The sequence below is a fragment of the Macrotis lagotis genome, chromosome X (genome assembly GCF_037893015.1).
Source record: "Macrotis lagotis isolate mMagLag1 chromosome X, bilby.v1.9.chrom.fasta, whole genome shotgun sequence".
NCBI lineage: Eukaryota > Metazoa > Chordata > Mammalia > Peramelemorphia > Peramelidae > Macrotis > Macrotis lagotis.
This window is the reverse complement of record NC_133666.1, coordinates 566578603-566722781: the sequence shown is the minus strand read 5'-3', so window position 1 is coordinate 566722781 and position 144179 is coordinate 566578603. Positions and strand designations below refer to the sequence as shown.

At 35.0% G+C, this 144179-nt stretch overlaps 1 protein-coding gene across 1 annotated transcript; it reads right to left on the bottom strand.

Annotated features, from left to right (window-relative positions):
• Positions 1–87285: 87285 nt before the first annotated feature.
• Positions 87286–124664, bottom strand: TRHR (thyrotropin releasing hormone receptor). Its single transcript, XM_074207723.1, has 2 exons — positions 123879–124664; positions 87286–87712 (listed from the first exon to the last, which is right to left on the bottom strand). Exons 1-2 carry the CDS (start codon positions 124662–124664, stop codon positions 87311–87313), a joined length of 1188 nt encoding a protein of 395 aa, XP_074063824.1. The 3' UTR covers positions 87286–87310.
• Between the last annotated feature and the right edge of the window lie 19515 nt (positions 124665–144179).

Sequence of the window (144179 nt, the reverse complement as noted above, 5' to 3'; positions counted from 1 at the left end):
ATCTCTTATCTTGTTTTTTTTCCTATACTCTCTCACCATCAAGTCCCATGGGTTTGCAATTTTCATGTGTTTATATACAGTCTTACTCTCCATCACCAACATTGGACATTTCTTATTGAAAGTCTCATAATATTTCGATCTGAGTGTATCAAAATAAGACTCATTCCTCCCTCCTAACCCCAACTCTTTTCCTCTCCTGAACTTCCCCATTAACATCAAAACACTAAAATACTTGAAGTTGCCTGTTTTCAATCTTGATGTCTTCGTTAACTCTTAACTGTCATTTCTCCCACATATACAATCAACTGCCAAACTTTGTCATTTCTATTGCTACAACATTCTCATAAAATCCCATTCTCTTTATTCTCACAGCTGCTACTCTAATTTAGGCTCTTATCACCTATCACCTGGACTATTGTCATAGCCTATTAATTGGTGTCTCTGCTTCAAGCCTCTCCCTACTTCAAACCATCCTACACACAGTTGCCAAAGTGATTTTTCCTAAAGCGCAGATCTATCTATGTCACCCTCCTACTTAATTCACTCTAGTGGCTCTTTATTACTTCTGAGATCCAGTATAAACTCTTGTTTAGCATTTAAAGTTCTTTACAAACCAAATCCTTCTCTATTCTTCTTATTTACATTTTAACTCTTCTATGCATTTTAAAGTCCAGTCATACAGACCTACTTGCGCTTCTTCATACATGATAATCTATCTTGCCCCACTCTGTTCTTTTGTAATGACTAGCCCTTGTAACTGAAATAGTCTCCTCTTGACTTCTACCTCTTAGTATCTCTTGACTCCTCCAAGACATAGCTCTAACAACTCCAGGGGACCTTTCTGTATCCTCTTTGGCTTTTATGGTTACCATCAAATTACTCTGTATATTTTATAAAAATCTATCTATGTGCAAGTACATCACTCCTCAATATTGACTGTTCCCTCTCCCCATCAACTGCCTTGTATGTCTTTGATGCCACCTGAGTTCTGCTCTCCTAGTGAGTCTGGCTAGGATCACCATTTCTTGAGACCCCAGTTATACTGCTCACTTCACTTCCAGATCAGTTCACTCTCTGTACTTACTCTGTCTTTCTAGTGCCTATCTTGCCACTGAGTATGTACACTCTCACCTTCCCTATTCCCTTTATGGGTTGTCTGTCCTGGGTTGTCTATTCAGATTTAAGTTACTTGAGAGTAGGAACCTACTTATTTTCTTATATTTGTATCCTCAGCACTTAGCACAATCTCTGTACATAAGTGCATAATGAATATTCTGTCTCTCTGTTTTTGTCTATCTGTCTGTTTCTCCTGATTTCCCTGTTTCTCTTTCTGTCTGTCTCCCTCTGTCTCTCTACTTCTTTGTTTCTCTCATCTCTGTCTCTCTGTCTCTTCTCTGTCTTCTCTCTGTGTCTCATTTCTCTGTCTGTTTTTTCTCTTCTCTCTCTCTCTCATCTCTGTCTCTCCAATTAGAAAAAAAAATTCCTTGAGGGCAGTCTGTATCCTTTCTTTTTATATTCTGGGATATAATAAGCACTTAATAAGAGCCTATTGATTGACTAATAAATTCAAAAGAAAAATATAACTTGAGTTTAAGAACTCTTTCAGTTTGACCTGTGCCTCTGAAATTTAAATCATAAAAAATACAAGGTAGTCATTGATCCCATGTAGTGAAAGAACTAAAATTTATCACAAATGGAAATAGAAAAAAACCAAATAAAAGTTCAATTCAGCTAAATCTTGAATGATGACATCAGAGAACAGCAGAGGTCCCATAGAGAGCAGCCAAGCTGTGGCAGAGTAACAGATGGCACTGATAGGGAGAGAAGAGCAGAGCTATGCAGAACAATCAGCTTGGCATTGAAACCCTCAGGCTGATGGCATCACCAGAAAATCAGATGACATCAGGGACCATGAAAAAAATGTTGGTGAAAGTCACAAAGATTGACTAATTTCAGCTGAGAAATAACTTTAGGTCCCCAGACAATAACACTGTGAACACTCTCCACCACTGACATCACAGGGAGAGCATCAACAAGAATTTATTAAACACAATATATTTCAGGTCCTGTTCTAATTCCTGAGAATAACAAAACCACTGTCAAACTGTCCCTTCCCTCAAGGAGCTTACATTCCAATGGGGAGGCAACATGAAATAAATACATTTTGGTTATAGGAGGGAGAGAAGGGTCTAGCAGTTGGGGAAAAGTATCAGAAATACCTCTTGCCCTTATTTTTCTCAACTATAAATGGGATTATGCATTACATCCCCCACAGTATTTCCAGGAGGAAGACATATTGAAAACTGGAGAATGAGATATGATTGGAAAGCTGTTATTGAAGAAAAAGAGCAGTGGAAGATAAATTTGAACATTTTATGTTTTAAGCTACTTATCTCTATGGTTCTTTTGCTTTCAATCATTGCTTTATATGAGTAGATAGAAAGTGGCTATGTTTACAGAAAGATAGCAGTGGGACATTTTAGGGAAAAAAATAGCATCAGGTAATGAAGAGGAAGAAAAAAGAAGGAAGGAAAGAACAGGGGCTTTGGATAGGAGAAAAGAATGATAAATCTAAGGGGCAGCTAGGTGGATAGAGTACTGGTCCTGGAGTCAGGAGGACCTGAGTTCAAATCCTACTTTATGTACTTAATAATTACCTGTGTGACCTTGGGCAAGTCACTTAATTTCATTGCCTTGCAAAAACCAAAAAAAAAAAAAAAGATAAATCTCAGCTAGAAGAAATAAGGGCACAAATTCATTGCTCCTTCAAAGGTTGGAAATATTATTGAGCTACTCTTTCTTCTTTCCCACACCTCCCCACCCCATCCCCAGCCTCTGCTATCATGTCTAATCTCCAAATATCAGTTCTCCAAAAATTTACATGTAGAATTGCAAATGGATCACAAACCTATCACAAATGGTTTGAATGCATTCAACAAAGTATTTACCTGAATGAGATAAGTAACTCAGAGCATTTTAATATTGATTTTCTATCTTTAATTTATATTCCCCTACTATTCCTCCTATGCTCTAAATATAGTCAGCTTATCTGTTCCATAGCTTCTTTGCTAGCAAATGTACATTTTTCTCTGTGAGGCAGTGGTAGCAGCTGGTTCCCTTGGACCCCTGTGGGGAAGTATATTCAGTTTATGCAGGGGTGGAGAATATCATGCAAATAACAAGTTGCTGAAGGATGGGGAGTCATGCAAATGTTAACATATTGCAAAAATTCTAAAGTTTTTTTATCGTTTCTCACTTTGGATGTTGGGTAGCCATTTTGATTGTTAAAATAATTCTGTTATAAAAGAATACATTACAAATGAAAATGTAGGTTGAATAACTCTATTTCCCACCCCCCCCCCCGTTAATTATCCAATGGGAGTTTGGCAGTGTTTTGTTTACAGTTTATTTTGTGAATAGATGTCATGTGAGGCCAAGAGAGAGAGAACTGACCTTTGAACCAAGAACTGACCTTTGAACCCCTCCCCCCACTCATATGGGCTGAGAGAAGTTGTCTCCAGCAACATTTTGAGGAGAACCAGATTAAAATATAAGCAGGACATATTTGACCAAAAAAATGAAAATAAAACAGGACATAGATAATGTTGCTATGTGTTTTTCTAATTTAGTAAAGTAAGCATCATTATGCATGGTTTAGTGACCCCTGTTTCTGACTGAATTTAATTCTCCTGTTTTAGGGCAACCTTCTGAGATTATAAATTGAAAATTCTGACATTCATTGAGAGAGGGAGTTTCCTTTTCTGGGGAGTCCCTATACTAATGAAAATAAAGTTTTGTCCCTATTCATTATAATGTAAAAAGTTCAAAAGATAGGGTTTTTCAGCATCATAGAGCTCTATTCATTGCTGATAAGTCAGTGAGGTGGCCCACCGAAGACAGTTTCTACCAACTATGTGTAAATAGAGACATTTACTAGCTATATGACCTTTCTATGCCTCTGTTTCTTCATCTGTAAAATAAGTAATATTCTCATAGAGTTGTCATGAGGAAATAATGAGATAATATCTGTAAGCTTTTTGCAAACTTTCAAGTGCTATATAAAATACTAGCTATTACTATTATTGTTAAGTCGATATAGTAAAAAACACATACATTTCTGTGTTGGTATTTTTAAGTCCTAAGGAGCTTCCTAAGCACTTGAAATTTCCATTTCCATGGCATGTCATATTTGAAATCAATTGCGCTTTCTAAAAAAAAAAAATAATTTGCTTTGGTGCCTCCAAGGGCAGGAAATGTTTTCTTGAAATTGGTTTTCTTTCAGCCATCACACTTTATGGTCTCCTGCCCACTGACAGTATTCCTCCTTCAAGTCAAGCTGTCTATTGCCACAACACCCAACACTTTCACATCACCACTCCCTCCCTTATGGTCCCCTCCTCCTTATCTTGTTTCTTGTCTTCCTTATTTTGACAAGTCCAGATGCCCATACTCTCCCTTGTCCATCCTTGGGTCCTCTCCAAATTTAGGAAGAGAGTATATGGCAATAGAGAGGGAGTGATGAGTCTAGCAGGGAGGAATAGTGAGAAATTCTCCATGTGAGAAATAATGTTTACTGTCACCTTTTCTTCTTGCTCAGTTACTGCCCTTTCCAAACTTCAGCCTTATATATTCCCATTATCAACTTCTCCACTCCTATATCCATATTGATAACTGGGTCCACTCTAAATTCAGGTAATGAATGACTAGACCAGCATTGCTGCATACTAATTGTTTTACTCTTTCATGATTAACTTTCTGTCAAACTCCCCATACTGGGTCTTTCAAGCCTTCTTATCTTTCCTGAAGCCTCCTACACTATCTCTCCATTTTGTTTTATACCTCACTGGAAAAAAAAAGTCTTTAACCCCCCCCCCCTTCTTTCACTTTCCCACCTTCCATTCTCTTCTCCTTTAAGTCAGTTTCAGAAAAATAGGTGACTCTTCTTCCAAATATCAACTCTCTTCTTTTACGCTTGATCTCACCAGGATCTTGTCCTTTTTATCCACTTCCTAATGTTCAATTTATCTTTATTTATTGGTTTATTCCCTATTACTTAAAACATGCCCTGATTGCCCCATCATTAAAAAAAAAAAAACAAAGCAAAACAAAACAAAACACTTTTACTAGATCTTCCAAGTAACTTAATATATCATGGCTTCTCTTTTTCTCAGCTCAATATATACTGTATACACTCATCACTTCTATTTTCTCACCTCCCACTCCTCAACTCATTCCAATCTGTCTTTAGAATATGTAGTTGGCACTTACTAAATATTGATTAACTGACATTAAATGAAATTGTTCTCTCCATGGATACCAATGATCTCTTAACCATCTGAACTTTCTCAATCCTTATCCATTTTGACCTCATCGCAACAATAGTTACAGTTCTCCACCAATGCATAATAGATATCTACCCCTACTGGATTTTTGGGATAGTGCTTTCTCTTGGTTATCCTAACTATTTTTCAATTCCTTATTCTCTATAATTTATTCCATAATTTCTATGTTGGTTGGTATTTGTCCTTCATTATCAAAGAAGATCAAAATGACATCACTATGGTTTGAGAAAATTACAGTGTGTCCAACTGTGGTTGATCAGACTAATATGAACTCAAAATGCTCTACCACAGAATGGACACAAATAGTCCACCACCTGGGGTGGGTACTCTAAACTTACATTTGTCACATTTCCTTTGAGCTTCTTCAGTTCTGCCCTTCTCATAGACTGCAGCACCCTCACTGATGAGGGCACACCATGCTAGGAGGTCCTGTGTCAGGGTCTCCCATTCTGTACAATCAATTCTAAAGTTCTTCAATGAGCCTTCAGGGTGTCTCTGTATCATTTCTTCTGACCTCCTTGTGAGTGTTTGTCATGTGTGAGTTGTCCTTAAAATATATTTTTTATTTTGGCAAATGTCTGTCTGGCATTCTAACAGCATGTCCAAGCCCATAGTAGTTGCACTCTCTGTAGTAATATTGGAATGCCAGCTAGTTTAGCTCAAGAAAAGACCTCATCATGTCTGATATCTTCTCCTGCCAGGTAATCTTCATAATCTTACTAAGACAATTTAAATGGAAGTGTTTGAGTTTCCTGACATGGCATTGGTAGACTGTCCAAGATTCACAGGATTATAGCAATATGGTCAGCATAATGGCTCTGTAGACTTTCAGTTTGATAGTCAGTCTAATACCTTTTCTCTCCCATACTTTGTTTTGGAGCCTCCCAAATACTGAACTAACTCTGGCAATGTATCAACATCACTGTCAATGTATACCTCTCTGGAAAGGACAATGCCAAGGTTGGTGAACTTGTCCACAAGTACTCAAAACTTCTCCATTTGGCTGTAATTGATGGTTCCACATATAGATATAACCATTAGTGCTGGCTGATGGAGCACCTGGGTTTTCTTGGTGTTAATCAGACCAAAATTAGCACAAGTAGCAGAGAATCGATCCATACTTTGTTGCACCTCAGCCTCAGAGACCGCATTGTGGGCACAATAATCTTCAAACAGAAGATCATACATGAACATTCCCTCCACTTTGGTTTTGGCTTATAGCCAAAACTGCCATCAGTGCAGTAGTGACTTGAGGCCATGTTCATCCTTGTTGAAGGTGTTTGATAACATGGCTGAAAACATCATGCTAAAAAGTATGGGAGCAAGGACACATTATTGTTTCACTTCACTGGTGACTGGGAAATTTCAAGAGCATCATTTACTATCTAGAACCCGGGCAAGCATGCCATCATGGAATTGATTACAGTACTGATGAACTTTTCCAGGCAACCAAATTTTGACATAATTTTCCTCAAGCCCTCACACTGACAGTATCACAAGCCTTGGTCAGATCTACAAATGTATACAGAACTCTGTTCTGTTCCTGGCATTTTTCCTGAAGTTGTTGAGCAGCAAACACCAAATCGATGGTTCCTCATTCCTTTCTGAAGCCACACTGACTCTCAGGGAGATAACCATCTTCCAGGTGAAGGATCAACTTATTGAGAAAGACTTTGGCAAGAATCTTACTAGAAATGCCTAGAAGAGAAATAACCCTATGATTGTCACAGGACAATCTTTTCCCTTTACTTTAATAGAGATGGACAATGGAGACATCCTTGAATTCTTGGAGGGACAACCTCTTCATGGTTATGTAACCTGGAAAATTTCTGTCAGTTCTTGGAGGAGCAATGGATCCCCTCCCCCACCTTCTAGATCTCAGCTGGAATAGAATCAGCATTAGGTGCTTTGCCATTTGAAGGGAGCTTAATGCTATTCAAAACCTCTTCTTCAAAACTTCTTCAGTTGGAACTTCAGCTAGGGACTGATTGACTTCAACCTGAGGCAAATGGTCAATGGCTTCTGCATTGATTGATGATAGTCTATTAAGAACATCATGGAAGAGTTCAGCCCATCTCTATGGGATCATGCCCCTATCGTTAATCAATATGGATCTATCAGCACTGAGTAGTTGAGATGTACCATATGTCTTTGGCCCAAAACTAGTTTTCAGGGTATCATAAAAGCATTTTGGTTTGTTACTGTCTCCATAAAATTGAATTTCACCCAAGAGGCCTGCATCACTCTAAGCTTCATTTGTACTTTACTTCTGATGAAATTAAATGCTGCCTTCTTAGAAATGGATGAACTATCCTACTGGTAAACCTTGTGGAGTTGTCCTTTTTCATTTAGTAGTTTCTGTATTTCCCCATCATTTTCATCAAACCAGCTCATGTGTATTCTGGCCCAGATGAGCAAATGCAGAGCTATTCACCAGATTTCTGAAAACTGCTCATTCCTTTTCTGCTCCACTGTTGCCAACTGCGTGATGGCTCAGTTTTTCTTCTAAGTTAGCAACAAACTATTCATGCTCAGAGAGATACTCTAATCTCTTGACATTAATTCTTCAAGAATCCACCACTGCATAAGAGACACCTACCCCTACTGGTTTTTGGGGACCCTGCTTTCTTTTGGTTCTCCTATATATCAATTCCTTATTCTCTTCTTTAATTTTTTTTTGGTGTGTGTGTCTATTTCATAATTTTTATGTACAGGTTTATTGTAAAACTTTTTTTCCAGAGCCCTCATCTCTTTCTTTATTCTTCCTCTGATCAGTTTTCATGGGTTCAGTTATAATCACTATGTTTTAGTCTCAGATCCATTCTCCCATTCTGTCTCTCTCTGTCTCTGCCTTTACATCTCTATCTCTGTTTTACTGTCTGTCTCTCCCTTCCTATCTCCCCTCTCTTCTCACCTCCAAGCCTTAGTTTTTTCCTTATTTATATTCTTAACTTATCAACTACCTACTGGACATTTTTTACTTTTAGATATTTTACACTCAATGTGTACAAAACAAAACTCATTATTTCCCTTCCCAAACCTTCCCATCTTCCTAATTTCATGATTATTTTTAATATTTTTTATGTTTTTTTCTTTTTCTTTTTTAGTTTTTTTTTTTTTGCAAGGCAAATGGGGTTAAGTGGCTTGCCCAAGGCCACACAGCTAGGTAATTATTAAGTGTCTGAGACCAGATTTGAACCCAGGTACTCCTGACTCCAGGGCTTGTGCCCCTTCATTATTATTTTTTAAGATTGTAAGGATTCTTCTAGTCACTTGAGTTTGCAATGTCATTTGAATTTTCTACTCCTCATTTTGCTTCACCCTACATATTCAAAAGATTTTCAAAGTTAGTTAATTTTACCTCTACAAAATTTGTTCACTTTCTTCATTTATGCCACAAGCACCTATTACAATAGGTGTTATTAGAATTTCTGAATCTAGCCTCTTTACTCGTCAGTGAACCATTCATCCATATACTTCCCAATATGATATTACTATAGTATAGGTCTGGCCATGTTGCTTCTCTTTTTTTAGGAAGTCCTCTTATATCTCTAGGATTAGATATAAACTCCTCTGATATTTAAGGTCCTTCACAAACTAGCTCCAACCTACTTTTTTCAGGCTCATTACAACCAAATATCCTTTATGATTATATATTCCAGCCAAACTAGCCCACTTCCTACTTCCTTTACACAGTATCATTTCTTCTCTCTTTGCCTTTTATCCCCTTTGTCCCCTCATATCTGGACTGCATTTCCTTCTCACCTTTGCCATATAAATTCTCTTGTTCCATTTAAGGCTCATCCCATATCCCACCCTCAACAAGAAGCCCATCTTAACAACTCCCTACCTCCAGTAGTTAATGTCTTTTATAATTATTTTGTATATGTTTTAGAGTCATTTTTTGTATCATTGGCTTATATTTCTACCCAATAGAGTATAAATTCCATGAGGGGGAGAGACTTTCATTTTTTTGTTCTTGTATCCTAAGCTCAGTGTTTTTCACTATATCAGAATCATCATGAACATTTGATAAACTTCTTGAATTAATTAATGAATGAATAATATGATTTGAATAGGAAAAAGATAAATGCTGCTTGCTGTTGTCAGTTGTATTAGTTGTGTTTGTGACCACAGATGGGGTTTCTTTTGGCAAAGATAATGGAGTGATTTGTCATTTCCTTCTGCAGATGAGAACACTGAGATATGTAGGTTAAGTACCATGCCTAGGATCACACAGCTAGATTTGAACTGAGGAAAATGAGTTTTTCTTATTCCAGTTCTAGCACTCTATCCACCTCACCACCTAGTTGTCTTTGTCAATGTATTTACTTTAACAATACATTTTGGTTCTGTTTTTTCATGTTATGGGACTATTTCCAGGCTCCCATTCCCTGATCAGTTTTTTCATATGTGATTTTTTGCTACATATGCTACAATTCTTGGTAATAATCCTGATTCCATAGGTCCAGTCTTTAGGAGATAATTGAAAATAAGATTTGGGAAGATGACTCAAAGGTGAATTTACTAGAGAAACTATATTTTGCCACTAAAGTAAAATCTATGTAAACAAAGCAACTCGGTCATTATTCCAATCTATTTCCTTTGGCCTAGTACCTCTTCTCTAGCCACCATTCCTCTATCAGTGTTGTTTATTCTGTCTTTGTTTTTGTATTCATATCTTCATCACTTAGCAGAGTAAGCCTTTAGTAAATGATTTTTATTCATTCTTTCACAAATCAGTGAAATTAAAATTACTCAGAAGTATAAAAGGTAAGACTAGTAAAATAGCTTGAAATAATTTTAGAAGACTAGCCACTAATGATGAGTTTTGTTGCCAAAGGTAAAGCTTTTTTAAAAATACAAATTGGTAGTGACAAAAATCAATCAATCAATAAGTTTTTAAAAAACTTTCATCTTAGCACATTTTTCCTCCCCATCCTTGCTGACTTTACCCAGGCTGTCTCCCTTGTCTAGAATGTTTTTTTCCCCTATTCATCTAAGCTTCTTAGAATCTTTAGTTTCCTTCAAGAAAGGTTCTACCTTCAAACTCCCTTTCTGATTCCTTAACTCTTCATGTTCTTTCTCTCTTTAAATTGTCTCATATTTACTTACATGTTATATGTTCTTCCCAGTGGAATGTAGGGTCCTTGAGGAATTCCACTAAAATTCCTTTTTGGTTTAATTTTTTAAATAATAGTAGCTTGCATGTATAGAGCTTTTTAAGGTTTGCAAAGTACTTTCCAAATATTTTTTACCCTCCCAACAACCCAAGGAAGGAGGTGCTATTCTTAATTTCCCTTTTACAGATAAAGTAACTGTGGCAGACAGAAATTTAGAGATTTTTTCCAAGATGGCACAGCAATTAACTACCTGATGCAGGATCTGAACTCAGGTCTTCCTGACTCCTAGTAACCCTTATGTATTGTATCACCTGACTGTCCTTTGTAATACCAGCATTTAGCAAACTACCTCACACACTACAGGTTCCTAATGAGTATTATTTGTTGAATTGAATTGAAAAATGCCATCACATCCTTGATCTTATCGTACCTTCACAACTTGCAGCAAGACAGACAGGAGCCCATGTTATTTTTTTTCATGTTCCTAAGAAAATTTAAATGACTTGGCCAGGTTTTCACATGTAGAGAAAGAGCAAGGATTAGATCTCAAGTCCTCAATCTCAGTATAGTAATCTTTCAATTAGCTGATGATATAAACAGAATTCTACTCTCCCTGTCCCTCAAAATGAATCAATCACAATAGGTGCCTGTTAACAAGGTTGACAACTGTGATATGGAGGATCAAGTTTGATTTTGGTGAATGAACAAAGAGCTTGAAGATTTAAATCCAATTTTGATTTCACTTCTTACAAAGGGAAAAATGGGTAATTACCTCCAAATTTTTGTCTGCTTTCCAGGGGGATTATGAGAATTAGAAAGACTCATTTTACTGAGTTTAAATCTGATCTTAGCCACTTATTAGCTTTGGGAGCCTGGGCAAGTCACTTAACCCTAATAACCTCAGATTCCTTATCTCTAAAATGGGGATATGGCAAACTGCTCCAGTATCTATGCCAAGAAAACCTTAAATGGAATCACAGAAATTCAGACTTGACTTAAATAACTCAATAGCAACAAAATACATTGACAAAGAGGAAGTTTTGAGGAGATGAATTATAAGAAGGAAAGGAAAAAGACAACACACACAGAGATAGAAAGCAGAGAGAGAGAGAGAGAAAGAAAAAGAGGGAGAAATTTGTCCATGAAGCGTAGCTGCTATGCTCCCAAATATTCATTTGTGAATCTCTTTAGGGTCACTATTATGATTTTTTATTGTGGAATCCTTAAGGATCTTTTCAGAGAGGCTTTGCTTTGGGAAGGACTCTTGGTTTCTAGTTGATATCTAAATTCTTCTGTCATCATAAGATAACTTTTGATTTGGGGATTACAAGTAGGAGTCGTTATTATACTCAACAATAAATAGCAATTTTTGCCCCTGAAACAATCACCAAAATACATGCCTTGGACAAATAGGAAGCTAACTTTAACTGTGAAATTATGAGAGAGGGAAGATAAGTTGCTATTTCCCCATGGTGGAGAATATGAAATACCAGAACACTAACAGGCAGCAGCTTGGGAGGGCTATGATTAAGGTCAGTCATTTTTTTCACATAGCACTACAGAACTTTGATAAGCAGGGGAATGAGAGGAGAAGAGGTCTGGATTGGGGTAGAAACTATTTCAGAAAACATAGATGGCTTGGGGACAGAGTTGAAAAAAAGCCAGTGCACTTTCCTCTCCTCTCCCCCCCCCTCCCCTATTCAACACATACATCAAAACCCACAAAATGTTTTATTACCACTAGAAGGATCTTGGGGATCAATTAATCAACTCCTTAATTTTATGGAGAAAAGTGAGGCCCCAGAAAGAGGAATTGACTGGTCCAATGTTAGAGAGAAGGTTGATCGAACACAATGAAACTGAGGCTGAACTGAGTCAAATGAAGTCCACTTAAAAAGGGCATTTTCTCCAAATCCTAACTTTCTATAGGCCCAGAACTAATTAATGCAGAGACTAGATTCCAAATGTTCTAATTAAATCAATCAGTAACTACAAAAATTTGGTCTCCCTCTGTAGCACAAGAGTCCAGGTATACAAGAACACTGTCCCTTCCGGAGAAGCAATTCAATTATGAAGATGTTCTAAGGGGCCTCAAGTTGATCATATACTTGCCTTCCTCTTGATAGCTTCGGAAGGTGAAGCTTTAAGGGAAAGAAAAGCCCAGGGATGGAGGAAGTGAAGTATGCTCAAGAAGTTATAGCCCTCCAATGATCATTGAAGGAATTATGCCCTTTCTTTCCTTGTCCCACCTGAAATAATCCCATTCTCAATTACTCTTCTTATGAAGCAAATCCATACTTGGAGAAACCTTTTAGTAGAAGCCAGTCCTCTACAGGACCCAGGAGTCCCTCTTAAAATATGGACCATCACTCTTTTAACCTATTCCTCCAACCCAAATCCTCAATCACAAATCTTGAAAAAGACTGGAAAATAGAGGAGAGCAAAGCTTAGTGGAAAAGAAGTGTGTGTGTGTGTGTGTGTGTGTGTGTGTGTGTGTGTGTGTGTGTGTGTATGTGTGTGTGTGTGTGTGTGTATACATGTTCAGCACACAGATACTCACAAAGTAAATCATTTTTTAGACAGTTTAACTTTCAGAATTCTGTTTTTTTCCCCCAGCTCACTAGACCTTTCAGACCTTCAGCACTTAAATGCTTGTAAATCAGGTCCTGAGTATCCAGGGATCCACAGGAATACATTCAATTCCAATCATCCTGCCAAGTGTAAAATCCAGTTTTCCTCCAAGCATCCACAGTCTATAACGTGGCTTAGCTACCCATGCATGAGTCTTAGAGCTTTGTTTATTTAACTGGTTATGGAAGGCTTCCTAGCTGGGGGAAAAAACCTTGAAAGTGGCAGAAGTAGTCAAGCTATGTATTTTACCCCAGGCAGAGAACAACTTGGACAAATTTTCACTCAGAGTCTGAACACCTAGAACAGCCCCGTGCAGAATGGGTGTCCACAATAATTACTCACCAATGTAGTAACCCAGAAAATAAATTTATCCAACCATAAAAATTGTAGAAACAAATCCTTAAGAGGTAGAATTTGAAGTAATTTTTTCAGAAGAATTTGATTAACAGAATAAGTACCCATAAAACTGACATGGCACAGGTGATCATTGAGGAGATAGTTTCTGATATAGTGACAACACTTGTCAGTGGCACAGTTGTAATCAAATATATTAAATGAAACAGACATGCTCCAACTTTTTGAAGATTGGTATGTTTTAGGTTATCATCAGTAATGCCTCATTGATCACCCAAAGGTCATTGGATAGGACAATAGGCAATTATAATACATAACATAAAAAGAATTGATTGCTTTTGTAGTATTAAGTGGTAAAAAAGAATAATACAAAGATAAGATTTGGTATAAAGGATACCATTAAGGAAATTGGATAACTTGGAAAAAAAAAGATGGATTAATTACCTAGTGAGAGAAAAGACTAATTAATACTCTGTTGGTAGTTGTACATGTTGAAGAAGGACCCCAGACATACTGGTTAAATTTATGGGAAGACACAAATGGGAACTTCAAAGAATAGGTTGATATTTGATGAGTTGCATGCTGCATCACCAGAGAAAATATTCACATTAATGATATTACAGATCATTTGACCCCTTGGAATATGACTGATGCTAATACAGAAGCAAAATATTACTATTTTAATAGCAAAATTAGCAGCAACAGTTCATTCTAATCATATTCTGAGACAAAGGGCAATGTTCATTATAACTGAATTGGGGCTAGAAAGAAGAAACAAGAAAAAGGAGAGATTGGAAAATATAGGAAGAAAACAAATATTTATTAAGTGCCTATCATGTGATAGACAAGCACTATTATACTTTATAAATATTTGAGCCTCACAATAACTCTGGGAGGTAGATACTATTATTATCTCCATTTTATAGTTAAAGAAGCTGAGACAGATAGATTATGTGACTTGCCTAGGGTCATATAGTGTATGTGTCTAAAGTCAATTTTAAAAAAAAATCTACTTATTTAAGGCATTGGGGTTAAGTGACTTGCCCAAGGTCACACAGCTAGGCATTAATTAAGTGTCTGAGGCCAAATTTGAACTCAGATATTCCTGACTCCAGGGTTGGTGCTCTATCCACTGATCCACCTAGCTGCCACACTAAAGCCAAATTCTAACTTGGAACTTCTTGACTCCAAGTCCAGTGTTCTATCTGTACCATCTAGCTGCCTCTACTGTGGACATGAGATGGAAAAAAAGGTTGAGGAATGTAAAGATGAGAAATTTAAGGCAACAAAGGAAAAATGGTGAGGGAATAAATTAAATAAATCTCCTAAAGAAGAAATTATCAGCAATTAAAGGAACAACTTTTGCTTTTTTAAAATGTATTATGTATTGTTTAAAATGGACCAGTAATATTTGGATAATCTCTCCAACAGTTTATTTTAGAGGTGTCAAAATCATGACCTGTCAGAATTATAGCCCAAACAAGATTAAAATATAATTGGAAATATTTAACAAAATAAATAAAAAATCAAAATAACATGGATAATGTTAATTTGTGGTTCTGAAGGGATCCATTTTTATTTGAGTTTGTTACCATTACTATAGATCATCCATTTATTACTGCCCATTCTGTAGGACTCGTGTGCATATCTCTCCATGTTTTCTTTCAGAGATTCATCCAAAATTCTAGAGGTTTTTCTTGCTTTCCACTGGCATGGAAAAGATGCCAGTAGAGAAACCAACCTGTATTTTCCATTTTGCCAATGTGACTAGTCCATCTTCTCTTATCATACATTTTTTGATGACAAATCCTATTCTTCAAAGTTCCTCATTGTTTGTGTGTTACTGCCTACTTATACATACCATGACATTAATTTTTAATTCTTCAGGGATAATTGCACTCATTGCCTCATTATCAAATGTCAATAGAATATTAATATTAAAAAGGTAGGACTTTGAGGCAAAGCAAAGATTGCAGAGTACATGGAGCAACCCAGCTAACTCTGCCAACATATTGCTTCAAACAACTTTAAAAATAACTCCTCACATCAAATTTTAGAGTGGCAGACTCAACAAAAGGTGAGATATTTTCAAGCCTAAGACAATTTAGAAGGTTTGCAGGAGAGGTCTGTGACATTTCGGAAGGATGTGGTATTGAGAAGCACCAGTGATGGATTTTGGAAGTGGCCATAATAGCAGGGGCAACAGTAGCAGCCACAACTTCTGGAGCTCTTAGATCAGAGATCTAGGTCAGACCACTGGTAAGGAAGAGATTACAAAGTACTTTTTTTGACATTGGATGAGTTGGCGTTGATTGGCAAGTTATTGCATGTGAGCAATTCTGGGTCTCAGTTCTAGGGTGGAGAAGGGTGCTTATGCTTAGTCACAAGGGAGCAGGGTTATGGTCACAGTTCTAAGGGGGTGGAGAGCACTAGTACTTGTGAATGCAAGAGGACAATCTGGGAAAACAGTGACCACACCTCTTAACAGTATAGCACCACCTTGGAAAAGAACCAGAAGCTTGCAGACTCCTAGAACTAACTCTATAAACAACAGCATGAAAAAATCTTGAAATGACACAGTGCCTTTCCACCACCAAGTGAGTAAAACTCAATTTTAGCATAAATACAAAGTTAAGAGATAGGCTAGAAAAGTGAGCAAATAGCAGAAAAAGAACTTGAACATAAAAAGCTAATGGTGTAAAGGAAGATTACAAACTCAGAAGAAGACAATGCAAAAACATCTACAAAGTCATAAAAACACAAATTGAACTCAAACCCAAAATTAATTCCTAGAAGAGTTCAAGAAAGAGATAAGAATGGTAGAGGGAAAACTGGGAAAAGAAATGAAAGTGATGTAAGAAAATTTTGAGAAGATTATGATAAAAAGGCACAAAAATTGAAGAAAATAATACCTTAAAAAGTAGAATTGACCTAACGGCAGAAGCAGCACAAAATTTATTGAATAAAAGATCTATTAAAAAGTAGGATTGAATGTATGGAAAAAGTATAAAATCTTTTTGAAGATAATTACTCTTTTGGGCAAGTAGAAACTAAGGACTCCATGGCATGTGAAGAAATCTTAAAACAAAGTCAAAAGAAGAAAAAGTAGAAAAAAAAAGAAATATCTCTTTGGAAAAACAATTAACCTAGAAGACAAATCAAAGAAAGATAATTTAAGAATTATTAGACTACCTGAAAGTCATAATAAAAAAGAGCATGGACATCATATGTCAAGAAATTATTAAGGAAAACTGCTCTGACATTTCAAATTCAGGGAATCAAATAGAAATGGAAATATTCCCCTTATCACCTCCTTAAACACATTCCAAAATGAATGTTTCCAGGAATATTATACACAAATTTCAGAGTTCTCAGGCTGAGAAGAAAATACTCCAAGTGACCAGAAAGAGACTATTCAAACATTATGGAGTCATAAGCAGAATCACAAAAGATTTAGTAGCTACCATGAAGTGGAGAGTTTGGAATATGATAGTCTAGAAGAAAAAAAGCTAGGATTACAAGAAAGAATCATCTGCCCAACAAAACTGAGTATATTTCTTTAGGGGGGAAATGGAAATTTAATGGAATAAAGTACTTTCAAGTATTCTTGTGGAAATACCAGAGTTGAATAGAAAATTTGACTTTCAAAAACAAGCTTCAAGAGCGACATGAAAAGGTAAATATGAGACAGACATAATAACTTGGTGGAGTGTGATCTAGCACTATCACTCTGGAAAATTATTTGGAACTATGGCCAAGGGGCTATAAAACTGTGCCTACCCTTTTGTCCCAGCAAGACCACTGTAAGATCTATACAATAAAGGGGTTTAAGTAAAAGGATACACACACACACACACACACACACACACACACACACACACAATTATTTATAATAGCTCTTTTTTGTGGAGGCAAGGAATCAGAAACTAAACTGAGGGGATGCTCATCAGTTGGGGAATGGTTGAATAAGTTGTAGCATATGATTGTGTTGGAGCATTATTATGCTATAAGAAATGATGAGAGGGGTAGTTTAGAAAAAGGTTGGCAAGAAGGAAAGTGAGAAGAATTGGGAGATCATTGTGCACAGTAACAGCAACATTGTACTGATGATCTACTGTGAAAGATGTGACTACTTTGATACAATGATCCAAGGCAATTCCAGAGGACTCATGATAAAAAAAATCTAACTCCTGAGAGAGAATTGATGAATTCTGGTGCAAACTGAAATATAATTTTCTCACTTTATTTTTCACAATATGTTTAATATGGAAATATGTTTTGCAGGATTTTGAATGTATAATTAACATATTATTATACTTGCTTTCTCAGTGGATGGGAGGGAGGGAGCAAATATGGAACTCAAAATTTAAAAAGAAAACAATATAATGAATGCACAAAAAACAAAATATCCTAAAAGATGGAATTTTTTTTCCATGGGAAGCTTGACATCATTAAAGAAGCTTTCCAATTTTCTGAAGGAAATTCTACCTGCTTTCTGTTTCCTGTTTAATAATTTATACTTATGAGATGTCTGAGATCACTGAAGATATATTTTCCACTTGCCTTCTTTCCTTGTCCCCTGGCACCCAATTGAAAGACAAGAAGACCCACAGCCACTGGGGATGTTTCTACCCTTTAAGTTTCCTCCATTGCCACCTCCCTTGGAAAGGACCACCTGTCTAAGAAGTGGGAAGACCCATCAACACTAAGGCACATTGCTTGCTTGTCTTCCCCTTTGATTTCCTTTCTGTTCCTAGAAACATTATGGGAGATAGGTGGGAGTTACCAACTATAATTCTCTATTCCTTCCAGTGAAACAGAAGGCCACCAGGTCTTACCATCTGTCTTGTAGCTATACCTCACAAACCCTATCTGATCTCACATCACAGTCTAAGAACTATGGGCCTTGCTATCTCCTCAACCCCTTTCTCTGCATTAAGGACTTCTGGTCCTTTCTTTTTGTGTGTGTGTGTCTGAACAGGTTTTTTTTATGTGTTATCTCCCTTAGATAAAGTGTGAACTTCTTCAAATCAAGGACTTTCTCATTTTTACTATGTGTATCCCCATTATATAGTGTAGTGCTTGGCACATTGTAAATACTTTGTTCATTCTTTTTTTTTTTTAGGTTTTTGCAAGGCAAACGGGGTTAAGTGGCTTGTCCAAGGCCACACAGCTAGGTAATTACTAAGTGTCTGAGACCGGATTTGAACCCAGGTACTCCTGACTCCAGGGCTGGTGCTTTATCCACTACGCCACCTAACTGCCCCCATTCTGTTTTAGTTTTAGAAAGATTTTATTTATTTTGAATTTTACAATTTTTCCCCGTTCTTACTCCCCCCCCACAGAAGGCAATTTGCCAGTCTTTACATTGTTTCCATGATATACATTGATCTCAGTTGAATATGATAAGAAAGAAATCATATTCTTAAGGAAGAAAAATAAAGTATAAGAGATAGCAAAATTACATAATAAGATAACTTCCCTCCCCCCTAAATTAAAGGTAATAGTCTTTGGTCTTTGTTGAAACTCCACAATTCTTTTTCTGGATACAGATGTTATTCTCCATTGCAGATAGCCCAAAAATTGTCCCTGGTTGTTTCACTGATAGAATGAGCAAGTCCATCAAGGTTGATCATCACCCCCATGTTGCTGTTAGGGTGTACAATGTTTTTCTGGTTCTGCTCATCTCATTCAGCAGCAGTTCACACAAATCCTTCTGGGCTTCCCTGAATTCCCATCCCTCCTGGTTTCTAATAGAACAATAGTGTTCCATAACATACATATACCACAGTTTGTTAAACTATTCCCCAATTGAAGGACATTCACTTAATTTCCAATTCTTTGCCACCACAAACTGGGCTGCTATGAATATTTTTGTACAAGTGATGTTTTTACCCTTTTTCATAATCTCTTCAGGGTATAGACCCAGTAGTGGGGTTGCTGGATCAAAAGGTATGCACATTTTTGTTGCCCTTTGGACACAATTCCAAATTGCTCTCCAGAAAAGTTGGATGAGTTCATAGCTCCATCAACAATGAATTAGTGTCCCAGATTTCCCACATCCCTTCCAACACTAATCATTGTCCTTTCTGATCATATTGGCCAGTCTGAGAGGTGTGAGGTAGTATCTCAGAGATGCTTTAATTTGCATTTCTCTAATAAATAATGATTTAGAGCAATTTTTCATATGACTATGGATCGCTTTGATTTACTCAACTGTAAATTGCCTTTACATATCATTTGACCATTTGTCATTGGGGAATGGCTTATTTTTTGAACATTTGACTCAGTTCTCTTTATATTTTAGAAATAAGTCCTTTGTCAGAGATACTAGTTGTAAAAATTGTTTCCCAATTTACTACATATCTTTTGATCTTGTTTACAGTGGTTTTGTCTGTGCAAAAGCTTTTTAATTTAATGTAATCAAAATTATCTAGTTTGTTTTGAATGATATCCTCCATCTCTTCCTTGGTCATAAACTGCTTCTCTTTCCATAAATCTGATAGGTAAACTACTCCTTGATCTTCTAGTTTGCTTATAATATTGTTTTTTATGTCTAAATTCTGTATCCATTTGGATCTTAACTTGGTAAAGGGTGTGAGGTGTTGGTCCAATCTAAGTTTCTTCCATGCTTACTTCCAATTTTCCCAACAGTTTTTATTGAAGAGAGAGTTTTTATCCCAATAGCTGTATTCTTTAGGTTTATCAAACAGTAGATTACTATAATTATTTCCTGCTATGGCACCTAGTCTATTCCACTAATCCACCACTCTATTTCCTAGCCAATACCAGACAGTTTTGATGACTGATGCTTTATAATATAATTTTAGATCTAGTAAGGCTAAGCCACCTTCTTTTGTACATTTTTCATTGAATCCCTGGAAATTCTTGACTTTTTATTTCTCCATATAAATTTTATTTATAACTTTTTCTACCTCATTAAAATAATTTTTGGAATTTTGATTGGTAGGGCACTAAACAAGTAGTTTAGTTTTGGTAGAATTGTCATTTTTATTATATTAGTTCGACCTATGCATGAACAGTTGATGTTTGCCCAGTTATTTAAATCTGATTTTCTTTGTGTGAGAAGTGTTTTGTAATTGTTTTCAAAAAATTTTTGAGTCTGCCTTGGCAGGTATTTTTATATTGTCTGAGGTTACTTTGAATGGGGTTTCTCTTTCTAGTTCTCTCTGCTGTATCTTGCTACTCACATATAGAAATGTTGAGGATTTATGAGAGTTTATTTTATATCCTGCTACTTTGCTAAAGTTGCTAATTATTTCTAGTAGTCTTTTAGATTTTTTTTTCCATGTCATCTGCAAAGAGTGAGAGTTTTGTCTCTTCCCAAATTCTAATTCCTTTAATTTCTTTTTCTTCTCTTATGGCTAAAGCTAACATTTCTAGTACAATACTGGATAATAGTGGTGATTTTGGGCATCCTTGTTTCATCCCTGATCTTATTGGGAATGGTTCTAGCCTATCCCCATTGCATATAATGCTTGTTGATGGTTTCAGATAGATACTATTTATTATTCTGAGGAACAATCCATTTATTTCTACACTCTCTAGTGTATTTATTAGGAATGGGTGCTGTATTTTGTCAAAAGCTTTTTCAACATCTATTGATATGATCATATGATTTCTGATAAGCATGTTATTGATACAATTAATTACACTGACAGTTTTCCTAATATTGAACCAACCCTGCATTCCTGGGGATAAATCCTACTTGATCATAATGTATTATCCTAGTGATAACTTGCAATCATTTTGCTAAGATTTTATTTAAGATTTTTGCATCTATATTCATCAGGGAGATAGGTCTATAATTTTCTTTCTCTGTTTTAACTCTTTCTGGTTTAGGTATTAGCACTATTTTGGTGTCATAGAAAGAGTTAGGCAGAGTTCCATCTTCACCTATTTTTCCAAAGAGTTTATATAGAATTTGAACCAATTGTTCCTTAAATGTTTGATAGAATTCACTTGTGAATCCATCTGGCCCTGGAGATCTTTTCTTAGAGAGTTCAATAATGGCTTGTTGAATTTCTTTTTCTGAGATAGGGTTATTTAGGTTTTTAATTTCCTCTTTATTTAATCTGATAAACTTATACTTTTGTAACTATTCATCTATTTCACTTAGATTGTCAAATTTTTTGGCATATAGTTGGGCAAAATAATTTTGAAATATTACTTTAATTTCCTCCTCATTGGTAGTGAGTTCACCTTTTTCATTTGTGATACTAGCAATTTGGTTTTCTTCTTTCTTTTTTTTAAATCAAATTGACCAGAGGTTTATCAATTTTATTGTTTTTTTCATACAACCAGCTCTTGGTTTTATTTATTAGTTCAATAGTTTTCTTAATTTCTCCTTTAATTTTTAGAATTTCTAATTTGGTATTTAATTTCTTAATTTCTCCTTTAATTTTTAGAATTTCTAATTTGGTATTTAATTGGGGTTTTTAATTTGTTTTAATTTGTTCTTTCTCTATTTTTTAGTTGCATATTTAGTTCATTGAGTTCTTCTTTCTCTTATTTATTCATAGAAGCATTTAAAAGATAATATATCCCCTGACAGCCACCTTGAGTGTATCCCATAATATGTTGTTTCATTATTGTCATTATCTAGGATGAAATAATTAATTCTTTCTATAATTTGTTGCTTGATCCATTTATTATTTAAATTATTATTTAAAATTATTTAAAATGAGGTTATTTAGTTTCTAATTAGTTCTGGGTCTATATCTCCCTGGCCCAATATTGCATATGATTTTTATTGCGTTATGATTTGAGAAAAATGTATTCACTATTTCTGCCTTCCTGCAATTTATCATTAAGTTTTTATGCTCTAGTACATGGTAAATTTTTGTATAATGCCATGTACTACAGGAAAAAAAAGTATATTCCTTTCTATCCCCATTCAGTTTCCTCCATAGGTCTATCATATCTAGGTTTTCTAATAATCTATCTACCTCCTTAACTTCCTTCTTGTTTATTTTATGATTAGATTTATCTAAATCTGAGAGCAGGAGGTTGAGGTCTCCCACTAGTAGAGTTTTGCTGTCTATGTCTTCCTGTAGCTTTTTCAACTTCTTCTCTAAGAATTTGGATGCTATACCATTAGGTGCACACATATTTAGTATTGAAATTACTTTATTGTCTATGCTATCTTTTAGGAGGATATAATTTCCTTCTTTATCTCTTTTAATATTATCTATTTTTGCAGCTGCTTTGTCTGAGATAAGGAGTGCTATCCCTACTTTTTTCACTTCAGCTGAAGCAAAATATATTTTGCTCTAACCTTTTACCTTTACTCTATATGTGTCTCTCTGTTTCAAATGAGTTTCTTCTAAGTAGCATATTGTAGGATTCTGGTTTTTAATCCACTCTGCTATTCTCTTACATTTTAAGGAGAATTCATCCCATTCACATTTAGAGTTATAATTACTAATTCTTTATTGCCCTCCATGCTATCTCCTTCTGTTTGTATTTTTCCCCTTTTCCCCCTTTATCCATATTCCCCAGTGTTTTGTTTCTGAATACCAGCCCCTTCAGTGTGTTTGCCCTCCTATATCAATCCCCTCTCCTTTCTTTCTATTTTCCCTTTTCCCCTTCTTCCTTTCCTTCTGTTAGTTCCCCTTTTTCTCTCCCTCCCTGTCCCCCCTCTCCTTTTCACCTTTTAATGCTTGAAAGGTAAGATATATTTCTTAACTGAGTGTATGTAAGTTAAAATTAAGCCAAGTCTGATGAGATGAAGATTCAGGTGGTTCTCATTTCCTCCCTTCTTCCCCTCTATTACAATAGGTATTTTGTACCTCTTGATGTAATGAGATTTATCCCATTCAGTCTCCTCCATCCTCTGATCTCCTTACTGTCCCCATTTTTAAGGAGGTATTAGTTTTAAATCATTCTATCTGAGTCACAGAAAAGTTATGAGTGTCCATCACTTCTGGCTAAGTATATTTTCTCTAATAGAGTTACAGTTCTCAAGAGTTATGAGACTTTTTCTCCCAAGTGGGTATATAACCAGTTTCATCTTATTGGATAGAAGCTTTTTTTCTTTACCCTTTTCTGGGTACCTTTTTTTCCTTTACCTTTTGCAACTCCTTTTACAAGTTGATAAATTCTATTTTTGAAGGAGTTTTCCATTTGTCCAAATGTAGTTTTGAGAGAATCATTTTCTTTTTGGATTTGCCCAGTTGAAGATCTGAGAGAATTATTCTTATTTTGTACTTGTCCAATTGTATTTTGCAAGGATTTGTTTTCTTGTTGCAAAGTCTTAATTTTCTCTTGAGTTTCTTTTCCTAATTTTTCAATTGGTTTTTAAACTCCTTCCTGATTTCTTCAAGGGAGTCTTTCTGGGCTGGAGAACAATTCATATTCTCCTCAGAAGTGCTAGATCTCTCTGGGTTAGAATCTATTTCTTCTAAGTATTTCTCCATGCCCCCCCCCTTTTCACTGGCCTTTCTTCATATTTCTAGGATCTTGTGTTGGGGGGGGGTGAGGGTTGGTTCTCAGAGCTTTGCTTTTGAAGATCCTAGAGGCTTTGTTCACTTGGCTTTGTAATTCCAAGGGCCAGCCAGTAGGGGACACTGATTGCTTTCTCTGGAGTATTTGGGGCCCTCAGCAAAAGGGTCTAAATTGGCCTTGAATAATGTGCTGAGCAGGGAGAGGGAGTTAATCTCTTTCAGTTGAGTGAACTCTGTTGCCCACACCTTAGCCTGAGGGAATGGGGCATTATTGTTTTTTTCTGGGCAAAGGGCTCTGCTGAATGTATGGAGCTCAGGTCACCAGCCCAACTGGTTGTTCTCCAGGTGTGCTCTGAAACTCTGTGCTGGAATTCACCCTTCAGTAGCCTCTCCCCTCTGCCAAAGACTCTGCAGCTAAAGTTGGATCTCACACCCACCACTCACCAAAGTTTCTACAGCCTAGGCTTTCCCTCTGGCTTCCCCAAGCTGTTGTCCCCTTGCTGACCCTCTGCCCTTATCTCCCGGTTCACCCACAGTACCTGAGATAGACCTTCTTCATAGATGTTCTTCTCCTAGCTTCTCTTTCTGGGTTTTGTCTATTGAATTTCTGTTAAGAAGATTCTTTCATGTTGTTTTTGAGGGGAAAGAGGAGCACTTAAAATAGTGCCTCTCTTCTCTCCACCATCTTGGCTAGAAGTCTGTTCATTTCTTTATTCACCTGTGCTATCCATCACAAATAAACTTAGTAAGGGGAAGTTCCATAGATTTTCTATTCCAAATGCATGGCATAATGTAGGCAATAGACATCATTCATCCACTTGGATTTTACTTTGTGAAAGACCATTCTAAACTCCTTTGAATCATTTCATCTTTTTCAGGAGCCTCTGAAATATTCTGGGTTGAACAAAATCAGAACAATTTTATTTGTAAACAGGAGCATCTAACTTTTGGAAAAGATAAATCCCCCTGTTTTGTGTCTCATCTTATATTTATGATCAAGAGGTCATTAAAAATGGTGATTTCTGTTTTATTTTTCAAAGAACCTTCAGTACACAGATTGGTAACATCTTGCTTTTAAGAGCTAGAAATGTCAATTTTTGATTTATCCCTTGTTTTTGTAATTAACTGAGTGGGGTCTTATGCTTTCTAAATATTCCAGAAAAATCTGAATGATTCATTGGGAGTGTTTGCAAAAGTTTGTTTATTATTTACTAAAGTCTTCATCATGGATGTCCTAAGTTCATATAGATAACTCAAAGATTTTGTATCTAAGGGAGGAAAAGCATGTAAGTTGGTAGTTATAAATGCAATCTATGTTGCCCTCTTTCAATGAATAAGATTTTTTTCTCCCATGTTTTATTCTCTCTCCCTCCTTCAGATATCTTGTATCTTCTACATTAGGTAAATTATCTTTTTATGCCCTCAGAATAATGTTGATTCAAATATGGATTCCTTTCACATATATTTGTTCCAGTACAGCTACTTTTTTATATTCACATCCAGAATTGTGATAGTAGGGTCCAGGTATGATAGCTCCACTGTCAATTATGGAGCTTGTCATAATAATTTTTATAAATATATCTGTTTCCAATTTAAAGGAAAATAGGATGACTTTATTTAGTTGAATCCCATGCCAGGCTTTCTTTAATATACTTTAGCCTTCATAGCATCTCTCTATATTTTATGAGATGATAATGATGATAACTTTTCATCTTTCTTCCTAATATTTTACAATATCTTTTATATTCCTAGTGGTATTATATTCGCCTGCTATCACTTTTTGTTTGGCAATTTAAATATTTATTGACTTTCTGGGTGCCTATCTACCCTTTCTTGTGCTTACCATGTGAGCAGTCTATCTTTTCTTCTTATCATACATTTTTCCTGATGATAATGTTTATTTCAGCTCTATGATATTGTTCAATAGGTGTATGTTGTTAAGTCGACTTGTACAAATTATAGGCTTCTTCATTGCCCTCTGTGTACTATTTATTTTCATTTCTTCAGAGAAAAGTATCTCCCATGTCTTGTTGTTCATGTAGAATTTTCTTATAAGAATTATGATATCAATGACCAAGGTATATTTTTTTCTTAAAACAAGGTTGAGGCAGGTATGTACCTTAAAATGTTATTATCATGAACTTTCTTTTTAAGTCTTAAAACACTTTGTAAATGTGAATTATTCTATTTTTATCTCCTTAATTCAGGGAGTAAAATATGGGCCCTGTTAGGGAAAATGAAGAGAATTGAGGCTGTTTAACCTATTTTCCATTATTTGCCAGAAGACAGACCAATTATTCTCTATTTGCAAAGAGGTTTAATGAAGAGAAATGAATTTAGATTGTTGCTAGAGAGCTTGGTCAGACTTGTTAAAAACCGTGTTGACTACATAGGTGAATAAACAAAGAAAACAGAACTGTAGAATTTGTACCCCACCCCCCACCCCAGTGCTATCACAGTGGATCACAAATCTATTGACCTTGAGTTGTTAAAGTACTTTCCTACCCAGAGGCAGGGGATTGGTTGAGATGAATTCTGGAGGTTCCTTAAAACCTGATGATTCTGTGAGAAATGAAAAGCTTCCTCCTGATGTCTCTCCCCTCATACTCAATATACTTATTCAATACCAACTGAATATTGTTATGTGTGAAATTATGGTATGGGGGGAAAGAGTCAAATTCAGTGTTGATTCATTATGATGGTGATTTAATATTTGGGTGATATTTGTATACAGTTAATGTCAATCAAGTATTCTAGAATGACACAAAGAGAAATATTTATGTGTTCTTAATGCAGACTTTGTCCAAATAATTAGATTTTTTAATTCTCTCTGGAAGACTGTATAATCCATTTTTTTACCTTTCCAAGGTTGTAATTTACTACTAGGCAGCTTTCCATTCTCTTACTTTTACTTTTTAAACTCATTTTTAAATTTTTTCTCACTTATCACCTTTCCTTTTCCCTTGGATTACTCTCACTCTGGGAAAAGAAAAGGGATTAAAGAAGAAAACTCTTTGTTTTTACAGCAAAGCAGAAAATCTTTTGCCTCCAAGTCAGTAGTGAGTGTTCAACTTGTTTGTATTTTGTCCATAATGGTTGACCTCCAGACTTAACCAGAAAAGCTTGATCATTTGTAAACATAGCCTTGGACTGTATTGACACAATGCCCAAAGATTTAAAGTAAAGGATTCCATCAATCATCTGGATGTTTAATCTAGATAAAACCATTCAATCAATTAGACTAATGAATATCTATCAGTGCCTACTATCTGTCAGACATTGAGGATACAATGAAAAAATTGAAGCAAGTCTTATGTCAATGAGGTTATACTGTTTTGGGGAAGACAAATATGTTATGTATATTTATTATATTTATATATATTTATATACACAGATTATATATATCTGTATACATAAATATATATATGTCTGTCTAATACTCTTTAATTCTATATTTCTGATCAAAAATTATTATCTTAGCCTCTAACCTTTATTATAAATCTGAATGTTGTCTCAGTGTGTAAAAATGTCAATCTGCTATGTGTAAAAAGCCTATCTCCTACATCTAAAATGATTTGGTCTGTGTCAATACTACCTTGAAAGTTCAATGATAGCACCAATAAATTGCTTTATCTGGATCAACAAACCTCAAGATAAGAGAATCTTGGATGAGGAGAGAGAGTAATTCTATTGTTATTTGTAGATATTTCCTCTCCAACCTAATTGGAACTCTTATCAATAGGAATTTGAAACAAATATAAGATGAGAGAATCATATTGTAAAACTATGTCATCTGTGTGAAATCTCATTGGTCACCTGACTTAGTTTTATAATTCTTTGACCTTTCTGTATAAAATTTTCCCCATAATTTGTATCAGGGTTGACATTTGTAGGGATGTCATCCATCCATAGGTTTTTGGTAATATCCTACAGAATAAAACTTCATTTACAAAGCTAACTTCATGATTTCATTTTTAGCCTAAGAAAATTATGGTCAAATATCTATCTCTATCTCTATCCCTATCCCTATCCCTATCCCTATCTCTATCTCTATCTCTATCTCTATCTCTATCTCTATCTCTATCTCTATCTCTATCTCTATCATCTCTCTCTCTCTATCCTATATTCTCTAGAGGGAAAGAGAGAATAGACTAGTTGTAAGAGAACAGAGGAAAGAAGATATAGCAAGGAAGGGAAAAGGGGCATGTGATTTTACACCCTCCTTTTTTTACTTCATTGTTAGTAGCATGTTGTATATCATATATTATGTTTCTATTATTTTATTGTTTGTTAGAACAAGATGAATTTGTCAATACCAAATTCAATCAATGCCTGAAATAAAAGATAGTATTTATATACAACTGGTAAGATAGGGTATCTAATGAGAATGAATGGACAATAATGCACAATATAAATTGAATTGTTGGTTGCTGTGTGAGGCAGGAATGTGTTGACAGTTGTTTATGATGAGATTAGAGACAAAGAACTGAAGTACTGAGTACTTTCTTCTTAGAAAATAGAACTCCTGGGGGTGGCTAGGTGGTGCAGTGGATAAAGCACCAGCCCTGGGGTCAGGAGCACCTGGGTTCAAATCCAGTCTCAGACACTTAATAATGACCTAGATAATAATTACCCCATTTGCCTTGCAAAAAAAAAAAACCAACTAAAAAAAAGAAAATAGAACTTCTGGGAGCAGCTAGATAGTTCAGTGGATAGAGCACTGACCCTGGAGTCAGGAGGATCTGAGTTTAAATCCAACCTCAGACACATGATAATTGCCTAACTGGATGAGCTTGGGCAAGTCACTTAATCCTATCGTCTTAAATACATTTTTTAAAAAAAGGAAATAGCACTCCAAAGATCATTTGTATTAGCATATGAAGTTAAGATAGACTGAACTGAAGAAAATCTGAGATCCATTATGAAATAAAGGAGACTTTAAAAGAACAAAAAAACTATTGGAATAATTATAAATATGCAAATGTATGGAATAAGAAACTGCTCCATCATGTGTCATGTGAATGTATACGTAGAGAGTTAAGAATCATGATCCTGAAGAGGTGTTTCCTGGTTCTTTAAAAAAAATGGAAAAGGCCATTGAAAGACAAATTTAAAAATTTTGAAACAATCTATTTAAATTATTTTAGAAGATGAAGACAGGGGAAAATGCATTGTTTACAATCCATAATTTTTAACTATTCAGTCTTGGATAAAATATAAAAGTGTATTAAACTTGAAATGTATCACATGCAAAAATACCTTGCTTGATAAGAGAATCTGAGGTACTGCACACACTTGTAGGTTTTTCATGGGCAAATCAGCAGGTGATTGTAATTGTGAAGCCACCAGACTGCTAGATTCTTTCTCCTTCACCATCTTTTGGACCAAAAGCCAATATTACTTTTAAAATAATTGCGGACTCCCATATGTTCTCTTAACACTTTTTCATTTCCCTTGAGTTCCAGCTGTTAACCACTTTGATTTTGTCCTTCCCAGTCCAAAAACACTTTCTTCAGTAGAGAAAATAGAAGTAAAAAAGTTCAGTGGAGTTGACTATTCTGATCCCTCTCTGTAGTCCATTATCATTATCATCACTATTATCTCCCCATCCACCTTGGGCAGCAGAATTATCATTTCTTTAATTATCTCTTTACTATCCAGAGATAACTAGAAGGTACAATGGGATAGAGTGTTGGACTTGGAATCAGAAAAACCCGAGTTAAATCCTAACTCAGATACTTACTAACCCTGTGATCCTGTGTAAATCACTTAACCTCTATCAAATTTGGTTTCTTCATTGGTTCTATAATTTAGGGATAATAATATTACCAACTTTATAGAATTACTGTGAGAATCAAAAGGCATAATATGTATATTACTTTGCAAACTTTTAAGTTCATATAAATGCTAGCTATTATATAATTTTTAAAACAAGTTCTTTTTGTTGTCAGTTTAAGCTCATTTTGAACTTTAGCACTCTTGATGTTATTTTTAATTATGTCACTCTTTTGCATTCTTCTAGACTTACTGACTTTGCATGTATCTCTGAAATATCAATTGCTTATTAGGTCTATACTTCAAAGATATCAAAGAAAGAAGAAAAAGACTCTAAGGGTTCAATCTGACTGGATTCTGCTACCTTGTTCACTATATTCTTAACCTATTGAGCTATTAGATTCCTGATCTTGAAATGAGGAGGTATAAACATAGAGGTTCTGATGTAAAGAAATATGAATGTAGCTTTAATGCTGTTAAAATCTTGTTAATTGTGGAAGGCTGTTTGCTCCTGAGATGTAAACTGACCCCTGTTGCTTGCATCCTGTCTTCTTTTGACCCTGTTATTTGTATCCTGCCCCCCGCCCCTTTTTCCCATTCAACTAAGCTTGGCCATAGATGCTGATGAGACAGAAAATGACACATTGACTTAGGGGTTGATCACCTTGGGACAGGAAGGACCAGTTTGTAGTTTGCCATTGGAAGAAACCTGGCCCAGGTGTAAGACTATTTTGCAAGCATCACCTCTTGCCCAACCTACCACAGAAGGGTGTTTAACAGGAAGCACCAGCTCTTCTGGACTCTCTGTCTCTGTCTCTGTCTGCCAGTCTCTATCTGTCTCTCTTTGTCTCTCTCTGTCTCTGTCTCTCTGTCTTTCTTTTTGTCTGTCTGTCTGTCTCTGTCTCTGTCTCTGTCTCTGTCTCTGTCTCTCTCTCTCTCTCTTTCTCTCTCTCTCTCTCTCCTTCTTGATTCTATCATCTGATCCTGCAGGTTGTCTTCTCCTCTCTTTCCTTCCTAGGACATGTGCTCAATCAATCAATAAGTGAAAGCAAAACTTAGTAACAAATATGCATAGTCAAGCAAAACTAATTTCTCTGTTGATCATATCCAAAATGTTTTGAAACTTTCTTAAGGGATGAGAGTACTACAGATTCTTCTTTTACCACCCAGGCAAGTACCCTCCCTGACCCAGCAGAGAAGAAGGATCAGACTGATTGTGAAATAATTTAAGAATACGACTAGTTTGAAATCCTATTTGAGATTAATTTGAAAATGAGGTTATTCTCAGAGAGTTAGATACTGAAGAAAACAAAAAAAGAATTATAGAAATCAACTTCCCAAGAATCTACTTCACAAAACTCAAAGAAAAACAAAAACAGAAATAAATCTGACAATAAATGGCATCTTATAGTTGTGTGTTTAAGTTCTTTTCCAGGGCCATAGATATGATTGGAAAATGTCTTTAAATTTTTATTGGTGAGAATAATAAGTAGAAAATATATGAGTATATGACTATGAAAGGGAGCAAATCAAAAACATAAGATTAAACTATCCAAATTACTCTGGTCCCCAGTCACTCTTAGGAGCATGGATGGTAATGAATTTGTACATTCTTACTTCACAGCCTCAAAATACATACAAAAGGTAAGATAAATAGCAGTTCCCAAGACAACCCTTTGATTCTGTACAAGCAAATCATCTGAAGGATTTTCATAAAATACAAATGATGACTGTAGAAATGGGAAGTTATTTAGAATCCATCCAGGGAACTAAATGAAATAAAATAAACAGCTTCTGAAGTTAAATAAAGTGATGGCAGAGAAAGTAGCATATGAAGAGGAAGGCAGGGAATGGAAGCTAGGCAACATGTTCTTTTGGTAATGAGCTAAGAAACTGGCTTTTGCCTCTTATTTTTAATAAGTCTGTGACATTAGGCAAGATATTTTCTTAAGTGTAAAATTTTAGGGCTTAGACTAAATGGGCTTAGCCTGCATTAATGAAGACCTGTTTTCTTGTTAGTTATTGAATCCTGGACAAGTCACTTAACTGATTAGCCTCAGTTTCCTCTATTATAAAGAGTCAATAAAAGCCATGCTTCATAGGGTTATTGTAAGGATTAAATTAGTTATTATTTATAAAGTCAGCTCAGTGCTTAATAGAAAGTACCTAATAAATGCATTTTTCTTTCCTCCCTCCCTTCTTCCTTCCTTCCCTTCCTCTCTACCTCCTGCCCTCTCCTCCTTCCTTCCTTCCTTCCTTCCTTCCTTCCTTCCTTCCTTCCTTCCTTCCTTCCTTCCTTCCTTCCTTCCTTCCCTCCTTCTCCTGCTCTCTCTTGCTTTCTTTCTCACTCTCTTGCTCTCTCTGTCTTTGTCTCTTTGTGTGTGTCTCTCTTGCACTCTCTCTCTCTCTCTCTCTCTCTCTCTCTCTCTCTCTCTCTCTCTGTCTCTCTCACACTCTTTCTCTCTAACTCACTTGCTCTCTCTGTCTTTAATATTATGGAGAGAAAAGGGGCTAATAAAGTTACTAAGATTCAACTCCCTGGAGGGGAAGACTAAGTTTCTGTGAGAAAGCACAGATGAGTAGAAGAAAGCAAGCAGACAGTAATTAGGAGTTCTGACACCAAACCAGGAGTTATAGGAACATGAGCCAGAAGGAGGATTTCTGGATAACATCAAGTTGTGGGACAAACATAGAAAGAAAAGGAAGGTTTCCTGGACAGATCAGAAGAAAGAGGCAAGGACCTTTCCTTACATTACTACTGTGAGTTTTACAGGTTATCAGATTTGAGGACTTTCTAGAAATTCCATCTTCTTTCACCTACAGGGTGCCTGGGTTCTTCTGTGAAATTGTTCTCCTAGGTCAGGGGATCTTAACCTTATTTGTGTAGGATGGATACATACTGCAAGATTGAATCAGACTCAATAGTCTCACCTTTATCAATACCCTCTGCCTCTCTGATTGGATCCTTTGACTGGAGGAAAAAGTCCAGGAGTTCCATTTAAGGAGGGTCAGAAGAGTCTTCCTCTCATTTCCCACCAGATACACTCCTTTAAGGCTTCTTTGAACTTTTCTATCACACCACAGTGATTGACCTTATCACTTGCAGTACTATATTAGAGGCTTTAAAAATGCTTGTTGGTTAATCACCTGGTGCCTAATACATGTCTATTGAATGGAATTGAATCATGATATTTTCTGACTTTAAAACAATTTCTCAATCTTCCCTCCTTCATGAAAAAATGTATAATTAGAATAGAATTGATCATCAACCATACTTTTAGTGTGCAATACTTAAATAGAAATTATGCAGCTCAACATAATTCACTATCATTTTCCTTTCCTTAACTTAATCTCTAATTATTTAACTTATAGACATTCTTATTTAATGCTTTTTATTGACTTAAATTACCTGTAAATGTTTGTGAAAGATAATAAAGAGCCAGAATGGAATATTGAGTGTGTTTGGTAGAAAGCCTCCAATATTGTTACTATATCCAGATTGACAAGATAAGTACTTTTGATGATGACAGTAAGACAAAAGAACTGTAGATGTGATTGTCTCATACAGTCAATAAGCTATGAACTTACAGCATGATTTTTATAATTTGAATTTTCTACTTTTAATTTTTCTTTGTTTGAGGAATTACTGACATTTTTAAGAGTAGAACCAAAAAAGTGTGAATATATTACACTGGCACATTACAAAGAACTTTTCAAACATTAATTACTTAGTATTCAACAATAATTCTGAACAAGTACAAATCACTTAATGTGCTTGACACCTTGCTTAATGATTTGCCTATTTAATAATAATAATATTTCATATTCTTATTACTTTAAAGATTTCTCACAAATATAAGTAGTGCAAGTATTATTATAGATGAAGAAAATGAGTGTCAAGAAGTGATTTGATCAAGGTAATTCTCAACATATATGATTCTCCAAAGTCAAACAATCAGAGAATTATGAGAGTTGAAATGAACTCTGTGATTATCTGGTCCAGTCAGTTACTGGAGGAAAAACATTCCTATACAACTGACTAGCTAAATAATCGTCTCACCATTTCTTAAGACTTCAAGGAAACTAAGAATCATAACTTCTTTAGATAGTCCATTCTATTTAAGGGGGATGGTTCTTATATATATCAAGTTGAAATTGGAATTTTTGTGACTTTTCTACTACAATTATTTCTTACCCTGAGTCCTAGAAGAACAGGTCTTATTCCTCTTTCAAACTTAAACATACCTCTGAATTCTCCAAGCTAAATAACCCCAATGCCTTCAATATATCCTGATAAGACATAATTCATAGAACTTTTTTTAATCATTCTGGTTGACCTTCTCTGTATGTTTATTAGTTCATTCATATTTTTCTCAAAATATGGTGCACAGAACTGAACTTAGTACTCAAGATATTACCTAAACAGAAAAGATTCTATCTCCTCCTTATTTCTAGGTTCTGTCTCAATGTCAGATCTAAACTTCAAACTCATGCCTCCTGTTTCCTAGTACAAAGCTCTTCTAAATATTTGAATGATATAAGGGGTTAGAGGCTACCTGAAATCTGAGTCAGAAGCAACATAAATGTACAGTACCTCTCTTTGACCAGCAGAATTTATATGAAAACAATAATACAAATGCTTTGACAATAAACTATTTTTAATGCTAGAAAAATATTTCATGGATAATATTTGGGAAGCTGTGCAGCACTAGCAATGATTTCAAATTGCTTCTTCATATACATCATCCTTTTTGACATTAATAAAAATCTAATGATGATATTTGATAGGGATCATAGGTCATCACAGTCCTTGAAGAATAAAAACTTTGGATGAGCTATAGAACAGTGGACAAACTAGGTTGGAATAAGTAGACTGGAGTATATTATCAAGGACTTGAATGCAAGAGTAGTAAAAAGAACATCATTAAGGAAATATATATTCAGAAGAAAAGACATCAACACTGCTATAAAATGACTTCAGTGACTCCCTATTATCTATGGAATTAAAATCAAACTCTTGAATCTGGTATTAAGTACCCTCTAATTTCTGGCTCCTACATTCTTTTAATATACCATTTCATACTATTACCATTTATTAACTCTACATTTCTGACAGACTGCATTAAATGTTCTTCTGAACTCAGTATTCCTAGCTGTACATAATAAACCAGTCCCCAAAACTGGAATGTCCTCCCTCCTCTACAATGTCTCAGAACCCTTAACCCAAATGAGTATCTCCTTTGTGAAATATTCTTTCTTTCAGGTGTAAGAATTCTGGTCTTATTCCTTATTAATTTGTGTACATATATATCCTCCAACTTGAATGAGATGAACTTGGAAAACATGAATTGTTTCATTTTTTATCATTATAATGCTAGCAGCCAGTAAATAGGGGGTGATTACTAAGTGATTGTTGAATTGAAAAGAATGTAGAAAATAAGAGCTTGAGTATTATACTGGCATACAATAACTGCTGACTCAGAAAAAGGTTGGAATTATTTTTGAGATAAGAAATATTTTATCAGTAGATTCAGGGATATGTTGGTTAAACATTGGTAAACAATCAGTTCCTCCCTGCCACCTTCTAACATTTTAAGTTAATTTGCAAGATTAAAATTTTCTCTATCACTTTCTTATAATCAACAAAATAACAAATCAGATCCTGATTTATTGTGTTTGTTGATTTTTTAAAAATTCAACAATCAGTTCATAAGTCAGTTAAAGGAAAGGAATAAGCATTTATAGAGTTGCTACTACATGCAACTGTACTATTGTTGCTCAGTTGTGTCCCATTCTGTTCATGGGGTTTTCCTGGCAAACAGAGTGAGTGATTTTCCATTTCCTTCTGAAGTGAACTGAGGCAAACAGAGGTTAAGTGACTTATCCAGAGTCACACAACTAGTAAGTGTCTTAGGTCAGATTTAAACTCAGATATTCCTGATTCTAGATCAGTGCTCTATCCATCTAGCTGCTAACCCTTGTGCTAAATGCTTTACAAATATTATTTAATTTGATTGTCACAACAATCTTGTTAGGGAAGTTCTGCGATTATCCCCATTTTACAGTTTAGGAAACTGTGGTGCAGGTTAAGTGACTTGCCTGAAGTCATACAGCTTGTAAGTAACTAAAACTGGATATGAAGACAGGCTTTGCTTTCTATAGGCTCAATGCTCTATCCATTTCACCCAAAGCTGGCTTCCACAAACCCCTAACTAGATCCTTTTCTTTGCTGAAAATATATGGTCATTAGCTCCTGTGTTTGTGAGCTTTAAATAAATTAATGATTTGAGGCTATTTCTGGATGGGTATATGAGGAGCAGGATGGAAGCAAAATTGGATAGATAAAATTTATGTTCCTTCCTAAATCCATTTCTTCAAGTCTCTCTAAAACTCTGTACTCCACTTTTGGAAATTCAGTCATTCATTCCCCTTGTGGGTCTGATCTTATCCAAAATACCCCAAACTCTCAAAATTACTTGTCAACCCCTACAAAACCAAAACTGCTCTTCAGTTTGTTGATCTTAGTTTGGCTTTAGGAAGACATTTTAAAAAAAGTGAAATAATAAAAAAAATTCAAAAAAAATACTGATTATGTTGATGACAGAAATGATTGACCTCAGGGGAATTTACATTTTAGGAGAATGTTGATGAGTGTAAATGAACTACATACAATGAGTGGGATATCAGGTGGTGTCATTGAGACATTTGGGGATTTGGGGATTCCTGGGGCTGTTTGCATATTTGAGAGCTCCAGGTATACAAAAAAGGGGTGGATGGAATTTCCCTGCCAGAATAAGAAATGGAAAGGCTAACTGTGTACCCCAGCCTTAGGCCCAGGCTGAGAAATGCACACACACACACACACACACACACACACACACACACACATATAGATACAGGCCAAGATGGTGGAGTGGAAGCAGGAATTCCTACAAACTCTGCCCCAGACCATTCCAAATACCTTTAAATAACCAAATTTGAGAGTGACAGAACCCACAAAAAGACAAAGTGAAATAATTTTCCAATCCGAGGCAACTTGGAAGATTCATGGGAAGGGTCTGTTGCACCAGGGTTAGAAAGGGTTACAGTGCAGCCCAGACTGCACTGGAGTGAACAGAGTCCAGCCAACCAGGAACAGCTGGCAGGCACCTGGGCCCAAGGCAGCAGACTTCTAAGCCCAGGGATTGCCAAGGACAGTTGGGAAGCTCAGTAGGAAAACTGATGCATCAGAGAGAGAGTGGAATCCAGTGCAGCACAGGCATGAATACAGCCTCAGCCCCAGGAACCAGGAGTAGGCCTGGGGAGTCATCCAGCAGGGAGCCACCCAGCTGAATTCAGAGCATGGTGAGGGGGTAGGAGGAGACTACTGAGGTCTCTCTGCTGTTTCTGAGGCAGGACTCTCTTACTTTTCTCATACTCAGATCCTAGTCTCAGAAAGGGAAGTTTTATTGCCATAGGAGAACAGGAACTGTCCTTACAGCTCCAGGGTACAATGGAGTAGTTGCAGTCATATACAGATCACAGCATAGTCCAGGAGAGCAATCAGAGACTTTCATAAGACCTTGGAGAATTGAGGTCTCTGGGGGGGGGGAGGGTCCCTGAAAACAGCTGCAAAAACTCTCAAAAACTTGGAACAGTGCATACTCTACCATAGAAGCAGAGTCACACCTTAACAAAGAGTTAAAATCAAGTCATAGGCTGGGGAAATGAGCAAACAATAGAAGAAACAAAATCTGATTATTGACAATTTCTTTGGTCCTATGGAGAATCAAAATACATGCTCAGAATATAACAAAGTCAAAGCTTCTCTATCCAAAGCTTCCAAGAAAAATATAGATTAGTCTCAGACTCTGGAAGAGCTAAAAAAAGATTTTGAAAAATCAAGTAAGGGAGGTAGAGACAAATTGGGAAGAGAAATGGGAGTGATGTGGGAAAATCATGCAAACCAAGTCAGGAGCTTGGTAAAGGAATTACAAAAAGAATACTGAAGAAAATAGCATCTTAAAAACCAGTTTGAGTCAAATAGAAAAAGAAGTCCAAAAGGCCACTGAGGAGAAAAATGCCTTAAAAAAGCATAATTGGCCAGATGGAAAAGGAGATACTAAAGATCTCTGAAGAAAATAATTCCTTAAAATGTAGAATTGAGCTAAGGGAAGCAGATGAAACAATAAACAAGAAACAATAAAACAAAACCAAAAGAATGAAAAACTAGAATAAAATGTGAAATATCTAATTGGAAAAATAATTAACCTGGAAAACAGACCCAGAAGAGATAATTTAAAAATTATTGGATTTTCTGAAAGTCATGACCAAAAAAAGATCCTAGATTTAATTTCTCAAGAAATTCTCCAGGAAAATTGACCTGTTCTCCTGGAAGCGGGGGGGGGGGGGTAAAATAGAAATTATAAGAGTCTACTAATCACCTCCTGAAAAAGATCCCAAAATGAAAACAGCCAGGAATATAGTAGTCAGATTTCAGAACTTTCAAGTTAAGGAGAAAATATTAAAATCAGTCAGAAAAACAAAATTTAAATATCATGGAGTTATAGTCAGGATAATACAAGGTTTATCAACTTTTGTATTAAAGTCTCATAGAGCTTGGATTACAACAAAAACCACCTCCCCAGTAAAACCAAACATACTCATTCAGGGGAAAAGATGTACATTCAATGAAAAAGGGGACTTTCAAACTTTCCTGACAAAATGACCAGAACTAAACAGAAAATCTGATCATCAAGAACAGAATTCAGGTAAAGTATTGAGAAGATGGATGGGAAGGGCAAACAATGAGGGATTTAATGATGTTGAACTGCCTGTATTCCTGAATGGGAAGATGGTACTGATAACTCATGAACTTTCTCATTTATTAGAGCAGTTAGAAAGAACATATATAGACAAGGTACAGGAGGGAGTTGAATATGAAGGTATAATATGTAGTAAAGATGGAGTTAATGGGTGAAAAAGGAATGCACTGGGAGAAAGGGAAAGGAGAGGTGGAATGGGCTAAGATAGTTCACATAAAAGAGTCAAGAAAAGACTTTTGCAATGGAGTAGGAGAGGAGAAGGTGAGGGGGAGTGAGTGAGCCTTTACTCTCATTGGAAGTGATTCAGAGAGGAAATAACATATACACTCAAAATAGAAATCTATTTTACCCTGGAGAAAAATAGGAGAGGAAAGGGATGGGAGACTATAGAGGCTGCTCAAGTGAGTTTGGGGTCAAGAGGCCAATTCTGGCCAAAATAACCTGAGTTCTGCTGACCCTTGAGCTGAACGCTTCCATGGAACTTTGATTTGATAACACAACTGCATCATCCTTGGCCTCACTATTCAATAAACCCTGTTTCCAATAAGCCCTGTTTCCCAACATCTTAACCTAGGTCACATCCTGCTGGGTTAATTTCTGCCCATAACAAAGTTATATTACTGTTTTCATTCTGTATGCTAATTTTGTGGTTTCCTTCTATAAGAACTGTTTAATGTTTTCAATAAATGGTTGTATCAGATGACCTGATGACACCCCCACCTGAGTGTAATTTCTTTTCTTTTCTCTTCTGAGCCAAATCCATCCACTGCTGGACAGGAGATTGCTACATTTGGTGTCCTTAACGTGGGACAAGTCCGGAAGCTGACATAGTCCTTCAAGAGAAGAAAACTCCCTGGCTAAGCTGTGAGGAGTCCCAGGATCAGGTGAAGGGAAGGCTTTGGGTGGAGTTGGAGCAGTGCTGCTCTTTACTATTTTTTTTCCCAAGCAGGTATACTAGGTGTAATGGGGAAGGAAATCTCCAAAAAACTAAAAAAGCCAGGTCAGGATGTAAAAATCTTAAAGAAACTGGCTAAAGAGAAGAGCTTAGAAATCATAAAAAAACAAATAAGGTAAGTCTTTACAGACTGTTTATGATGTTCTCCATGATTTCCAATGATAAGAGAATTGACCTTAGAAGGTACTTTGAATGGAACAAATAAATAAATATTAATATGATAAAATGTTTTTGAAATTTTCCTCTTCCCTGCTTCTTCACTGTAATTCTTCCAGAATGCCCCCCCTTCTCCCTCTCTGCAGTTTCTCCATTTTTTGCAATCTGGCTCTTATCTTTTGACCTTGGAGTTACTACAGAATTACTTCATGAAGATTTGGATAAACAAGTGTTAAAAAGGGAAAATTTATTTGGAGTTAAAAGAATCAGGAAAGACAATGCATATGACCAAATACGTTATAAATATATAGAAATCATAAAAAGAAATACTATTTTTAATTTGATAAAGTTTGGGGGGGAAATAAATATTCCAAAAAGATAAGAGAGGTTAATTCTAGAGTATATAATTTGGGTACTAAGTAATGACAAAAATAAATTAATAAAAGAAACAAGGGGAAACTAAATAGTTAATCTTTTACCAAGATTATATCTTCACATTATAGCTTCAGGAGTTTATCAATATAGATTCTGATGTTAGTTATTACAGAAAATTATGGGTCAAATGAAGATTTAAGAACAGAAAATTCCACCCCCCCCCCACCGAAAAGACTTAAGACTTGTCCCCTTAGAAAGAAGTTAATTGGTTTACTCTAAAATAAGAAGGTGGGGGAAAGGGGATATTCCAATTAGACTGAGAAATTTTTAAATGACTATTTTGCCCTCTCAAAAGTTATACTAGTTATAATCCAGAAGTAGTAAAAATATTAATACCCTTTTATAAAAAATTCAGAGATATATTAAATGTTCTATGTATTTTGTCTACTGTGAGAACTAGGTGAGATTTTCCCTGGAGTGTGGGGGCATCTCTGGTTCAATGTGCTCTGATTCTGTTTATGTGTTTTCTATGTGTTTGTTTTAAAATCCAGGCAGAAGAAAGCTCTTAGCTCTCTCTGCATGGTAAGACTTGTCTTATCTTTGTATTCTGATTGGCCAATTCTTTCTCTCTTTTTTAAAATTGGATCTTTTTCTTTTTTCAAAAACTCATGATCGGTGCCACAGGAGATTTTCTTGAGAATCGTGTTTTTTTTTGGGAAAGAAGGGGTTCTATTAATTTGTCCTATTTTATATTGTTTGTTTTCTCGTCTGATTGTCTAACAGAGTTTTACTTACTGAATTGGCAAATTATGCTTATAAGAGACCTAGTAAAAATTGAAATTATCCCTGAAATTATTTTGCTTGGCTGGTTTTCTTTGAAGAGTTTATGGCAAAGGATAATGGAGCAATATATTAAGGGAATAAATAAGTAGTTCAGTCTGAGTAATGGGTTCTGAAAAGATTTGGATAGAGAAAATAGGGTTGCAAGGAAGGAAATTGTGTTACAATAACAAAATATGGATGAATTAAAGTGTCATCCATCACATTTGTTAAAGATTTGAAATAAGAAAATTAGGGACCATCTTGCCAACAGATTACATCTCTCAAGGTCTTTTTGGTCCAGAGAGTTTGTGAAAAGTTTTTCCATCTCATGTTTATGAAATTATATCTATTACAATCATATATGTATCTTGTAATACTGGCTTTGGTAAAAAATTTATATTGGTTTTTTAAAATTAATCAAATATTTCCAACAATATTGAATATATATATGAGGGACTTTGAAAGATGACTGGGAAATTAAAATTTATGTAACTCATAATTAGGTAACTTGCTGATGAGCAAGATGTTATATGATCTAGTTTTGCCTGTGTAAGCTATTTTACTGTAATAATAATATCTGAGCCTAGAATTAACAATTGAATACTTTGTAGAGATCATAAGAGAAAATATCAGAAGTTATGACCCTCTGAAATTTTTAAACAATATGATGGACCTTATTCTAAACCTGTAGGTCTAAGCATATATTCAATAATAGAAAAGAAATTATATACTACTTTTACATCAGTACAAAAGAATGAATTGTATACTGTATTATTGGTATTGAGAAAAGCTACAACTCTTTAATATTTTTACAGATAGTAAGTATCATTATCATGTCATCAGATGCATAATAACAGCCTTTATTAATTATAGCACTGATGTAGTATTATCTCAACTCTTTAAAGAATTACTAGAAGTTATTAGAGATGGATATAATTCCTTTTTTATTGAACATATAAAATCCCATCCTGGATTACCTGGACTTATATATATGAAGGTAATAATAGGACCAATCAATTAACCTTTCAACTCCTTATAACCTTAGTAGAAGAGTAAGCTAAACTGTTTTACAAAAAATTTCATCAGAATGCCTCTTTACCAACCAAAGAATTCAATATCACCAGAGAGCAAGTTAGGAATATAGTAAAATCCTTGTCCACAAAGGGATATTTACCTAACCCTTTGAATTATTTTAAGAATCCTAGAAGCCAACTCCTAACGAGTTATGGCAGATGGATGTGATTCACTATGCACTGTTTGGAAAAATGAAATTCATTCATGTTACTGTAGATACATTTAGTTCATATACAATGGCAACTGCACAAAGTTCAGAGGCTACTCTAGGTGTGATTGATCATTTATTCTATTTTCAGTGATACTAAAATTTATAAAAACAGAAAATGGCCCTGGATATACTTCTATGGCATTTAAACAATTCTATCTGTACTATATAAAACATATTACAAACATTCCTTATAATCCCATGGGCCAAGTCTATAGTTCATTAAAATGTTCCCACATAAACAGAAAAGAGGGAATGTGGGGAAGCAGATAAATAAAGCTTTGCATTCATTAATTATTTGACTTTGGATGATAAGAATAAAACCTTGGCTGAAAAACACTTTATTTACAAAATTACTGTAGATAACATAATAAACATCACTAAGAGTACTCATAGAATAATGTGGAAGGACACAAAAGATGGACATTGGGAAGACTGGATCAATTATTAACCTGGGATTGAGGCTAATGCGTTTGTTTTGTCAACAGATGGAGAAACTATCTGGATGTCAGAAAGAAACATCAGGCCATGCAGACCAGATGAATCAAGTAATACAGAAAATGAACAACTTACATTTAAGAAATCAAAAAAAGAAAGCATAAGAGGAGGAAGAACAGACCATGCAAAAGGGAAGCCAATTTGAGAACTGCAAAAGGGACTGAATATTGGACTTAAGTGCAAAACCCTCCATAGGAAACAATTATACTATGGAGAGAAAAATATGACTAAAGTTATTTTGATAGGGGAAGTTGAAAATTTATTTGGGATATAAAAAAGTTACTATTGAAATATCAAAGAAGAGATACTAAGATTAGGTATAATTTTTCTGACTTAAATAATATCATACTGCATATAGAGGAATTTATGATCATTACTGAGAAAAAGAAGGAAATAATATTAACTGTTACAATTGCATTATTTGAGCATGTGTTTGTAAAGAAACCATGAATAAGGAAAAGATATAAGCAAAATTTGCTCAAGATTTGTCAGAAAATGTTACTAGAACATTAGAGGCTCAGAAGAAGACTTTATGAAAATTTTAATCATTTGATTAATGCATTACAAACTTCTGTAATAAACAATTTGTGTTAGGGAAGAATATATAGATTTGAGCAACAAATTGTATGATTGGTTGTATTCTCCACCTGTAATTGGTACATGGTTACATGGTATTATCTCTATTTCAGCTTTATTGTAATTATGATATTGATCATTTATTGTTTGTTTCTCATTTTAAAAACTATCTTTTGGTATTGAAGATTTGTATAAATTGGCTAAAGACAACCAAATAAACTCTCAATGAGATTGGATTCCTGAAAAGACAGCTGATAAGATAATTGAGTGGTTTCATCATCCCACCCTCTTTGGGCATTGGGCCCAGAGTATTATACAATCATGTCTTATATTGATTCTATTTATGTTTCTCTTTCGTTGTTAACCAAGTTTTTCCAAAGTCTTTTTTTCTGTAGCCAAAGCCACTATATATGCTATTAATAGAGTTCAGGATTCTGTTACCCAGGTTGAACATCAGATTGGGCAATTGTGAGCTTGTCGTGTAAATAGAAAAGAAGGAAGTGTAGAGGCCACTCAAGCAAGTTTGGGGTCAAAATAACCTGATCTCTGTTGACCCTTGAGCTGAAAGCTTCCGTGGAACTCTGATTTGATAACACAACTGCATCATTCTTGGCCTCACTATTCGATAAGCCCTGTTTCTAAACTTCTTGACCTGTGTCACATCCTGCTGGATTAATTTCTGCCCATAACGAAGTTACATCACTGTTTTCATTCTGTATGCTAATTTTGTGATTTCCTTCTATAAGAACTGTTTAACATTTTCAACAAATGGCTATGTCAGATGTCCTGATGACACCTCCACCTGAGTGTAATTTATTTTCTTCTCTCCTGAGCCGAATCCATCCCCTGCTGGACAGGGGATCCCTACAGGAGAATGGGAACAGGAGTTGGGAAGATGGGGTATAGGTGATAGAAGAGAGGGAAGATCATGGGAGAGGGTAGTCAGATACCACACTTTTGAGGAGGCACAGGATGAAAAGATATATATATATATATATATATATATATATATATATATATATATATATAGAGAGAGAGAGAGAGAGAGAGAGAGAGAGAGAGAATAGAGTAAATGAGAATGAAGGGAAATACAACCAGCAATAGCAATTGTGAGAAAAAATATTGAAGCGATTTCTTGATGGACTTATGATAAAGAATACTATCCATCCCAAATAAAGAGCTGTTGGTATCTGAATACAGACAGAAGCACACTTTTCCTCTTTATTTTTCTTGAGGTTCTTGTTCTTTGTGTGTGTGCGGGGGGCAGGGAGGAGATTATGCTTACTTTAACAACATGATTATTGTAGTAATATGTTTCAAGGCTACACATTTTTAACCTACACAAAGTAACCTGCTTCCTCACTGGGGGGGAGTGGGGTGGGAGAAAGGGAGAGAACTCAAGGTTTTGGAAGTAAATGTTGAAACTTGCTTTTGCATGTAGCTGGGGTAAAAATTTTAAAAATAAAATAAAATAAAATATAAAAAGAAAAATGCACACAAAAATCCATTCTCTCCTAGCACATTCCATTTGGGTGAGGGCCCTTCAAGGGGTAGGGTCAGGGAAAGGGGAGCCAGCTAGACAGAGAGTCAGCAGCTCCGGCCGTGCCACCAGGACAAAGGCCACAGAGAGAGATGAAACTGAGTGGCTGCAGACACAAGGGCCTGGGGTAGTAGGTTGAGATCAGCAGTCCCAAACCTGGGCCTAGCCAGGTGATGATGGTAGCACTGCAACTCGAGTTGGCCCAGAAGGAGTTGGAGTTAGAGTTTGACAGTTCTGTTGAGGGAAAAATCCCCGAGAGTTAAGATTTGTTTGCCTTCACAAGGGGGAAGGAGTTAGTAGACTTTTACTCTATTGCCTGTAAGTTATTTGCATAACCCTACTTTGAGTTGTAACTTTAAGAGGTGATTTGGTAATGTGGACTTTCCTGACCCACCAGTGTTTTGAGAAAACCTGGGACAATATACAGGTGGGATGGACTGCCCCTGAACTGTGTAAATCCATTATAAAAATGATTGACTCAGGGCATTGGTCTAAGGGGTTAAGGGGTTGTATTTTGGTTGATTGATCTGCACTTTTATTTATGCTGATTGTTGAATATATATCTGATAATTATATTGCTGTTTGTGAACGTTGTGTTGGAAAAGGTCCTATGGGAACCTGTGATATAAGGTAATTCAGAGGGTGTAATGTAAAGTAAATTATATTTGGGTCCTGGTGTGAATTTTCCTTAGTCATAGTTACAATTTGTTTTTACTAATGAATCTTATATAAGCCTCAAAACTGGTTGGATCTGTATGTTGTTCTATGTCCCTCCACCTCTTCCTCAGGTGATGATAAATGTGCAGTACAGATTGGTTTCCAGACTTGAGGACTTGAGACTGCATGGATTTCTGGACTTGCTGATTGAGAAGTAGCCAGTTTTGTGTGTGGACTTGTCATGCCTCATGACCCCTGTAGCTTCCCACCTCTAATATTACACAATAAATAGGTAGGAATCTCTTCCCCCCCCCGACTTGCCAGCATTCCTTTTGATTTTTCTTAATCCAGAAACCTGTAGTTAGGAGAAAAGCTCCTGAGTTACAGTTGCTATTGGGAATTAAATTATTAAATGATTTACTTTGCTGAACAGGTCCAATAAATCTAAGTCATCACTTGCAATGTATAGAAGTTATTGATTCATATGAATCAGCTAGGAGCATAGGTTGCATCTCCAGGATGGAGGCGAGATAGTGGTGCAAAGCTAGGAAGCCCTTGGAACAATTCCCTAAACAACTTTGAATGAAGCTTCTAAAATAATCCTAAAACCACATCCCTCCCCCAACCAAAAAAAAAAACCCTAATGAAACAACTTTTCCATGAGATATCTTAGAAGAACTTTAGGTAAGGGTCTGTCCCATGTGGGTAAAAGGCTTGTGTAGCACAGTGTAGCCCAGTGAAGTGGGAGAACTGGGAAGAAAGTGAGAGGCTCTTTGTCACAGCAGAGCTCAGGTCCTGGAAGGTCCCAGCCCAGCTCAGCTACTGGTCTGGCTCAACTTCCAGCAGGGCTCAGGCCCCAGATTGTCTCAGGTCTTGGTTTGGTTTAGGTTTTAGCCCAGCAGGCTAGCTGTGATAATCTAAACCACAGCTTGGAAAGCAAGGATTGAGCTCCAGGATACTACTGATGTGATGTTAACACAGGGAGTAAACTGTAACTTCCCCCCCACCAGTCCCCAGTACAAAAAAGTTTGGGTCTATACACCCTATAAAGTGCTGAACTCAGTTATCAAAATGAGCAAAAAAATAAAAAACAAACTGCTAACAACTGATAGCTACTATTCTGATAAGGATGATAAAAATGACATCTCAGAAGAGGAAAACAGTGACAAAATACCACGTGTGAAAATGCAAAGGGATTTATGAATTAGTCTCAAATACAAAAAGACCTCTTGAAACAACTAAAAAAGAATTTTAAAAATCAAAGAAGAGAGGAAGAAAAAAGTGAATAGAAATGAGTCATGCCCAATAATTATGAAAAATTGAAGAAATCAATAATTTTAAAAGTAAAATTGACTAACTGGAAAATAAAATTGACCAATTTGAAAAGGAAAACAACTCATCTAAAATTAAAATTAACCAAATGGAAAAGGAAACACAAAAGTTAACTGAAGGGAAAAAAAAAGCTCTGAAAACTAGAATTGGACAAATTAAAATGAATGATTATATGAGACACTAAGATTCCATCAAATAAAATCAAAAGACTGAAAAAAAATAGAGTAAAATGTAAAATACCTCTCAAGAAAAGTGATTTACCTAGAACATAGAGTCAGGAAGAGTAATATATGAATTATTGGTCTACCTGAAAGCCATGATCAGAAAAAGAACCTGGATAATATTTTATAGTAACTTACCATGGAAAACTGCTCTAATATACTAGAATAAGAAGATAAATAGTCCTTGAAAGAATCCCACAATCATTTTCAGAAAGAGATCCTGAAATAAAAAATCCAAGAAAATACTGCAAGCAGTCAAAAAAAGAAGCAATTTAAATACCTAGAAACCACAATCAGGATTATTTAGGTCTTATTAGCATCAGCATAAAAGGATCAGAGGGTCTGAAATATGATATTATGGAGGGTAAAGGATCTTGGAGTATAACAAAAAATCAACTACCCTGAAAAATTCAGCATATTTTTTTCCAAGGGAAAAAATGGATTTTCAAGAAAATAAAGAACTTTCAAACTTATCTATTATAAAAACAAGAACTGAATAGTAAATTTGTTCTTCAAACACTACTCAAGAGATGAGTAAAAAGGTCAATGGGAAGGGAGAAAATGTTAGTCAATAAGACGAAATTGTCTGCATCCTTACAAGGGAAGACAATACTAGTAATTACATTTCTCCTAAGACAGCCTAAAGGTATGTACCTAGGCAGAGGGTGTGGTAGAAATCAACTGTGATGTGATCAAACTTTTAACTCTTGAAGGTTGTATTTCTATTGGGATTGTTGAAGGGATTATATTTGAAAATAAATTTATTATGCTGTTAGGATGCTTATGGCTCTTGAGAATCATACTTATATCAGGACAGTTGAAAGGAGTGTACTTTGATAAAGGGAATGAATACAAGACAAGACAACCATGAAAGAATTAGGACCTGGATAAAAGGAATGATGCTATGATAAGAAAGTGAAGCATAAGAAAATAAATGACACTACATGAAGAGACTAAAAGGACTTAACATAGAAGAGGAAAGGGAGGGAGTATGTGAGCACTTAGTAAATGTTGCTCTCAACAGATTTAGTACAAAGGGGTAATAACATACATTCCCAACTGGGTTTAGAAATTTATCCTACTCTACAGGCAAGTAGTGGGGGGGGAGGAGGAAAGGGGCAAGAAAAGGAGAGATGGGAATGATAAAAAGGAGGGGGAAAGTAAAAATAAAATTTAAAAAGGCAATAAAAGTGGAAAGGGAGAAGAGAAGGCAAGTAGATTGATAAAAGGGAGTGCAGAATGAAGGAAGCAGCAGTCAAAAGCACAAAATTGGTGAGGAGGAATAAGGGGAAAGGAGAGAGAAGAGTACAAATGGGGGAAGAGAAGATGGAAGGAAATGTAGTTAGTAATTATAACTGTGAATGTGAATAGATGAACTTCCTCATAAAATGGAAGCAAGTAGCAAAGTGGATTAAAAACCAGAATCCTACAATATGCTGTTTACAAGAAATACATTTGGAGCAGAAAGTCATACACAGAGTAAAGATACTGGAGTTGAAAATATTATGCTTCAGCTGAAGTCAGCAAAGCAGGGGCAGCAATCTGTTTCTCAGACAGCAAAAGCAAAAATAGATCAAATTAAAAAGGATAAGTAAGGAAATGATATCTTTCTAAAAGGTACCATAGGCAATGAAGTAATATCAAAATTAAACATATATGCATCAAGTGGTATAGCATTCAGATTTTTAAAGGATATGCTAAATGAGTTAGAGGAAGACATAGACAGCAAAATTATAATAGTGGGAGACCTCAGTCTTTCTTTCTCAGAATTAGCTATGTCTAACCTCAAATAAATAGGAAGGAAATTAAGACCATGAGTAAATAGAATTTTAGAAAAGTTAAATATAATAGACTCTGGAAAAAATTAAATGGAAATAGAAAAAAATATATCTTCTCAATATATGACATCTAAATTGACCATTTATTAGAGAATAAAAACCTCACCAGAAAGGTAAAAATATTAAATGCTTCCTCTTCAGATCATGATGCAATAAGAATCATATGCAATAAAGGACTATGGAAAGATAAGATAAAATTAATTGGAAAACAAATAACCTAATATTAAAAAAACAGTAGATCAAGAAACAAATAATAGAAGTAATCAGCAGTTTCATCCTAGAAAATGACAATGATGAGACATAATACCAAAACTTGTGGAATGCAGTCAAAGCAATTATTAGGGGAAAATTTTATATCTCTAAATGCTTACATGAATAAATTAGAGAAAAAGAAAATCAATGAATTAGAGATGCAACTAAAAAGCTAGGAAAAAAGAACAAATTAAAAATCTCCAATTAAATATTTAAATTGAACTTCTGAAAATCAAAGGAGAAATTAAGAAAATTGAAATTAAGAAAACTATTGAACTAATTAAACTAAAAGTTGTTCTTATAAAACATCCAAAAAATCAACTTGTTGTTAGCCTGATTTAAAAAAAGAAAAAAAGAAAACCAAATTACTAGTATCAAAAATGAAAAGGGTTAACTCATCAACCAATGAAGAGTAAATCTAAGTAATAATAATTTGGAGCTATTTTACCCAACTATATGCCAATAAATCTGACAATCTAAGTGAAATAGATGAATATTTACAGAAACATAAATTTCCCAGATTTATAGGTAGAATATTAGAATTTGAACATTGTCCAGAAGAGGAAATGAAATACCTAAATAGTCCTATGTCAAGAAAAAAGAAATTGAATGAACCATCAATGAACTCCCTAAGAAAAAAATCTCCAGGATCAGATGAATATACATGTGAATTCTACCAAATATTTAAAGAGTAATTAATTCCAGTTCCATATAAACTATTTGAAAAAATAAGTGATGGAGTCCTGTCAAATTTCTTTTATGACACCAATGTGCTTCTGATACCTAAATCAGGAAGAGCCAAAAGAGACAAAGAAAATTATAGACTAATCTCTCTAATGAACACCGATGCAAAATATTTATTTTCCTTCAAATGATATTTTATTTCCCCAATTATATGTTATGAAAGTTTTTCAATGTTCATCCACCTACAATGCATTTTTTAAGTTACATGATTTTCTTCTATCCTCCCTTCCCATTCCTTCCCTTCAGTGGCGAGTAGTTAGGTAAATATTGTACATACACACTTATGGTTAATATGTTTACAGATTAATAATTTTTGTATGAGGAATAAGGATTAAGGGAAAAGAAAGAAGTCCATGAAAGAAATATATATAAAGAAATATGTAAGAAAAAAATTTTAAAAAGTGAGTGTAATGTTCATTCAGATTCTGTAGGGTTTTGTTTTGGTTTTTTCTTTTCTTCTGTGGATGGGGATAGCATTGTCCATAACTGATTTCCTAGAAACTGCTGAGGGGAGCTGCATTCATCAAGGTTGATCAACTCATGGTGTTGTTGGCAATGTGCAAAATGTTCTCTTTTTTCTGCTTCCTTTACTCAGCATCAGTTCTTGCAATTCATTCAATACTTCTCTAGAGTCTGACCCATTCATGGTTTCTTATAGAACAATAGTATTCCATGACATTCATATACCATAACTTGTTCAGCCATTCCCCAATTGATGGGCATCCCCTTTAATTTCCAATTCTTTGCCACTTCAATACAAAAATAACGGCTATGAATATTTTGTAATATATGGGACCTTTCCCATTTTTTTATGATTTCTTCTAGATATAGGCCTAGTATTGGAACTGTTGAGTCAAAGAGTATAAGTTTTTTTTAAATTTTATATTAATACAATAATCTTGTTATGAGAGTAATCATAAACTCCCCTCTACCACAAAAAGGATGAGAAACCTCAAGAATAGTGAGAGAGAAAAAAATATATATACTTCAGTGTGTGTTCAGATTCCAATGGTTCTCTCTGATATGAATTGCCTTCTTTATCATAAGTCCACCAAATAAGTTGCTTCAATATTTTTCCCACAGTTGCTATTACTAGCTGTATTTCCCTCCACCCTATTCCTTCCTACTCTTAATTTTTTCTATTCTTTCTTCTCTTTCAACTTGTCTCTGTTCAGAAGTGTGCTGTATCTGAGTACCTTCTCCCACAGTGTTCCCTCTCTTCTACCACCTATTTCCCCCTTCCATCCCCTATTCTATTCTTTTCTTCTCATTTTTCTCTAGGGTAAGATAGATTTCTATACCCTATTAAGTGTGTATGTTATTTCCTCTATGAACTATTTCTTATGAGAATACAGGCTCACTCATTCCCCCTTGCCTTCCCCTCTTCCACTCCACTGTAAAAACTACCTCTTGACTCCTATGTGAAATATCTAGCCCTTTCTTCCTCTTCTTCCCTTCCTCCCAGTACTTTCCTTTTTCATCCATTGACTTCATCTTTTTGCTATATTATACCATTATATTCAGCCCTTCCTGTGCCTGGTCTATATATATGCTCCTTCTCACTGCTCTTATGAATGAGAAAGTTTACATGCATCATCAGTATCTTCTTCCCATGCAGGAATACAAACAGTTCAACATTATTAAGTTCCTCTTAGTCCTTCTTGTCCAACCCTTCTATGGTTCACCTGAGTCCTGTGCTTGGAAATCAAACTTTCTGTTCAGCTCTGGTTGTTTCAATAAGAAAGTTTGAAAGTTCCTTGTTTCATTGAAACTCCATCTTTTCCCCTGAAAGAGGATGTTCTGTTTTGCTGGGTAGTTGATTCTTGGTTGTAAACCAAGATCTTTTGCCTTCTGGAATATCATATTCCAAACCCTACAAGCCCTCAATGTACAGATCCTGTGTAATCCTGACTATAGAGCCACAGTTGTAGTTGTTTCTAGCAGCTTTTTAATATTTTCTCTTTGATTTGGGAGTTTTGGAATTCGGTTATACTATTCCTGAAAGTTTGTCTTGTGGGATCTCTTTCAGGAGGTGATTGATAAATTCCCTCAATTTCTATTTTACCCTCTACTTCTAGGATCTCAGGGCAAATTTACTGTATTATTTCTTGAAAAATGAAATCTAGACTCTTTTCCTGGTTGTGACTTGCAGCTTGTCCAATAATTTTTAAATTATCTCTTCAAGATCTGTTTTCAAGGTCAGTTATTTTTTCAAGGAGATATTTCACATTTTCTTCTATTTTTTTTTTTGGTACAGTTTTATTTCTTTCTGGGTTCTCGCAAAGTCATCCACTTCCTTTAGTTCCATTCTGCATTTGAAGGAGCTATTTTCTTCAGAAAGCTTTTTTTAATCTCCTTTTCCAGCTAGCCAATTCTTTTAAAGGCATTCTTCTCTTCATTTGCCTATTGTGTTGCTCTTTCCATTTGGTCTAAACTGGTTTTTAACATATTATTTTCTTCAGTATTCTCTTGTATTTCTTTCACTAAGTTGCTGACTTGGTTTTCATGGTTATCTTCACTGCTCTCATTTTTCCTCCCAATTTTTCCTCTACCTCTCTTAATTGTTTTTCAAAGTATTTTTTGAGCTAATCCATATCCTGAGCCCATTTTCTATTTCTTTTGGAGGTTTTGGATATAGAAGCATTGATTTTGTCATTATCTGAGTATGTATTTTGGTCCTCTATGGGACCAAAGTAATTTTCTATGGTCTGATTCTTCTTTTTCTGTTGTTTCTTCATTTCTTTAGCCTATGTCTAATTTACCATACTCCCAAGGCTTTGTGTTTTTTGGGAGACAATCCACAGGGCCTTTAATTCCTCCAAGGTTTTATGAGAGTCTTCAGACCTCCCCTCTGCCCTGGAGCTATGAGGATAGTCTCTGTTCAGCTATGGTGGTGTTGTGGGGACCCAAACTGCAACCTGGATCTGAGTATGGGCAAACAACTGAGTCCTGCCCCAGGGAGAGCAGAGAGATTTCTTCAGTCTCCCCTGACCCCTTTACTGTCAGTGGGCTGAGAGTTCTGCATGTGCTGGGTGGCTCTGCTGACTTCTGCTGCAGGTTCTCACCACAAGACTACTCTGAGACTGGAACTCCCTCTGCACTCAGTTTGGTGCCACAGAATTCTCTCACCATCCCTTCTGGCTGTTCCCAATGATTAAACTACCCCCTCTGCTATGGACCCGGGTGTCCAGCCTGGCCATGCTGTGCTGTGGCTTTTTCCAGTCCCTGGTCCCAGTAAAATAGACCAGTCCTGGAGATCTTCTAAGTTGTCTTATACTGGGAAATTCTATCACTCAGTCTTTTTGTGGGTTCTGCCCCTCTAGAAGAGAAAATAAAATACCTAAGTAGCTCCATTTCAGGAAAGAGCTGTCAATGAACTCCCTAGGAAAAAATCTCCAGGTTCAGATGGATATACAAGTGAATTCTATCAAACATTTAAAGAGCAATTAACTCCAGTTTCAAATAACTATTTGAAAAAATAGGTGATGGAGTCCTGCCAAATTTCTTTTGTCTACAAGTATATTTTAGAGTGACAGTCATCAAAACTGACTGGTACTAAGAAATAAAAAGTGGAATAGCTTAGGTACAAAACAAACAGTAGTAAATGACTATGATGATATACTGCTTGATAAATTCAAGGGCCAAAGAAGAGATAGAGAATAAAACAAATTGCAAAATGGAAAATTTTGACTTGATTAAATTAAAAAAGTTTTTACAGAAATAAAACTAAAGCAATCAAGATTAGAAGGAATACAGAAAGATGGGAACAAATTTTCACAGCTAATATTTCTGCCAAAGGACTCATTTCTAAAATATACCTAGAACTGAGTCAAATTTATAAGAATACAAGTCATTCTCCAACTGATAGATGGAAAAAGGATATGAACAGGCAATTTTAGAATGAAGAAATTAAAACTATCTATAGTCATATGAAAAAAATGCTCCAAATCATTATTTTTTGTTTGTTTTTTTTTAGGTTTTTGCAAGGCAAATGGGGTTAAGTGGCTTGCCCAAGGCCACACAGCTAGGTAATTATTAAGTGTCTGAGGCCGGATTTGAACCCAAGTACTTCTGACTCCAGGGCCGGTGCTTTATGGATGTCATGTTTCTTTTGAACTGCTTCAATTCTGCCTTCCTCATAGAGTAATAGCCCCCTCACTGATGAGGGCATGCCATGCTGGGTGGTCCTGTGTTAGTGTCTCCTATGCTGCACAATCAATTCTAAAGTTCTTCAATGAGACCTTCAGGGGTCTCAGCATAGCTTCTTCTCACCCTCTTCTGAGCAGTTGCCCTGTGTAAGTTCTCCATAAAATAGAATTTTGGGCAAATGTATGTCTAACATTCTAGCAATGTCCATTGTAGTTGCACTGTCTGTAGTAATGTTGGCATACTAGGCAGTTTAGATTGAGAAAGGACCTCAGTGTCTGGTATCTTCTCCTGCCAGGTAATCTTCAGAATCTTCTTAAGACAATTTAAATGGAAGCAATTCACTTTCCTGACACGGCACTGGTAGACTGTCCAGGTTTCACAGGCATATAGTAATGAGGTCAGTACAATGGTTCTGCAGACCTTCAGTATGGTAGTCAAAGACCTCTCTCACTTTCTTTTGGAGCCTCCTAAATACTGATCTAACTCTGACAATGCATGTGTCAACCTCATTGTCAATGTGTACATCCCTGGAAAGGACAATACCATGGTAAGTGAACAACATGTAAGAGAACCACAGTACTCAAAACTTCTCCATTTGCTGTAATCACTGGTTCCACATGAATGATGTGGTGCTGGCTGACAGAACACCTGGTTTTTCTTGGTGTTAATTGTTAGGCCAAAATTAGCACAAGCAGCAGAGAACTGATCCATACTGCTACTATTCTACTCTACTCTAGGTCCTATTGGTAGACTTCCTAGAAGCAACCTTAGGATGTCCAGGGGTCTCTTTTCCTCAGAACGGATGCTTCAGAGATTCTTTATTTCTCCCTATTCCCATCCTCAGAGTGTCCTGATGTTTTTCCTTTGAAGAGAGCCAGTGTTATGAGGTCTGAGATCCTCTCATCCCCTGTGTTTGCCCTGGATGCATTTTGTGGACTGCAAATTCTGAGTACCAGAATTGTTGGTAATTAATTTTAGTAAGCAGTTTCATTATATGCTATATTATATACATGTTTACATATTTGTATATAAAAACTGCAAATTAATGGCATAACTATCAATCTAAATAACAACCTATCATTAGTTAGAAATGTATGACTGGATAAGGATCAGATTTGTGAGTTCATTGATTCAAGAAGCTCTTGGTGAAGAAAGTTTCTCTACCAATGCAGGTCAGTACCTGCTCTATAATTTATAGCTTTGGAGATTTGCTTTTACTAAAAATTTGTGATCTCACCAAGGCCAAGTAGGCAGTTTATGTCAGAGATGGGACTTTAACATACTTCTTCCTGACAATGAAACAAACTCTCTATTCAGGCAACTATCCCTTATTGCTCTCCTATGAGTTAATCCTAATCCAATGTCAACAATACATTTTACCATATATTAGTTACTTCTCTCATTCACCAAGGATAATGATAACAAAATGATAACTAAAAGAGAAAAGCAAATTGAGAAGGTAGCATGTTTTTCAGGTTATGTGGGATAGCCAATTTCACTCCAGTCATCCATCTCTATAGAACTGGAAGTAAATAAAGAACAAAATTTCTATTTTTTTTTAATCCAAAAGATTGGAATTTCTCCCTTCTAGCTTTATTCTTTTATTCCCCTCTCTTTATTCACCGCTGTTTCTGCCTCTTTCTGTTTCTATGTCTCTTTCTTCTGAGTTTCTTCATATATCTTCCTTTTCCTCTTTCTCTCTTCTTATTTTCTCTTTCTTCTATGTTACCCTCCTAGTGAGGAGAGGGTCTCCTACATCTTTTCCACATTCTCATCACCTTTCTTCCCCACTTACTAGCTCTAAAGACTATATGTACTAAATTAAAAGGGCCCTGTTCTTAGAGCCAGTTGATCCATGTCTGAATCCTATAGCAAGACTGTATTCCTTCATGACTTTGGTCTATGACCTTTCTTGACCATTATTGGTAGAAAAATTGAACAACAACTCACATTTGTACAGTACTTTTAGATTTTCAGCTGTGTGTTCTGTATACATAAAGAATGATCAATTATGCTCATTCCCAGGAAAAGAGAAAATGGTAGATAATACACATATATAAGTATACACATGTAAAAGCAATTTGGCATAGTGAATAGGATGTAATTAGATGGTGCAGTAGATAGAGCCTGGAGTCAGGAAGACCTGAGTTCAAATGTGACTTCAGACATTTTCTAGCTAAGTGACCTGGGCAAGTCAATTAACCCTCTTTTTCTCAGTTTTTTTCCCCATCCATAATAAGTGCTGAAGAAGAAAATGGCAAATCACTACAGGCTTCACCAAGAAAATCTCAAATGGGATCATGAACAGTTGAAATGACTGAACAACAACAGCAACATGGTGCATAGAGGTTTGTTCTTGTAACTAAGAAGACCAGGGTTCAAAATCATGCCTTGGATACTGGTTGATGCTAGATCAAAAGCTGATTCTAGTATGAACCTGTTCAGACACCTTCCTAAGATGTATCAACAATTAAATCATAGAATTATTGCTATCTTGGCAGAGCTCCTATTTTTAGTTGGGAAATTGCTTAATCTTAGAGTCTTTGTATACACACACATACACATACATGCACACACTCACTTTCACACATCTGGATACTGATGAGTATTTTATATTTTTAATATTCATATTATATCCATTTATTAAAAGTTGCTTTGAAGAGAAGGAAATAAACATTTATAAATATCTACTATGAAACATGCCTTTACAAATGCTACTACCTCTGATGCTTTCCATAGCTAATAAGCATCTGTAGCCAGATTTGAAATCAGGTTTTTCCTGACTCCAGGTCCAACATTCTATTCACCATCAGTATCACTGAGTTGTCTCAAGATATGCAAAATAAGAGATAAGTATACCTATTTAACAGTTGAAAAAGCTGAGGCACATAGAGCTTAAGTGACTAGACCAGGGTCACACAACTAAGTGTTTGGAGTAAAACATGCTATTTCACCAGTTTGATAAATTCCCAATGTGGGAATTTCCTTCAGTGATGCCTTTCTACTATATTTCTTTCCTTCCCCCTTCCCCTTTGGCCCTGATTGAAGCTCAAACACTATTATGAAACTTTATCCTTCAAGGTAATTCAACATTCCAAGACAGAAGAATAAGAGATGAAGAGCTTTGGCATGCAGGTTATTGGGGCACTATATGTCATGGGTCTAAATATAAGATAGTCATGAAATTAGACTTGTGAGACTATATCCCAGTATCTTACTTTGAACTTACTGAGGGAGAAAAAGAAAAATACTTGAAATTTCTGCTATCAAAAGTATTGTGACACAAGAATGTCAGTTTTTTTTTCATCTTTTTAAAATGTTGTTGTCATCTAAAGTCCTGGGATATAGTCTCACAAGTCTCAGTGAGGTTGCTTTCTACAGTATTGGAAGTAAATGAAAAACAAAAATATTTTCTTTTTTTATCCAAGAGATAGGAAATTTCTATTTGCTTGCTTTATTCATTTCCCTTATTTGCTACACCCCTCTCCCTGTGTTTTTGACTCTCTCTGTTTCTCTATTTCTCTCTTATTGTCTCTCTGTCTTTTTATATCATCTATTTCCTCTTTCTCTCTCCTTAATACCTTTTCTCTCTTTTCTCTGTCATCCTTTCTGCCCTCCTACATATCTTTGCTTCCTTCTCTCCCTCTTTCCTTTTTTCTCCATCAAACTTCTTCCCAGTTTACCATCTATAAAGGTTAGATGTGTTTTGCTTCAGTCCTTTCAGTAATATCTGGCTCTTTGTGATCCCATTTGGAGTTTACTTGACAAAAATACTACAGGAGTTTGCATTTCCTTCCCTAACACATTTGACAGATGAGGAACTAACTTGCTCAGGTGCTAGTGAGTGTCTGAGCCTGAAATTGAACTCAGGAAGATGAATCTTCCTGATTCCAGACTCAGTCACTATCTAGCTGCCTAAAGTGAGATATATTAAATTTAAAAGGGTTCTGTACCTAGAGCCAGAAGATCTATGTTTGAGTCCTGACTCTAACATATACTACATGTCTGACTTTGGTCAAGTCACTGGACCTCACTAGGCCCTAGGTTTCTTAGCTTGATGGGGGAATTAGAATGGATGATCTCTAAGATCACTTGCATTTCTTTATCCTATAAAAGTCCTTTGAAAGGTATATTAGTTGTAGAAATAGTTTGTCACAAAGAAATGGAGAATTTCCTCTGCAGGGCCTTAGGGAATGGAGAAAATTACCAAGTCTCAGGAGTAAAGAGTAAACTCCCCCAGAGGGAGTCAACATATATTAAAGACTTTGGGCAAACTTCCAACTATGAGAAAAATATATTTTCTGGGGAAGAGGTACCCTCTAAACAGAAATACAAGTGAGAGCATAAGTCAGAGGTTAGTCTCCATCAAGAGCCAGTTATCAAGAGGCAGATGAGAGAAACTGGAACCAGTCTAAGAATTCTGAGCCAAATATTCCATTCTTCATGAAAATTGGGAAACATTCTACCTAGCATGTCCTGAAATGACTGGTGGTCTAATTTGCATTCTAGAGGCTTTATATTTTGATGACAGTAGCGTGAGTTCACTTCCTCTACCTTGATGAGATGTATCTGGGTCCATCAGTTTGAGCCAAGGGATGAACTGCACTTTTATTCTGATTGAGGCTGTGGATTTGGCTATGAAATTCTAATAAATCCAAAGAAATAGACTAAATGTAATCTTGAAGTGCTCATTAGCCTTTTGATTTGATAATTTTAAGACACTAGGGAAAAGGAAAGAGGAGCAGTATTCCCTTGCATTTGATAGATAGTTTGGAAGAATTTAATAAGGTAGACATTATACTTACTATACTCACATTTTCTAGTGAATCCATCCATGATTTCATCACTGTGGAGAGTCCCTCCTGTGATTCAATTTGCAACCTATCCATGCCTGTCATTTTGTGTTTTTCTTATTCATATTCTCTCTTAAATTCTCTATGGAGGTAAGGAAATTTAACTCTCTAGGATTCTTTCTGATTTTCTATTAATAGACTGAAATGATCAAAAGAGAGCATTGACTGTCCATTGATTGTCATTCCATTAAAATAGTGTATCTTTTTCACTAATATATTTTTGCTTGAAAAAGCATATTGAAAGGCAGCTAAATGGCATGGTGTTGACCCTGGTGTCAGGAGGACCTGAGTTCAAATCCGATCTTAAACCCTTGCTAGCTGTGTGACCCTGACCAAGTCACTTAGCCCTGCTTGCTTCTGAAAGAAAGGATGAATGAAAGAAAAAAATGAAAGAAAATCATCTTGGTACAATGGATAGATAACTGGCTTTGGAGATAGGAAGAGGTCAATCTCTACCTCTGTCACAATCTGTGGGACTTTGGGGCAGTTACTTAACTTTTTAATGTTCAAGACAACTCTTTAGGTTTGTAAGTTGCAGGGAAGGAACTGATCTGCCTCATCTAGCAGTTTCCTTTGCCAGTGAAATCACAGGATTAGTCCCTATACCTAATTCTTTAATGACACTTCTAGGTCCCCTAGTAGTCTGTAACACCCACGATGTGCATTTCCTGATCCAGATAAATCAAAAAGTCATGCATTATTCATTACAGTTTCCTGAAATCAAGTCCTCAAACTTTTATATATTTAAGAAAATAGATTTTTTTAACTTAAAAAATATCATACTCATTTGCTCTAAAATCTTTATGCAGTTACTTATCTGTAGTTTCCTGTGTAGCTTCATGGACTGGAATAGACTAATATTTATTTTGCTGAGTGTGAGTAGTGGTTCCTAGGAGTTCATCAGTGGAAGCCAAGGCACTCCACAGCTCACTTCAATCTGTTTGCCTATATAGAAGAGCAGAGGCAGTGATAAGGAGAGCCAAGCTGTGTCTATCTATCTATCATCTTGTCACTGCAATGAGACCGTCAGACAATGCTTATCTATCCATTGAGTTCCCTCATGAATCAATAAACTTCCACAGGAAAGAAGAGTCTAACTAATTTGTCTTATAAGCAAGTTGTCAGGTCATTTTTTCTAAGCCTTAGATAGGTGTTGGAAATCAGGGGCTTGTCAAATTTTCCAGAAGGTGCCACTTCCATAGAGTTGAATGAAATCAAACTAAATCAAGCTAACTACCCCATATGTAATTGAGTTATGCCATGCCAAGGAGACAGTGAAATGCTGCCAAAGCTCAATTATTCAGACCTTGTTGAAGCAAGGGTTCATAAGATCATAGATTTAGAGCTAGAAAGGACCTTAGGGGACCAGCATTAATATCTACAGGGGCAGCAACTGCCAGTGTAGAATGATTTGAGGGAAACCAGAAGAGCTGTTTGCTCAAATATATATCTTTAACCAACCTTACATGGTGTCTAAATAATGTTGGATAGCTGGGCAAAGACCCTTTCCTATCAAGGAAGAAAAGAGGTCATATAAATAGAAGTACCTAAAATAACTAATGAATCAACTGTACAGGTCCTGATCCAAAGGTTTTTTGGTTTTGTTTTGTTTTATTTTGTTTTGTTTTGTTTGTTTTTAAATAACCTCTGACCTTATACTTTCTGTCCTATTCATATTGCATTCTAAGGAACCCATTGCTTGTTTATGGCTGTTGATGCATTTAAAAAAGGCTCTAGTTCCCTTTGTTGACTTCAATATAAAACCACAGAGACTTTATCCAAATCAGACTACTCAGAATTAGTCCTCATTTATGGGCAGAACTGGTTGCCAAAACTACCATATGAGGCTTCATCTCTCCAAACTATGATCTATATTGAGACCTTGTTGGCAGTGAGGTGGTGAAAGAATATGAACCCCTAGTATTCTGAAACCACCTCTAATTTACCCGGCATATATCATATACAGACATAGTTCTTTACATGCTGTCTTCCCCAGTAGATTGGGGGCTCCTTGAGAAATGGAACTTTTCCCATTTCCTTTGTATCTCCTGCTTATCACAATGCCTGACAATCAATTAATAAATAAAGTTCACTTTGTCTACTAGATCCATTTGTAGGTTGTTAATAAACTTCATAGCTATGTCCATGGAGTAGAGAGTTTTTTCCTTTGTGGATTGAAATCCTGGACTGAACTGGCTGAAAGAAATTACCAATAGAGTATCTCCTTTCACTTAAGGCATTGTCTGCAGAGAGGCAGCCTTAAATTAAAAATCTTTGTTACTGTATACATTAGTCTAGATTGATTTATCACATAAAATAGCCAGCTTATTTAGAGACAGAGTAGGTTCATGAGGGTCTAGAAAATGAGTAGTATATTGTCAAGCGAAAGTAGACCTTAGGGAAAGTGGTAGTGGATGACCTTGGACAATAAAGGAGAAACCTGATATCCCCTGAACAAGAAAGTGAGAGATCCTCAAAGGGGAGGAAAATTGTTCCAGATAAAGGGCATTGAAAAAGAATATGATCAAAGCAAACTTCACCCATTCCTTAATTTATCAAATGAGATGACATATATAAAACAATGTGCAAATCTGCTTATGTGGTTGTTGTTGCATTGTCATCATTGCTCCTGTTGTTGTCTAAGGGCTGATTTGAGAATAGTCAAATCTTGTTTTTGTGCCTGCAGTTGCTGTCCTTTTGGCTCTTTTATGGCCTATTTATGCTTCCTTCATAGGTTATTTGAAAAGATGAAAAGCAAGTCAATACACCTGGCAACCCCTCAGTCTCAGGGACAAAGGGTTTGTCAGAGGAAATGATCCAAAATTCTTGGTTCAAACAAGGTCTTTGGATTATCTACGGATTTCAATTATCCATGCTTTCCTTGTCCCCAATTGACAGAAGGTTCTCAGGTTCAATGAATATATTTTAAGCTAACATACCTAGAAATGGACATTAGACAATGAACATTTGCAAGGATTTCCAAACTGATTTTAATTTACTTTTACTGTACAGAGGTTGGAAAATTGGCATTTTGAATTTGTTCAACTAAACTTTGATGAAATAAGGTCAGATCTTATTGTTGAGAAAGATTTGGGCCTACAGAAACATTTTCACTAACCTTTGCTAAAATGGGTTATTTTTTGATGGATCTGAACTAGTATCTATACTTACTCCCACTAGTAACTATTATACCTTTAAGTACAACAGTCTTAATGGAAGATAACATTTTAAAACTCTGTATGGCTTTTTGATATGGATTCATAACCCCCAAGCAGTCATTGGATAGATTTGAGGGGGGGGTGTCTATAGATATAGATGGTGTTTGAGGAGCTCTACTGCCCATACTCTCTTAGTTTAGGTTTGATGGTAGAATGAAATGTCATTGAATAGTTTATAAAAGGAAGTTTTCTTTGCTCTAACACAGCAAGTAAATGGAACAAGGATACAATGGCACTGGATTCTCTGAGCAGGTCCTCTTCTTCTCTATGTGGTAATGAATGTGATTATATGGGTGAAGGGCATTTCAACTGCTTACGTCTTCAGAAATCCACAAAGTCAGAGAATTTCTGACTGTCTAGATATTTAAGGAAATCCAAAGCTAATCCCTGTCAAATGTGGGTAAGAGGAAGGGCCCACCCTACTTCATGTGGATAGGAGAAAAAGAAACTGAGTTAATGGGAATCCTATTATGAATGAGGGAAGAAATTTAGCTTTGTTTCAATATAATTGGTTTTCTTTGTAATTTGTTTCTTAAAATTTTATCCATTTAAAATATTATTCTGAGAAAGGTCCATAAGCATCATTATATTGACAGAGTAGTACATGATACAAAGGAATATAGAGAAAAAACCCTTTTATTAAAGCTTACTTACATAATTACAATTCCCTCTAATACCTGGAAGCAGACTCCTTATTACTTTCTCTTTCAAAAGCTATGAACTTCCAAATAATTTTTTAACTGAGGCTATTGAGAATAAGTTTCTATCAAGATTTGCAAGTATAGTAAGCATTCTGATTTTGTTCTTAATGTGGAATAGCAAAATATCAATGAATTCAGAGAATCATCATTAAAAGAACAAATTTATAGTTAAAAGAGACCTGAAGGATCAATTAGAATGTCTCCTCTCATTTTATGGAAAAGGAAAATAAAAGTGAGAGAGAAATGACGTGGGTAAATACATTCCAGTTAATAAGTAGCAGAGCCAGAATTCAAATCCAGGTCCTTACATTAGTGACCAGAAAAAAATGGAAAAATCCAAGGATGGAGAGTGGACCATAAGAGAATAGATTAGCATGCTCCCAGTCGTATCCAATAGAAATAGTGACAGAGTTGATTTGATTATGGTTCATAGTTTTGGAATTGAAGGTAGAAGGAAGGAAAGAATAGTGTTCCAGGTTTTCTATTTAGGAGAAAGAGAAACGAGGCAAGGTTAAAGCTTTCTAGTAATCCAAGAGAGGTCATTATCAATCAGCTGACTAGGACACTGAGAAGTTTCCTCCAGGATATCATCTTTAGTATAGAAAATGAGCAGTTGGCAAAGTGACTGTGGTTGAGGTGGTTGGTGAGGAGAGAGTGAAGTAAAGGATATCTAAGGATTTCTGGAAATAGTTGTCAAGAAGAGAAGTAACTATTCAGGAGAGTGGGGTCCTAGGCAAAAATGCAATGTCCTGTGTCCAAAAATTGACCACAAGTGATATTGTGCTGGATTGCCCTTGGAAAGTTGAATAATTCTTTTAATGACCTCAAACTTCTCCCCATTATAAGGTACTATCTTTTTAATCCCAATAATCTTCTCATGGAGTGCTAGAAGTCATCTGGTGGTGCTGGAGTCAAAAAGTCCTGGAATCAAAAAGATCTGAATTCAAATCCAGTCTCAGACATTTCCAAACTGTGTAGTTCTGGGCAAGCCATTGAACTTGTTTGCCTCATTTTCCTCAACTGTTAAATGAAGATGGTAAAGCATATATAATGTTGTCATGAGGTTCAAATAAGATATTGTGAAAGACTTAGTATAGTGGCTGTTATACAGTAGGGGTATAATCAATACTTGTGCTCTTCTCCTCTTTCATCACCCTCCCTCCTTGTCCCCATTAGACTTGGTCAACTATGGTCATGGAAGAAACTAAAGTGAAGATGCTCAAAGAGCAGTCAAGAGGCTTATGACAACACAATCAGACTGAAACATGAAATTTTACAGGACATTTGGAATAAAAGATGTCATTAAAGAAATATAAGAGCAGGGTGGCTAGGTGGCACAGTGGATAGAGCACCGGCCCTGGAGTCAGGAGTACCTGAGTTCAAATCCTGCCTCAGACACTTAATAATTACCTAGTTGTGTGGCCTTGGGCAAGCCACTTAACCCCATTTGCTTTGCAAAAAAAAAAAATAAAAAGCCTAAAAAATGAAATATAAGAGCAAAAAAGTTCAGCTGTTCATATGGTAAAATGGGCACTAACTGATGGATAGGCTGTGTCTATAGTGGCGTCCTTGTGATGTCCAGAGAAAGCATCAAAGTCCATTTGGTGGATTCTCTCTGGTGAACTTGTGGAAAGAAATGGACATGTTTGTGATCTTTATCATTAGAAGGAATGTCCACATTGATGAAAGGTAGGAAATAGAATAATTATTGGATCTGGGGTGAGAGGTCCCAGATTTGGTCCTGCTACTTTATTGCTTGTATGATCTTTGATGAATTTCTTCCCCTTTCTGGGACTCAATTTTCTTATCTAAAAGACTGATTAGACAATTTGTATGGATTAAATGACCCTAAAGATCTCTCCCAGTTCTAAAAATATTCTCATGATTTTTAAAAAATTCTAAGCATTGATGTATAATGATCTATTTTTTTTCCTGAAGGAAAGGAATGCCTTGATCTGTTCTTATATGGATCAGTCTATCAATAGTATTCACAAAATATTCACTACAAGCAGAACATGATGTTTCACAATGTCTTGGGTCATGCTCAGCCTTAAGGTTCTATGTTTTATTAATTTGCTCTTGAGTTAGGCTAGCATTATGACACCTGTAGCTATTATTTCTATCTAGCTATGGATCTGACTTTCCCTCAGTAGCTCTTTGCTGAACTCAGTCCCATTGCCTGTGTTTAGATGAAAGGCATTTACTGAAGCTACAATCCTTACCAGTAACCTCTGAGATCTCTCATAGGATCTGGGGGCCTTTTTTTGCATCCAGTTGTCTTGGTAATGAAAAGGTCGCATTGCTCAGTCATCTATTGAATCATTCATATTCATAGAAAGACAATTTTCTTAATTACAGTACTTTGTGCTGCTGAGCTTTTTCTATTCTGTGCCTGATGTCTCAATTGGTCAACCCACAGGCTGAATGAATTCAGTACCTCAAAATTGTTAGGAACCAGGAGTTTCTTAAGGACAAAAATGGAAAGTAGTTTTAGGGAGTCTTACTAGGGATTGGTTTTAGGTTTCTAGCTTTGGCAATCTCTTTGAGATTGATTACTATAAGTTATATCATGTCTGAATTTTCTCTTTCATTTTTTAATGAAAATTTTGTAATTATTTTAAGTCTGGATAAGGATTCTGACATAAACCTTTATGAAGAGTTCACCATGAACAAAAGCAATGGATTATTTGAAATTCATGGATATCTGAAGCAGACTACTTTCAACACTGACTTGAATGATTGAATCCATTGCATGTGGAAGCATGATATAGTGGAAAGAGACAGAAGACCTGGGTTAAAATCCCTGCTGTGCCACTTGAGAACTATAAGACCAAATTTTCTGAGGCTCATCTTTCAAATATCTGCGTCACAAAACTGATATAAGGATCACATAAGATAATGCATGTAGCACTCTGTAATTGCACAGTGCTTTATAAATGTAAGTTTTTATTATTATGACAATGTTAATGAATACTCAGAATAGCAGGTCAAAGATCCTCTGAAAGTGTGCCAACTAAAACTCAAGTGGAGGATTTTTTAATTATACTAAGACCAACTATGAGATTAGAAATGGAGGTTATAGTTTCAATTTATCTTTTGGTGTTCCAATGCAATGCATTCTACTATTTGATTTTGTATTTCACTAACAGTTCAGTGGTCCATTAAAACAGATAGATCAGATTACCTATCACATTTGCTCTAGTTCATATCCTTATAAATATTAATTAAATTTTGTTCATTTAAAATCAACAAAAATTCATTAAGTTCCTGCTATATGCAAAGTACGCTATCTTATCCTGGGGATGCAAAAGATGAAATAACATAATCTCTTCTCTTAAGGTACTTATGGTTTATTAGAATACCATATGGAAACACAAAAGTATAACAAAAGATAAAAAATGATGTGGACAAAGGAGAGATCCAAAGTTGGGTGTCTTCAATTATGTGGCAAGTGGCACAATGGAGAAAGGACTGGATTTATATTCAGGAAAGTTTTCATTTTTAATCTTGCCTTAGATGCTTGATAGCTATGAGATGTTGAGCAAATCACAGGTTTGTTATGAGGACCAAAGAAGATGAGACAAATAAAATCTTATATTACAAAACAAATCTTAGCTATTATTGTTCTCATTAGTAGGCTATCAGGGAATGAGCCATGGACGAAATGGTTTCTCATCAGGGATTTGAAGGAGGAGGATTTCAATAGTTGAAGATAAGAGGGAAGCATTCCAAGTTGATAAAACAGTCTATCTGAGGGTTTCCACATCAGAGAAAGCAGGACAAGTTCAGTGTTCTTGTTTGGTTAGAACACAGAGTGTGTGAAATAAAATTGAAAAGCTATGTTGGACTAAGGATACAGAGGATTTTAAATGGAAATTCTACACTGAAGAGTTTGTGTTTTATTTTGTAAGCATTAGAGAGTCACTCAAGATCTTTTCGGAGAGAAAAGGAAAATTATGAGTGCATTAGCAATCTTGCATTAGCAAGATTATTTTTGTCAGTAATGTAATCCAATAATCACAGACAGAAATCAAGATGAATATCCAAGAAACCTGGATTATAATTGAAAAGGAAAATTCAGAGACATGATATAACATTCATCACATTTCTTCTTTCCAAAGATGACTTTCCTCCCCTCTTTCTTCTATTTTTGCTTTCATATACTATCTACAGCAAAATCTCCAGAGGAAGATTTCTAAACAGTGATGGAGTGCACAGATGATTTATGGGATCAGAAAGTATGGACCATGACTTTTACCAGGTTTCCAATCAAAAACACTAACTAGGAGAATCTTTCCAATCCATCAACAAGCATTTATTTAGTGCCTATTAAAACCCTTTAAATGCTAGTTCCTTTCCTCTGAGGTAATTTGGCATATGCCAACTCTGTTACATAAGCTTACACAAAAGATAATAAAGAGAATACGTTCAATAAATTTAATTTAATTAAATACAAAGTACCTATGGGAAGGACATCATTTTTGGGACAGGGTTGGGAAGGGAAGGATCAAGAAAGTTTTTATGTAGAATGTGATGTTTGAACTCTGCCTTAAAGGAAGAAAGGAATTTTATAAGGTGGAGGTGAAGAGGGAGTATATTTCAAGAAATGGGGGCAGGCAATACTTGGAGATGGAATATGGAATACGAAGTGAGAGAAATGGAGAGAAGGACATTTTAGTTTCACCACAGATTATAGGAATGGAAGTAATATATAAGCATCAAAAGATAAAGAATGGGTCATTATATTAGAAAAGATTTTAAAAGTCAAACAAAAGACTTTCTTTCAGAAGTAACTAGGAACCACTAGAGTTTATGGAGTATTATGATATGCCCAGACCTGAGTTTTAGAAAAATCATTGGTTAGTTCTGTGGAGAATGGATTAGAATATGAAAAGATTTGAGGTAAATTCAAAGAGGAGGCTGCTGCAACTGTCTAAGAAAGAGGTGATAAGGGTCAAAATTTAAGAGATGATTGTGTGAGTATAAAGAATGGACCATACACCAGAGAAGTTGTGGAGGTAGGGATGACAAGATTTGTCAGGGAATGTATGTATGCTATAAGGGAGACTTTGGAGAAGAAAAATGAGACTGAGAATAGGAATCTGGAACATAGGAAGAATAATACTATTTTTAGACAGAAATAAGATAATTTGGAAAAGAGGTCAGCTTTAGAGAGGAAAGATAAGTTCATTTTGGACATGGAAGAAGCATTCAGAGAAGTGTAAGGAGAATCAGGAGAGAAATGTTAAAAACCTTGGGAAGAGACATAATTCAGATGGAGAAGTTAATGAATAATTATAAATACAGCAGAGAAATCAAGAAGGATGAGAACTGAGGATAAAAACCATCCCACTTAGCAATTAAGAGATCACTGGTATCTTGTAGAAAACAGCATCAATTGAGCAACTAGTTGGGAAGTCAGATTACAAAGGACTGAGAAGTGAGTGAAAGGTAAGTCTGGGGAATGAGTATTAGACAATAGCTTTTTTTTTTTTTTTTTAGTTTGACTGCAAAAGGAAATAGATAAGGTATAAAAGGTATGGTAGCTTGAGGGGATGGTAAGATTTAGTCAAGACTTTTTAAGAATAGGGAAAAACTTGGACATGTTTGAAGGCCACAGGGATGAAACCAATAGGAAGGGAGAAATCTTAGGTTTAAGATTAGAGTGAAGGGATGATTGCAAGGACATTCTTTTGAGAAGGTGAGAGGTGATAGGATCAAGGACATATGTAAAGGGAATGCATCTGACAAGGAAAATGGTCTCTAGTTCTTGGGAGTGAGAGATGATTATAAAAGATTTTAAATTGAAGAGAAGGGGACAAGGGAGATCTCACATCGACTGGTCTCACTTTTCTCAGTAAAGTAATGAGGTGTTTAACCTGATCCCATTCCCAAGATAATGATAACAAATACTTAATGCATAGTAACTCATTTGGTGTTCACAAGATCATATTAGTGCTCCTAGAGTTCTCCCTACTCTGGATTCCATGGGCTCTAAACCAGTGTTGGAATACTGATTGACATCTTAATTAAGATACTACCTCTAGTACTATTTGTATGACTTTGGACAAGCAACATGCCTGCCATGGGCCTATTTTCTCATTTGTAAAATGAAGAAACTAGATTGCAAGGTCTCTGAGGTTACTTCCAAGTCTAGACCTATTATCCTGTAATACTATGGTCAGAAAAAACCCCATCAAATCTCATAACTAGAAGATACTCCCCCCAAATTCACTTAAAAAAGGGGCCCAGTAAAGTTGTGACATACCCAGATTCTCATAGCGCAGTCCAGTACTAAACCTTCAACTTAGACCTCCTAACTTTAAATACAGGATTCATTCAATTAAGTTCAGCTGTCTATCCTGATACCAGACTCCCCCTCCTTCAAGGCAGCAAATATGTACATTGTTGTTATATACTCCAGTGTGTCAGGACCCTTTTAGAGTTATGAGCAGTGTGGATGTGCAGGGCTATGCAGATTTTAGAAATTGGTTGGATTAGATAACCTTTGGGGTCCCTTCCAACCATCTGGCTCTTTGATCTGTGATCATTTCTTTCCTTAAGTCTGTTTGTTTCAGTGGTCACCAAAGAATTGTGTGGAACCCCAGAGAATAATTCACTTGCAAATAAGCAACAATGAGTGGACTCTGCTTTAAGGCAGTAGGAATTTAATCCCAAATCATTAACAGAGCAGATTGTTATTTCCTTTGCATTTGCATCATCTCTGCAATTTGCATATTGATTACTTTCTCTCAAACCTGCCTCAATGGATTAGCAAAACTTTTCCCCTTGCACTAGAAATAGAGAGATGACAGAAGTTTATGTCCTCTAGGTGTGATAAAAACAAAGCATTTTTGTTAAACTGATAGCTTTGTGTGGACATGTGGCTGCAATAAATGAACTGGTTGGTTTCTATTCCTCTCTTTTTGGATGATGGTAGAGGAAAATTATGAAAATTTGGGAGGGGACTCCTGGAAAAATTGCCTTGCGAAATGAGCAGTGGGAGGATAAACAGCAGGGACAATGATAACAGGATAATTTTGAATTTAATAACCTAGCAAAGAATGCTTTTAATAGAAACGTTACAAGAATATTTTTAAACTCATAAGAAATTAAGAAAGTGGAGAAATAGATTTCCATAATCAGATGTCAAATTATAGCCTCTGCCCAGGGTCTCTTGGTGAATTTGTCTTCTCTGTCCTAATCATACAATGGTATAGCCACAATTGAAGACTGGCCTCAGACTGAGCTGTTCTGTTGCTTTGGTGTGTTATGATAGTAAGTGCTGTTAAAATGTTTTGGAGGCACATTGTTTCCCAAAGTTAAGGCCCAGAAAGCAGACTGTGACCTTAGCTTGGCATTACAACAATCCTTTGCACTCTGGAAAATCTCACCTTCTGGCAAAATGTCTTGTTTTGACTAACACCAGGTGTTCATTCAAGAATTTATGATTTAAGCTTCCCACTGAGAGTCAACTTCCACCACATCTCTTGACATGCTCACAATACTATTCTCCTGCTCCCATCACAGAACTCTGGTTCTGTACCCTGTAGATTAATCACAATCCTCCCTGTCCTACCCCAGACTCAAGGTAATCAATTTAAGAATTATTCCCACAGGACCCAAGAATACTCATTGAGCCTGCTGTGGAAACAACAGCTCAACACCTAAAAAATCATGGTTCAGTACATTTGTGATTTATGGGCATAAACTCTGACTTTCCCCAGCAATATAAACACTCTCCTTAGGAGGAATTCCTCTTGTAAGCATCATTTTATTTACTATAAATTTAATTAAATTTCTTTTTGGTTCCTGACTTTCTTGTTTCTAGCCTACTCTTTTCAATTTCAGCTTTTCACAGATTGGAGGTTAGTTTGAGTAGATCACAATAAATACTATTAGTGTGATTATTAATATTCTTTAGCTTTCTTCTATCATTAAGAAAGTCATGGTTTGTTTTCATTTACTATTTTACTTCGGCAACTAGATGGTATAGTGAATAGAGCTGGCCTGGAGTCAGGAAGACAAGTTCAAAATTGGCCTCGGACATTTACTAGCAGTATGATCCTCAGCAAATCTTTTAAACCTATTTGTCTCTACTCCTCCTCTGCAAAATGAGGTGGAGAAGGAAGTGGCAAACTACTTCAGTATCTTTGCCAAGAGAACTCAAATGAAATGATGAAGAATCAGAAATGATTGAATAACAAACTATCTGACTCTCTATACTTTTCAGTTACCTCAATGCTATCATTACTTCTTAGAGAGTAAAATCTCAATCAGTAATATTACTACCCCCTCTGGGCGGTTAGGTGGCGCAGTGGATAGAGTACCAGCCCTGGAGTCAGGAGTACCTGAGTTCAAATCCGGCCTCAGACACTTAATAATTAACTAGCTGTGTGGCCTTGGGCAAGCCACTTAACCCCATTTGCCTTGCAACCCCCCCCCCCCCCAAATATTACTACCCCCTCACCCCCTTTCTTCCCCCAGGTGAGGACTCAATCAATCAGTCAACAAATACTGTGTTCATTATGTGCTAGGCTAACTGATGAAGATTACAACAAAAAAGAGCAAAACTAGTGCTTCTAAGAATCTTGCATTCTAATAGAGATTTTCGTGACTTGACCAAACACATTAATTTCTTCCCAGTTGTCTACTTAACCACATAAATCATTCTGTGAATTACCCTTGAAGGGAGTGATTAACCTACCTGGTCCTTGCTTTGAAACTAGAAAAAATATTTCTAAACAGTCTTCATTAATGGATAATCTCCTTTGCCTAAAGGGCTACAGTTTGATGTTAAAACCTCTTTTATTGAGGCTTCAACTCACCATCTGGCAATGAAAATCAGCTTTTTAAAATTCTTAATTTATTGGAAATTTTTTTAGGCTTTTCCTAGGCAATGGGGTTAAGTGGCTTGCCCAAGGCCACACAGCTAGATAATTATTAAGTGTCTGAGACCGGATTTGAACCCAGGTACTCCTGACTCCAGGGCTAGTGCTTTACACTGCGCCACCTAGCCGCCCCTATTGAGAATTTTTTAAAAAATGGTTGCAATGTTCCTATCAAGGACATTAGACTTTTTGGCTGACTCAGTTTCATTTGGTAGTCAGTTTAATGTCATTCAGAGAAAATAAATTCATTTAAAATGATATTTTAGATAAGTCAAAAACAAAGTTACTTTCCTATCATCAATTCCAAAAGTTGTTAGCAGTCTTTTTATTGGTCCTTGGATTTCTCTTCTCTTCTTCCTCCATCCAAAATCAATTGAAAATCAGAACACAAATAAATACGAAATTTGAATTAAAAACTGAAATTCAAAGTCCCTAGGCTTTTTTAAAATACTATTTTACTATTTTTCCCAATCACAGACAAAAATAATTTTTAACATTCATAATTTAAAATTTTGACTTCCAAATTCTCTCCTTTCCCCTTATTCCTTTATTGAAATAAGGAATTTTATATAGATTATACATGCACAATCATATAATACATATTTACATGTCATATTGTAAAAGAAAACACAGACCAAAACAAAAGCTGTGAAAGAAAACATAAAGAAAATTAAAAATGCAGAACAATATTTTGCTCTGCATTCAGACTTCATTAATTCTTTCTCTGGAGGTGGAAATCTTTTAGAACCAATTTAGATCACTGTTATGCTGAGAATATCTAAGTCATTCACAGTTGATCATAATACAATATTTCTACTACTGTATTTAATGTTCTCCTGGTTCTGTTCACTTCAATTCTGCATCAGTTTATGTCTTTCCAGGTTTTTCTGAACTCATTCTGCTTGCTATTTTTTTAATATCACAATACTTTTTCAATATAATGATATATCACAACTGGTCCCCAATTGATAGACAGACATACCATCAATTTTAAATTCTTGGCCATTACAAAAGAGCTGCTAAAATATTTTTGTAGACTCCTCTCTCACTTTGGGATGCATATCTGATAGTGGTATTGCTGGATCAATGACTATGCACAATTTTATAATCCTTTGGACACAGTTCCAAATTGTTCTCCAGAATTGTTGGATCAATTAACAGTTCTACTAGCAATGCATTAATATACCAATACTCTTCAAAATTTATCATTTTCATTTTCTGTCCTATTAATCATTCTGATAGGTGTAAGGGAGTACCTAATTTATATTTCCCTAATCAATAGTGATTAAGAGAACTTTTTATATTATAGATACTTTTTATGTATTTTTATTATATAGATATTTTATGTTTTCTAATTATATACAATAGTAGTTACTACCTATTATTTAATTTTACACATTTCCCCCCACTCTCCCATCTCTCCCTTTTTTCCTCCCCAAAAGACATTCTGATAATCTTTACATGGTTTCCATGCTATACAATGATCAGAATTGAATGTGTTGAGAGAAAAATCATATCCTTGAGGCAAAAATAAAATATTAGAGATAGCAAAATTATGTAGTACATAAGACAACTTTTTTTTTTAAATTGAAGGTGGTAGTTTTGGTCTCCACAGTTCTTTCTCTGGATACATATGGTATCTATCACAGATACCCTAAAATTGTCTCTCATTATTGCACTGATGGAATGAACAAGTCCATTAAGACTAATCATCCCCCCCCATGTTGCTGTTAGGGTGTACAATGTTCTTCTGGTTCTGCTCATCTTGCTCAGCATCAGTTCACGCAAGTCTTTCCAGGCTTCTCTGAAATTCTGTCCTTCCTGGTATCTAATAGAACAATAGTGTTCCATGACATACATATACCACAGTTTGTTAAGCCATTCCCCAATTGATGGACATTCACTTGATTTCTAATTCTTTGCTACCATAAATAGAGCTACTATGAATATTTTTGTACAAGTGATGTTTTTACCCTTTATCATGATGTCTTCAGGGTATAGACCCAGGAGAGATATTGTTGAATCGAAGGGTATGCTCATTTTTTATTGCCCTTTGGGCGTAATTCCAAATTGCTCTTCAGAAAGGTTGGATTAGTGCACAAGTCCACCAACAAGTATTAGTGTCCCAGATTTCCCACATCCCTTCCAACATTGTTCATTGTCCTTCCTGATCTCATTGGCCAATCTGAGAGGTGTGAAGTGGTACCTCAGAGATGCTTTAATTTGCATTTCTCTAATCTGTAATGATTTAGCACAATTTTTCATATAACTATGGATAGCTTTGATTTCCTCATCTGTATATTGCCTTTGCATATACTGTGACCATTTGTATTGGGGAATGGGTTGGTTTTTTTTTTCATTAATTTGACTCAGTTCTCTATATATTTTAGAAATGAGTCCTTTGTCAGAAATACTAGTTGTAAAAATTGTTTCCCAATTTACTGTATTTCTTTTGATCTCAGTTACTGTGGTTTTGTTTGTGCAAAACCTTTTTAATTTAATGTAATCAAAATTATCCAGTTTATTTTTAGTGATGCTCTCCATCTCTTCCTTGGACATAAACTGCTTCCATTTCCATAGATATGACAGGTAAACTACTCCTTGATCTCCTAGTTTGCTTATAATATTGTCTTTTAGGTCTAAATCCTACACCCACTTTTATCTTATCTTGGTATAAGGTATGAGATTTTAGTCTAATCCAAACTTCTGCCATACTAACTTCCAATTTTCCCAATAATTTTTTATTGAAGAGAAAGGTCTTATCCCAGAAGTTGGGCTCTTGCTCTTTGCATTTAGCAAACAGCAGATTACTATAATTTAGTTACATTCTTTTTTTTAAAGTTTTTGCAAGGCAGTGGGGTTAAGTGGTTTGCCCAAGGCCACAAAGCCAGGTAATTATTACGTGTCTGAGTCCGGATTTGAACTCAGGTACTCCTGACTCCAGGGCTGGTGCTCTATCCACTGTGCCACCTAGCTGCCCCAATTTGATTACATTGTTAAATAAAAGCTGATTGTTCATATCCTTTGACCATTTATCAGTTGGGGAATGACATAAATTTGACTCAGTTCTGTATACATTTGTCCAATGAGGCATTTATGAGAGTCACTTATTATAAAATATTTTTCCTTAATTGAATTCATTTTTTAACTGCATTATGATCAGGAAAAGGTACATTTAATATTTCTGCTTTTCAGATTTGATTATCAGGTTTTTTAATACTAATACAAGTTAATTTTGTGTAGGTATCATATCACTGAGAAAAAATGCATATTCCTTTCTATTCCCATTAAATTTTCTTTATAGGTCTAGTGTATTTAAGTTTTCTAAAGTTCTTTAGAATTTGGGGGCCTTACTTCTTGGCTATGCTAGGCATTAGGGGCTTCAGGGCCTTATTGCTAAGCTGCACTGATGGGAAGAGACACTGCTGGTCTGCCCTGGGTACTCTGGGGGCCTTGCTGCTTGGCTGTTCTGGAGCCCAGGCTCTAGCTGCTGGCTTGCCTGATTGCTTCCTGTACTGGACCGTATTTTCCTTTAACCCCAGTAAGATAAACCTTTCCTGTCAATCTTCTAAGTCATCTTGGGCAAGAAAATTATTTTACTCTTTTCTTTTGTTGGTTCTACCTTTCCAGAATAAGTTTTAAGGTGTTATTTTATAGGTATAATCATTCTGCCATCTTGACTTTACAATCCTTCTCACCAGGCTTTTAAAACAATATTAACTCTTTTTATATCTGCAGGTAGGTATGTGGAAAAATCAAGTGTTTTACTCAAATTTTAGTGGGCCAGTACCAAATCTAAAACTAGACTTTTCTCCTTTCTTTAGCCAATCTGCATAATTCATTCAATAAATCATAGCATGATGCTCAAATAGATATGGTTTGTCTTAAAGCTCCCTTACCCACCACTGAACTGCATAGGTTAAAAGTTTGGTGGGACTTGCATAAAGTAGTTAAAGAGAAGAAAGAGAAGTAAGAATTCACAAGTTGCAGGGAAGAGAACAATAAGAATATTAAACTTTTTTCTTAGCTAATAATAGTGATCACTTTCATAATACTTTGTTTTGCAAATCACTTTAAATGTTATCTCATTTGATCTTCATGAAGATCCTCTAAACTGAGTAGTGTTATCATTCTGCTTTCATAGATGAGGAAACTGGGTCTGAGAAAAGTGAAATGATTTGCTCAGTCATTCAGCTAGTAAGGATCTAAGGCAGGATTTGAATTGAGGACTCCCTCATTCCAAGAGCAGCACTCTACTTACCATACCACCTAACTGGCACAAACTGATACAGTTTGTTACTTACAAATCTAGAAACTCATAAAGATAAATAACTAAAACTTCTTGAACAATGGAAGTGTAAAAGTACCATGACTTGTATCATTTAATTGAATATTGTATATATATATGTAATATACTCGTATATTAATTATATGTGGCTACTTTTCAATTTGAAAACAGGATTAATTTCCTCCATTTACTCAGTTTCCCAAATTTTGTAACCTTGAACAGTATGTTTCATGAACATTGCTTTTAATTTTGTTTTTCTACTGGGTGAGGGGAAGGTTAAAACTGATTTAGGCAGTAATGTGGACTAAACACTTACTAGCAAGCTCACCATGCAACAAGTTACTTTCATAGGGATGAGATTAAGTCCAGGATAGCTCAACTAGTTTTACTGTGCTCTGTAAATAACATTCTATTCCCTCTGTGTTCCACCTTGACCACATCTCATTTCATGGTTGTAGACCATCCTTATATGTATGTCTCAGAATCCTTGGTTTCTTGGTGGACAAATGTATAGCAAAAACCTATCTGTATGGACCCAGTATTGACTAGGCTGTGTGCCTCTCAACTAAGATCCAGGTTAATAAAATTTGAAAAAGTTTGGCACTTAAATAGCATATCAATAGGGATTGTACATGTTATTTTGTTGTTATAAAGAACTTCTGTATGAAGAAAATCTCTCTACCAATTTGCTCTATTTAAAGGATTGCTTCTAGCCTCTAGAAATTAAAATGATTTGTCTAGTACATCACAAATCAGAATCTCATATTAAGGAATTTGACCACAGCTTTCTCTGATTTCAAATTTATCTTGCAATCTGTTGCTGAACTCTGACTCAGACTTTTTCAAAGACTGAAGAATATTTCCAGCTTCAGAGACTCATGAAGACTGACAAATAAGTATTTGAGGAGATGAAGGCTATTCAATTCATTTCATATCAAGAACATCAACCATTCCATGAGTTCATTTTTGCAATGTGCCTTTCAAACTATTGAAATAATGAGGAATCTTGAAGTACAAAGACCCACAATATAATAAAAGCAATTTTCAAAGTCTGAAGTCCGAGAACCCTGGGAGTCCCTGAATTTCCTTCAAAGATGGGGTCTGTTAAGTAAAAAAAATATTTTCATAGTAATACTAAGATATCTGCCTATTAAAAGGCTCTTCCCTAGATCACAGGCCAACTCTACTTGGTCAGTTTTGGGGCCCTGACTAGCTCACAGTGAATGTACAAAGTAATTGTTTCTGTTTTGGCCAGAAACTCTGAAGATCTTTCACTACTAGATTTTTTTTTTTAAATAGGTAAAAGGGTCCATCCCTCATTTCTTTCTTAGCTAGCCTAATCACTGAATGTGCTTGCCTTGGTCAAATTGAGACCTGTTAAAGATCTCAACTTAAGATGGTCAAGGTTTCCCATTGAATACAGGGCCATGTCCAGTTGTACTGATTCATATTTGGTTATTGGAATCAGATGGCTCTGGAGAAAGTGAGGTTGATGACTTTGCACATCCCTCCCTCACTTAAATCCAATTTGCTTGTCTATCATGGCATCACCTTCCTGATGTCATGATTCTCTTCAAGAATCAAAGACAAGTAACAGCAACAAAAACAACTGATCTTTGTGAGGTTTGATTTTTTTATATACTTAACTCAAAACAACATATCCCAACAGATGTAATTTAGAAGCAAATTTTGAATCCAACTTTTATTAAATCAGGCTTTAAAGAGATTTGCAAAAATATTTAAAAACTGCCACTTTTCTCACTGTTTTTTAGAAATAATTATTTATGTAAATTATTAATTATTTTAACAAATGATGGATTTATAATTATTTAAAATATATTAGATGAATAATTTAAAATTTATCAGTTTTAATTTTTCATTTGGCAAATATGGCTAGCTATTAGTTAAACAAAAGTTTTTTGGGGTTCTCAATAATTTTTAAACATATAAAAGAGTCTTGAGGCTTAAATATTTGAGAACTGCTAGAGAATCCCATGCACATTTGTTGTTGGTTATTCTTTTTTTGGTAATATCCAGCTTTGGGGTTTTTCTTGACAAAGATACTGTAATGGGACATTATTTCCTTCTCCAACTCATTATACAGATGAAGAAACTGAGGCAAACAGGTTTAGGTAACTTGCTCAGGGTCATCAACTAGCAAGTGTCAGATACTAGATTTAATTCAAGTTGCTACTATTTTGAGCTGGTAATATATTGAGGAATAGACAGCATCATGTCTAGTACACAATTCTGTTCATTCGTTGGCAACCTAGCTTCCTCAGAAAATTAATCATAACATAGGATACATAGTAAAATCAGTAGGATATCTCTTTGAAAGACTGTTTCTGAATTTGGAAGAAAAGTGTTTATCCAGTCACATTTCAGCTGCTTTCTCATTTTGCCTGGTCCCAACCTAACTGTTCGCCTTTCCTTCTGCCATCCCCCTTCTCCCCATGGAAATACAAGTTCAAGAACTAAAAGTCACCTTAGACATATCTTGGTATGGTGGTGTAGAATTAGAAAGAGTGTGTAGATGGGAAGCACTGAAAGATTTCTTATCGTGAAGAAACTGAAGGTCAATGAATTTATGTGATTCACTCCCAACGTTACCATATTGTAAATTTTCTTGAGTCATTCAGTCATGTCTGACTCTGATTCCATTTGGGGCTTTCTTGGCAGAAATAAGGAATGGTTTGCTATTTCTTTCTCTAGCTTGTTTTACAGATCAGGTGAACAGGATTAAGAAACTTGCCTAGGATTTCACAGTTAGTATCTGAAATCAGATTTGAATTCAGATGCAGTTTTCTGACTTCAGGTCTAGCACTCTATCCACTGTGCCACCTAACAGCCCTTAGGGATTAAATAGCAGAGCTCTGAATTGAATTCACTTCTAAACCCAGGTGCTTGAAATCCACATGCCACATTTTATTGTGATCCACACAGTCAAAGGATTTAATGTAGTAAATGAAGCAGAAGTAGGGAAAGGGATCATTTATTGCCTATTTTGCTTTCACATAAAAATTAGGGATGGGAGTACCAAAACTCTGAGCTCCTAGAGAAATCCTTCAGTATGGTCCACTGGACTTCTCTAAATCTTAACTTTTTTTGTGTGTGATGAATCCCTTTAACAGTCTGATTAACAATTAAAATAAATAATATAGAAATGGGGATCATATCTGTGAATTTATTGTTATGGGAAATTTCCAAATGAGGAAACTCTTTTGATCAATACAGGTTGGCATGATCCATGAAACTTATAGTTTTAGGTCAGACATCTGGTATGTGTCAGAAGTGGGACTTATCTCCTTAGTTTTGGGGACAGTTGTTTATCCTTTGCCCCATACTTACCTAAGGGTCTCATAGCATTCTCCTACTTAAACCCATAGGAGAGAGGTCTGCTGAATCTATGGTTTGAAGCCACTGATCATTTTGCCTATCACAAATATCAAATATGCAGGGGGTTTTGAGTTCACCATAGAGGGTCCATGGTACTTGGGGACCTAGTAATGAGGCAGAGTGGGGTTAGTGATATCGATTAAGCAGGGCTATCTGATTATTTCTCTGCCTTTATCAAGCAGACAATATATTCCTAGCTATACTAGCTTCATGTTCTCTTATTGTTTTTCTAGTTCCCAGTAGATAAACTAAACTCTGCTGTAAGGCTGCCTATGATTGTCTATTGGGCTCAATGTACACATTGCTGGATTAAAGGAAACAGGTTAGCAGCAACACCTAATTGGGAGAAATCAGATCTGAATGTGTACAGTAAAGTCCTCCAAAATCTTATATACCTTTACAGATATTCCATACCAAGTCTTGATTTAGGGTCCAGAAAGCATATTCTGTCACAGTCTTTTTCTTTTGCTGGAGCTAGCAAACTGGATGACTAAATAGGCTGCATCAGGTTAAGCTAGCCCAACCCAATGGAGCCAACAGCTTCAGGCACAATCGTGTTCTCTAATACTCAATGTAGGCACATGAAATTTGTTAAGGAATCATTAGCAATTATACTAAGAGAACTTTCACTTGAATGGAGATCTCAAACCCCCTAACTCCTGGAGAAAACCTTCAGTGTGGTCCATTAGACTTTCAGGAGTTCTTAGCTTTTTAGGTGTAATGAATTCCTATGAGTGAAGTCTTAGAATGATGTCTTTAAATATGCAAAATAAAATGTATAAAACAATAATAATAGTTAATAATAAATAATATTTATTTATGGTTATAAAGCTATTTTAAGGTTGATACCATCTCATTTTATCTTCACAACAACCCTTGGAAGTAGGCACTATTATGATCCCTAATTTAAAGATGAGAAAACTAAGAAGGTAGAAGTTATGATTTGCCCAGAGTAAAACAACTAATAAATATTTAAGGCTGGATTTGAATTCAGATCTTCCTGACTCTACATCCAATGCTCTAGCCACTGTGCCACCTATCTAGGAAATCAGTTAGATTGAATTTAATTATCAAAATATTTTTTTAAATCAAGAATCCAGGTTAAGGCAGTTAGTTAGCTCAGGGTTATTTTAAGGATAAAATGGATTGACATGTGTAAAATGTCTTCAAACCTTAAGGTGACAAAGATATATGCATAGATTAATAGATTATTATCATTAATATTAAATACCCATAATCTGTACATTCAGAACAAAAATGGAGTTTTTAAATTTCTCTAGTGTTCTAGGTTTGATGTCATATTTAGTAATGCTGTAAAATAACATTGGTATAATTTTGATATCACATTTACCATTCCCCTACCCGCTTCCAAATAAATTTCTATTATCTTGCTTATCATGGGCAAGTTTTATTGGGAAAGTTATGTTGTAGAAAAAGAATGCAAGTTGCATAGCTTTGACTTTCATTTTGATACTTTATTACTTATCATACAAGCATTAAATCAGAGACATCACAGAGAGTATATAACATTCTGATTTCTGAAAGACTATTGCCATATGGAGACTTGGATTATTTTTTCTTTAGCACATATCTTCTAAAGCAGGAAAAAGGTAATCAGAGGATTATCTCGAGTCCCCAAGCTAGATCATAAGTAACATGCAAAGAAAAAAAGAGACTATAACTAATGTGGTGCAATCCATGCAAATCTTCTAGACATTTAGGAATTTTCAAGGCTCAACTTTAAAGTTCATATAATGGGGATTCCAGAGTCATGAGCCTCTCTGAATCTATTCTGTCTTATTATGTATTTGAATAGATTCAGTTAATTAAGGACATTGCAAAAATACACATACAAACATTTATATGTAAATTTATAATATATATCATGCATATATAGACAATATTATGTAGTGATGATATATTTTCCCCTTTGAAAAATAAAACCTAAAATTACTTTCAGTATCATGCCTTATCTAGAATAAACAGCATAACATTTAATATTAAGAATAAATAGAATTCACAACATTTGGAAAGTAATCACAGTTGATTTAGGATTATATAGACAAATACATGTGTTTCATATTTTTCTGTATGTGTGAAGATTTTCTCAAGTAAGCATATATTTATCTACACTCCTAAGTTTTCTTTTCTTCCAATTATGAAATTGTTATTCTCACAAAGGATGAAGCTCATCAATTCTCAACCTTTCATGTCATTATAATTCAATTCAATTAAAGAAGCACTTCATGAATACTTACTATGTGTAAAGATCTAGGTGAGTCTTTTTTTGCCATGTACTGTGTATTCATTCTAAAAATCTTTTCCTATCTTCATGCTTTTATTTTTGTTTTCTTCATTGACTAGAATGTTTTTCCCTTTGCCTTTTGCAAATCTAAATCCTTCCAATCTTTCAATGAATCACGAAGCACTTATTAAGCACCTACTATATGTCAGGCACTAGAGATACAATGACAAAAATATGACAGTGCCTATATTTAAGGAATGGATATTTCAGTTCAAGTACAAAGTGATACCTCATCTGTTAAGTGCCTCTTGTGCCCTGACTATTCCATTCCACCAAGTGATCTCAGAGTTTAACTCATGTTTATAGGCAAATTGAGCCCAAACAAAAATATTCACAAGTTCCATTTATTGTGAAGTATTTTAATGTTGCCTGAGCAAAGACAAGTGCTTCTTAGTACAACATGACCTTGATGGCCTACAGAGAATCTACGTAAGTCAATTTTTTAAATCTAATCTCACCAGACAACACCAGAACAATGTTTTTATTTGAAGTCCCAGGATAACAATTGAAAACATTAATTAATCTCACAGTAGAGCTTCCCCTTGAAAACATGAAGGATTCAGATCCTGGTTCCAATGGGGTGCATTTCTAACAGTGTGAAATTTCCAGATCTCTGCATTTTCTTTTGCCAGATATGAATATAAAAATCTGAATCGAGTCAAATATATGAGTATTTTCTCCAAGAAACAAATAGACAATGCAATGTTATATACAATTCTTAATAAATACATAATTCTTTCACATATCATGGAAATAGCTAAATAGGCTATATTCCACATCAGGTTAGGCTAGCCCAACCCAAGAGCCAACAGCTTCAGGAACAATGATGTTCTCTAATACTCCATGTAGGCACATGAAATTTCCTAAGGAATTATTAGCGATTATACTGGGAGCAAATTATAAATAATACAATGGGGCCAAGGCCCTTTCCATCTTATCTTGTATAAGGTAAAACAATCAGTGAATAATATCTACTCATATGTCAATGGAATAATTGACACATAAATTGCTACAATATATTAAGAGAAGCCTAGCAATGTTGCCAAAGAGGTTATATAGTTATTATTCATAATTGTTAACATACAACACAATTCTTAAGTCATAGCCAGACTAAGAAGTACCAAATGTTACATTTTCAGGGATATATAAGTAACTTAACTCAATTTATGAAAACTAGAGAGTGGAAGAAAAAAATTTTTAAAAACAAAAATTAAAAGGTCACAGGGTCAACCTCAGAAAAAACTAACAAACTCTAATGATAAATGTTCTCTCAAAGAGAGGTTATAGGCCTCAGGGAGAAAATCAAGAATATCTAAAACCTATTAGAGGTATACAAGGTATGTATTTGAAGGCTTAGACTTTTTCTAAACCTGAGTCTGCTACTCAGTATCTGCTTGATCTTGCTGAAATGATAAACTTAAGTGGGTCTTAGTTTTTCAGTCAGTAAAATAAGGTAGTTCTCCTACATGATCTCTAAGGTTCCCAGGTGGCACAGTAGCTAGAGAGATAGATGTGGGGTTAGGCAGACCTTAGTTCAAATCTTGTTTTCAATATTTACTTGCTTTTTTGACACTGAAAAGTCATTTAAACTCTCACTCTCAGGTATGGATTCTCTAGTTCCTTCCAGGTCTAAATTTATTTTTTGTGATCTTCTTTGCATCCCTTACAGCATTAATCTCAGAGTTTAACTCATGTATTCAGGAAAATTGGGCCCAAATAAAAGGTATTCACAATAGTTCCATTAATCAAGAAGCATTTTAATGATACCTGAGACCCTTCAACTTTAATTCTTTGAACTCAGGAACAAGTATTATCTGCTTTAGTATACTTATAAGAGATAACTTTAATACAACCAGAAGTGAGTTCATAATTTTTGATTAGTTTATAGTAATCAAATAATTTCTATGCTTTTTATCTCAGTATGAAAATTAATATAATTGAAAAAAGATTGCTTGAAAGCTATAATTGTTTATTTACATATAATAAATATATTTATTATGCAGGCAAAGATAAAATGGAGTATTTACAGGTACTAAAATGACATTTTAATATATAATTAAGGACTTTTATATTGGGAATCATTCAAATGTTTCCTTCTCCACTTCGGAGAGTGAAATGAAATAACTGGAAGAATCTTTCTCAGGTGATGAGATACTTAATATTTTTTTGGTGAGATGTTTTGTATCTACCAAAGAAACAGGAAAGCACTAATGAAAATTTGCTTCAGGGTCTAGGTCTATATTTTTTATATACATAGGAATGTACTTTTACAAAGTGTTCTAGATTTTACAAAATGTTATAAATGTTTAAAAAACTAAGATAATAGGTAGTGCTAACTGTTAACATTTATGGATGAGTCAACAAAACTGCAAAGGCATAAAATGATTTGTCCATGATCATAAAATTGGAAAGGACCATATCTTCTTTACTCATACCTTCTGATCTAATTAAGTACATGATAAAGCTAAAATTTGTATTAAACTGTCCTCTTCTAAGGATTGACTGAAGTCTGGTTCTGTATTACATAAGATGTAAAAAAGATCCAAAAAAAAACAGCACTGGATTTTATTACATTTTTGACTTTGAGCAAATCATTTTTCCTTCTCAGAACCTCTATTTTCTTATCAAGTGAGAGGATTAAACTATACACTTTGTGGCTCAAGAGTTATGATTCTGTGCTAAGTTCCTGATTTGAGGCTTTGATATGGGAAAGAATAAATTTTTTAGACTAATGAATCAATTTTAAAGGTACCAATTTCAAAAATAGCAATGTCTATAAAATGCTAATACAATCTGATTAAAAGGAAAAAATTTTCAAGCAATATTTTTGAGGGTGACTACGAGGAGTCATTCAAAATGATTTTGACTGATACATATACATATACATATATATGCATATATATCTACACATATATACATATATATATGTGTGTGTGTGTGTGTGTGTGTGTGTGTGTGTGTGTGTGTGTATAAATCCAAACACACACATATTTCTCTCCTGGATTATTTGATATCTTATTGAAATGACCATTATTTTGTACTCTAGTTAAATTAAAATTTGACTATTTTGCATTCATTCTAAGGATTGAAAAGTTTTTTCTTTCTTTTGATGGGGAGTGGGAAAAATGTGAGATAATATGTTTCAGAAATGTGTACAAGGTAGTATGTCAAACAGCTTTCTTTATGTTTTGCCTAAATTATCTCCTAATTCAAGTTCAAACATAAGATAGCACATACCCAGTGACACCTGAAAACAAAAAGGAACAAAAAGTACAAGGCATTTGAGTAAGGGAGGGCTTTAAAAATAGTGTTATAACATTAGCAATCAATGGCATTGGCCCTCTGACCATAGATTCGGCTTCTATTTTTTTTACAGACATCTTTAAGAATTTGGCGTGGTGAAATGACAAATATTTAAAATATATCGTGACTCTTGGCTAAGTACCATGTCTGTAGGGCATTGTTTGGGAACATTTAATTTTGTAATGACATTTGCTTTAGAGTTGAAATGCTCTGAGCCCTGTTCTTCTGAATTATCCTTTTTAGTCCAGAGCTGAGAGGTTATTAACTAACAACCTTTGGGAAAAGTTAAAAATGACTAGAACTGAACTCATAAATTAGATTGAAGAGAATGAAATAAGAAATATTTTCTAAATGTACAGTGAAAATATATATATCCGTTCATTTGTTACTTTTGAGAATCATTTTGCTAAGAAAAGAATATTTTTTAAGCTGATTTTGTTGTAAGGTATTAGAAGTTTGCACTAAAAGTCCTGAACACCAATTTAATAAAAGGGTGATATTTCCATAGTTCTTTAACCTTAAGTTATTGGCCACTCATTATTTCATTTGAAACTGATAATATTCCTATGAGATTAGGGATAGCAGCTATTACTTCCATTTTACAATGAAGTAACTGAGACTTATAGAGATTAGCTAAACCCTCCACAACCACAAAACTGACAAAAGTACTGGGGATAAAATTTAAAAGCAGGTATCTACTGTTCTTGAGTATAGTAATTTTTCCACTGTACTGTTTTCATTTGATTTCATTCCTACAATTTTACTTTTTCTGTGAAAACAGAATAGCCTATTTTAAAATCAATCAAAGAGCTAAGTGGTTAGAAAGAGCCTTAGAGACCATCAAGTCAAAATGTCTTATTTTAAAGGTAAGGAAATTGAGGTCTAGAGGGGTGAGATGATTTATCCAAGATTAAAAAATCCAAGAATTTGAACATAGTTTCTATTATTCCAAAGGCAATAATGATTATTTCACTGTAACCTGCAACGTCAAGAATCTGGTGAAGGATCTAATGAAGATTCTGATGTCATTCTGCCTTTTGTTTCTTTCCCTTTTTAATCACAAAAGTAAGTACTGGAAAGAACTTCCAGAGGTTAGTCTGTATGAAGGATTTAAAGTCAGAAGTAGTACATAGATTTAAATTGATAATATGGAAGAGAGATTGAAATTCTAGAATTAACTTGGGGCCCAGAAATGCAGGCTGGAGTGAACAAATATCAGATTATGGGGTACTTCAAGAGTTTGGTATCTTTTAAGTTTGTCAATAATTTGAGGCTGCCTTGCTGGGTGCTTGATTTACTCACAAATAGCTTCTGTATTGGGAGGATCTAGCTGATGGCCATTTAGTGAGCACAAATGTATGATCTTTACTGAATGGTTGAAAAAGGAACTGACATATTTGAAAGCATACAAGGCAGAGTTATAACAAAATATTCTGGGCATAATCACACTTAAATATGCTTAATGATTCATGGGAAGGACAGAAATAAGTCATATATTGAACTGCTCTGCTAATGATATTAAAGTCTGCTTAAATTCTGAGAAGAATAAAGGTTACAGAAATTATACAGTTTCTTCAAAGTTCATGTTTAACAAAATATCTTTTCTAGAAAAAAGCTGAACATAAGAATAATGGAAAGAAAATTAGACAGAAAGACTACTGAAAATGATTTTGAATTCAAACTATGTACTGTTCTGTGGATAGTCCATATTTGGAATCTGAATTTTGACAGAATTTGGAAGTGAGCTAAGTTTTTAAAAGTGATTTAGACTTTCAAGTGATTTTTTGACATGACTTAGTAGTTTATACCTAAGGATATCTGAAAATATTTTTAATGAAAATATTTCTTGCATTCTATTCAATCATTATTTATGCAAAGCTTAAATAGTTGAAAAAAAGCTGGCTTTAGCTTCAAAATATGATTATAATTAAACTTACAATTTTGGAAACAGTTGAGGCTCATTTCATATTAAAGTTTAATAACAATCCACTAACAAGCAGAAATCTTACTGTTCTAAATGTATATTAAGACTATTAAGGAAACTTGGGTTTTTAATTAATATTTTAAATGAATCTTCAGTAAAATACTTTAAGCATTAAAACCATATGAATGCATAATGTTGCCTTTTGGAGGAGTGGGGAGAATAATCCCAAATCAGAACTTCTAAATTGAGTAAAATGATAGCCAGAACTCAAAAGAGGTGGTTTTTCTGATTTATAATAATCTAAGTATTTCTTTGATCAGCTTCATTTTTCTGCATGATAACTCTACATAAATAAATCTGAAATTCTTTCCTGGACAAAAAATGGATGACAAAGTCAAGGAGTCTAAAGAACCTGGGAAAATCTCTCCCTGGTTCACTTCACATATCAATTACATAGGCAATTTTTTTTCGCTCCTTTCATAATGGTTCAATAGCTCCTCTACTTTGTGGTCCATCATGTTTCATATAATGACTCAAGTTCAGCTAAATGTTACCTCAGAAGACAGACATGTCTCATCAAAGGACACTTTTGAAGTGGCCAGATAAGCATCTGTGACTGTGATGTCTTCAAGCTCTGTATTGAAGTGGTCAGACTCCTTGATGACACTGTAGTTCAGGGCAACACTGTAGTTGACTGGTTTCTCAGAAGCCTTCTTTTTGCAGTTGCAGAGCTTCCTGAAGGCGGCCCGGAATTTCTGGGACATGAGGTTATAAATCACTGGGTTGATAGCACTGTTGAGGTAAATGCAGATTCTACAGAACAGCAAAAACCAATTTTCTTGGAAAGGGCTGGATAAGAATGAATTGACCACAACCAGGGTTCTGTAGGGCATCCATAAAAGGGCAAAGAGAATCACAACTACTGCCAGCATCTTGGTAACCTGTTGGGGGATAAAAAAATAAAATGAATACTGATGGAAAAGAAGCCCCCAGTATCTCTAGATAAGTAATTTTATATTAGGTATCAGAATAATTCTACCTTAGTCATTAGCTGTCAATGTAAATCACTTAATCTCTCTAGATCTTAGTGTTGTCACCTTTAAAATGGACTACAAAATACATACTTAAGTAGGTTCTTGTGAAGATTAAGAGATAGTATGCAAAATATCTTTTAAAAGTATAACACAGAAATATAAGCTATTGTGTTACAGAAGCCTATGCTCATATATTTCTCCTTTCTCTCTCATCTCAAGTTGTTTTAGGAGAATAGTAGCAGTCTGAGGACATATATATATATATATATATATATATATATATGTATATATATATACATATATATATACATATATATATATATATATATATATATATATATATATATATACCTTTAGATGCAGTCTCACTTTGGGATGGGTGGCTAGTACAGGTAAGCTCACAACCTTTGGTGACTAAAATAAAAAAAAAGTAATGGTAAAATTATTCTTGAAAGTTTAATTTATATCTTTATAAAAGAATCAGAGATAACTCAGAGTCAGCAAGTCTTCATTAAAAACTGGATATTTCTGACCTACCTAAGTTCCTTTCTCCAAGATCTACTAGATTAGCAAATCAGGGAAATTTTAGGGATATAATTTAGATCTTTTAGAAAAATTATGGTAAATTCTTCTATGATATTCTTGTAGGTCAATGGATTATTCCAGTGTCTCCAAAGTAGGGAATGTGACTTGACTTCAAAGGGATCATGGTCTTGACTCAAAAGGTTATGTATTAAACCAAATGGAAAATCGTTGAATCTTCTCTTCTCTATATAGTCAAAGTGGTACTTATCTCTAATCTTATTCCACTTAAACTAATTCTTCAACATTCCCCACTCCAGTCCCTTCCTGATCTATGGAATTTTCCATCTTCCCCACTTCTGAACTGGTATTAGTCTCTTAGGGCTGTTATAACCCATCCAACATTCAGGCATCCGAAGCAGTAGCTATGCTGGAAGCAATAGAAAAATCTCAATGTTGATTGAGAGAGCAAATTGACTCGTGAACTTTTTCCTTTCACACTTTTCCAAAGTGCCCTTTGAGTGTCATCGAGTAAGAACAGATTTGGATGAGTTGGGATATGCATCATGTATTATCCTTATATTACATTACATTACATGCATTCACTGTCTTTCTCCCCAAACCCACACACCTTCATAATTTCTTTTACTATTGAAGCTACCATCTGTTTTCCATACACTCATTTTCACAGTTTGATATTATTGTTTCATCACTCTCCTTCACAACACATCCAATCAGTTAAAAAAACTTCCCCATTTCTATCCTAACATCCTACTTCTACTCTCATCACTTTTCACCTAAACTATTACAATAATCTAATTAGTCTCCTTGAATCTCTCTCCTTTCCAAACTTTCAGTTTTTCAGCTGCCAAAGTAATTTTTCTAAAATGCAGATCTGATCATTTCAATTTTTTACTAAATAAACTCATTAACTCTAGGATTAAATATAATTTCATCTTTATCTCATTCTTTTAAAAGTACTATTTTTGTTTAAGTTTTTTAATGTGTCTAATTATAAATATGATTGTAAAATTCTATTTAAGATCCTAAATGTATGATCTTAAACAAGTTAGTTAGTCAGCCTCAGTTTCCTCTTGTGAAAAATGGGAATAATAATTATGACAGCTAATATTTAACATGTTTTAAAATTTACAAAGTGCTTTAAAAACATTAACTGATGTGATTCTCATAATAATGCTATGAAGTAGGTGCCATTATTATTCCCATTTTGCAGAAGAGGAAATTGAGGCACAGAGAAATGAATTGACTTCCTGAAAGTAACATAGTTAGCAAGTATCCAAAATAAGATTAAAGATCAGATCTTTCTACTCAAAATATTGCCCTCTATCTATGGTACTATCTAGTTGCTAATAATGATCTACCTCATAGGCTTGTGAAGCTCAAATGAAGCAATTTATCCAAAGCACTCTACAAACTTTGCTATATAAATATTAGCTATTATTGCACATACATATTGTAAAGATAAGTAACCATACACATATTGGACATGAGCGTTGAAATTTTTATATTTGGTTTCAGTACATAATAAAAAAAAGTTTAGATACTTTTGGCTTAGACCATAGTAATAGTTAGTGGCTTTAGAAGTCAGTCATTAATGGTTGGATATCATCTAGGAAGGTGATCTCTAACAGTGTCATAGGGATTTGTGTTTTACCATGGTCTGTTTTTTTAATAGTGTCTCAGATTTGAATAATCTACGTTTTATTTTTCAAATAGTAGGAATATAGTCTTTATGCTAATAATACAAAGAGACAAAATTAGAATTTAGAAGTAGAAAGGCTCTTTCTAGTCCAACCTCCTTCCTCGTTTAGTGTATTGTTTCAAAACCCTTGGGCTTTTGAGAGCCAGAGTTATTGTGAGTGTACTGCAAATCCACAGATACACCAAACATTTATCACTCTGTACTTAACTCCAACAAAATGTGAAGTCGGATTCATTGCAGTGAATAAGCATACATTTTGTAGTCTCAATCTGAATCTAAAGTATTCTGAACAGAATACTTTAGATGTATTTGTACTACTATTTTTCAAATGTATGTATATATGGTTGCAAAGAATAAAATACAGATTTTTAGAAAAGCATTGCTGGATATATAGTAGCTTTTTATTGCCAGATATTTTCTTAGTCAACTACAATTAGATAGTTGGAGATGCTGTGAATTTTTTTTGACATTAGAAGTGGTCTAACATTTAAAGAATGGTTGAAAACCAGGGTAGGGAACACTTGTAGGTAACATTAGATAAACGACCATTAGTTGATTTTCCATCTACTAAAGAATATGACAAATATACTAATATTAATAAAATTATGAAAAACAACATGAATAAAACTGAAAAGATTTTAAGAGGCTAGATAGTGGAGGGTATTTGAATACCAGGTAAACTGTTTAAGCTTTACTAATCAAATAGTAGAAATCCACTAAAGAATCACAGTTTGGAAGATTAAGAATGGTAAAAAGATTAAAAAAAGAGGATGTAGAAAGTCAGTCACACCAATGAACTGTTAATGGATTTATGAACTGGTACAATTGTTCTATAAAAGTACTTGGAACTATATTAGAAAAGTCACTAAAGGGTGTATATTATTTGATTTGCAAATCTTAATGTTATTTCTATTCCAAGGAACTCAAAGGTAGAAAGTTCTCATAGATATATAGATATAGCTATATATGCATACATATAAGGTTATATGCATATTATATGTATACAATACTACTTTCATGGTTTTATAAAACTGGCAACAGCAGGGTTCCCTTTGGGGAATGACAATAAATTATGGTAAAAAGAATATCTTGGAATATGATTGTATTATTAGGAATAATGAATACAAAGAATTAAGATTTAAGAACAGGTCAGGAATTGGAGTTCTCAGATCTTCCTGTGTCAGAAAGATAATTTCTTGGTCAGTTTTTCCTGTGTGGCTAAAATTACCAGACCGAACCAAAAGTAAAGATTGACTTCAGTATTTTATGAGAAGTAAAACAGCAACAACAACAACAACGATGATGAAGATAATAACATAACAGCATAAGGAATAGAGTTCAGAAATTGGTGTTAGTCATTGGTTGGTTCCTTGTCCTTTGGTATCAAAGAAGATCAAAATGACATCACTATGTTTGAGACAAAGTACAGTGTGTCCAACTGTGGCTGATCAGACCAATATGAGCTCGGAATGCTCTACCACAGATTGGGTACCAATAGCTCTGTGAGCACCTGGGGTGAGTACTCTAAACCTACGTGTCACATTTCCTTTGAGCTGTTTCAGTTCAACCTTCCTCACACAATGCATTCATAGCCAGAAGAAGCAGAGGGAAAGGGGAAGTGGATAAAGATTATTCAGTTTCACCACATTTCATGTTATGCAGAGGTCCAATAATATAATGATAAAGGACAGTTTGTACACACACACACACACACACACACACACACACACACACACACACACACACACTTCTTTCTTTCTTTTTGTCTTGGACCTGAGAGAGGAATTGTACTTTAGCCACTGCTATTGGCATTGCTGTTAATAACCTACTTCCAAAAATTTTGGGGTGGGGAAGAAGGGGAAAGTTTCCTCCTTCTCTTTTTATTCTCTTTCCAAAACTTATTTTGCCTCAGGCCTCTCTAAATCTTTTCACATCTTCCAAACTGTGTGATATTTCCTTAACCAGGGAAATGAACAAAAACTCAAAATCTCAAAAATAATGAATGCCTACGTCATTCCTCCTTCTTTGGGAGAGTGGACTTTGACTCCTCTCCGTCCCTATTAGAGAGAACTGTGATACAGAGAAATCTGGGAAATTTTTTAGGAACTGATATGGACAGAAGTAACTGAGTCAAAAGAGAAATTTACACAATGACTATAATAATACAAAAGAAGACAAAAATAGATGTCAGAACCCTGATCAATGAAATTACCTAAGAAACATACCTCTCTCCTCCTAAGAATCAAAAAAATTCCTAATGTGATACTGGTTTACTTCATTTAGCTGTACTTTTTTTTTATTATAGCATTCTGTTGCTGGTGAGGGAGGAATCACTGTGAAGTGTAAGACTTTTTTTTCTTAAATAAAAGTTTTAACACAACTTTAAAAAATTGATCTATGGTACTTCCATCTCCATAAAAATCAAACTTCTGATTGATTCTGTGCACATATAACAAAATCAAGCCTTTGGACTGTTCTAGTCCAAGTGGGAAACAAAGATTTTTGTACTGATTTGCTGGGATAACTAAAGACTCTCAAGGAGAGCCATAATAGAGTTCTTTATATATAAAGACAGTGGACATTTACTTTGATCTATAAAAATTTGGAAGACTAATTCTAGATTGAATTTTTCTTATCTTTGGGATGAAAGCATGTATAAGATACTCAGTTCACCTCAGTGAAGCAGGAAATATTTTTAATTCATTTTCTGTAATGATTTATTTTTCTTCTTCTTATAACTACTTCATGTATTGCATTAATTTACTACATATTTACTGTATCTATTAGACTTTTGAAAAGCAGTGCATGTGAGAAATGGATTAAGTCTTGGCTTTGGAGTCAAGAAGCCCTGACTTCAAATCTCATCTCTGATACATACTGGGGGGTTTGATCTTGAATAAGTTATTTAACCTTGTGCCAGGCCATTCTTTATGACTATAAATCATAGGGAAAATACCATGTTTACTGATATAGGAAATTATTTACTGAAAGTTTCCTTTATTGCTAAAATTATAGGTCTGCTTTATATATATATATATATATATATATATATATATATATGTGTGTGTGTGTGTGTGTGTGTGTGTATGTGTGTATGTGTGTGTGTAGAAAATATGCCTTTGCATTTAGCTTTTTCCTTTTCAAAGCATATTCATATCTGTTATCTAATTTAATTTCTTTGAAATATCTACTGAATGGGTAGAATAGGTTTTTCATTATTACAATTATTTTATAATTATCCTATTTTATAGCAATTAATAAATCATTTGCAGACAATTGTTGAGCAAATGCTATGGTATAAGCATTGAGCTATAAAAATAAAAATGAAATGATCACTTCCCTCAAGTAGCTTACATTCTACTGGATGATGAAACAGCACAATGAGAAGGAAATACTTCCCCAATTTTATATAATAGTAAATTAAGAACTAGAATTCACACCTACTGATTCTCATTCTAGGACTCTTTTTGGTACATTAAAATTTTAGTCAGCATATCCTCCTGCTGCTTAATGTTCACCTACTGAAAGCAGAGTTAGACATCCCACCCCCACCCCTCCCTACATTTCAAGCAATAGGAAAAGACAGACATATTTCAGCCTCAAGAAGACTGGGCAAACTCTCTCATCCATTCACGATTCTGGACATGCTCAGTCCTTGGCTTAGTGCTTTATATTGGTTGATGTATCTAAAGTCTAATCTCTACTGTTTTCTGTCTCAAGATCTGAATATCTCCAAAAAGAAAAGATGCAGCTAGTAGAAACTAGAAGAGATTTGTTAAATTCAGAAGGTGAATGAAGAGGTAATATGATGGTGAAATATAAAGAAAACTGAATTTAGAGTTTGGAAAGCTGGATTAGAGTCCTACTGTGATTCTTATCATTGACCTTAGGCAAATTTATTTTACCCTTCTAGGCCTCTGTTTTCTCATCTGTAAAATGAGGGAATTGGATTAGTTCATCTTTAAACCTTTTTATTTTTTTTGAGGTGATGGGGTTGAGTACCTGTAAGATTTCTTCATCCCTAAATACCATCATACTATCAAAGCCTTCTCCACTTATTATGTATTTCACCTAGTCCTTCCTCTCATTAGGACTATATTCTGTCCTTTTATTTTTTTCATGAGAAAAAGAGTGACTGAAGAAGCTGGTATGAGAATACAGAGGGGCTCTCAAGATCAATAGAAATGGGGGAGGGGGAATTGTGCTTCATTGAAGGGGGCAACATGCTCACTTGGGGAGGGAGAGAGGACAAATACATCATCTTGGTCATTAAATCTATGACTGGAAGTGATAGTGGCACAATAGCATATATATTTTGGACACTAATTTTATTTCAGTCATCATTGTATATCTGTTAAGAGCTCACAACTTCTAAAATGCTCTAAGATTTTGTTTCACTTTATTGCATTTCAATTCCTTTCCTTTGACCTTGGTATGGATTTTTTTTTAAAACAAAAGCAACAGTCTTTCTGAATCAACATAGAAGTGAACACCTGGAACAAGAAAACCAGGGATTTAACTTTTTCACTCTGTTGATCTTTGCCCTATGGTGACCTGGTTTCTTGCTTTGTCTCTGTCTCTAATACTGAATAATGTAACAAAATGAAAATTTTGGGTGCATCCTCAAGTGAAATAAGGCAAGAGGCAGCATCCTCTCAATCTTCATCATTAAAATTGATTCTCTGGTGATAATAAAGATGTATCAGCCATTAAAGAACTTAGTTCTCTTAAAGAGGGAAAGGCTTCTCTTTAAAAAATAGTATGATGGGTAGGATCTATGAAAGGATGGGTGCCTCACTGATGGCTGAATATGTTGATGAAATCTATTTCAATCTATTTCAATAGTAGTTTTAAAATGTGAACTACCCTTTCCTCCCCCATGGATAGCATAGCAAACCAATGCTGGGAACCATCATTATGCATTCTTATGCATGGTAGCATCATGCTATAGCAGAAAGAGCACAGCTTTTCAAGTTAGATGACCTAGGTTCAGTTCACAGCTCTTCAAATTATTTGTGTGGTCCTAAGAAAATCATTTAACCTCTCTGGATTTCAGTGTTTTCTTCATTCTTAAAATAGTTCTAAATTCCTAATTCTAATTCTCTAATTCTATTATTTTATAATCAGTTCTGAGCCTCAGTTCTCATTTATTTATGTATTTATTTATTTTCACATTACTACAATATTCTTGTTGTGAAAGTAATCATAATTCCCCCTTCCCCCACAAAGACAGAGAAACTTCAAGAAAAATAAAGTGGAAAAATAAAGAAAATAATTTACTTTAGTTTCTGTTCAGATACCATCACCTCTTTCTCTGAGATGAATCTCATTCTTTATCATAAGTTCCTCAGAGAAGTGCTTCAATATTTTCCCCATAGTCGCTATTGCTAACTGTATTTCCCTCCATTCTATTCCTCCCCACTCCCATTTATTCTATTCTCTCTCTCTCTCACCTTGTCCCTCCTCAAAAAGTGTTGCATCTAACTACCCTTTCCCATGATATTTCCTCTCTTCTATCACTTACAACCCCTCTCCTCCATCCTTTCTTTCATATTTCATGTCTCCAAGACTCAGTTTTTTAATCGAAGAAATGAAAGGATTAGATGGGATTGGATTGGATATGATGATGATTCTTAATAATGATTTCTAAAATCTTTCAACTTAGAATCTATGGATAACATGAACCCTAAGATGGAATGGTGTCACCAGGTGGGAAAAGGTGCATGATGTAAACCTCTGGGATAGTTATGTTGTCCTTAATCCTCTGAAAAAGATGGCTTGGAAGTTTTTCCTTCATTGCAGTAGCTAGTATCACATAAAACACAGACAAAGTATAATTGCTCCTCTAACCAGTTGTTTTTTCATGCCCCCTTGATGCTGAAGGCATCAGGAATTAGAGGAAAGCATACTAAATGTACAGTCAGGATGCTCAGATTATAATTCTTGCTCTTCCACTAATAAGCAATGTGACTTAGCATGGCAGAGCAGAAAAAAAGAACTGCATTTAAAATCAGAAGACCTGACTTGAATGTATACTTGGCCACTGGTAACCAGGAACTTGGTTAGCAATGAACCCAGGGAATCACTACACCCTCCTATAATTATTGATAGAGAAGAAGAAATCTTGGCATATTCTCAAAGACATTTTATATTTTGGAAAAGTAGATTTCAAATATATCAGTGTTAGTAGTCCAAAAAGCATTTATTATGAACCTATTATGTGGTATACTCTGGGCTAAGTGCTGAGGATACAAAGAGAGGTAAAAGACAAATCATGCTCTCAAGGAGATCACACTTTAATAGAGGACTTAATAAGCAAACAAAATAAAGAAATATAAATGGAAAATGTTTCAAAATGGAAAGGCACTACAATTAAGAGGGGTTGGGAAATATTTCATGTGGAAGATGAAAATTTAGTTGGAACTTGCAGAGAAATTAGGAGGCGGAGATGAGGAGAGAGAACAATCCAAGCATGAGGGATGGCCAGAGAAAAATGTCCAGAGCTGACAGAAGAGGCATCTTGTTTGTTGTGTAAGAGTCCAGAGGTCAGTGTCATTGGACTAAAGGATACATGATAGTGGGTAGGGCAGACTCTCAGATGTTAGATGACATCTAAGTTGTATGAGAAGACAAAGAGAAGAGGGAACTCATAGCTAAAGACTTCAATTTATTTTGGTCAAACACGAGGAAAATTTCTCAACCTAGAGTGCGGGGGGGGGGGGGGGGGAAGGGTAGCAATGGGAGACTAGGGGAGGGCTGAAAAGGTGTGAAAGAATTGCTGTAAAGAGTGAGATAGTGTGCTGATAAGGGAGGTATAGAAGGATTGCCCAATAGCTGTGAGAGCCCAGTTGAGGTTGCATAACAAAAACTTGTAGTAGTCCCAATTATAATAGTTACATGATTTTCTATAAATTTGGCAGTACATAATAAAGGAGGCAGATGATATGAATCAAAGAAAGGTTGAGGCTTGGCAGAGTGCAAGCAACAATATCAGGTGAATAGGAATCAAGAAAAGAGGGCATTCTAGAGTTGATATGGTTCATCAAGAGGTCTAAACAGGGAAAATAGGAGAGAATGGCTAGTACAGGGAAGCAAATTGAACGGTCATGTATTGGAAGTCACAACGTGGATGAAGAGGAATATTTTGTAAGGGATGGCAGAGTGAGAGATGAAGGTCAATAGAATATGGTTAGGGAAGTTTTAGATTTCATTAACATGGAGGTGGTACATTAACTTTGCTTTTATCCACAAATGAATCATCTCTATGTTTACCAATTCCAAATCCTATCACTTAATCTTTTTTAAAGAACTCTGGTGTTTGGTATAAAACCCATGGCTACCAGGATTTTTATTGAGTAGTAGATATGAATAGCACAGACCTGAAAAGAGGAGAGGTTGCTTAATGATGCAGTCAAGGGGAGAACAGAAATGCCAATGGGGAGTGAGGAGTATTCTAGCTCCCCACCTCCACCAGTGAGTTGGAATAAAGTAAAGGTGAAATCAGTACTGGAGATAATAGCCAGGAAAGCTGTGTCATCAGAAGGGAGTCAGACCTCAATGATTGCTAAGAATATGTAAGGAGTGAAAGAGGAAAAGTTTTAGGATGAAGGGAAGTTTGTCTAGGGAAAAGGCATTGCAGAGGGCATAGTGAAAGGGGAGGTAGTATGCCATTAGGACTTTAAGATGAGAGGTTGAGAATAAGGGATTAGGAAAAAGGGAATCAAAAAATCATGTTTGGTTGATGACTGATAGGAATTCAGAATCACTACAATGTGTAGTCTATTAACAGGTGATCATCCCTGAGTGTAAAGTGAAGTTCTTTTTCCCACGGGATGATGGAGATCACATAGAGACAAATGCAGGACAAGATGGAAAAGCTCATGATCAGATGGCCAAATGGGAAACCCTGTTTCTCTAATCCTCATCTCTCCAAAGGTTGGAGATTAATTAGGTAGATGGGGCAATAGGAGATGGAACAGGTCATTTCATACTAACCTCATTTTCTTTTGCAAAAGAATAGTTAAGCTAGTAGGTGAGAAGGATGCTATGCATAAAGTTTGCCTAGATTTTAGCAATGCTTTTGATAAAGTAACATGATTTTTTTGGTGAAGATGGACAGATATATATTTAGAATTAGCTTGGAGGTCAGATTAAAAAAAAGTTCTTTTTTGTTTGTTTTTTATTTATAGCTATTGTTTTCTTATCACTTTTGTATCACTATTTTCTGCTCTCTCCTTCCCCTAAATTCCTTCCAGAGAACCTCATGTATAATCTGGAAACAAGAAAGATGTAAAAAAATGCTATTTTGCTTAGGCTGGTTTCCCAACTCTGTGTGTGGTAATAGTATGGCTGGTCCTTTCTCCACAGGAGCTGCTTGCCTTGGATAATGACTTGAATGTTATCCTAGAAACTGGGGTGATGTTCTAGGAACTGTTCTTCCCCATACTACTGAGACTATCCTGTGCTAAACTAAGCATTTAGTAAAATTATCTATTCAAGTACCAAGTGCTTTGAATGAACAATTCCTATTATATGCCTATGTTGTCATTATGAATAGGCCTTTTCTCTTATTGATCAAGATTTTTGTATTGCTAAATAGAAATACTATTGATTTTTGTGAGTTTATTTTGTCGGCTGCAACTTTCTTTACTTTCTAAATAAACCATCATTTCATCAGCAAATAGGAAATAGTTTTGTTTCTTTACCTCTTTCTATGCCTTTTTTTCTTTTTTTCTTTTTGTTGCTAGCATTTTTAGAACTATGCCAAATAATAGGAAAGGGGATACTCTTGCTTTACTCTTTCAAATATGGAAAAAAACTAATATTTCCATTTTGAATATACTAACTTTTTAGTTTATATGCATACTTTTTATCATTAAGAAAAATAATCATCTATGCTTCCAATATGTAAAGTTTTTTAAAAAGTATAAAAGAACATTTTACTATCAAAGGCTTTTTTGTATCTGTTTATATAATCCTGCCATTTTGAAAGATTTAATGTGATTAATTATATTGAATTATATTTGTATTTCTAATATGTATCAACTTGATCACAAAGAATGAATTTCTTTTGTATAAAGTGAATATAGTTTTTGCCAGATTTTAAAAATATTTTTGAATCAGTATACATTAATTATGATTTAATTAAATGTGTCCCCTTCCTCTTATGTGTGTTTGTGATTAGTTTTGCTTAAACTACTTTTGATGCATCGCTTTTTTTACAGGCTCTCTTTCTGATCTCACCTACCAGGCAATTTCATGCTGCTTTCCTTTAGTTGTTTATTTATCTTGTCTCTTTTTTTTCTTTCTTGCTCTCACTTAAGTAATTTGTTCAAAATTCCCCTTTTTCTCCTTCCCTATAATTTTTTATATTTGATACTTTTTCTTCTTTTTCTGTTTTCTTTTGTTCTCTTCATTGATTTTCTTGCCTCATGAATTATTATTCTCTGATTCATTTTCTATACCTCAATTTAATTCCTTATTTAATCTATTTGTATTCCTCATGGGTTTATAGCTTCTGAAATACCAAGTTTGAGCTTTTCTTCTAACTAATTTCTATGTTATTGCCTATTACAATTTTGTTTCATCATTCCTTTTTCTGTTACGCTGTATTCTTAGGATTCTCAATCATGACAGAAGCAATGTGAATAGAAGCCATGTTTAGTGGTAGAAATTAACCTGGTTCCTAATCATTAATTCAAAATTCTCAAGTTTGTGCCAAGTATATTTTTAATATTTTATTTGAAATAAAGAATGTTTGGAAATACTAAATAAAAAAATCAAACAGAAGCATCTGTTCATTCAGTTATAGTCCAGTTAAAAAGTATTCTCATAGAGGTGGGGGTTCTGATTAAATGACCTCTGATTCACAGAAAATTGATTGTTAAAGATTTACTTAGTCATCTGAAAACAATCTGTAGTTTGGTCAGTGACTGCTCCCTTATATCTTTGATGTTCTATGAAAACTCTATACTGAGAGAGGTAGCTCATTTCAGTTTCAAAAGTTACGTGGAAAATCACCATGGATGTTCTCAATAAAACAGGAGGAATTTGGTGAATGGCTTGGGATTTACTGTTTTGGTACAATGATTATTTGATGATAAAAGTCAAAGGCATAGGTTTACTGTGAAAATGGAAAATAATGGAGACTTTTTGAAAGAGTAAGGCCTACCTCTGTCATTGACATGAATTAAATATATCTTAGGCACTTATCCACTCTGGATCTTAATTTCTTCACCTTTAAAATAAGCAGTTTGGATTAGATGATTGTAAATACCATTTCAAGACCAAATAGCCTATAATTTACATTGAGGGAAAAAATACTGAAAACAAAATATCCAGAAATAGATAGATAGATAGATAGATAGATAGATAGATACATAGTGATATAAAAACATAAGAAAAAATAGCTTCTGATCTCAGAAGCTAACATTCCAATGGATTTAGATCATACAAAAGGGTAACAAGAGAGAAGGGGTGGTAGGGGGAAGTATCTACCTGAAGCAGCATAGTTTGTACATGTCAACAGAGAAAAGAATAAGCTTATATCTGGGCAAAATTAGGTGAAAGCTCACACATCAACCTTAAGTGAGTGGTTTCAGGGCTAGAGGTCAATATTCTGATGGGAATAAGGACTGGAGTGGAGGCAGCATGGTTTGGAGTTGACCTGGGTATTTTTTTTTGTACTTAATAATTTCATTGGAAAGAGGTGGTTTGAACCCAATTACACTTATTTTTTATATAAATTTAATACTGATTATAATGTGAATTCTCTATCCATACCCTGCTCTCAATTCATATATCATTTTGAAACCATTTTCTCTCTGAGCACCAGGGAAAGAATAACATATCACTGTACCAGACAATAATTAATTCTAGCAATGGTCCTTCTTTTATAGCCTGCTTTCACAGTGGCCAGGATTCCCATTCTTCTTATTCGTTCTTTGACTAAGACCTTGGACTCTATCATCTTAGGTTTTCCAAGATGAATTCTCCTATTATCTTGTATGGAAACAGGCCTCCAGGTCACTACCTAATGTATAATAAGTACAATGATTTTTCCTTTGATCATTCATTCACCAATTCTTTCAAGTTAGGATTGCTCAGAGTTTGGTAGTGGTCTATTAGTCATGTCTCCCCAATGAGGCGCAAGAGAGGGAACTATAACATGATGACCATCTATCCCCATCTCCCATAGTGAATTCGGCAGTGATCAAACAAAACTTTAATCTGGATGAAAGTTTTTTCTTGTTCATACATTCACTGGGACCATTTATTCTTTCACTCTTCCATCAGCTCTTCCCTTACTTTCAAATCTACTTTTAGTTTATTTGCCTATTTCCTTTCCAAACCACATTCCTCTTTATTTCCTTGGCTTTCTGTCCTCCATCTCTTTGGCTTCTCAAAACTTTTCTGGCCTTCTAGGCCAGCTATTTTTTTCATAGCTCCTCCTCAGCCTCACTTCACCAAGGACTCCTTCTTCTACTCTTCCTTAGTTGTCACTGTAAATTATTAAATTAATACATTTTTGTCTTCATCATCTTTCTCTTATCCTAGGTTCAATAAGGACTCCTTATTTCATTCAGTAATTATTTAATTCATCTTATACTTCCCCATTCCCCAAACCTTACATTCGACTCTGATAGTCTTTCCTCCTCACAGTAAAATCATGGGGTTCTTTTGGCACCCCCTCTGAGTTCTGTTCTGGGAATACATATTCGTTGTTCAAGTTTATAAATACTAAACTCCCCCTGGCATTAAAAGTCTTTCATAACTTGATTTACAACTTTTGGACTTATACAACTTTCGTCTCCTTACTCTTCCTCAGACAAGACCCTCCATCTCCCATCTCCATGCCTTTGCACAGGATTTTGGCCATTTCTAGAATGTACCACTACCTTCTCCTCTGGCTCTTTGAAATACTTGTTTCTTTCAGAGTTACACTTAATATTTCCTGATCCTCAGAACTGTTGGTTTCCCTCCCCTTGTTAATTTTTTTTAAGGTTTTTGCAAGGCAAACGGGGTTAAGTGGCTTACCCAAGGCCACACGGCCAGGTGATTATTAAATGTCTGAGACTGGATTTGAACCCAGGTACTCCTGACTCCTGGACTGGTGCTTTATCCACTACACCAACTATCTGCCCCTCCCTTGTTAATTTTAATTTATTCAATTAACAGAACTAAAATAGCAACTATTTATTGGGTCTTTTTGCTAGGTTCTATAATGATAATAATAAAAATTTTAAGTACTACCCTTCATGTTCAAAGATTTCATTATTGATCCATTATCAAAAGAACAGGCACTTGGACTTACTATTCTGGTGCCATTTACAGACTTTGCTTGATTCATCTCTTCTTTGCCTACTTCTCAGATAATCAGCAACATGTCGATAAGTCAGCTAATAAGCATTTATTAAGCATTATGTGCTAGGCACTGAACCACATGTTGAAGATAAAAATAAAGGCAACAAACCACAGAACTTGCCTTCAAGAAATTTACCTGGTGAAATTGCTCTGTGGAGATCAGAGTACATCTCTATAAACAGTTAATGAATGAAGTTAAATTAGCTAACAGGAATCATCCTAGTGAACATAAAATTTCAACATCCACTGAAGTACAGCTGTAGAAAATGAATGGTGATTTTAAAAATTCTGGATGAGTAATAATATCTATCATTTATATAGTACTTCCTATCTATGAGGGACAATATTAAGTGCTTTTAACAAATATCTCATTTGATCCTCACAATAACCCTGAGGGTAGGTGTTGTTATTGTTCCCATTTTATAGTTGGGAAACTGAAGGCAAAAGAGGTTAAAGGATTTGCCTGTGTTTTATAGCTAATGAGAGTCTGAGGGCAGATTTGAATTCAGGTCTATCTGAGCTTTAACTTTGTATCACTAACTGTCAATGAGTAATAAAATTTTTAGCTCTAGTTTTTTTTTTTGGTTTGTTTTTTGCAAGGCAAATGGGCTTAAGTGGCTTGCCCAAGGCCACACAGCTAGGTAATTATTAAGTGTCTGAGACCGGATTTGAACCCAGGTACTCCTGACTCCAGGGCCGTTGCTTTATCCACTGCACCACCTATTCAGCCCTAGCTCTAGTTCTTCTTAAAGATTCAACTAAGTCATATAGCAGGTGCAATCAGTATCAGTGGAGAGAGTATCCTTATCCATATAACAAAGCATTGAAGTGATGCAATGCCTCACCAAAAGCCAATTTACCAATAACAAAAATAGTTCTCAGTAAATCTCTGTTGATTAATTACCATTTGGAATACTATTAAACAGTCCTCTTGAATACTGTATGAGAATCAGAATAGAATCAAGATGTATCCTTGTAAATTAGTAATTAAATATTTATTTAATATCTACTTTGGGAAAATAACCAGGGTGACTTTAAATGGGGTTTGAGAGGGCTAAGTGGACTGATGGACCATCTAATTGAATCACAATCTGCAGTGGTGGAAGGAGAACCTACACAGAGGATATCACAAATATTTAAAGTATTGATGTTTTTATATTATTGAGATTATTGAGTCTATAATCATAAACAATTTTAAATTGTAGCTTCCTAAAAGAATATCAAATCTTTAAAAATAAGGAATATGTTTTCCCCCTTGTTTGTAGTACTATGAGGGCCATTTTATTAGAGTGAATAAAGAGTTGATCTCCAAGCAAAGAAGATCTAGGTTCAAATCTTCTGAAATACTATCTTTGTGACCCTGAATGAACTTAACATTTTCAGCACTCTTGGTCACACATTAATACTATAAACTACAGAGAAACTGCTGATCTGTTTTAATGAAGTGTGTTTCCTCTTATAACAATGAAATCATGGGTCTAATTCCTATTCTGCATTATCCTATGCTCAGTATCTAACAGACATTCTGACATATTGAATTGAATTTAATACTAAAGAAAATAGAGATTGCTTTTGTGCTGAAAACCATATACAGGAACTTTAAATTATAAATTGCCATTTGCTCCCAATTTGAGAATATGGTTGCAGAGTTCAGTTCTAATTTAGTACATTTTTATATTAGCATACTACTCAGGTTCCCTTTACTTTAATGTATCATTCCATTTTAGAGTCCAATTCATGCTAGAAAAAAATTGGCTTGGTCATTTCTTTTTATAATCCTTAATCTTTTTTTTTTTTTTTTAGGTTTTTTTCAAGGCAAATGGCTAGGTAATTATTAAGTGTCTGAGACTGGATTTGAACCCAGGTACTCCTGACTCCAGGGCCGGTGCTTTATCTACTGTGCCACCTAGCTGCCCCATATAATCCTTAATCTTTTAATGTTTTCTTATCCAATTCCTCTGTCTTTGAACTGGGTCCATAGACTTCCATCCTGCTATATACTAATGTGATCACATTAATGCAATTCTCACTGGTGTATCTTGTGAAATATCGATGACTGCTTTTCATTTTGGCAAATTAATTGAGTAAATTGAAAGGTAAACTGAATTTGGAATAATACAATAGCTTAGAGCCTATTCAAACTTCTGTGAGTTGGGGGCTTCAAAGACGAGCCTCCTCTAGTGTTTGTTTTGCTTTTGTTTGTCATAGTCATTTTAGAAGAGGTATCACTTATTCAAAGATTTCTGAATGGACATTAAGAAAACATAATCTATGCAGAGCATTCTGAATCATGAAAGAATATAATCTAGGGCACCATGTGCTTTTAAATGAAATGAAGTATAGGACCTTGGAAAAGGTCGGGATTCAACCCAAATTCATTCAAATGAATAAAAATGGATAGGATTTTAGCCATGATTGATGGTGAAAGGGTTTTTGAAGCTGCTATGCCCTTCAGCATAGAGTACTTATGACTGTCTTGAAAGGAAGCCTCCAAGACTAATGCAAAAGTTCTCTTCTCATTAGTCAGCAAAATATCAAAATATTTCATATTCAGGATGACTGGTCTGCCCAGTAATGTACAGTATGTTCTTGTACTTGACCATATTAAAAGTTTCCATGAAAAAAGCAAAAAACCCCAAAGATTCAAAAAAATGAAAGGCCTGTAAAGAACACACACACACACACACACACACACACACACACACACACACACACCCCTACATGCACATAAAACCTTCTAAATTATTAGTACTAAGTTTGGAAGGAGTTATTTTGGGATGTAAAATGGTTACCTTTTATTAGAAGTCTTCAAGTAAAGACTGAATGATTGCATGTTGGATATGTTTTAGATGAAATATTATTTAGGTGAGAGTTAGATTAAATGACCTATGAGGTTCTTACAGATTCTATGATTCTCTCTTCTGATAGTGATGGTCTTAATGAGGGTGTTGCACAAAGGAGAGAAAAAGACAGGGATAATGCAATGGCTAAAAATGTTAAGATTTGTAAAATACTATCATCCCCAAAGGCAGCTAAATTACAAAATGGATCGAGCTCTGAGCCTTAAGTCTGGGTTCAAATCCAGTCTGAGATACTTGTTAGTTGTGTGACTTTGGGCAAGTTACTTAACCTCCATCCTGCATAAGTTTCCTCAACTATTAAAAGTTTTTTTTGTCAGGATCAATGAGATAATATTTGTAAAGCACTTTGCTTTCTGGCAGGCCCTTTATACATGATTTTTCTCTCTTTCCCTTCTTTTTTGAAGGGAAATGGGGTTATCCATAAATTTCTGGAGAGGCATCATGGTGAACTAGAAGGCCTGGTGGTGTCTTGCATTAGCTGTGTGACTGGGTGTCTTACTTCTTTTTATGATACTAACTTTCCTCACTTGTAAAATATCAAGAATAACATGAATCTGCGTACCTCATGAAGGAAAAATATACTGGTGTGCCAGGTAGACCCTGTGATTGGACTAAAAAATTAAGTTTAAACCTTCCAAAGACAACAGCAACCACAGTGATTTGTAAACTTGAATGTTAACTACAGAAACCTATAAATTGCATATGATGATAGCCTAATCCCTTCCTGTTGCTTGGGTGTGTTTTGCTCACAGGGGGTGAATATTTGAAAACATACTGAGAAGAGAAAAAGGAAAAAAAAAACCCAGTTGCCAGAATTAGGATTCAAATTATAATAACATTTCAGTTTAGAAAAATAAAAGACATTCAGAATTCTTTCCTAAACCCTATGGAATAATGCTACAGCTCACTCTGCATTGCTATATTTGTTCTGAAGTAATTTTCTATGGCCTCTTCCTAGTATTACTAGAACATCACTTACAATGTGATTAAACAAAATTTCCTGCCAGCATCCTTTCTTTGTTCCTTGGTTTTTTGTGCTTGTGACTCTAGGCAATTTTCTCTAATAAACTCTCAACCTGAAATTCAAGAAATTCTTAGTCTCTTCTATCTTTGGGGATGGAAGTTTTCTGGATAGCTATTATTATATGGATACTTTTGAAATTCTTTTTTGGAAAGTAGCTTTACCCTTTCCTCCAGGTTACCCTGGCTGTAAGACATTGAAAAGGTGAATAACCTGGGGTGGCTAAATCACTTTACTTCTTTTGGATTCCATTTATTTATCTGTAATAAAAATATTTGTACTAAGTGGTCCCTAAGGTTCTTGCTAATTGCAGTGTTCTGAGATTTCAATTGTCAACATCTACTGGTTCTCCCCAAAATCTTAGTATAATTTGAAAGTTTAATAACTGCAAAATATCATTGTTGAAAAGTTCTTAACAAGGATATGCTTATTTCAAAGAATCTAGAACTAGAAGAATCCTTAGATCTTATCCAGGCCAATTCCCTTTTTCAGAAATAACTGAGTCCCATAGATATGAAATGACTTATTTGAGGTCACACAACTAGAAAATAGTGAAGTTGGGTTGTGAGAAGCCCAAATCTGCTTATCTTTTTTACTCCTCTAACATTTGAACTGATTAATAATAATCTACATTTATATTATACTATATGGCTTACCCAAAATACAATAGCCATATGAAATTGGATGGTTGTAATAATAATAAATAAATAACAATAATAATTCATGTACTGTTATTCTTGATTTTATATTTAAACTGTTTATACTTGTCTTAGTTATTAAAATAAAAGCTCATTATGAATAGAGATTGTTTTTCCTTCATACTTGTATCTCCAGTGCCTATAATAGAGCATCCACAGAAAAGTCATTTAATTAATGCTGTTTATTAAGTTTTTGATTGTCTCCATTTAACAATGAGGAATTTGTGCTCAACATTTGTATGCCTCTCCTACAACATCTACCAGTATAAGAGAGATTTAAAATAATTTCTTCTTACTCTTAAGTCCAGTGTTCTTTCCAAGCTGTTGAAGCTAAACCATTTTGATTTTGTGTCTCAAAAACCCCAGAAAATCTTATTATAACTGTCAGAGAGCTGAAATACTACTCAAGGTTATGCATAAATTTCATGTCCATCTGATATAAACTAGACATTACTGACATGAAGACCCTGAGCTAGGTCAAATACAGCAAAATTACAGACTATTAGGGAACTGGTATTCTGAGAATCTCAAAGCAATCTCAGGAAAGCTGAGAATTGTATATGAATGTTTTCAAGAATTATGTTTTCCCTTAGCATTACAACTATAAACAGCAATGGTTTCTTAGGAGAATTTCAGTTTGTAATTCCAATTACTTCTAGAAGCTTTTTTTTAGTAAGTTTCTTGATAACTGCTTCCATTTCAAATTGTCTCTATAATACAACACTCAATAAATGGTTTTCTAAAAGTGTGTTTCATTTTCTTAGGTACCATTAAATAACTTTGCTTCCTTAATCTCAATAATTGGGATCATGTCATTCAAGTAACTCCTGGTGGCTATTAAATATGTAAAGATTCCATAGGCTGAGACCTTACCTGTCAATATTGCAAGACCAGAACTGTAGAATTGACATCAATCTTTCCTAAATAATAGAATCCCAGTTGCAATGTATTTCCTTAGCATCTCTTTTTAAAAATTAAAAGGGGATAGCTAGGTGGCACAGTGGATAGAATGGCCCAGGAGTCAGGAGGCCCTGAGTTCAAATCAATTCTCAAAAACTTAATAATTACCTAGCTGTGTGACCTTGGACAAGTAGGGTTGAAGTAACCTTGTATACAAACATTCTGTTGCAAAATCAGCATACCTTTCATATATGTCCTCTCTCTTTGCCAAATGACAATTAAAATCATTAGAAAAATTAACTCAATCAGTCACAGGCCAGAAATTTCTGCATTAGGATTAATGCTGCATAATGAATCCATGATTTTTCCATTCATTTCTTTTGTTGTTGTTTAGTCATTTTAGTAGTATCCAACTTACTTTCAGGGATTTCTTGGCAAAGATACTGGAGTATTTTGCCATTTCCTTCTCCTGTTCAATTTTTACAGATGAGGAACTGAGGCAAACTGGGTTAAGTGACTTCCCCAGGATCACAGAGTTACTTTATGACTGAGGCCAGATTTGAATTCATTGAAGATGAGTTTTCCTGATTCCAAGGTCGGTGTTTTTTTTTTTTTTTTTTTTTTTTTTTTGCATGGCAAATGGGGTTAAGTGGCTTGCCCAAGGCCACACAGCTAGGTAATTATTAAGTGTCTGAGACCGGATTTGAACCCAGGTACTCCTGACTCCAAGACCGGTGCTTTATCCACTATGCCACCTAGCCGCCCCTCGGTGTTCTTTTCACTGAGCCACCTAAGCCTATTCAGTAAAACCATCTATTTCCCAAATTTTACAAATTAGGAAAATAAATCCAGTGAGCTGAAATTACATCTGATCTCTATTCTGTTTCCTCTCCTTTGAGAAGGTAGAATAAAATTACTCAGACTATACAATCTTACTGTTCTATTATATATTTGAAAAATAATGAGAGATAGAAAACACCTAGAATATATCTACTTGGCAACTATAATAAAAATATCAGATTTATACTTTTCTAGATTTTAGAAGAATACCTTATTTTGCATTACTTCATTTGGGAAAGAGGTACCATTTGTAATAAACAACTATATAGTCTTAAAAGGAAAAAAAGGTTTTGGAGCAAGGTAGTACTATAGAAAACTTATGTGGGGAAATAATAACTCTCACTTTTATAACTCTTTGAGTTCTTGGGAAGGAAACAGTAATATATTTCAGCATAAATAGAAATATGTTTAGTTTTCCAGACCCTGGTAATTCAATTTATTACATTCTATGCACTTATATCTTAAGGTATCATTTATTTCTTCTGTAGAGAAAGCCAAGAATCATGAGTAAGATGGACTGTCTTAGTCAGAGCTCAGATAACTATTTCAAGGAGTGTTTTCTTTTGCATTGTTTTTAATCTGTTAAAACTAGAGAGATAATGAGGCAGTGATTAAGACATTGGGGGAATGAATCTGCTAGAAAATAGATAATTGGGAGACAGACAACTAAGTGATACTTTTTACTAGAAGCATTTATAAAAAAAGCAAAAGAGGAATGATTGCCCATGGAATTGACTAGATTGATTTTTAAAAGAATTATTACATATTCTAAAATGATTTTGGAGTCAGGATTTTCTACTGTACTTCTTGCCAGTTGCATAAACCACTTTCCTGTGGCAATACATCAACACCAATGCTCCTCTGGTCCTGAGTGGTGCAATCTAAGAAGGGACTCGAAGATGAAAACATGGTCTTGTACCAGAGGTTGGGTCTTCCCATTACAAAGAATCATCTTGAAAAGCAATCTAATTTTTGCTTAACTGGCATATTACTTCCTAAGACAACACTGTAAGTCAGTTAACAAGAATTTATTAAATAACATTTTTATCTGTCGGGCACTTTGCCTAACTGAAGATTCAAGCATGAACAAGAGACATTTTATGCCCTGAAGGAGTTTACATTTTAATGAGAGGAAAACAACACATAATGGAATGCTAGCAAAGGATGGACATAATCAGAGAGAGGCAAGATGAGGAGGGGACAGCCAAGCAGGATGGAGCCCTGGATCTTGGCAAGAAAAGCCAATATCTCATCTATTAGAGTCAGTAGATCAAAGGGTAGAGTCTCCTAAAGATGATGATTAGAGAGTAGAGACAACGATGTGAAGACAACCCAGAAACTGCTGGTTGAGCATTAACCTCCCCCATCATATAAAAAGATGAGATTTATGAATAATATTAGAGAGGGCAATTCCACAAGTTGGTTCATATGAACTGACTCATCTAAGTTAAAATTTCTAAATTTTTAGGTTCTTATTCAACATAGGAAGAGCCATAGGTATCAACCTATTCCAGTACGTGGGACAAATTTATTTTATAGTGAGAAGTAAATTACCAAAAGTCTGAACTTATCAAGTACAATTGTGAAGGAGGTAGAGTTGTTCCTCCAGAAAATCTGGTCTGTGTCCCAGCAGCTGTCCCCAACTCCCAGGCAGAGGTTGAATGTAAACTCCAGGAGGGGTAACAGATCTATTTAATCTATCTATCTATCTATCTATCTATCTATCTATCTATCTATCTATCTATCTATCATCTATCTATCTATCTATCTTATCTATCTATTTAGGTTTTTGCAAGGCAATGGGGTTAAATGGCTTGCTCAGGGCCACACAGCTAGGTAATTATTAAGTGTCTGAGGTCAAATTTGAACTCAGGTGCTCCTGAATCCAGAGCTTAATTCAGTGCTCTATCCAATGCGCCACCTAGCTGCCCCATCAAGAAAGTAGTTATGCAAGAGTGTCTGTGTGTGTGTGTGTGTGTGTGTGTGTTGTATGTATCTGTTTGTGTGTGTATGTATGTGTGTGTGCATCTGTGTGTGTCTTCCATGGCAAGGTCCATGCAGAGGAATGGAAGGTGCTTAGGGATTCCTACCACTTGGCTGTTAGCACTACAGGTGAAAAAGCCTTGATTGGAACACCATAGTTACAACTTTGATCAAAGGATTTTTCAGTTTTAAGGAAATAATCTTTTTGGGAGGATCATGGAACACTTTGAGAGTCTGTTGAGGCCTAGATAAGCATAGATATGGACAGATCTGTTTTTTAGAGTAATGTTTTGATATCTACCTTCATAATTAAAGGGAATGCTAAATTTTAGTTACTTAATGAAAGTATGTAATTTTTCCCAAGTTGATAGAACAGAGTCTATCCACAAATGACCTATGAACCCCAAATTAATAACTGTTTGTTTGGACTTTTGTATTCCAGCAATAGGACAGATGAATGTCATGAAGTATAAAAACTTAAATCCTTATCCTTGGAGGAAATCATATAAGATTCATATTTTGGATAATGGCTGGGATTACCAACTTTCAATTCAGTCTTTACTTGAAAAGAACCTGCTAGCTCATGAGGTACCAAATCCACTTTTTACAAAGTCCTAGCAATTATCAGTTAACTTTTTCCTTAATAATGAGTCAAAATTTGCCTCCATATAATATCTTCCTAGTGGTCTAGGTTTTACTCCATGGGGACAAGGAAAACCCTATTTATTCTTCCTCCTTAATCCTTGGTCAAGCATATTTATCTTTTGGAACAAATATGTCAGTTCTATTATTTCTCTTCTAGGAATATGAGCATGGTATAGAAGCCAAAGAAATCCATTTTGGGAGGAACTGGTGAGGAAGGCATTTCAGGTGATTAATAGATTCATAAAAAGCAACAATAGGAGAAAAGACTGAAAAAGGTGCTGTTGGGTGAGATTATGGAGGACTTTGATTGCCAAGAAGCATGGTGTTTAATGAAAAGATCACTGAATTGGGAATTGGGCAGTCTGGGTTTTAGTCTCAGTTCTGCCTTAAACTTCTTCTTTTTTTAAAAATTTATTTATTAGGGCAATGGGGTTAAATGACTTACTTAAGGTCACACTGTTAGGCAATTATTGTTTGAAGTAAGATTTGAATTCAGATACTCCTGACTCCAGGGCCAGTGCTCTAGCCACTGTGCTACCTAGCTGCCCCCTCAAACTTCTTATGTGACTGTGAGTAGATCACCTCATATCTCTGAACTTTAATTTCTTCCTTTGTAAAGTAAGGAGTTTGACCTATTTGTCCTTCTGGGTCTTTGCAGATTTAAACTCCTAATGATGAGCATTAGTATTTTTTTTTCTTTTTCTTCTCAGGGCTCTTCATTGGATGTGTCAAAATATTTTGGAGATACCCTGTTTTCTAGGACTAAGGCCCAGAGAGTAGACTGCAACTTGAGTGTGGCAAAACAATAATCTTTTGCCTTCTGGAATGATCTCCCCTACCCCCACCTTGGCAAAGTGTTTTTTTCTAAGTTAGCACCACTGTTCACTAAGGGATTTAACTCCTGTTATTTCCCAGGGCCGTCCATTAAATGTTCACAATCCCTATCCCTTATCACTGACAGGCATTGCACTTCAGTTCTTGACCCGGAACTCTGGTTTTGTGCTCTGCTTGGGATGATGACTTTTGTCACAGAACTCAAGAACAGTTGTATGCTAACTATGAGGGCCAATTCCTTTCATATATATAAAGAGGTCTCAGACTTAGCAGCATTAAGCCCTCCTTCTTAGGAGGGGAGCTTCTGTCTGCAGGCATTATTTTCCTCATCCTGCTTGTGTCCTGCCTGTACTGTCCCTTGCCTGCTCTGTCTCAGTTCTAACTACCCCAGTTTAGAGGCTTGGTCCAGTTTGGGTGATAGATGCGAAGTGGAACACTAAATCCCACTGGACTCAGATATCTCTGGAGGAGAGAGTGAGGCTAGTGACACTGCACAGTATCCCCTCATTTAAATCAAATTCACTTGCATGTTATAGCATCACATCCCTGATGTCATGGTCTTCTATGAAAATGAAAGACAAATACCACCACCACCACCACCACCACCACCACCACCACCACCACCACCACCACCACCAACACCACCACCACCACCAACAACAACAATTCAATGCAGGGGAGATGGCAATCCCAAAGGACCACAAGAGACTCTATATGCTACATGTAAGAAACTAGACAGAACCCTTAATAACAAAAGACAGCATTATTTTATATTTCTTCCCATAGGTTCTAGCCTAATGGGCATTTCACAAGCTCAGCAATCTATCATGACTTTTGTTTATTCATGAAAGCTATACCCTATGCCTAGAATATACTTCTTGCTCACATATTGTGCCATCTTAGTAAAATGTAAGCAGTAACTGTATAAAAAAACTTTACTTTTCTATTCCTAGTACTTAATACTTGACCTTGTGCTTAGTAGTCACTTAATAAATATTCATTAATTGAATTACAATTATTTTAAGAACTTTACTTTGGTCAAATTGGTGAATTTGTAGCAGTAGACATGTTAAAAAAATAAGATCTCTATTGGTACTATTATTACTAAATGTCCACCCATTCGGGGGGGGAAGCATTTTTCTAGGGTTGAAATTATGGTTTTTGGCTAAGGATCTAAAATTAGATGAATAAAGATTGTTTATTTTTTAACAGAAGGGAAAAAGCTCTTAATTACATCCAGAAGACTGATGAAATATATGTACAAACCTTTCCATGTCTAGTGTGTAAATCAGAAAGTGTTCACTGTGCACAGTGTGATACTTTGTTTGGTGGCTGTTGTGGAAGGGTACCATATTAATGAGGAAAATAAGGCAGAACAAATGGGAAGCTAGGTACTTGGTGATAAAACTGCCTTCCTTTAAACTTGGTCATATCTGTGTGCTTGAGTATTTGTTTAACCTAGAAACCATGAAAAGAAAAACAAGCTTAACAGAGGCAAGGAAATTCAGACCCCATAGTGTTCCAATATACCAACCCAAGTACTATCGTAAAAGCCATAATAAATTGGACAAACTGCATCTCTTTCATTGTGTGCTTCATAGAGGAGGTGAAATATAAAATTTTCCAATTACATGGTGATTTAAATTGTATTAACGGACAAACATGTAAGAGCTGAATGAAATATATCTAATCGGGGAATATAGACTACTAACAGAGTTCATATCTCTAAAAAATGGGAACTTTTTCAAAGGAAAAGGACACATAGGCATAGACTGAGAAATAAGATCATAGGCTACATTCAGATTCTATGCAAGCAAGTCTATTAGGCTTCAGTTTTTTGACTTGCAAAATAGAAATAAAGCTATTTCTATTCTCTATCTCACAGGGATATATAAGAATCAAGAGAGTTGTCATACACAAAATGTGCTCTAGACCATAGAGGATCATTATAATATCACCAAATACTGAAACCCTGGATCTCAGAGCCGAGAGTCATCAGAGGCCATTTGGTTCAGCACATACCTGAAACTCTTTCACCATATATATTTCTATCTCTATCTCTGTCTCTGTCTCTGTCTCTGTCTCTAGCTCTTATCTCTCTCTCTCCTCTCTCTCTCTCTCTCTCTCTCTCTGACAGGTAACCATCTAGCTTTGTTTGCCAACCCAGGCAATCCATTCTACTTTTAGAGAAAACTACAGAACTATAAAGAAGTCCCCCCCTTTTTTTTAGTTTTTTTGTAAGGAAATGGGGTTTAGTGGCTTGCCCAAGTTCACACAGCTAGGTAATTATTAAGTATCTGAAGGTGAATTTGAACCCAGGTACTCCTGACTCCAGGGCCGGTGCTCTGTCCACTGCACCACCTAGACTCCCCAAAGTTTTCCCCTTTATCAAGACTAAATGTGCTTCATTGCAACTTCCACCCATTGCTCTTATTCCATTTTGTTATAGAAAAATGAAACATATAGCTTCCATAAGACAGTCTTTAAATATTTGAAAACAGTTATCTAGTCCCATCCACCTAACTCCACTCCTCTCATTTCCTTATTCATTCCCAGGCCTGGAAGTTCAGAGGGCAGGGCCTATTTTGTTTATGAGGAAGTGTGGTATAATGATTGGCAAGGATGTTGGGTTTGGATTCAGAGGACCTGCGTTCAAAGCCTGGCTCTGCTGTGTGATCATGGGTGAATCATAACCACCCTGGGTCTCAGTTTGTCCATATATAAAATGAGGAAGGAGGTCTCTTTAGATTCTAAGGTTCCTTCAAGCTCTAAATCTATGATCTTTATAGGGTATAGAGTGAAGATAATTCTCTGGTTACCCTCCTCTATATGTTCTTTAACTTTTTATTATATGTCTGTGTTACCTGGATCTGAGCATAATAGTCCAGAAGTAGTCTCAACAGAACAGCATATAAAGGGGCTTTTATTGCCTTGCTCCTCAAAGGTATGTTTCTCTTAATGAAGCCTAAGATTGCTTTAGTTTTTTTTTTTTTTTGGTCTATTTCTCACTGCCAATTCATATTAATTGATTTTACTATCCATTAAAATCCCTAGATATCTTTTATTACAATTGCCTAATGGTTTTCACATCTTATATTTGTGAGATTGATTTCTTAAATCCAAATGAAAGATTTTACATTTGTACATACTAACTTGCATCTTTTTCAATTTATTCCTATTTTCTAGCTTGTCATGTTATTTTTGAATCCTCATTTTCACCTAGCTGTCTCTCCTAGTTTTGGGTTGCATGCAAATGCAATAAGCATTCTACCATTGCCTTTATTATGGGAAGTTAGGTGGCACAATGGATAAAGCACTTGGAATTCATGAACTGGTCCTAGACATTTGCTAGCTGTGTGACCCTGGGCAATTCACTTACGCCTGTTTGCCTCAGTTTTCTTATCTGTAAAATAAATTGGAGAAGGAACTAACATACCTTTTCATTACCTTTGTCAAGAAAATTCCAAATGGGTTTATGAAAAATCAGACATGATTGAAACAATTCAATGAAATACCTTTATCTAAGGCAGGCATTTAAAATACTAGTAACATTAAAAGCACATATTGCAGTAAAAAACCCAACATCATATAGATTGCTAGAGCACTCTACTCCAGAGTCCCACTTTCAAGTTGATGAGGCACCATTAATAACTACTTAATATCTGATCTTTCAATTAATGCTGAATTTGTGAAATTGCACTGTTGTTTAGCATATATTCTCTTGTATTTTCCACAAGAACAACACAAAATGCTTGCTAATCACTTAAACTTCTTAATCACTTGTTAATCACTTAAACTTCATTTAGTTATATCTCTAGTTTTCTCCTGCTCAACTAATTCAATAACTCATTAAACATGATATTAGACTGGAATAACCTAGACTGGAATAATTTTGGTTGGATCATGTTGGTTCATTGTGATTGATGCTTCCTTTTCTAGATGTTCACTTGCCACATTTTTGATAATTCATTCTAGAATTTTGCCAGGAATGGAAGTCATCATGTTGGTATATTGTTTGTAGATGTTACTCTTATTCATTCATTAATTCATTCATTCATTTATCTATTTCAAAATAAGAACAACATGTAACTTCTATTCCTGACATATGTCTTCATAACTGTTCAAATATCATTGACAGTGGCTTAGCAATCATATCTGCCAGGCCAGTTCTTACAATTTAGAGGATGCAATTCATCTGGATCAGATGCCAGATTTATCAAGGGAAACTAGCTATTCTCTCACCATTTCCTTAAACTCTATATTATTACTTTTAGCATTTTTTATTATGGGGTTGGGGCATCAGACACCTATATTCAATTCAATAAACATTTATCAATAGTCCACTATGTCCCAGACATATTAAGTGTTAGGGAAGCAGAGATAAAAACAAAATATGTCTTTCTCAAGAATTTATATTCTGTAATGGGAGGTTGATAAAGCACATAGAATTTATGCCTATATGTTATATTTTGCTCGAATTTTTCATTTTGTCTTTTATAACAGATTTAGTCTTTCAATTTCTCTGGGATTCTGTGAATATAACTTCAGGATTTTTTTCAGTCTTAGTGTTTATCACTATTATGGTTTACAGGTCAACAGGTCCAAAGTCACCTCTTTTACAAAGTTTTTCTTTATTAATTTTATTTATTTAGGTCAATGAAGTTAAGAGTGACTCACCCAAGGTCACACAGCTAGGCAATTATTGTCTGAGGTCACATCTGAACTCAGGTCTTCCTGACTCCAGGATCAGCGCTCTATCCACTGCACCACCTAGCTCCCCCTTACAAAGTTTTCATGAACAACACAGTAATGGCCAAAAATCAACTCTCCTTCCTATCAATTCAAATTATTCTTACTTAACATATCAAAGTCTTTGTATTTATTATAGCTATTTACATAGACTATTATTCCCTTTATTTCATTGTAAATGAAATGAAAACTTGGTTTGTTTTAACAATAATTTATTAAGGACATACTACCAGACAGTTATATTATATAAACTCAACTGGGCCTTCTTAAAGTAAAGCAATGCTTTTATATCTCCCTGATTGATTTACCTTCCTTTTACCAGGCTGTTGAAAGCCTTTTCAACCTTACTCAAGTCTGTCAGGATTCTCCCATTCCCCAATCCTTTTGGCTGATAACCTTGCCTCATACTTAATTAAAAGAATTGTGGTCACAAGAACTCCATCTTCTTACCCCCAACCTTTATCACTTTCCTCATTATATCTTTTATGTCTCTCTTAAAGAGGGAACCATTTTCCTTTCTAAGGCAAAGCTACTTAGATGCATTCTTGAATATATTTCTTACCATCTTCTACAAGAGATTATCTTCTCTATATTCTTCACTTTTCCTCTGATCTTAAATCTATCTTATATCTACTGATTCCTCTCCTACTGCCTTCAAATACATTTGTGTACTATTCATCCTTAAAACCTCTTACTTGATCCTACCATATTTGTTCCCTCTCTTCTTTAACCTTCCCCCTCATCTTGGAAAACTATCTTGAGAAGACCATCTATAATTGATGCCTCCATTTCTCTTTTACTTATTTCTTAAAACCCTCTGAATTTGGCTTTTGACTTCATCATCTGACAGAAATTGTGCTCTCCAAAATCATCAGTAATCTATTAATTGCCTAATAGCCTTTTGTCTATTCACATTTTCTTAAAATCCTCCTGAACACTTTGACACTATTCATCACCATCACCTAAATACTCTCTATATAATTTTATAACCCTGTTTTTCTTCATTTTCTTCCCTCTCATCTGATTGATCCTTCTTGGTATCCTTACGATCCATCATTTTATCCAAGTTATGCCTACTAAACATGGCAATCCTTGACCCACTTCTTTTTTACTCTTTCATTGATAATCTCATCGGATTCCTATAGGATTAATTTCATTTCTATGTAGATGATTCACAGTTAGTCTGAAGATACTCAATTTCAACATGTCCAAATCGCAACTCATTATCTTTTTCTCTAAAACACCCTGTCTTCTGAATTTCCCTGTTACTATTGAGGGTATAACTGTCTTCTTAGTCATTCACACTCACAACTTCAATGTCATTCTAGACTACATTTCACACTCACATCAACCATCCAGTTTGTTTCTGTCTTATCATATCTAATTTTATATCTCTATCATAAATCTTCTTCTCTCTAGATATTCATTCCTTCATCTCCTCATGTCTAGACTATTATAATGGCCTTCCAGTTGGTCTCCTTTCCTCAAGTCTTTGTCCATTCCAATCCATCCTCCATTCATCTGTTAAAGTGATCTTCATAAGCACAGTTCTGATCATGTCATTCCCCTACTCAGTAAGTTTCAATGACTCTCTATTGCTTCCAAGGCCAAATGTTTAATGTGCTTTTTCTTTTTCAATCCTTTTGTATTTTATTTCCTTCCACATCCTTTGTTGCAGTGAGGCTGACTTTTTTTGCTATCTGCCACACATTAGACTTTATATGTAGTTGGTACTCTCTCCATGCCTGAGTTATTATTCTTTCTCCCTCCTGGCTTTTCTGATTTCCTTCAAGCTGAAGTTCAAATCCCATCTTCAGCTGGAGGCTTTTCCTGCCATACCCTTTCTCTATACTGTTATATTCTACTACTTTCCCTTCACTTTTCAGTAAGTTAACATTTCATTGACTTTTAAGAGACCATACTTTATAGTTCATGTAAAAAGATTTTTGCATGTATTTTTCTCCACAAGAATGTAAGCTCTTTAAAGGCAGGAATTGTTTTTGACTCTCTTTGTACCTTCAATGTTAAATCATAAACATTTAATAAATACTTTTTTATTGAGAGATTAGAAGGTAAGTATTATTTTCTAAATTATTTTCTATTCTTATCTTCATTGCCTATATTATTTTCTATATATTCCATGAATAAAACCAATTATTTTCTATAAGATTCATCATGGATAGGAGTGAATATTTATTAATGAGTTTATTTAGCCTTGAAAATGGTCATTTGTTTACCCATCAGGTCAGTTATAGGATCAGACAGACTTGACAACTATAAATGTGCTATGCTGTTGAGGAAGTATGTCATGCTTCTTCTCACTCAATTTCTGAAGTGCTATCTACCAGGGTGCTATTATAGTTTTGCTTTTCCATTTTCAAGAGTTTTCTTTTTAAATAAAAATACTCCTAGGAGAGAATCACACCTAGGATTATAATCAGTTAACATGTTATCAGTAATTAATTAATATGCAATTGATAGTGTGGAAGGAACATAGTAAAGGTGCTGGAAAGTAAATAAGCCAAAGGGGTGAGAAAACTTCCTGGAATGAGAGAGAGAGAGAGAGAGAGAGAGAGAGAGAGAGAGAGAGAGAGAGAGAGAGAGAGAGAGAGAGAGAGAGAGAGGAGACACAGAGAGAATGAGAGAATGAGACAGAGTCAGACAGAGACAGAGAGAGTCAGAGAGAAATTTTATTAACTATAATTTTTTGCCTAAAGTTTGCAGCATTGTTGGAATGAACAAAAATAAGATTGCATTTTATTATATTTTCCTGCTAAAATTGCTCCTTTGAAGAAATGTCTTGAAAATATTGATGGATATATGGATTTTGGTACTGATTGAAAACATCTAGTAGTCAGCAAAGCTAATTATTAACAAGTTGCCACACTCTTGAAGTTTTATCTTTTGGAAAATGTTGCATTGTTATTACATCATTCATTCTGAGAAAAGCAAAGGAGTATTTTAATGGTTATTGGCAGATAACAGAAGCACAAGTCTACTGTGCAAAATTTTTTTTGGCTGTGCAAAAGTGCTTTTCTTTATACTTAGTTGAAGGTAGATTAATTTTAAAGTAAACATTCCTGTTAGACTTTAGATTTTTGAGTTGGAAGGAAAATTTATGGGCCATTGATCATTGTGTGACCTATATAAAGTCACATATATCATAGCAGAAGAAGGATTTGAAACCATGTCTTAATCTTAAAGGACTTAAATTCAGATTCTTTCCACTGCGCCACAATTTGCCTGTAAAGCAATATATTTTATCAAGGTGTATTTTGTTGTGACTGTACTCATAATGAATGTGGAAATATCTTGTTGGATCAGTTTGAATTCAGTCCACCATAGGGATATTTTGCTTGAATAAAACCAATCGTGTTTGAATTGTGGCTGTTTTGATCCTTAGCACACACAGTTAAAAAAAAATCACCAGCGAGGAAACAATTTAGAAATAATCCTGATTTGAGCTGAGGTCTACATAAGCTCCAGACAATGAATAGAAAAGGGGGGAAAATCAATTGACTGGTTTCCCTGAGATGTTGAAGAACCAGTTCTACAATTTTTTTTTACATTTGCTTTAGTTAATTAGATGTTTAGGTATGACCTTTAAATGTGATTGAATCTATTCCTTTTGGGAAAAGAATCTTGCCTTCACTTTTCTCCACTGTGTACAATAATAATGTTTCATTGTTTCATGGGCTATTGACTTCCCCAGTAGGGACACTTCCTATTTTAACATAGATTACAACCTTTCCATGACTTGGCATATGGTTTTGAGGATTGCTGAACCCCTCAAGATTATTACTCTGTGATTATGTGATTAAATCTCATTGAACTAACCTAGATAGATTTGTAGATGAGATACACAACAGACCTTAAAGTCTTTCTATATTAGCAGTGCCTACTTGAGATGGGCTCTGATATTATAGCTTTTGAGGATTGAGGCATCAGAAAGGAATCCAATATAAGTGAACATTATGGCATCTTGTACTTAAACAGCACAATGAATTGTACAAAACATTTTCTTCATAGGAATTCTATGAAAGAGATAGTGTATTAACCTCTTTTTTATAGGTATGGAAAATGAGATCCAGACAGATAGTAAATATGACCAAAGTCATGTAGTATGCAAATATCAAAACCAGAATCCAAGTCCACATTCCTTTTCTTTACTCTAACATCCATATTTTATATCAACAACCTCACTCTTTGCATTTGCTCCAGTAGATAGAAATTCATAAAAACTCCAATTTACCCCTCACATTTTCCAGAAAGTTTTTAAAAATAACTCTACTTCCTTTTAGTGATTTTCTTTTAAGATGTGTGAAATTAGCTTTATTATATAAATAAAGAGCTGACTCAGACAAGATATTTATTAGAATGTAAATTGCACTTGCCTGGTAAAGGGAAAAGAAGAGGAAAAGATTTAAATGAAGGTCCTTGGAGCATTAGAAATCTGAGTCTGGAATAATCAGAAGATTTAGTGCTATGCATACTGTTAAAGACTAAAAGAATTTTTTTAAGAATTAAATTAATGAATATATTTTATCTGAGATGAATTTTTGTGGAGAAAGAAATGGCAAATATTTCCACTATCTTTGCTAAAATAGCTTAAAATGAAATGATGAAGAGTAATACCTGACTGAAAATGTCTAAACAAAAAAAAATTCTCTACCTTGCATACAAGTGTTGGGTGGATATTTTATATCTGCTCTGAGTATAAAAAAATGTAACACATTCATGGAGATAGTATACTTCATTCATTATTAGGTATTAATATTGAGGTAATTGATAGGAACTTTCATTTAATCAAACATCAAATATTTATTAAGCATTTATTAGTGTCAGATACTGTGCTAAGTACTGAGGGTATTCAGCCTAATGTGCTTAGAATTGAAAACAGTTTTAATTAGAATAATGAACTTCCTAATTGGTATTCTTTTCTTCAGATAATAGTCTACATCATGACTTTTATCTGTGATATATAGATATATATATATATATATATGTATGTAAGTATATATAAATATATGTATACATATAAATAAAATATGTATAAACATAAAATATCTATATATCTATACATATACCTATATCGATATATTTGATTTCATCTGAACTGGGGAAAATCCCTTCACCAATGCAAACTGAGTGATTGACACATTGTAGTTGCTTAATACATGTTTGTTTACTTCATATAATAGTGGGTTATTCTTAGAGGGATGTCTGAGACACAAAGACATTCAGTAATCTATTCAGATCACACAGTATCAGGCACAGAATTTGAACTCAGGTCTTCCTGATACTCAGCAAGTCATTTCCTCTTCCTAATGCTGTTCTCATTTTGCTATTTTATTTGGTCAACTAATTATAGATTTGGCAGTAGTCAACCAGTCTGTTCTCTACAGTTCCCAAAATCAAGTTAGGGCTTTCACTCTGCCAAATGCACTGATCAATACTGAAACTTTGCATTGGAAAGCACTGATGAAAAAAAAATTAGAATTTTTTTCCATTCTGCTATATTCATAAGATCATAGCTCTAAAGCTGGAAGGAAACTCAGCAATCTAAACCATGGGGAAAACTGAGGAGCCAGTGAGGTTTTTGATGACTTGTGTAAGGTCACTTAGTATTACAGCCAAGATATGAACCCAGAACTTCTAAGTATAGCTATTGCTTCTTTTACTGTTCATACTGTCTCCTTATATTCAATCCATTCCATTCAACAAATATTTATCAGCTACCTACTGTTTCCAAGGTCTGTTTCACAGATTTGAAATAACTGGAAAGGATAAGGATATTTATATATCTGATTATATTTACTTGTATCTACCTTAATTTTCAGCCTTAAAAAGAAAAAAAATACATGCAAAAAAGTGCATAGTTTTTCGACTGCACATAGTAAGAATTCACTATCCAAATTACAAGATGACTTTCAGCATTTATGTAAAAGTAGTAGCACTCCAATGTGTTTGTTTTTTCAAAAACAACTATTGGTGTTTACTAAGTATCATCTTTTTTTGCAATGAACTAAAGAGATTCAATGTTTTGTACATGCCTTTGCAAGTAAAAAAAAGAATAATTATGCAGAAACAAGGAAAATAGTAAAATATAAACATCTATGTACCTTATATATAATCTGGTGGTGATTCATCTCTCTTTCTTGAGGAACATTTGTTAATTGTATAGTTATGGTTACACAGAGCTATCCTGTAGTTTTGCCATGTAGTTATGACCACATGTGCTTTTGTTGAATTTGATATGGAGTAATTTGTAAGAATCAGCTTTGCAGAAAGGAAAGGTAGTCTTTAAAACTCAATAACTGTTTGCTTAGACTGGGCTTGCTGCTCAGTTTCTTAAATACTGTTGAAAATTTCTATCCTTCTGGGAAGAGGAAGGAAATCTATCTGCTTATTTTCTCTACTTCTGTTCACTGTAGTTTAGAGCAGTAATTCTAGGACTCCAAGAGAGGTTGTGAGTCTACCTTGTAAGTCACTGTAGAATGACAAGAGATGCTTTAAAAATATCCTTATACTTGTACTCATCCTTATGGTCTTATCAATCTCTTTACATGTAGTAAAACCATACTTTTAACTTCCTCAGGTGAGAGTGCCTTCTTTATGTATGTCTGTGAGCCAGATATAATACAACATTTTCCAGAGAGAAATACAAACTTTAAAAGAAGATTTTTGGTAGCCCAATTTATAATATCAACATATATACTCAAAACTTGGTCATATTAGTTTTTAGGTTTTTCAGTTGCTTCAGAATTAGACTTCATGATTTTAACTTTAGCAGAACATGGGAAATAATTTGACATTAGAAAACATGGGAAACTAGATATGTTATATTTTTTATCAGCTGAACTCTTAAAAAAAGGTCCCCACTCACTCTTGTATTCCACCCTCTATTGCTTGCTCAGTTAATTGGATTTCTTACCTGCTTCCGGGAAGAAATGGTGCTATTGAAACATCTGCTGGCTGTCTTAGCATTTAAATTCTTCTTTAGATAAGTTGGATCATTCCTCCATGTCTGAGAGTCTTTAGGATCTGAAGGAATGGGATTTAAGAATAGTATCCTAGCTATGAGTCCATAGAGGACAGTGGCCAGAATCATTGGTACAACATAGAATATGCCAAAGTCCATCAGATAAATGGGTGAATAGTAATTCCTAGAGACTTTGTAGCCACAGGAAACTACAGTGGCATCTTTGTAAGTGACCATATTGAGGTCAAGCAAGAAAAACCAAAGCATACAATAAATGGAGGTAAAAGCCCACACAAAGATAATGATCTTTTTAGCTCTTGAAAAGGTACAGAGGAACTGGGCCTTGATGGGGTGGCAGATGGCTATGTACCTCTCAATTGTAAAAGCTGTGATAGAACAAGAAGAAGCATTAATGCCCAAGTATTGGAGATAGGTAATACAGAGACACCCTACATATCCATAGACCCAGGAACCATAGAGACTGTCAGTGATGTTGGGGAGACCTGCAGCCACCAACACCATAAGGTCAGCCACTGCTAGGCTCACCAGATAACAGTTAGTTGGGGTCCTCATATGTTTGGTTCTCATCACCACCAGGACCACCATGATGTTACCTATGATGCCTAGTCCACAAATGATGAGAACTAAGAGGATAGTGACCACTTGGTATTCTAGGGATACCAATGCTCGAGCCTGAAGCTGTGTTTGGTTCAGTTCACCTCCTGTCTTATTTTCCATCTTTAACAACTCGAAGCTTCTCTCAAGCCCTTGTTGCTCAGCACATCTTATCTTCCAGGGTCTTCACTTTCATTCAGTGTCACTATCCTCCCTGTAACAAAGTGAGTACAAATAGATAATTTCATGAGACACTCATTCACCTTTTTACCACTTCATAAAAAAATTGCAATCCCTTACACGTAACTTTAATTTCTTATTTGGGCTCCTTGTCCTCCTTCTAAGGTATGTCTTACAGAGGGGGCATTCCAAAACCCTATTACCCTTCTGTTGTAGAATATGACAACAGATTAAAACCTCTCTTTCCCTGCCTTTTACCTCCCTTCTCCTTGAGCAAAACTGAATGGGAGAGGAAAAAGAAAAGGAGAGAGGTCTTTTATTTTGACTATGATATTGAAACAGGAAACTAAATACAACAAACTGAAAATTTAAACAGTTCAATGTAACCATAGAAGAGAAACATAAAGTGGTAGGGAAAAGCATAAGGATGGAAAAAAAATCAGACAGAAACATAAGTTATTTTAGCAATTCTTCCCCTTTTTTTCTAAAAAAGGAATGAGATACCTATGTAATAAAATAGCAAATATTAGGATCCACAATTTTGCTTAAAGCTCTTCTGTCCCTGCATACCAGAGAGGAAGAGATGGGCTTCTTCCCTTACCTTGTCCTCTGTAGCACTGTTTGGTTTCCTGGGTAGCTGAAAAAGGTAACAGGTCCAAGTTCCCAGTCCTGCAGAAAATCTTGTCTGTACTTTATTTCATAAAGAGCTCACTTGGCAGCTGCTCAGGCTTCAGAACTGCAGTTCCCTCCACTCTCTCCACCCTCCCAGCCCTTTCCAAGGGACGACAGACCACAAAGCCTCAATAAAGCTGTCAAATGACAGACCGTCTCCTTAATGAGAGCACCCACACACATGCACATGATCTTCCTACCCAGTAGTCATCAATTCAGAATATTTTCTTTGAAGAAATCCTTTTCTGGCAGCCTTAATCAAGAGAACTTTGAAAAAACAAACAAACAAACACAAGCGAGAGACTGGGGCTCTCAGCTGCTTACAGGGAGTCTAGCAGCACTGCAGAAATTCCCATTTCTAAGCTAAGCTAACCTGAAATGTGGATGTGCTCACTCCTCTTTTGATGGAACTTCTGGCTCTGAGTCACCTGCTGTTTAATGTTACTTGCAATGAGAAAGGGGAAAGTGAAACCTCCCCAGTCCAGTTAAAGAGACACCCAAAGCCTTTGTAATATTGAAAATGTTTTTGGGTCTGAGCTGAAATCAATTTCTCACTCTCTGCTTTGGAAACCTGTGGACTGTTTCCCCTCACAAAAGAGAGAAATCAGCTCGTCTCACCTCTCAAAATGTATGGGGGTGGGGGGGTGGAAGATTAAATTGATTCTGAAGCATTTCTATTTCAATCTTTCAGTGGTTTGTGAAAAAAAACTTTAAAATTTTGTGAAAGGCATAATTTTGAGATAGGAATGATCTGTTTACTTTTAAAACTTTTTGGCCCTGGAATATTAGTTCATTTTGTCATATTATCATATTTCACCCTTCTTCTTCTTCTTCCCATGATATTTATTCTGTGACTATATATTGCACCTTGTTCTTTAGGTCAAAGAGGATTCTTAGAATCCTCTAATAGAAATCAAGATTAACACAGAGTTCTGGTTCCCAACTCTGTAAGATGGTTCCTGGAGACTTTCTTCTTCCAGAAAGTACATCCTTCCAGCGACATTGTTGGCTTGAGGGGTTACTAACCTGACCTTCACTTCTTTTTCGGTAGCTCTTATGCATATTTTACTGCCTCTACTGAAAGTCCAGAAAATACATCAATCTTTCCTAAACACAATTGGCCCCAGAATACTAAAATCTTTTCAAAATCAGTAATTTATCTCCTCTATCTCGTTAATTGATCCTGAAAAATACCACTTTTCAAGGATTAGAGTGAAATGTGTCAAATTTCAATGATGAGTTCAGGAACGGGATGTACAAGAAATGACCCAGCCACAGTGAAGTGGATCTACGATCAGTCTATGAAACAGAAAGCAATTAGAAACTTTTGCCATTCTCTTTCTCACCCCCCACTCCTACTTCAACTGACAGAAAGCTTAGGAATAAATCAAATGCCTGTTGATCAGGTAATGTCTCAATATGAATGAAATGGTTTATTATAGCATTGTCAAAAATAAGAAATAGGAAGAATTCAAAAAAACGTGGAAAGGCTTGCATAAACTGCTATTGAATGAAATAAACAGGCCCAGGAAAATAATATATATGTTTACAGGAAGGCACAAATAGAAATAACAATAACAACTACAAAATAAACTCAACACTGTAACTGCAAGAAGGATAGAGAAAATGTATCTTCTTCCTTATACTATGATAACAGAACAGGTTGATGTATTGATCAGATTTGCTAAACCACTCCCTACTCCTTTTGTTTTTGCTTTCTTTTTTTTTATTCTTTGCTACATGGGATAATCTTTTTGACGGGGAGGGCAGAAGGATGGATTTAAAAATAAAAGAGATGTAAATTTTAAAAATGCCAATAAAAATTTTAAAAAGAAAAAAAATATTGAATTGTCCTTTGACTTTATGATGAGTAAGGCTAGAGATGAAGCTCTAATTCACGTTGCTTCTTTACCCACCTGACCAGAGGTAAATTAAAGGGCTCTGATGTCTGGCACATCTCTGATTCCCTTGGTCAATCACTTGAAGATCATCCTCCAAAATCCAATTTAGATGACTTTTATGCTCCTGGATTAAAACTTCTTCATCAGAGGCAGCTAAGTGGCACAATGGATAAATTGCTGGATCTCAAGGCAGGAAGATGCAAGTTCATAATCCAGCCCCAGATGCTAGCTGCGTGGCCCTGGGCTAGTCTCTTAAGCTCATTTTACTTTCCTATCACCTTCCTGGGCTCCCAAGGGTACCACTAAGTTTGGAATGAGATTAATATGCTTGGTACAGTGCTTATAGTAACCACATAGATGCTTACTCTCTTCCATTCTTTATCAGTCAAGAAATAAATACATGTGAGGTGGGATAGAAAGAGGCATTTTTCAAGTTGAATGTAATAAATTTATAACTGGAACCTTAGAGATTACCTAGTTCAACTTTTTATTTTTACAGTTGAGGAATTGAATCCTAGAGATTTAAGTGATTTGTACAAATAAATAGTTGAGTAGTAATGCCAGGATCTGAATCCATATCCTCAGACTATTAATTCAACAGTTTTTCTCTTGTGCCAAGTGAATGTCGCCTTTTTTTCAGGGAAGGGATACTGCGAAAACAAGGAAGAGGAATTCTAGTGAAAAAAAAAATCTTACTGCCTCCTTTCTCAACCCTTTTAAAACCTAGAACACATTCTTTGGAGTTATTTAACTTATTTTGGTTTTGTTATGGATTTTTAAATCAAATAAAAACATTTCAGAAAAATATTCATTTTTTAAATGTAGGAAGTTAGAAGACCCTTCTGTTGGTTAGGTGAATTTAGAGAGCTTTTGTATGAAATTCTGGGACTTCTTGACAAATGGTACTGTTTTCACTTATTAAAAAAAAGTTTTTGTTTAGAGAGTGTCCTCAAAATCGGCTATAATCCCAGTCATCAAAGAGATGCCAAGGAAATTTTTTCAATACACATTGTGCATAGAGCAGCTAGGTGGTACAGTGGATAGAGCACCAGTCTTAGTGGAAGGAGGAACTGAGGTTCAAATTCAGCTTCAGATATTTACTAGTTGTGTGACTCTAGCACATCACTTGACCTTGATTCCCTCTTTCCCAAATCTCTCAAAATAAATCATTTTAATCTATTGAGTAAATGGTGTTAATTATAACCCCACATAGGATCATAGATAACAATCACAATAGTTTACATTTAAATGATATCTTAAGATTTCCAAAGTGCTTTTACATTGTCTTATTTAGCCTTTGAAGATACAGATCACTATTATACCCTTTTTATAGATGAGGTAAGTGAGACTTACAGAGGTTAAACACTACTCAGAAAGTAAATTGAAATCCTCTGGTGGGATTCCAACTTAGATCTTCCTGATATTCTATATAATCTTTATGCAGAGAAAAGATATAGAGAATTATGAGTGTAGCTTTAATGCTATTAAAATCTTGTGAATTGTGGAGAGCTGTTTGCTTCTGAGATGTATACTCAACCCCTGTTGATTATATCCTGTCTTCCCTTGATGCTGTTTGTATTTTATCCTCCATTTTCCCCTTCATCTAACCTTGACCATAGATGCTGGTGTCGGGGTTGAGCATCTTGGGTCAGGTGGGATCAATACATAGTTTGCCACTGGAAGATACCTGGCCCAAGGTGTAAGACCACTCCCCAAGTGCCACCCTCTGTTCAACCTGCCATAGAAGGGTATTTAATGGGAATCCCCATGCCTTCTAGGTCTTTGTTTCTTTGGGGCTCCCATCCAGATGAATGAGGCTTTGTCATGCTCTTCCTTAATCCATGTGGAGCACTGTGAGCCTCATGCCATGTAGTATGGTTAAGACAAGCCTCATGGCTGCCTGCTCTCTCTCTCTCTCTCTCTCTCTCTCTCTCTCTCTCTCTCTCTTTCTCTCTCTCTCTCTCTGACTTCACCTGGCTTGTCCTCAGGGTGTTTACTGCTTTTCTTGCTAATTTTTGCCTATGTGCTTTGTAACAATATTTTACAGAATAAAATTCTGAGCAGTTTAAAATTCCCGGAGAGCTTGAGAATTCCTTTGTCTTTTTCAGTGGCCTTAAATCTGTCTTCAGTCTCTAAATCTTTTATTTTTTTGGCAAGGCAATGGGGTTAAGTGACTAGCCCAAGGTCACACAGCTAGGTAATTATTATGTGTCTGAGATCAGATTCAGGTCCTCCTGACTCCAGGGCTGGTGCTTTATCAACTGTACCACCTAGTGCCCCTTGATCTTTAAATCTTTAATAATCAGCAACAATCTTACATTTTAACAGGGTAGTTAGATGGAATAGTGGATAGAGCACTGGACTTGGAGTCAGGAGGCTATGAGTTTGAAGCTGGTCCCAGACACTTGACTAACTGTGTGACCTTAGGTAAGTCATTTAACCCTTATTGCCTCACATCCAGGACCATCTTCAGTCATCTTGATTCAAAATGGGCCATTGGGTGCAGAAGGCTCCAGAGGAAAAAGTGAGGCTGATGACTTAGCACAATACCCCCCTCCCCACTCAAATCCAATTCTTGTGTTTGTCATGGCATCACCTCCCTAATGTCATGGTCTTCTTTGAGAACGAAGGACAAACATCATCACCTTTATTATTTTTTTATCATCACTTTTTAACATCAAGGGTTAGCATTGGAAGGAATCTTAAAGATTATCTAATTCAACCCACCTCCTTTTATAGGTGGGGAAAATGAGGTCCAGAGAAGTAAAGAAACATCTGATTTCACATAAAAAGCAGAAATGAAATTTGAACTCAACTTCTCTAACTCCAAATCTAGTGTTCTTTTTTATGCCACACTGGATATTTTTTGGTTGTTGCTCATTTGTTATATCTTTTGCTTTTGCCAGTGGAGTGTTAACCTTAATCGCTCAACTGACATCTTCAAGAGGCACAGGTGATGATTTAAGACTGTGATGAAGTTAGCATGATTTCTTTCAAAAAGAACCCTGCTGTCAGAGGCTGCTGCTGCTTCTTCAGCTGATTCCCAGGGAAAATGGGTATTAGAGTCTTACTAAAAAACTGATACCTTGGTAGTACAGACTGGATATCCACTCCATTCTAGCATCAACCGATCAGTCAATTAATTAATCAGTAAGCATTTATCAAATACCTACCATGTGCTGGAGGGACAAAGGAAACAATGAGGCAGTTCCTATCCTTAAAGAGCTTACAATTGGAATCAACATATATCTGTCATAAATGGAAGAATGATTAAGTAGCTAGCCGTCATCGACTTCATTCTTCCATCCATCCAGCCCTCTATCCATTTACAAGCACCCATATATGTGTATATACAGATATAATTCAGAAAAAACAAAGCTTATATGAGCTAATGTAACATGACATTCCTATGATATCTGTAAATACAAAACAAAACATATCCAAGGTAAGATGGAAAGTTTGAATATGTGGAGGGAGAGATGATGGCAAAAAACAGCACCAACCAAAAAATCTCCTATAGAAGGTTAAATTTTAATTGAATCTTGAAAGTCAGAGACTCCAGAGAAGAAATCGAGGAGGGAGAACAATCTCTCTTACATAGATAATTATCCGTTTATCTCAGACTCAGGTATGAATTACTTTGCCATAATATTAGGATTTTATGATATAGACCAGTGGTGTCAAACTCAAAAAGAAAAAAAGATCCTTGTGGATAATGTATTGACTTAGAAAACCATGAATTAACATTATCTACATTGTATTATATTTTTTATTTATCTTGTTAAATATTTTCCAGTTAAATTCAAGAGTTTTGGGGTGGCTAGGTGGCACAGTGGATAGAGCACTGGCCTTGGAGTCAGGAGTACCTGAGTTCAAATCCGGCCTCAGATACTTACTAATTACCTGTGTGGCCTTTGGCAAGCCACTTAACCCCATTTGCCTTGCAAAACCTAACACCCCCCCCAAAAAAAAGAGTTTTTCAGAGGGAATTTTGACAGTTTCCATATGCCTAGAATATCAACTTGAACCTAGCTTCTCTGACTAGTATACTTTTTTATATCCCACTGTGTTATTTTTGGTTGTTGTTCATTTGTTATAGCTTTTTCTTTTGACAGTGGAGTGTTAAACTTGATCATTCAACAATCTGTCTTCATTCATACCTATACCTAATTCTGACTTTTTTCCCCCAGAAATCCTAAATCTACTGCCACTTTAGGACCTCTTATCTTTGTAGAAAAGAAGGTCTATTCTGGCTAAACTCTAGATGTAGTGTTCAGATAAGGGTTCTATCCCTGCAGTACTCTGTTATTCTAGAACTTTCTGAGCTTAGCTCTCCCATAAATTTCTAGGCTTGGTTCAATTGCACAAGCTTGTCTTCTATTCACTTGATCTTTGGAGTGTTATTATCTCCTTTCTACTCTTGGCTCACACTATCCTTTCTTGACTACTTTATGCTTCCATTCTCTTCCCTGATATCTCCTCATACATCTTGGCTCATAGTCATATTGTCCCCAAACTGTTCTGCTGTGGTCTCACCTATAAATCAATTTTATATCCAGCTAAAATTTACATTTACAAAATAATGGCATTTACATAAAGTTACTGTCTCCAGCCCCAAATCAGCAACATTGATTGAATAGTTATATGTAATGTGCTGTGCAAATTCAGGATAGAATTGTAGCATACAAAGACTTTAGAAAGGGGCACATTAAGTTCTCATCAACTAGGAACTTTTGTCCCTTTAATATTTCAGAACTTTATCACAGAGAGAAATATATTTCCCAATTGCAGGCCAAGAGATATGCAAGAAAAAAGGATCAATAGAACTTGAACTGGAAGCCATATGCAGAGACTACCATCTAATCCTATCATTTCAAAGATAAGGAAACTGAAGTCTTCAGAAGTATAATGACTAGGGCAAGACCACAAAATAGTAAATATCATAGGTGTAATATGAACCCAGGGCCTCTAATTTCAGAGGCTCTTTACTTTAAAGTTGGGAAATAAATGGGAGTGGCAAGTTAGACTGAAGCACAGATTCATAGATGTTAGACTCTAGCCTTAAACTTAATTTCTTGTGGTGATGCGATGAAGTTGGACTTTCTCCAATGTGGGTTGGGCATTCCAGCTCTTACCCTGGGAACCTGGAGTTCTGGGTGGGGCCTTAGAGTCCTCTATATTTAGCCTAAGGCCATGCCACCATGGTGCTCTTTGGCCATCTTTGTGTTATGTTGTAGCTCTAGTATCTTTCTTCTTATAACCTCTCTACTCACATTTCCCCAAATTCCTACCTTTGGGAAAAACAAATCAACACTACCATTCTTGGAAAAGATGTGTCACTTGACTGTTCTCCAGCTCCTCTTACCACCCCTGTGGCTTTCCAAATCAAACCAAGCCTCTCTTGACATTCCCCCTAATTTTTTTCTTCCTCCTTAGAATGTCAGATCCTAGAGGACAGAAGCTGAGTTGATGGTACAGTTTGTGGCATGCAATTATAACTTAATGCATACTTTTCCATTCATATTTATTTTTCAAAAGATAGATTCTTAAAACTTGTCAATATGACTATGGTGAAGTTGAACCATTAAGCTTCCCTGAAATTTAATTTCCTCATTAATAAATAGAAGTTAATGCTTATATCACTTATTTCTGCATATTGTTTTGAGGAAAACATTTTGTAAACCTTAAAATGCAATGTAAATGTGTGTAACTATCATTTTATGATCTGAACTGGCCACTTATATGTACATGGAAAGGAAGGAACAAAGGAAGGAAAGAAGAGAGGGAAGGAGGGACAAAGTCAGACATTGTGTTATATACTTTACAAATATTATTTCATTGGATCTTCATAAAATCCTTGTGAAGTATGTGCTATTATGATTCCCATTTTACAGTTGAGATTACTGAAGCATACAAAGGTTAAGTGCTTTACACAGTCACAGCTAGTAAATATCTGAGGTTGGATGAGTCTTCCTGATTGTAGGTTCTGTCCTATATCTACGGTACTATACTTATACCTATACCTATACTTATACCTATACTTATACTTATACCTATACTTATACCTATACTTATACCTATACCTATACCTATACCTATACCTATACCTATACCTATACCTATACCTATACCTATACCTATACCTATACCTATACCTATACCTATACCTATACTTATACCTATACCTATACCTATACCTATACTTATACCTATACCTATACCTATACCTATACCTATACCTATACCTATACCTATACCTATACTTGTACCTGTACCTGTGCCTATACCTGTGCCTATACCTGTGCCTGTACCTTTACCTGTACTTGTACCTGTACCTGTACTTATACTTATTCCTGTACCTATACCTACCTATACCTATACCTATATATATACTTGTACCTGTACCTGTACCTATACCTGTGCCTATACTTGTGCCTGTACCTGTACCTGTACCTGTACCTATACCTGTACCTATACCTGTACCTGTGCCTGTGCCTGTGCCTGTACTTATACTTATACCTTCTAAACATGGGATAGGAGCATGTCAGCATGGTGAGATTCTGATGGATATACTTTCTCCAAAATTTCTTTATTAAGGGATTAGCACAAAGTCTATAATTTTGAACATTAGAGCTGTTCTTTTACTAAAGGCACAGCATCCAAAAGTTCTTAGTTAAATAGAAATATTTACCTACCAAAGCCCATAAACACATTAGTGTACTTAAACTTTTTCCATTTTCAGAATTACCTAACAAAAAATAGAACCTTTAGGAAGATATGTAAACAAGTATATCTAAATAAAGGATAGAAAAGACTAAAGACCAGAGTATCTTATGAGTAAGTTGGGCAAATTCAAATGATGAGAAAAAGTAAAAAAAAGAAGTGAGGTGATTTCATGGCCTCAGTATTTACATCTAGGAGACTTCTTGGACATTTGTTATACTCAGAGCCCTCGATTATAACGAGAATGTTTCAGCCAGTCTCAGAAATGTGAGTAATACCAGAAGCTTTCATCATTTTTTGTCTCGACATTTAAAGTCATATTCTAATTGGTCTCCCTGCCACCGGTCTTTCTTTTCAATCCTCTACATAGCTGTCAGATTGATATTTACCTAAAGTAGAGGTCTAATCATGTAATTCCTCTGCTCAAGAACTCATCTATTACTTAAAGCACTTCACAGTCTATTTCCAGTATGCCATTTCAAGCTTATTCCATCCAATTACCACCTTTTTACTCCTTAGGCTCTAACCAAATGGTCCTGCTTATAGATCGCCATTTATGACATTTCATCTCCTACCTCTATGCATTTGCATAGGTTCTCTTTAATGTCTGGAAGGTACTTCCTGTTCACTTACACTTCTCTGAATCACAAACTAACCTGTACTGATATCTCCTTGTTCAGGGGTGGGGAACCTTTTTTTCCTGCCAAGAGCCATTTAGATATTTATACAAACATTCAAGGATTATATTTGATCAAACATTTAATTAATTCACCCCTAAAGAGCTGATAGGTTTGTTGAATTTAATGGACTTGGTAAGTGTTTAATAAGTACTTGAATCCAGTATAACCACACCTGAACAAGCATTTCCCCTTGAGCATCACTGGTAAATGATAATCTAATTTGTTCTGGAAGACTTCCAGATTTACTAAGGTTCATCATTCCTTCCACTTTTTAGCATGTTCCTTCTCAGGATCTTTTCCTTTAATCTTCCTAGTCCCTAAAATAAGCCTATATCTATTTTTATTCATATGTCCCCCTTTGCCCATTCTTCTCCCCCCCCAAGAAGATTAGGTATAATCCATCTATTAGCTTTTCATATACTTGACACTAGATATTATTTTCACCTAAGTCATCTCTTCAGATTAAACTTTCTCAGTTCCTTCAACTAATTAATATGAAACATAATATTGAGAACCTATACCATCAGAGTTGCTCTCTCAATTTTACATCCTCTCAATTCCCTTCCTAAAATGTGGTGACCCTCAACTGAACACAGTACCATAAGGAAAAGTGAAAAAATGAGCTACTTTATCGAACATTTTACTACAAAACTAGGTAAACTCTATCTCTAGTACTCCCCTTATATATTAACTTTAATTTTTAAAAAAGTAAATAAGTAAATTTGGCATGACCTGTTCTTTATGAATTCATATTGGGTCTTTGTGCTTACTATTTTTCTTTCTAGATATTCACTAAACTCTCTTCATTCTAGATCCCCCCCCCCCAAGCCTAGGAATCAAGGTCAACATGAAGATTCTATTTTCTTCCCTATTGTCAAAACTAGGAGTGCTTGACTTTGTTTAGATGATTCAAGAATTCTATCTCTCTCCCCCTCCCTCATCTCCCTCCCTCCCTCCTTTCCTTCCTTCCTTCCTTCCTTCCTTCCTTCCTTCCTTCCTTCCTTCCTTCCTTCCTTCCTTCCTTCATTCCTTCCTTCCTTCCTTCTTTCCTTCCTCCATCCTTTTCAATGAGGAAAGTAGGAGGGAGAAAAATAAATTCCTGATAATTGAATATATATATGTATACACACACACACACACACACACACACACTGTTTGTGTGTGTGTGTGTGTGTGTGTGCAAAAAATATTAAACATTTGCCTTTATCTTTTACTTTAGCATCTCTCCCATTCTGTACAACCTGCAAAATATCATTCAGAGACCTGACAGTCACAAAGTCCACTTGTTTCAGCATCCAAGAATAGTTCTTCTGGATCAGGTGACTTGAATTCATCAATGGTAGTTAAGTGTTCACTTATTGTCTCTTTGCTTATCTTTGTTATCAACTGCCTGTAAGCCGTTTTTTTTTTTTTTTTTTTGTTCTGTACATTCTAATGCAAAGGTCATTCTTCCTGGTGAGAAAATAGAAATAAAATACAAAGGGCTCAAGTGGTGTTATCATCTCTGTTGTTGATCAAAAATAGGGTTTCAGAGGAGAGAAACAGATATATGAAGTGAATTACAGGTTAAGGAGATAGTATGTGAGGGAGGTCATTTGAATTTTTGTACCACAGTTTAAATTGTAGGAATAATGGACTCTTAGCTGAAAATGTTATATATCTAATCATGATTGATCATTTTTTTTTCGTGGAGCCATGAAAACCTAAACAGCTTTAAAATGAAGATCGAGGAGGTAGAAAAATACCTATGAGACCTAAGGTTGAATCTACCATTTATTCTTAATTTCAGAATGTTGATCTTTCATCTCCTTTTGCATTTTAAGAACTCTTAGGCTTTGTCATCTGTCTTGCTTACCCTCATACATCTTTTCTCTTTATATACTCTAAAACTAGCATAGTGTTTGACATATAGAAAGTCCTTAATAAATGATTTTTCCATTTCATCCATAGATGCTATAAAATAAGAAGAGTTTTAGGGATGGCAAGTAATTAGTAAAATACAAAATCTGAGATATATATGATATATATTATCATTTCCATCTCTATGTATATTTAACACAATCATTGAAGGAATATTTTGCTTGCTCATTCATATTTATCATAATTTTTTTACCTTTTTCTCAGTAGTCTAGGGAATGAGAGGGAAAAATATATTTGTTATTTTTTAATAAAAAGAAAGTGCTATATATGCAGAATGCTTCATATAATTTTAGATCATCACTGTATATTAAATTTACTTATTTTGTTTTCTTATGAGACCTCTTGTGAAATAATTTATAAATTTAATGGAAAATAAAAACATCAAAAACACAGTTTTTTTGCCTTTTGCAAGGAAATGGGGTTAAGTGACTTGTCCAAGGTCTCACAGCTAGGTTATTAAGTATCTGAGAACAGATTTGAACTCAGGTTCTCCTGATATGAGAATTGGTGTTCTATCCGCTGTGCCACCCAACTGTCCCTAAAAAAAACTTAAAAAAAATTTGTTTCTCAGTAGTTTCATGTACTTATCACTTACTCAATTAACAATCACATATTATTTCAACTATGTCCCAGGAACTGTAGTAGGCACTGAAGATACAAAGACAAAAGTGAAAAATCCCTGCCCTCAAGAAGTTTATAGACTAGATAGGGGAAAAAAGACAGGTATGTATGAAAATCAAAACAAAATTGATACTAGATGATGTTGAAGATAAGGTGTAGAAATATGCCAGATTATATATGACTTTTTCCCCCCCTAAGAATGTTGTGGTCACTTCCCTCCAACCCTCCTAATGTTTTAATCCTTGGAATAATTCCCTCCTTGGCCCTACGTTACTATTTTTTTAAAAAAAGTAGATAGTGCATTTATCAAATTTGGAGATGCTAGAGAGATGGTAGTTCTGGATAAATAATATTTTAGATAAAAAATAAGGCATCCAGAGCTAGCTATTTAACATAGTGGAACAGAAGTAGTTTGGGGGAATTCATTGATAAGGGAATAGATTAAACAAATTGTGACACAGGAATATAATGAAGTTACTGTACCATATTAAATTAAAAACAATAATATATTCTTTTAAAAAGGTTATGAAGATACATAAAATATTCCAGAGCCAGACTAACAAAATTCATATTGACTAGCATAAGGTAAATAGAAAGAACATAAAAACCTAACACTGAAGAAAATGTCATTACAAAGAACAAACTGGGACCCAGAGAAAATATGAGTTGAGAAAATGTGCTTCCTCTCCTTTGCTGAGATGGGGAACTATGGATATGGAATATTGTACTGTCAGACATGGAAGATTAGTTTAGTTTACTTTTCCACTGATTTTTTATTTTTTTTTAAATTCTGTTTCATAAGATGACTTTCTGAATATGGGTGAGAGGAGAAATATCTTTAGAAATTATGGTTGAAAAGATTGATGGTGTACAGTTTTAAAATTGTAAGAGTATAAATTCATGATGTGTAAATTGTATGAATTTTGGGCCATAGGTCAGAGTCTTTGAGAATGACAAAATTCTAAGAAAAGTCATCATGGGAAAAAACTGTCATTCTCTGTCATCCTTTTCCCCTTTGTCTACAACTGGTTATTATGCTTTTGGTTATTATGATCTTGGCAGAAATACATTTAGAAGCAACTTGCCAATATTCCTTGGTGAAATTATCAATTAAATTCAATATGTATAAAAGACCCAATTTATCATTGAATCAAATAATACCAAATTAATTTTCTCTATAGCTAAATGACTTTCTTGTTGTTTTTTTTAAATACATTATGCCTATATGTCATTACCTTGACAGAAGATAAAACAGTTCAGATGACTATATTTTGATGAATCCAAAACCTTATCTTGCTTGGTAATTCCTTTGCCAATGAAAATTTTTTCTTCCTTTGTTCTTTTTTTATTTTTTTAGATTTTTTTTGCAAGGCAAATAGGGTTAAGTGGCTTGCCCAAGGCCACACAGCTAGGTAATTATTAAGTGTGTGAGACCGGATTTGAACCCAGGTACTCTTGACTCCAAGGCCGGTGCTTTATCCACTACGCCACCTAGCCACCCCCTCTTCCTTTGTTCTTAATGTAGAATGTTTTTTAAAAAATCAATTGCATGATATTTACTAAGATCTTATTATGTGATAGGCTGAATGAAGCCAGGCATTGTAGATGATGGATTTGAAGTTGGGAAGAAGTTGGTTTAGAACTTTATACTGATACTAATTTTATCAACCCAGTTAAGTTACTAGCCTTCTCAGTGACACAGGCAATTCTCTAAGACTACAAATTATAGAGAAAAACTGATCTCCATTGATAGAAGTAGTTTTTTACAGTGGGAATTTTTTCTGCAGATGAAATTACAGGTCCAGACTGAAAAATGCTTTACATTAGCTTTATGGACTTCATCATTGATCTCAAATATCTCATCTCTCAAAAATTTTAGTGTCTTTGATCCCCTTTCCTTTCTTCTCCTCTTTCTCAATATCTTCACCAACACAAATTTCCAATTTCCTCAACAGAGTTAATCAGTTAAGATTGTGGTTATTTAGTGGTGGTTATAAGAACACAACAAGAAACCATGGCAAAAGTTGTATTCATTCTAAGTGTTATCTTCAACTTGACTCTACAGCATCCATTTATTTCTTTTTTTTTAATTTTCAAGAAATGAGGTTAAATGACTTGGCTAAAATCACACAGCTTAGTAAGAACTGAGTGTCTGAGGCTGGATTTGAACTCAGGACTCTGAGGGCTCCTGATTCCAGGGCTAATGCTCTATCCACTGTGCCACTTAGCTGCCCTGGCATCCCTTTATTTCATCACATTTATCTCTAGATATCAGGATCAAAACTTGGAACAAACTCTTCCCTGTTTCAAGGCCAAACTTTCTTTTATGATGCCAGTCTTCCTTGATGTTCACCATATAGGAACTAATAAATATTTGCTGAATTATGAGAACCACAAGAGAAAAGAAAGTGCAGAAGGAGAGGGTCTGGATCTGTACCGGTGGAGATTAGAATAAAGACATGTGTTCTTCAAAAAAATTCTATAACCATTTGAACTATTTCACTGTCAGAGGAAGTAGTGAAATATATAGATAATTTCATTCTTTCAAAGTAGGAAAATCAATTTTCTGTGTAGAGAAGTCATTATTCATTTAAAGTTTGTTGTGAAGATCAAATGAGACAATGTATGCAAAACTTTGTAAATAAATATCAGGATTACATAAATGTCAACTGTTATTACAATTTTATATTTCCTCAGTTCCAGCTGCTCTCCCAAACTTCATCTTTGGAACTAACAATCAAACTTCAATTAAATTTGGTTTGACAATCATTTATTAAGTATCTGCTATGTGCTAAGTACTGAGCAAACAAACATGAACTAATCTCTGTGCTAAAAAGCTTTCATTCAGCAGGGGAAAACAACAGTTATCCAAATAAATAAATATTATATCTATATCAATTTCTCTGTCTATCCCTCATTTTAAAAATAGATCAATTCATCCATTCATTAATCTATCCATCTATCCATCTATCTATCCATCTATCTATCTATCTATCTATCTATCTATCTATCTATCTATCTATCTATCTATCTATCTGTCCGTCTGTCTGTCTGTCTGTCTGTCTCTCTCTCTCTCTCTCTCTCTCTCTCACTCTGATCTATCTAATCACTATGATTTTCTTGGTGCTAACAATTCTCACTCATGAAACTTCTGCCAATGCTGATGTGTACCTGCCTTTAAATGTAAAGCCTTGGAGAGCTGACTGGGATATGCTTCAGAGGAGAAACTGAATCTAAATCTTTCTTAGCAACATCTTTCTCTCTCTTTATCCAATATCTGTACACTGTTGATATATTAGGCTTCTAACTTAATTCTGTGAGCAGGTTGGTCTTTGAATGAGGAAACCTGAGTTCAAATCTTAACTTAGACACTTAAGAACAGTGTGACCCTTGGCAAGTTGCTTAATTTCTCTCACACTCAGATTCTGTGACTACCAAACTATTAAAAAGACAAAAATAGCACCATTGTCATAAGACTGATTTTGTGAACAAAATTTTTACATGTATGTGTATGTATATTGTAAAACATATATATAAAATTATGTATATATTCATATAAATGTGTATATGTAAACATATATATGACAAAGAATATATATGGAAAATTATGCATGTTTATACATCAATATATAACAACAATATTATATATGAATTATTAATATATCATATATATGTATGTTTTTATTGAGTTATTTTCAATTATGTCTAACTCTTTGTGGCCCCATTTGAGATTTTTTTGATTAAGATTCTGGAGTGGTTTGCCTTTTCCATTTAATCCAATTTTTCAGGCAATCAGAGAGGTAAAGTGAAGTGCAAAGAATCCCACAGCTAAGAAGCATCTGAGTCTGGATTTGAACTCAGTTCTTCCTCATTCCAAGCATATACTCTATTCACTGAGCTCACACACACACACATACACACACACACACACACACACACACACACACACAGACACACAGACACATATAGTATATCAAAAGCTTATGTTTGTGCTAGATAGCATATGCATATATTTTATACTATATACACATATACTCCATAAATAGTCCACTCTACTCCAGATTTTATATCTACTAGTAGGAGAGTGTAACACAAAATTGGTGGGGGAGGAATGATTTGCATAATAATTGTGTTTACTGTATTGTTTTAGCAAATACTCCTTTAAAAAAAGTCAAGTGCAGAGGTTAGATAGTTAACTTATGGATAGTCTAATGAAATAAATGAAATAAATAAAATAATATTAACAAAATAATGTAACAAAATTTTGTTACAATAGTAACAAAACAATGAAAATTATATGATTATGTCAATAAATGCAGAAAAAGATTTCAACAAACCACAACACCCTTTTCTATTTAAAACTCTAGGAAGCATAGGACTAAATGGAGTTGTAAAATGATAAGTAGTATCTATCTGAAACTAAGACAAGCATCTGTAATGGAGACAAACTAGAGACCTTTTCAATGAGATCAGGAATGAAATAAGGTGTCCATTATTACCACTATTACTAAATATTATATTAGAAATACTAGTTGTAAGAAAAAAGAAATTTAAGGAATTTGAAGAGATAATAAAACCATCAGTTTATAGATAAGATCATATATTTAGAGAATCCTAGAGAATCAAGTAAAAACTAGTTGAAAACAATTTTACCAAAGGTGCAATATATAAAATAAACCCACTTAAATCATTAGCATATCTATATATTTCCAACAAAATTCTGCAGGAAGGGATAGAAAGAGAAATTTGATTTAAAATAACTATAGCCAGTATAAAATACTTGGAGGACAAACTGCCAAGTCAAACCCAGGGACTTTATAAACACAATTAGAAAACACACTTTATACAAATAAAGACAAATTTGAAGGAATAAAGAAAAACTAATTGCTCATAGGTAGTTCAAGTTAATATAATAAAAATGTCTATTCTATCTAATTTGATTTACTATTTAATAACAAACTACCAAATAATTATTTTATTGAGCTAGAAAAATAATAAAATTAATCTGGAGGAATAAAAGGTCAAGGATATTTAAAGAATCAATTAAAAATGTGAAGATAGGCAACCTAGTAGCATCAAATTTCAAACTATACTACAAAATGGTAATCATCACAACAATGCTGTACTGGCTAAGAAATAGAATTGGTAGATTAGTGTTATATATTTAATACACTCTATACAATAATGTGATCATAGTAATATAGTGTTTGATAAACTCAAAGATCCAAGCTTTTGGGGCAAGACTTCATCATTTGAAAAAAATTGCTAGAAAAATTATAAATCAATGTGGAAGAAATTAGGCATAGACTAGCATTCTTACCAAATATGAAAATACAGTCAAAATGGATAAATAATTTAGACATAAAAATTATATCATAAGTAAATTAAAAGAGCATGGAAAATGTACCTATCACATTTATAAATATGGGAAGAGTTCATATCCAAAGAAAAGATAGAGAAAATCACAGAAAGTAAAATAGATAAATTGGGTTACATGAAATTGAAAAAAAACCCCAACAAACTTTTGCACAAGCAAAACTAATGCAGCCAAAATTAGAAAGAAATCAGGAAAGGTTTTGTCATTTTGGATCCCCCCCCCATTTCAGAAGAGTGGGAAACTGTACTAGGTCTTTTACTTCAAAGCTATCTGCAAACCTCAGAGGGAATAAAAAAGGTATTTGGAAAACCCTCATTCAATAGAGAAAAGAAAAAAAAATCTTTCTAAGCTGACATTTCAAATATTAGCCAGAAGGAATGCTTTTTCTTCCTTGGTCAAATGAAAATAATTTATATAATGTAACCCACCAGCAAAGTGATTTTATGCTTCTTGAGAAAAAGCCTAAAGTTCTTTAATGCAAAAAGTAAAGTGCATCTGAAGTTGGTCCTTTAGGACTCAGGCTGCACTTCCTTTCAAGTATCCTTTTGGTTACTCTCTCTTTGACTCTGAATTATTGAAAAGATAAATTACTTGACTCTACCATTTGCACTATTTTAATGCCAACTGTATTAGAATTTCATATTTAGAAGGAAAAAATATGAACTCTATAATCACATAAACATATAGTATCCTCTATGACCTTACCATTCTACCCTTACCTTCTGGAGAAAAAATGTATCCAAAGACAAACTAGAAAGATATTTTAGAAGTGACATAATTTTAAAGATACTTGGAAAATTGATTTTCCAGACAGAATAAAAAAAATGAAAAAGATTGCAGAGGATGCTACTATTTTTAAAAGGCATCAGCAACAACTGACCCACAAATCTATATCCTTATCCCTAAAATCTTGATGAGATTGGTCTTTGAATACATGGAGGCTATCCTTGATGAAGAAGAAAGGTAACAGACAATTTCTGGCAAATGAGTTTTATAGCAAGAGTATTTTTTTCTCAGTCACCCTATGGATGGAGAGGCATGGAAGTTATGAGGTCTCTCCATGTCTATTAGATGATTACTAAATATGTGTACAAACACAGGCATATATATATATATATATATATATGTATATATATATACACACACACATACATACATATATCAGTAGATTAGGTTAAAGGTTAGTTAAAATGGCTTTCACATGCAAGGTACTTAAAACATAATTTTCTATGACAGGTGAAACTATAGCACTAATATGATTCATTAAGTGACTGAGTATTAAAAAAATAATATCATATTTATGTAGAGCCTTGATATTTATGAAGTGCTTTACAAATATCTCATTTTCAACTCATGTTAACTTTAGAAGGTAATTTCCATTATCATCCCCATTGTACAGATAAGGTACTGGATACAAAAAAGAGATTAAGTGGCTTGCCCAAGGCCACACAGTTCTTTCCTATCCTTTTCTTTCTTTCTCCTTTTCCTCCTTTCTCCTTTCTCCTTTTTCTCTGTTTTCTCCTTTTTCTCCTTTTTTCTCCTTTTTCTCCTTTTTTCTCCTTTT

What these genes read in the sequence shown, in the direction of transcription:
- TRHR (XM_074207723.1), bottom strand. Translation starts at nt 124,664, where the DNA reads ATGGAAAATAAGACAGGAGGTGAACTGAACCAAACACAGCTTCAGGCT. An exon ending in CCATTTCTTCCCGGAAGCAG is followed by an intron (nt 87,713 to 123,878) that starts GTAAGAAATCCA and finishes ATCCCCCAACAG; the next exon opens with GTTACCAAGATGCTGGCAGT.